This window comes from Oculina patagonica, chromosome 2, assembly GCF_052425735.1.
Source record: "Oculina patagonica isolate OP01 chromosome 2, crgOcupat, whole genome shotgun sequence".
Lineage (NCBI taxonomy): Eukaryota > Metazoa > Cnidaria > Anthozoa > Scleractinia > Oculinidae > Oculina > Oculina patagonica.
This window is the reverse complement of record NC_135759.1, coordinates 15372688-15516194: the sequence shown is the minus strand read 5'-3', so window position 1 is coordinate 15516194 and position 143507 is coordinate 15372688. Positions and strand designations below refer to the sequence as shown.

The 143507-nt window shown below is 39.0% G+C and overlaps 10 protein-coding genes across 15 annotated transcripts in view; 6 read left to right on the top strand and 4 right to left on the bottom strand.

Annotated features, from left to right (window-relative positions):
- Window positions 1–14623, bottom strand: part of LOC144643186 (BTB/POZ domain-containing protein 16-like) — a 24321-nt gene extending 9698 nt beyond the window's left edge. Inside the window, exons 1-7 of the mRNA XM_078502360.1 lie at window positions 14460–14623; window positions 14263–14329; window positions 12466–12622; window positions 7029–7218; window positions 4167–4312; window positions 946–1104; window positions 1–107 (exon numbers count right to left, since the gene is read on the bottom strand). The exon at window positions 1–107 is cut by the window's left edge and continues 61 nt beyond it. Of these exons, the coding sequence (XP_078358486.1) occupies window positions 1–107; window positions 946–1104; window positions 4167–4312; window positions 7029–7218; window positions 12466–12622; window positions 14263–14329; window positions 14460–14590 (957 nt within the window). The 5' untranslated portion in view covers window positions 14591–14623. The remainder of the gene's footprint in view (window positions 108–945; window positions 1105–4166; window positions 4313–7028; window positions 7219–12465; window positions 12623–14262; window positions 14330–14459) is intronic.
- Window positions 14624–23390: 8767 nt separating this feature from the next.
- LOC144643156 (transcription factor LBX2-like) lies at window positions 23391–25622 on the top strand. The gene is made up of 2 exons (XM_078502319.1): window positions 23391–24136; window positions 24505–25622. The coding sequence occupies exons 1-2, from the start codon at window positions 23836–23838 to the stop codon at window positions 24825–24827; spliced, it is 624 nt and encodes a 207-aa protein (XP_078358445.1). The 5' UTR covers window positions 23391–23835; the 3' UTR covers window positions 24828–25622.
- An 11559-nt stretch (window positions 25623–37181) lies between these two features.
- Window positions 37182–54950, top strand: LOC144643149 (uncharacterized). Its single transcript, XM_078502309.1, has 8 exons — window positions 37182–38365; window positions 41502–41596; window positions 41780–41936; window positions 42472–42535; window positions 43066–43343; window positions 44537–44714; window positions 45217–45518; window positions 54333–54950. The coding sequence occupies exons 1-7, from the start codon at window positions 37673–37675 to the stop codon at window positions 45285–45287; spliced, it is 1536 nt and encodes a 511-aa protein (XP_078358435.1). The 5' UTR covers window positions 37182–37672; the 3' UTR covers window positions 45288–45518; window positions 54333–54950.
- On the top strand, window positions 46807–66878 carry LOC144643151 (uncharacterized). Its single transcript, XM_078502312.1, has 8 exons — window positions 46807–47861; window positions 50301–50395; window positions 51005–51161; window positions 51872–51935; window positions 52611–52888; window positions 53399–53576; window positions 54053–54211; window positions 64326–66878. Exons 1-7 carry the CDS (start codon window positions 47181–47183, stop codon window positions 54115–54117), a joined length of 1518 nt encoding a protein of 505 aa, XP_078358438.1. The 5' UTR covers window positions 46807–47180; the 3' UTR covers window positions 54118–54211; window positions 64326–66878.
- Window positions 55325–64337, top strand: LOC144643150 (uncharacterized). Its single transcript, XM_078502311.1, has 7 exons — window positions 55325–56386; window positions 59523–59617; window positions 59803–59959; window positions 61292–61355; window positions 61875–62152; window positions 63269–63446; window positions 64198–64337. The coding sequence occupies exons 1-7, from the start codon at window positions 55697–55699 to the stop codon at window positions 64260–64262; spliced, it is 1527 nt and encodes a 508-aa protein (XP_078358437.1). The 5' UTR covers window positions 55325–55696; the 3' UTR covers window positions 64263–64337.
- A 9586-nt stretch (window positions 66879–76464) lies between the features above and the next one.
- Window positions 76465–77895, top strand: LOC144642171 (protein TabA-like). The gene has a single exon (XM_078501157.1). It carries the CDS (start codon window positions 76465–76467, stop codon window positions 77893–77895), a length of 1431 nt encoding a protein of 476 aa, XP_078357283.1.
- Window positions 77896–83951: 6056 nt separating this feature from the next.
- On the top strand, window positions 83952–113263 carry LOC144643154 (protein TabA-like). 4 transcript variants are annotated; one of them, XM_078502315.1, is made up of 5 exons: window positions 88660–88706; window positions 94131–94295; window positions 97104–97148; window positions 99692–99736; window positions 109878–113263. In XM_078502315.1, the coding sequence occupies exon 5, from the start codon at window positions 109912–109914 to the stop codon at window positions 111343–111345; it is 1434 nt and encodes a 477-aa protein (XP_078358441.1). In that variant the 5' UTR covers window positions 88660–88706; window positions 94131–94295; window positions 97104–97148; window positions 99692–99736; window positions 109878–109911; the 3' UTR covers window positions 111346–113263. The 4 variants fall into 4 exon arrangements, with proteins under 4 accessions (XP_078358444.1, XP_078358441.1, XP_078358442.1 ...); XM_078502316.1 differs by lacking the exon at window positions 88660–88706 and having other exon boundaries at window positions 94129–94175; XM_078502318.1 differs by lacking the exons at window positions 88660–88706; window positions 94131–94295; window positions 97104–97148 and adding an exon at window positions 83952–83987.
- A 1308-nt stretch (window positions 113264–114571) lies between these two features.
- LOC144643153 (uncharacterized) lies at window positions 114572–121433 on the bottom strand. The gene is made up of 6 exons (XM_078502314.1): window positions 120783–121433; window positions 119736–119830; window positions 118896–119058; window positions 118382–118445; window positions 116499–116773; window positions 114572–116134 (listed from the first exon to the last, which is right to left on the bottom strand). Exons 1-6 carry the CDS (start codon window positions 121431–121433, stop codon window positions 115907–115909), a joined length of 1476 nt encoding a protein of 491 aa, XP_078358440.1. The 3' UTR covers window positions 114572–115906.
- A 1388-nt stretch (window positions 121434–122821) lies between these two features.
- On the bottom strand, window positions 122822–135806 carry LOC144643152 (uncharacterized). Its single transcript, XM_078502313.1, has 7 exons — window positions 135087–135806; window positions 133210–133304; window positions 132151–132307; window positions 131401–131464; window positions 124567–124841; window positions 123890–124103; window positions 122822–122932 (listed from the first exon to the last, which is right to left on the bottom strand). Exons 1-7 carry the CDS (start codon window positions 135753–135755, stop codon window positions 122928–122930), a joined length of 1479 nt encoding a protein of 492 aa, XP_078358439.1. The 5' UTR covers window positions 135756–135806; the 3' UTR covers window positions 122822–122927.
- A 1120-nt stretch (window positions 135807–136926) lies between these two features.
- Window positions 136927–143292, bottom strand: LOC144641806 (uncharacterized). 3 transcript variants are annotated; one of them, XM_078500829.1, is made up of 4 exons: window positions 143193–143292; window positions 142983–143105; window positions 139500–139537; window positions 136927–137162 (listed from the first exon to the last, which is right to left on the bottom strand). In XM_078500829.1, exons 1-4 carry the CDS (start codon window positions 143208–143210, stop codon window positions 137102–137104), a joined length of 240 nt encoding a protein of 79 aa, XP_078356955.1. In that variant the 5' UTR covers window positions 143211–143292; the 3' UTR covers window positions 136927–137101. The 3 variants fall into 3 exon arrangements, 2 of the variants coding, with proteins under 2 accessions (XP_078356955.1, XP_078356953.1); XR_013568628.1 differs by lacking the exon at window positions 139500–139537 and having other exon boundaries at window positions 143018–143105; XM_078500827.1 differs by lacking the exon at window positions 139500–139537.
- Window positions 143293–143507: the final 215 nt, after the last annotated feature.

The window sequence follows — 143507 nt, the reverse complement described above, 5'->3', positions numbered from 1 at the left end:
CTCAACACTTGATCTTCTTCTGCCAACTGACATGTCAGATGTTACAGCCGAGAGATCCAGGTTTCCAGAGCTGGCTGCTGTTTTCAAGGCATCTAAATTAGATTCACCTTCAATCAGGAAAACAAAAACAAATGAAATTAAAATTAGGCCTGATTAAGTAGCATCCCAGACACAATTATTAGAATTTCTATATAGTTTGCCACTCTTACCACCAACACTGTGAACGAAAGTCGACCTTTCTCTACTAGGCTTACATAAACTACTTTCAGTTACATCCGTTAGGGACCAGAACAAGTCTAGTAAGTCTGCCTCATCTTTAATAATTATTATTTACAGTTATCATTTTGCTCTCACAGACAAAAGCAGCAGAAAAGCTGCCAAGAATTTGGAAATTTTCTATCATTTTAGCAAACAACTAGGTCCTATACAATAATCTTAAAATTGTTATTGCAACTTTATTTACTGACTGTCTTTTTCTAACTAAAGCTTGTTCAGCCAGATTGCCCTGCTCTCCTGGTGCTGATGTGTACACGTATATCAAAAAAGAATTCCGAAATCACTTTTATCAACATTTACCACATAATTTTTAGCTGTTCAAAAACATGAAATTTTAGTGACTTCTGGCTGGGTCTAAAACCACACACAGTGGAGACCTAGGGCTAGTTGAACCATGATGTCAAAACTAGAACAAGCTCAGGAATGTATTCAAGGACTTGTTGGTTCTGGTTTTGACATCATGCCTCAACTAGCCCCAGGTCCCCACTGTGCACTGATTTTGATCCAACTGGAAGTGAAATCCCACTTTTTAGGACAGCTGAAACACAGTTAAAAAAGCGATTCTGGAATTCTTTTTATAGATGTTCGCATCACCACCCCAAGTAAATTCAGTCAAATGAATAAAAAAAAAATGACCTGGATTTTTGTCATGATCTCTCCAAAATTTACCTGTTTCTCCAGGCTTGGGTACATCATCCTCCCCTTCCTCCTCTATGTTTCTCATACCCGTCATCTCTGCTCTCTTCAGCAGTGAACTCAACAAGGAGGATTTTTGAAGAAACGGCTTATGAAGTTCCCATGTTGTATCCAAAGCATGAACTATTACATCTATAAAAAGTAAAATTATTAAATGCGTGTATTACTAAATGAAATTTTTTATTATTCACAGCAGTGCAAAATAATTATTGTGTAGTTCCATATATACCTCCCCCACGGAAGGAATTTTCCGTAAGACCCCCACCCCTCTGGAAATTCCAAATAGGCTTCCTAATAATTTCTTTAAGGTTTTAGCTTTTGAGAACCCTCTTACTCCCAGACATTTCCAATCCCTTTTGTGGGAAGAGTATTGGATATTTTCTGGAAACACACATTGACATAATACGTTGAAAAGATAAAAATAAATTTAAAATGATTTTTAAACAAGGCTAAAAAACCCTAAATGTTTTCAAAGTGGTGTTATCATCAGTTTTCAGACCATGATGATGACAACAAGTCATCGAAAACGTTTTTTTTAGCCTTGCACATAAATCAAAATAATTTTTATTAATAAAAATTGTTAATTACCAACTGAAGACTTTTAGTTACTAAATAATAAAAATTATACTCCTACATGTAATATTAAGTTTAATCAATAATTATTAATACGATGTCTGCAATCATGCACAGAGACCTGTCCACTTTAAATGCAAAGAAATTGTATCAGTGGATCTTCATCCACAAGGCCGTCAAGGTAGTGTATCTGCATGCACAGAAAATACAAAACTGTACATACTCGGTATAATTGAAGGGTTCGGTGCAAAAAGGGGGGTAGCGATTTTTGGCTAAAATTCAACATCGTCAAAACAACTTCAAACTTCGCAGGTAGACTTGTTTTCATGTGTAAAACAAATGCAATGTCCTGTATTTTTTGCTGGATGTTTCTTCATTTTCGAGAATTAAGGCATTCAAAAACAGTGCTTTTTGCTGGCGGCGCCGTTTTGATGAGTAATAAACAAAAAGACAGTTTAAAACATAATTATTATGTTTTAAACTGACCGAGCAAGTGTTGATCACAAGAGCAACCAGGAGAATGGGTGCATACAAGCAAGTTCATAAGTTAATTACCAGTACAACATGTACATATTTTGATAAATTAAACATTATTTCATGAAATACTACTAAAAATAATAACTTTTGTCTGAGGACAAAAACTTGCCAATGAAATTTCCCAATTACCGCCCTAGTAAAAAAAGACCCGGAATTCCGGTGGAATCCCGCCGGAATTCCAGCCCGGACTTGCCTGGAATTCCAGGCGGAATCCGGGTGGATTCCAGGTGGAATCCAACGGAATTATTGCCGGCATTCCGCTGGTATTCCGCCGGAATTCCGGAATATTCCAGCTGGAATTCTGTGATAATTCCGGCCGGAATTCCACCGGAATTATTGCCGGCATTCCGCCGGAATTCCAGACTTTTCCAGCTGGAATTCCAGTGAAAATTCAGCCCGGTATTCCGCCGGAATTCTGTACTATAGTCCGGACGGAATTCCAGCGGAATTTTGGGTCGAAGCTTTTCCGACTGGAGTTTTGCCGGAATACCGCCGGAATTAGCTAGTAGCACTACTGATTTTCTTGTTTGAACTGGAGCAGTGAAAACATGGATTTTTTTTAATAGAAAAGCAGCCTTACAATGTTTACTCTATACTCTCAATGTACTTATAAATGCAAAGAATATTTTGCACACGGTGAAATGGATGCAACGAAAGAAAAATTTTAAATCAAAAACAAACATGCACAACATGTAACTTTCAACCTTTTTATTTACTAACAACTATTCTTATAACTCTACAGTAACATGTACATATTAAGTGAATCTAACTTGAGATAGAAAGTTGAAAGATAGATACACTTATTCTTGGTTGTGGTTAACATGCGAATTAAAAAGATCAAATAATAAAACGATGCGATATTCAATGTCTTTGATCGCATGACCAACTGCTTTCGTTCGCGATTGTAATCGCCGTGTTAATTTAATTTGTATTCATGCATGCACACAAACTGTTTAAAAGTGCTTACCTCTCAGTTGATCGATCGTAGGTTGTTTCATTTCTTGTGGTAATAAAATTATTGCTGAACATGCACAGTATAGATGCTGATGAGACCACTTCATTTCACGCATACAACAGTGTTTCAAAAATCGAAACATTTCAGCACAAAGAGACGGCGTCGCTTCGCATTCCACAAACCGATGCAAAGATCTATCGTTGCCTTGTTTCATTTCTTGAGGAAATGAAATAATTTATAGCTGAACACAATTGCTGACGAGACCACTTCATTCACGCGAACAACTGTTTCAAACATCGAAACATTTCAGGACGGACACGGCGTTGCTACGCATTCCACTCCGATGTAAAGACGGCAGGTAATTACATTGTTTACAACGCTGCAGAGAATCTTTTTTTCCGGCAGCAGAAAGGAAGGAGTTTACCTATATAAACTGCACATTACATGAAGAAACAGGAGAGACGATTCCCGCTTAAAGAAACGGTCAAGTATAAAACGTTCAGGTCTCATTACAGGCGGAAAACTTAACACGTTTTTCAAAGTTGACCAATTAGATTAAAACGTCTCATATGTCAGAGATCACGTTCAGTTTGTGTTGTCACGAAAATCCAACCGAGTGAAAGCATGCAGAATTTTCATGGCTTGTTTGGAAATATGTCTTTGAAAACAAACATTTTCTTTATATCAAGGATTTCTACTATCCAGGATTATACTGACACTAACAAACCGATTTAATTTTCGGAGCGGATTTACTAAGATCAGACTTTCAAGGAGCAAATGCAAGAAACTGCAGACAGCGGCAGACTCTGGAATTCCGGGTTCCCCTTACCCGGAATTCCACTGGACTCCGCACTCCAGACCTGGCATTCCACCGGACTCCGGAATTCCGGGCTCCACTTACCCGGAATTCCACCGGATTCCACCTGGAATCCTCCCCGGACCTGGAATTCCGCTGGAATTCCACTGGAATTCCGGGCCTATTTTTACTAGGGCGGTACCTTAAATAAAGGATCAAATAAGTACATGATTATATGTATCATTCAATGAATGGGATTGTAGTCAATTCAAATACAACTACAGGTGCAGGGATTGAGCATTTTTTACCATACAACTGACATGTTCAACATACCTGGCACTCTATAAACCCCAGCAGTTTGTGATCTGTACAAAAACAATTCCATTGGGGTCTGTGACCTCATCGCTGGTGGAATGACATTTCTTTGGTAATCAATTTGCTGAAGATGAAATGAAGACAGTCCACTGTGTCTGTTGTTTCTAACAAAATATACAAAGCATATGTTGATATCAAAAGATTGAGAATTACTTGTGATTTAAGAGGTCTTCCAAAGGGTAAAAGTGACAAGCGACATGACCCTGAATTCTGGTCACACAGAAACATTTTAGCAGCAACAAGCGACATCATTATGACACTGAAATGTGACAGCGACACAGTACGACAGCAGCTAGCACATTAGCGGGAAAAGGGACAGCGACATTTACAGATGTTGGCTAGGCGACATCAGTTCCCAGAAACAGGTGACATTGCGACACCGCTACCCCCCTTAATTTTGGAAGGCCTCATTTTAGGGCAGACTTGTCAAGAAATTAGTAACAAAAGACTAAAATAACTTAGAATGTAAGGTATTTGTTGTTAAGAAGAACTTTGAAATAAAAACCGTGCTTGCAGCGGCAGGAATTAAAAAATATAACTCCTTCATTTTTTGCTCATTAATAGCTTTTAGGTAGATAAGAAACCTGATGTATTTTGTTTCCCCCAGAAGTCTTCTAATTTCGAGAAAAAAAAAGTCAGTTTTCGTGATCAGAGCCTCAAACTGACACAATTTTCAACCCGAAATTCGCTATCGTAAACTTTCATCACGTTCACAAACAAAGCCACATTGAGAACTCTGGATGCTCTCTATTAACAGAGAAACTCTTTTTCATTTGCTAGAATATAACTTCAGGGCTTAAGCAAAACTCTTCAAACTGAAATAATTAAAGGAGTGGGGAATACTTTTCACGATACTAGAAAGTCGAATTAAACAGTAGTTTTCAACGGAATTATTTAATATGTGGTATAACTTCAAATTTTCTCAATTCTCGTTTAGACACACATGTAGATGTTTATCTAAGACATACCTGAGAATTGGCTTGGGTTGTTGAAGGCAGCCTATTTACCAATGCATCGTAGTCCCACAAAATGTTGTGATATCGATCAAAATAGCTTGTCTAAAAGCTAAACATTTCTTGGCTCCAAAATACAACAAAGCAACTGTTAAGCGCGAATCCTTTTTGCATCTTTATCCTTAGCAATTTTCCTTTATTGTGGTTCTTTTCTCTTGACAAAAGTGTGTACAAAACTCCAGAACGATCAATTTGTATCTTTAAACTGCCTTGGCGGTGTTCAAAAATAGTTTGGCGTTATTTCTGTGACTGATATCACTACTGCGCAGACTCAATTTACGTCACAATATCGTGTTTTATGTCACGTGTATTGTGTCACGTAAGTCACAAATCTAATCCTGTGGCAAAATATGGCGAAGAGTTTTCCGATTAAAATGAACCTAAATTGATCCAGGTTGGCTATTTTACCTTTTAGCTTACTCTTTCATTGAAAAGGGGATTTTTTAATGGAACATTCGGCAAGAAGAAGGAAAGACGAGCATTTGGGGTTAAAACATTCATTATCGCGGCATTTGGCAATTAGAAGTGTTTGCACAGTTTTCGGCTATGCTGTGAAAATTTGCCCAAATTTGATGCCCTCTATATAAGTGAGAATTCTTCCAATAACCCAAGCCAATTCTCAGGTATGTTTAATAAGAATATCTGTATGCATGTTTGAGCGAGAATTAAAAAAATTTAACTGTTATACCACATGCTAAATGCTGCCGTTGAAAATTACTATTTCATTCAAATTTTTGTTATCAAAAAAAGCATTCCTCGTCAGTTCATTTTTTTCAGTTGGAAAAGTTGCGCTAAAGCCCTGAAATTATATTCTAGCGAAAGAAAAAGAGTTTTTATGTTGATAGAAAGTGTCCAAATTTCTCTGCGCGGTTTTGTAAGCGAACGCGAGGAGTGTTTATAATAGCTAATTTCAGGTTTAAAAATGTAGAAAATTTGTGACTTCGACCACCGAAAACGATTTCTTTGTTCTCCTAAAATTAGAAGACCTCTAGGGGAAACAAACTACATCAGGTTTCTTATCTACTTTAAAGCTATTTTAATGAGCAGAAAACGAAGAAAATCGATCTTTTTAATTTCTGCCACGAAACCAAATTCTTGTTCGGCCGATCGTAAAAGTCACTCTTAAGTAAATTAGAGTATTTGGAGGGCTGCTAAATGGATTTTTGCTGAACAAGAAAATGATGACTAAAACAACATGGTAAATTACACATATAACATTTGATGCTTTATGGTAAATTATATTGAGGTACATGTACACTTTAAACTAGTTATTTCCATTCCAACCATACATGAAGAGATTGGAACAGTCAGATTACTTATCAGTGTCTGGACTGACTGCAGACTGCAACCTGCAGTTTGCACTGTATCCTTGGTCCATAGTCTGCAGTCCACAGTCTTCAGTCCACTGTCCAGTGTGTTAAAGATTTCAATTCAAGTAAATTCTTACTTTTTCTTTCATTTTACAACTTCAACAAGCAGGGCCATAAGCAGGGGGGATGTGATGGGTGCATCCACACCCCACGTCCCACCCCCCTATGGGCCACAGAGGTTTGCCTGAATGCAGAATGCAGGAAATGTGGACTTCAACAGCATGATTTTTCAAAATTTCCCATGGGAGAATACACCTCGACCCCCCTGGACGCTCCCACCTCTAGCTGCCCGCACCCAGCCAAGCAAAACCCTACCTATGGCCCTGATTAAGAAAACAATTAAACTGCATTTAATAATTACATGTGAACAGCTTTTAAACAAGTCTTAGCTTTGGTGTGATGGGGGATTTCTAAATAAACACACTGTTCAGACTAACCTAGCAGATGCAGAATGTGATGCTGGCTGCGACTGAATAAGACGACGGTCAAACTCCTTTCCATTGGTTGAGTGACCAAGTGCTGGCTGGGACTTCAGAAATCTGGGAGAAATCAAGGAATGCACGGGACTCTTGTAGGACCTTTCTCCACCTAAGTCTGCATGGTTGCAAGCCGTCATTGGACAATCAGCTAAAGTGGGTAAAATAATAATTATTGTTAAAAGATGTTTCCTGCAGGAGAATGAATAAGCTACTGGCAGCTGTACATGAATTGACATGGATTTTTCAGTTACACCTTACGATTGTATTGTAGCACTAAAGAGTCTCACAAGAAATTCAACGACAAGCTTTGTGATTTCACTGTGTTTTCTTGTGTCAGGAGATTTACATACATGTACGTTGTGTACACTACACTCCCAGGAGGGGGGGGGGGACTCACTTATATGGCCTATACGGGGACATGCCACTGGATAGGGTATGGTTTTTGACTCCTCCAGCCCTGAACAGGGCATATAATTTCAAGCTCCTCTGTCCTAAACAGGGCCTTAACCTGTCCTAGACAGGGTATGGCTGCAAGACTGTCATTGAGTATTAATGTTGTTTTCGCTTTCGCTTCAATGAAAAGCATATTTTTATTTGCTGGGATTGGTGTACGCATTCCAATGCGTCGAATATCACATACAGGACCCAATCACAATAAAGCGTAAATGATTGTCGATGTTGTCCTTTGTCCTAAATAGGGTCTTAAAATAGGGGGTGTTGTCCTACACAGGTTAGGTATTTTAGTGTTTATAATTTTGTCCTAAACAGGGTCAGGGTTTCAAACCCCCATTGGCACCCCTATACCTAAACATAGGTCAAGTAACCCTCCATCCCCCCCCCCCTGGGAATACACTTTTAGGACTACCTATTACAATGTCAAGTTTCTGGAACTGAGTGTTACATTTTTGACAATTCTGTAAGTGTACATGTATACAATGTATGTTACACAGGGCTCGAGACTAACGGTAGCCAACTAGCCAAAGGCTAGTAAAAATGCAGTTTTGGCTAGAAGGTTTTGGCCTTTCACTAGCCAAAATGGCTAAGTGAAAAAATCAGGCATTAGTGGCAAGTCACCGCATTTATTAAAATCGCCTCTCAGAGAATATAACTAACAAGTAAACTGTTGACATTATAGAATGTGAAGCTTTCAGCAAAATTCTTGTTGACAAAAACGCATGTACATGTACAATTTTTATAGTGAAGAAAAGAGTCCACTTTTTTAAGGAAAAAAACGTGAAGATTTAAGGAACATTTTACGGTTAAAGGTTTAAACATTATCGGACATTGTTTTCACCTCTCCCCCCCCCCCCCCTTAAAAGAAGAACTTTGCTTAAAAGTTGTGGCTAGTAGAAAATAAGTTAGCAAAAAAGTTAGTCTTGAGCCCTGTTACAGGTCAAATTTAAATTCAGGTTATTTTTTTTAACCTTGATTATTTTTTCAACCCAGGTACACTGTATAATATAGGGTTATTATTAGGAGATTAGGGTTTGAATTGAAGTCATAGATTTTTTTTAGAAAAAAATGGTTCACCAACATTTCCTGTGTGGCAAAGTGGATAAGGGGTCAAACAGCAAATTGGGAGGTTAAGAATTGAAATGCTAGAAGTGCGGGTTAGTGAAAATTAAGGTAAAAAAAGAATTAGATGACTTGAAGGGGAATAATGGTAGAGGGGGTTCAGAGACAGCAAGGGAGGGGATGCGTTTTAATTTTAATTTTCTACTTATTAACCTAGCATAAAAAAAACAAGGTTAAAAACAAATAACCTGGGTTAAAAAAAATAATAACCTTGGTTGCTGGAAAAAATGACCTCAAGCTTATTTTGGCCTGTACAGGGAACGCAGAGGGAGAGGGGCTGGTAGGGCTATAGCCCTAGCACTTTTTTGGTTGGGTTGATATTTTAGGGCTCCGGATGAAAAGGATAATGTAATATATAGATAAAGGCAAGCCTAAACAGAGAGCTCCATATTTAGCTATATATTTATAAAATGACCTAAACCTTACCCACACGGAATCTATCGAAACTGCGTTCAGAAAGTAAAAACATCATAACATTTAACTTAAAAAAAGACAAGCAAAATCGAGCAGTTGGATAATAAACCTCTCAGATCTTTTGCTGACAGTGTGGTGTCGCTGAGTAATTTTACCTGTTGTCTACATTTTGTCTTGCCCTGCTAGCTTTATTTGCTGCTTGTAATTTTTCTTTCTTTTCTTTAGCTACGGGCGGGAAACCTCCTCGTCCCTAGGCCTAATCCGTGCATACATGCGGGGCTGGCGGCGACGCAAATTTCCCTTTCGTAAACGGTCGTTGCCATTTGAAACGGTCGATGCCATTTCTCAGAACGGTCGTTGCCATTTGGTTATTTTGGTTTCGAAGTGGACGAATTCTTCAAGCTTGTGCATACTATTAAATCGCTACGTTCTCGACATTCGGCATGCGATTGTCTTGCGCCAATTCTGTGTAAATCCGTAGCCAGCAAAGGTATTTCATTAGTTCGTTCGCTAGACACACAATCGAAACCCATATATAGAAGACACAAGCCGTGAAAAGAACGTTAATTTTTGTGTTGCTAAAACAGGAAAAAAACTCCTTCTCTTGATTAGCACCTGGTTTTAGTTATTTTTGTCCGTCAGTTGATTAATCTCCCGGTTTTTTTTTACCTTGATCTCCAGATTTCCGGTTCTTTGAGGTTGAAAGGTCTGTGAATTGACCTCGACTTGTCTTGAAACGACTTGTCTCGAAACGACTTTGTCTCGAAACGACCGTAAACCCCTCAAAGCACTAGAAATCTGGAGATTGAGGTTAAAAAAATCTGGAGATTTCAGTAAAAACCGGGAGATTAATCAACTGACGGACAAAAATACCTAAAAGAGTCCTAAAACCAGGTGCTAATCAAATGACTTGTTACTCTGTCTACCGTGAGATTTCTGTTTCTCATCGTGAGATTGAAGTGAAAACCGTGAGTCTCACGACAAAATCGTGAGACTTGAGAGGTCTACGGTATGCACAAGCTCGAAGAATTCGCCCTGAATTCGTCCACTTCGTATACGTAATTGGACTACATGCTGTCCAATTTGGAAATAATTTGATGAAAAAAATTCCGAGGGCAGCCAAAATTGGACGAGGCCGTAGGCCGAGTCCAATTTGGCAGGCAGAGGAATTTTTTGAATCAAATTATTTCCAAATTGGACAAGCATGTAGTCCGGTTACATATTAATTATATAGCTTGTAGTCAGTCAATCCAGCGTAAACAATAAAATTATGTCCAGAACGGGAAAAGCATTCAACAATAGTAGGCATAACACAGCACATGCAACTCACTCAAAGCATTGTCTTCACAAATAAAACTTAAACAAAACAGTGCAATTTTATTCACCTGAGTTTGCGAAGCTTGCTACAAAGTGAGTGAAAACACTGCATTAATCGATGAAAGTCGTAAACAAAGTGTCCGAAGAGCTTTACAACTTCTTGAATCTGACATACTCCTTTCCACTATCTCGTTTGTACTTCATCGCCGTCTTTTCTTTTCGAATTTCAGCTAAAAACGACAAAGAATTGAAACTAGCTCATGGCGATGATTATATCTGACAGAATTCTTGCTTCGCTTCGCTTCGCTGCACTTACATTCACCCAAGTTTTGTACTATTGGAGGTGTTTTGCTCTTGGTTTTTGCTTCTTAGTGTAGCTAGCTCCTCTTCTGACAACGTAGAAAATTTCTCTTTGTTGTTACTATTGCTGAAAAGTTCAAAAGGAATGGAAAAACGTAGCAAACTTGCCTTATAAAATTCCGCCATTGTCGACTGACAATGCGACAAGTTTACAGGGCTGACGCTATGCTTTGTGTTAATTGGCTAATATCCGTCACATGTTGTTTTTTCTTCGATTTGATTGGCTGAGATAAAACTGTCCAATTTTTCTTAAATTGGACAGTTTGTGCATTTTACCTGAAAGTCCTAATTGAAACTATCCAAATTTAATCCCAAATTGGACAGTTCTCAGAAATTTAGGAAAAATAGCTGCGCTGACAATATAGGATTTACTGACAGCTATATAATTAGAAACCAAAATAATTTTAAGGGCCTGTTTACATGGAAGGCGGGTGCCCCGGCTAACCGCCTAACTAACTAACTAATCTTTTTATTCCCTGCACATTCCCGCACACGTTGAGGATTTTGCCTCTCGAGGCAAAAAATATCAAACACGATAGATATTTTCCTCAAGGCCTCGCGAGGCAAAATTCTCACGAAAAATGTCCGTACACGAGAGAAATCTGCTGAGCAAACGGGCACGCGAGGCTTTTAGCTCAGCTGGTTGCTCTAGTGTGCAGCAGGCTTCTCGTGTTTGATATTTTTTGCCTCGAGAGGCAAAATCCTCAACGTGTGTGGGCAACATGAGAAACTTGCTCAGCCAGATATATCAACTGACCAATAAACACACGCAGAATGCTCAGGTGATTCAACATGGCGGCTTCCGAATTAAACTTGCTAAGCACTTTTCTCACTGTCTGTGGTGAAATGTGCAGTGAATAAATGGCTGAGCAAACGGGCACGTGAGGCGAATAGCTCAGCTAGTGGTAATTGTGAAGAACAGCTCCCGTTAACCGACTGTCGGTCGACTGTCGGCCGACAGGTAACCAACAGACTACCGACAGGACACCGACAGGTTACCGACAGTTTTCCAAAACAGACATTTTACTATAAAACTGAGCAGTAAACGCAGAAGTAAACCCGACGCAGAAAGCGATTAAAACAGATTATGGATGCTCCGCTCGCGCGCTCCGAAGACACGCACGGGAGCTCCGCTATGAATTTTCACATGATAAATGGCGGAAAAGTGACCCCTAATGCTTGCTTGTCTTAGCCAGATTTTTAGCCCTACCACTTCAAAATGGTCTCCGCGGTCCTTGCTGTAACATACCCTATATATCAATTATGTACATTATTTTTGCTATTTAGGTGAGGATTTCATAACTCAATGTTCCGTGTCTCTTTTAAAACAAAACTGCAGACCTATGGTATAAAATTCTTGACTTATGCATGTACTGTTTAAGGTAAAGGCAATCGACCCAGGGGGGTATAGTAAAAAGCTGACCTCAAACCCACCACTGCATTGCCGTATACCCATTCACAGCAAAGATACAACAGCCCAGGTCTCAGACTGTGCACCTGAAACGTAAGACAGCTGACTGCACCACTCCTTGCTGGTTGAATTGCATTTAACTTCATTTCTTATCCAAGAAATGATTTGTTATCGTTCTTCTTGTAAATTAATTACAAGAATAATGAAAACAAATTAAAATATCGATACATATTGGAGCTGAAAATCAATAAAATTAATATCAAAGCAATTGCATTAATTATAAATGACAAACTTTTAATTTGTGCTAAATGTACTTACCAGTCATAACAGCCATAATTGTGTCGTTATAAGAGCTTGTCGCAGACTTAAGAGCTTGAGACGAGCCCAGCAGGTCACTGCCAAGCATGTTAGGTAGCCTCCATCGGTTGGTACATCCAACTTGAATCCTGTTTCTACTGCGTGGTAGCAAAGGTGGCTGGAATAGTATTCAGAGCAAAAATTCCAGATCACCATTAAACACTTTAAATTTTCCAGTGTCAAGATCCAAGTACCCTGAAAGCTCTATTACCACCACAAGATATTCTCCAGACACATGTAGCTAAGTGAGACACTCTGTTTCTACTTGCATTGCAATGCTTTAATATCATTTAATTTACCAGAGAAAACTCGCATCTAGTTTGAGTGTCTATATGGGTACCAGGTAAGGTAAAGTAAGGTAAAGTCTGTGTTCAAGCCAAGTGGCCCATCAGGCCATGGGTTATCCCCAGCCTTCAGGGCTTGAACCCAGACCACGGCACTAGATCTGGACCCCATAATGCCTCCCATACATGTATACATGTATGTACATGTATATGGGTACATGTATACTATGTCTATGTCAATACACTTCTACAAAATCATCAATTTTTTATACATGTGGATATGAAAGGTTTTTATTGTCAAGAGTAATTTGCATGATAGAATTTTTAAAGTTATTTGGCTTAAAAAATGTTTTCACTTATAAGAAGAAGTGACTTTTTTATGTTAACAAACTAATGACATAAAAAAGGCATTTCATTCCAATTATAATTTCAAAAAGAATTTAGTCTATATAACCCACTGATGTCAATCATTCAGATCAGTTTCAGAAACTTTTTTCCCTAGATGACAGATTATTTATTTTACCATACATATCCAGATTACTGAAAACACTCGTCAGAACTTTGTCCCAATAAAAAAAAATTGTTAAAATATGTAAACTGTTGCTTAAAATCTCCAAGATTGTCATGTTGATTGTCACGTTTTCAATTTCATCTGAAATATCCATGCAGTGCCTAAAATAAGCTGACCTTCTTAAGTTTCTACTAGCATAAACATTCCAATTGCAAACTGTAGGAAAAGAGAAGTACCAGTAACCTTCAACAACCTGAAAGATTTCTGAAAAGAACTCCAATTGAAATCTCCACATTTTTGACTATTTGCTAAGCCCCCTTGTACATACCATAATCCCTTCTAGATCATCTTCAACAAAATATTTAATGAAGTTCTTGAATTGATTGTTTGTCTCGCGTAAGCCTTGAGAATGTTTGTAAATTTATTTGAGCTGAATATGTCCTTCAATGATAATCGAATCATGCGCAAGTGAAAATCCTTGATTGATACTTGCACAATATAAGTTCATTAATTATTAAGTTCATTAATTATTATCAAGAAGAAAAATATGGGCATAAATATGCACTTTTTGGCAGCAGTTTATTTACAGCATTCTACATCAAACAGGCATTTTTATATACACATTTCCGCCATAACTTTATAAAACTAAAAATGATAAATATTTAAAATTCCCCACTGAGAGGCCGGATTTATACACAAACATTTAATATTTAGCTTGAGCATACCATACATCTAAGCCAAATTTAAAAGAGGATTATTCACTGAAGATACAGTTATTGTGGATCGATCAGTATAAGATGCTTTGCAAAACCACAAGTAAGCGCTTTTGATCAGTTTTCTGTCGGTTGAGTTGTCCAATGTTCATTGATACCGATTTTATAAAACAATTCCCATGATAGCTTATTATTCAATTAATTTCACACCCTTCTTTAAATTAATCTGTTCACGAAAGCACATTTTTACCTTCGGAGGATCTCGTGCATCTGCAACCACACCAGCCAGAGCCGAAAATGGGGCTTCGATGAGAAATCTGAGAAAATAATTTATCAAGAAGCGATCAACTGATGGAATTTGTCAACAAACGCGAATCGCGCGCGATCAAGCGCTTTACCGCCATAAAGGAATTTGCAAAAAGTGTTGCCGAAATCACGCTTTTTTACCTTGAGTAAGACGGTTTGTTGGTTTTCGCAGGTGGTAAGGACGGTAAATAAGGCCGAGGTAAAGGAGAAGGCGTTCCTGATAGGACATTATTCCGCATGTGACCATAACTTTCCACATGAACGTCCGCCATCTTCGTGGTCGAATGGGTCTCCACAGCAACGATCGTCAAATCGAGGCTAGGTGGTTCCAAATTAAGTGGGAACGAGGCTGGCGGGAACTCTTTCTGAGAGAGACCGAGAAGTTCCATTTGCTCTTGCAATCAAAGGTTCCGCAAAAAATTTAAAGCATTGCCAATGCCAAAAAAATGCTAATAACTAAATTGTCCTTTCAGCAGGAGATGCAAGTTTGAGTACGGGGAAATAAAAGCTAAAGCATTACACCAAGCCCCGGCTCTGACTACGCACGATTCTCGCGCTTCCGTTCATTTTCCCCTTCTCGTCATTTTTTCTTTCTTCCTTTTTTTTTTCAATATCTCCTGTCTGCGTTGGAATGGAGAGAGATACCGCTTCTATTATTTTTTGATTACTTGACCAAAGTAATCAGAAAGTAATCAGAAAAATATTGACAAAGATATAAAGACTCAATAGCAAAATCAACTGAACAAGTTTCATCTGTGTTCCTGCGAAGCTACATACAACGAGAACTTCACAAACAATTTAAAATTATTTTAATCTTGGTACATTTCTTTGTCCTCCGTACTCCACGAAACAACTTAAACAAATTTTGGACAACGCATGGTGAATGTTTTAGTGCAAGTCGGCTATTTGGAACTAAGCGTTGCCATTTTGTAATAAGATACAAGTTTGTCCTGGCACGATGATTAAATCGACGTAAATCATCATAAGCTGCAGGCCATCCCGATTCTTTTAAAGTTCGCTTCCACGCCGTTTTTGATCCCTCGTGGTTACTTAAAAGGACCACAGGACTGGTTTAGTTATCTGATGGATCGTATTTACTCATCTCGACATAACATTTTTTCTATACTCACAGGTGGCATGAGTTCCCGGTTAAAGAACACCAAGTGACTAGACACAATAAGAAGCTACTAGTGAAGAGTAGCCTGCGAGCAGGCTCCCAAGTGGAGCAGAACAAAAAAGTTGCGTCAAAGATAAGCAATAACAGATACAGATACTGAATGCGAACGATGAAAATCAGTTTGCAGCAAGGTAAAGGAAAGGAATGAATTTTCGTTCTCGCATATCATTTCAACTTTTACCACCACTTCTGATCACGCATTCCCCCCTTCTACCCTCTTCCCCATTATCTGCCTTTGGGTCGCCGAGTTCAAGCTGGTTTCGGAATAATCGCTTTTGAATGATCGCTTATGAAGAGTTAAAATTCGGGTCAATTATTGCAAAAAAGCAGTTATATTGCATCCAAGTTTATAGCCTAAGCTTCTTGCTTGATCAGTTTTGGTCATGGAACCGAACTGCAGGACAATTGCTCTGTCCGGGTACGCAAAACGGTTTTAACGTGGCCATGCACAATTCAGTCTGGCTCCGGCAAGTTTTACAAGTTTCCTTTATTTATTTTTCGATATTATATAATATATCAGCTACTTTTCCCTGAGGCTCAACCAACTCAGCAAATAATCCAATCAGTCAATTAATAGTGTCCATTCAATTCTCTTAGCATCGTCAAAACGATAGTACTTTTCAGTTGGCCAATTCTCGTAACCGATGCTTTTGAGTGCTTTGGCATTTTGTATTTGAAAGAAAATTAATTCCCATTCGTGGTTTCCTGAGCTAGGATCCGTTAAGATCGAGAAAATTAAGGGTGAAATATCTAGGTTATGTTGGTATTTGGAGCGGGGAATTGTTGATATGAACAGTCACAGAAGTTTAATCCGCTTTAACTCGTAAACAAACAAACTATTACCATTAAGCAGTTATAATGATGATTAATATGGTCTCTGTTTTCTAGCCAGTATCTAACATGGTATGGTCTAAAATAGTATTTTGAGGTGGACAAGTCTATTAAAGCTTAAAATCCAGGGATGCCTGTCAGAACATTTGAATTAAACCCCTAATGAGACCAATTTTGGTGTGGCTGAAACTTAAGTGACCCCAAAATATACCATTTTTCTGGTCACAAATGGCTCATGTTCTTTATGTTGTCTAACTAATTGTTTAACCCCCTAAAATGCAGACTACATGCGTTAATACTATTTGAAAAAGTAAGGTGATCGGCACACACTAGGGGACTAGTCGCAGGGACTTGCTTCCGAGACCAGTCCCCTAGTGTGCACTCGTATTTTGCATCGAAATTCTAGTCGCAGGGACCACATTTTTGGTCCCTGCGACTAGTCCCACGAATTAAGCTTGTTTGATCTCTGGGACTAGTCGCAGGGACCGAAAGTCCCACAAATCGGTCAAATCGGTCGACAGTCCCACAAATCGGTTTCCAGTACACACTAAGGGATAAGTCCCTGCGACAAGTCCTTGAGACTGGTCCCCTAGTGTGTGCTGACCTTAAAAAAGGAAGATTTGCAAAAAAAATTGCCAAGAAAACGAAGACCGTGGGTACCCTTGGCTTCCTTTCAAGATGTGTTTTATAGATAATTTTTATTTCCCTCATCTTAAAATTTATAAATTTTATGTTATTTTGTGATGTTGTGTTATGTTATGTTTGTTATGTCATGATACGGTGAACATGTATGCAAGCTAGCACTAGTATCGTGCATTGTTTGAACTTTTTACCATGTTTTGTTCTATTCAGCAGTTCTTGATGTTCACTTCTGAAATGCTAAAACAATTATTCACCTTAGGCGCAGTGAACATTTATTAACCTCTTTGTCTTAGTAAATATATATTCACTGATGTTCACTTCACCTTCGATCCGGCAAATCATTGTTAAATACAATGTGAGCCATTCCATTTCACATCCACATGCCACCCCTCACCCCCCCCCCCCCCCACCCGCTTCTTTTACACCCATGTTGAGGACATGTTCTGACACAGGGGATGGGGTGTGGACAGGAATGGCCTTGCAGTTTAAAAAGCCCTTACTTTCTACAGCTATAACTTTGCTCAAGACAAGGATTCACGATCTACAACACATAAAACAAATTTCGAATTCTTAGATTCACAAAATACTTCATACTCATATTACTAAAAGGATATTAGCTTAGACTTACCGCCAAAGTTTACATTTTAATATAAATTCCTACCCACGCCATGCAGTTGTGTTAAAGTGCCTATGAAGTAAAAAATAATTGCTGTTTATTTTAAAGGCTTTTCAAAATAAAAAAGAATGGCGTTTACCGTTTTGAAATATCTTCTTTCGTTTTGGAGATATTTACGTTTTTGTGATATGCAAATGAGGAAAGTGATGACGTCATTAATTGTTCCACAAAAAGATGAAGCATTGAATCAAGAATATCTCTTGGAATATTTGAGCTGTGTTCTTCAAACTTGGCACAATTAATGTACACCACAAAAGACACAAAATGACACTTGTCGTGCCGTTGCCATGGCAACAGTTTTGCTGCAAATACCTATATTAATTAATACTGATATCCCCAGTTTTTGCTTAATCGAGGATGATCCACTCCCAACAAGCTAATGAGGAGAGTTAGGGTAATAGGGCATTATGTGTGTTCCAAGCTGGACCCTCTGTACCACTTTAAAGGGTTGCAAATGGAGATATTTGGTTTATGACAGAAACAGCCTGGAACCAAGAGTGTTGCCATGGTTACATCAAAGTATAAACGATCTTGCACCTTTAAGGAAGGTCACTACTGATGCCAAGTTTCAGAAATCTCACCTTTATATTTTCAGAGATATCCTTGATTTTGTGATCTATCTTTTAGTGGAACAATTTATGACGTCATCACTTTCCTCATTTGCATAACACAAAAACGTAAATATCTCCAAAACGAAAGAAGATATTTCAAAACAGTAAACGCCATTCTTCTTTATTTGTCAAGGTCTTTCAAATAAGCATTAATTAATTTTTACTTCATAGGCACTTTAAATTTGCTAGTTTGCATTTCTCAGACCAAGCAAACGAGTAGTTTTTGTAATCCTGTAGCTTATGCGTTGCTCAAACTCTACAATTTGAGCCTTTCCTTAACTTGAAGCTAAATGAAGCAAGCTTAAAATAACGTCGCTTCAGGAAAGGTTTCTCACCAATCTTTCTCACGTGTCGTGACGTGTATTTTCTGCCCTTTTTTTGAATATTCATTGGGGTGAGGACCTGGGACAAATCTTCCTTCCCAATCTCCTCGCGATTGCGCTTCGCGCTCGTGAAAAGTCCAGCACGTGAGTTTCAGAACGAGAGGGGGAAAAGAATATCAAGGTGTCTCCGTGCGTAATTCTTTTTCCTGTAGTCGGTTGTACCAAAAACCCGGCTGCTTCTGTTTTTGATAGGCTTATAAACGAGCGGACTTATATCCGGGGGCTTATAAACAAAAGTAATAACAATAATAAAAACTTTTCTACGCTACAGCAGCGTTGATCGAAATACATTTTTCATTAACTGGTTTTGAATTTAGCTTTTAAAACTCATTGTTGATTAAGTTCATTTTAATATTTGAAACTATATTGGGAGAAGGGGGCTTATATCACAGGGGACCCATACAAGCGGCGTGACTGTTTGTATGTTCGAAATACGTATAAAGAAATGTATGGGGATTTTGAAAGGGTCTTATTATCTCAAACTTATTTCGAGTAATGTCTACTTTTAAGCTCGAAAACTTGCCTCAGCTGTTGTCTGTTGTCGTTTTGAGCCTCAAAATGGCGAATATGGGCGTTTTGGAGGGTTTTGCCTATAATCGGACGCATTTTTTTATTTCTTTGCCCATGGTGCTGTGTACTGTTGAAATGCTCGAAGATATTAGCTGTACAAGCTATCCTGAAATCCGAGGGTAAAAAACATGATAATGATGTCTACAGGTAGATGGGCCTATAACCAAGGGGAGGTATCTGACTTATAATTTTCCGCAACACGCCCTACACAGCTTGAGGAAAACTGGTTCCGCAATTCAGTTTAAAAGTCACTACTATAAAACACGGCGGTCCAGGAAAACATGTAGACGCGACTGGAACAGCTTCGAAGTTCTTCGAAGGAGGTAAATAAAACATCGGCTTCGATGGAGACCAATGCAGCTGTTATACATTGTGAAATCCTCATCAAGACCCACGCATCGCTGTCCACCGATCAGGTCAACACAGAACACCAGGAAGTCTGATGCGATTCAGCTCCTAGATTTCTGGAAGTCCAGGAAACGCAAATATTCGCGTGGAATAGTCGGGTATTAATGGGTCGGAATAAAGTTATATTTCTTCTATACCCTTACGATAGTCATCAACAACTTCATATTTTAAACCTTACAAAACTTTACTCTTTTCAATTGTTTTGATTTTGATTTTGGAAAAATTCGATTCTGAAATGATGTGATATTCAGCGATTCTGCAGGCACTGGAACCGCATTGGGCAACTTGTATTAGTAATCCTCGCATGTGGCCAATTTTCTTATAACTTTGTAGGGGAATTTTGCTTTGTACTTGTCGGTTTCCAGAGGAAACGGCCGAGAAGGGGGTGAGACCTGGTAATTGAAATGACATATGTGCTAATCTGGACAGCGTAAAGTACCATGCAACACAAGAAAATTACTTTTAACCACCGACCACCACCAAGGGGGATGACAGATTACAGACGCTTAACTCTCCCCAAAACTTCAAATTCAAATACTGACGATTTTACCAAACTAAAATAGCTGAGTTTTTTCTTTAGACCCTGAGGGTTTCTCGCAGATATGCGATTCTTACGAAACACGTTAAATTCAAAGAAAAAGAGAGGAAGGCGAATGGACAAATCATTAGTTACTGAAAAACCGCTTCCATTACATTCTGATTACATGACCAACGGAAGGAAAAACTAATGAAGTGTTGGACACGCCCCCCTGGTTTTTACCCCCCTCACAAGATTAAGGTATTAACACCTCCGTAAATTATCCAGGAAAAAACGCTTCTTTCTATTGATAAAAACTCTGACAAGGCTAATAAGCTAAACATGAAGGATTAAGAAAGCGCTCCTATACAGCCAGAAATAATTTATTAAGGCTGAAAACAGGTTGCAACAAAAAATAGACAGAGTCCTTTTAGTTTCGATGGTTTCGCTTTGTTTTAAATAAACTGTCAGGCATTCAATAAAGGTTGCTAAAGGCTGGTTCTCATATGACCCCGCCCCCCTCGTCGTCGGGTGATTGGGCCCTTTTTGGCGACGAGGCGGGCGGGACGACATGAGAACCGGCTTAAGGTATTGAAGGTAGCCTGATCAGTGCACAAAGAACAAATGAAAACTCGGAAAAAAAGGACACAGGGATTTGTTACCTGTTTGCGGGGTTTAGTTATAATGAGTGAATCAAACGCTTGGGTACGGAATGGACAGAAATCGGCAGTGTTCTTATCAGTAGGAGCAGTGAAGGGGCGACATTAGAGCCCTGCCGGGAAGCACAACAACAATTTGTTGAATTGTGAAACAATTTCCCGCTTCTGATTTTGTTTTTAGTCTGAGGTTTACAAGGTTTGAGATTTTTTTTCCTAAAAGCCTTTATTCATGGTCGTGGTTCTTTGGGAAAAGGCTGGAAGATTTCATTCCATTTACGGGGACATAGATCCATAGCGGACGCATGCACATTTTTTCCTAATCACTTCCGTGCCTGGCACATTTCTGTAAAGAATGAGGTATTTTCCACTTATCACGGTGGGGAATTTTCGCGTTAAAAAGGTTTTGATTGTGACGCTGGTTAACAGTGTCATTCGAAATGGCGATTAGGGGCAAACTTTGACAACAAAGCTTCCTGTTACGCGAAGGTGCGAAGGCCGGACGCGTTTATTTTTGGGACCATTCATTAGCAAGAAATTGACCACAAGACGCTATTACTTCATTTTTCATCATACAAGTGCCATTTCAGCGAAACGTCATTAGAGACAGCAGACGAAAATTGCATCTGTTGGGAAACAACTAGAACAAGGAAAAAAATAAGACAGGGAACTATGAAAACGTCTGTACTATGAAAACGTTTACACTAAAATAACACTCTTCAATGTTATATATAGCAGCTGTCTGAACCAAAAGCCGATTAGCCTGTGTATAGCCGTCCCGCTCCGCTAAAAAAATCACGTTTTGCATTGGTGAGGGGAGCGGGACCTAAAAGCCGATTAGCGTGTGAACCTAGCTAATTTCAAAATGCAACTGACTCGTCATCAAACCTTTGATGAGACATTGCTTTGGCGTTGGTAACCGTCAGAACTGTTCCGGCTTTATTTCAAGCATGCATCAGAAAATTTTTTCCTGAACAAAGTTCGATTTTATAAGTTCATTTTGATTATTCAGTTCTGCTCCGTTTTCTGGCAGAAAACTTAATAGGAACTGACCTTGACTTCTCATGATTAACAAACCTGTTCAATCGTACTGGGCCAATTGATAGATAAATGCATGTGTATATTAGACATACGAGATGTAATATCGAGTAAAGTGTTTTACACACTGGCGGCCTATGTTTAGCCTGCGTTGCAGACGAACAACCTATGTTCTACCTATGTACAGCAAGTCTCGGACACCAGGAGTGCCCGAGGGAAAACGAGCCCGCGTCCTTCCCTTTGACCGGGCATAGCCAGCGGCAGAAGTGCGAAATTCTCAGGCTCTCTGCAGGAGGAACATACAGGAAGCCTGACAAAAGAGTTATTTTTGTACCTTTGAAGATGACGCGTGTAAAAACTGAAAAAGTCAGATTGAAATTGTTGTGCACATGTTGCAGTTTTATACTGTAAATATCTTTTCACCTCCCCATCAACTGATAGTTCTTGAAGGGATTCGAACAACCGGGCAAAGCAAGTCGCCCCTCGCGGTATAAAGTAAAGAGACTTCCGGACGTTGTTTTGATCAATTCTGACCTGTCTTGTCAACTCCTTTTTAATCCGACACAGCAGCATATCCGTCCGAAGAAATACAATTCGTTTATCCTCCCTAAACTGGCCATACCACGGTACAATTCACTTATAATATTCGTCTGGGATAAAATAAAACTACGTATCTAAAGTCAGGCCAAATTTTACAAGAAATTCAGAACTTGTATCGCAAGTAATATATTTCCCCCTCCCTTCCGTCTCCAAAAGGAGTGCGTATCTCGCAAAGAAATTGAGAATCCCCGAGGTAGGATATATGCTGACTTTTAAGAAAAAGAAAAAGACTTTTGACGATAGTGGAAAAACGTCCATTAAACAAAGCTTCTGAAAAAGTACAACAGTTTTAGAAGCAATTCTTTTTTTAGATTTTTCATGTTTAAAGCCAATTTGGAAAAATAAACGAATCGGAGAAGATTAAAAGGGACATTAATCAATGTTAATGGAATTAAAAGCCGTCACCAGTCTTCGGTTTGAACAGTTGTCTAAAAACCTGCCCGCTAATTGCAGCTGATATAACGGTTCTTTTTTCAGGAAAGTCAAAAACAAAAGGAAAATAATGTTTTTAAAAGAACTGTCAAAGGCTTGTTTTGATGAATTACGCAGCAACCAATTAGCAAATGGATTTCAAGAATCGTTTTAACGCGCTGAACATGAAAGCACCGAGAGAACAAACACAGAAACAGGCAAAGCGGGAACTTAATGGCTTTTATTTTGTACCATTTTAAAGTTGTCACGAACTTTAGGGGTTTAATAGGGTCGTCGCAAACTGCCTGAGTAAAGAATGTGAGAAATGCGTGGCGCCTTAAAGTGAGATTAACCATGCTTAGGGCTGCATGTACGCGTCAATAAAGACAAAAGACGAAATTAATTAGGAGATGTTAGAGATAATTTTGCTTTGGCCGCATGATAACACTTTGGAGTAGTTTTTCCATGCGTGTAACCCAATCCGCATTTAACGCACGCATATCATTTTGCAATTTCCAAAGAAAAATAAAAGGGCCGTATGGCCTGAAAGCTGTTGACTCAAAAACTCGTGTTTTGCGAGATAATTGCTCAAACCACTTCATTTACAAATGTGATTTGGCAGCTTCTAAAATGTTTTCTTTGTCCTAACAAGGTTACTTTGATAGCGTTGACAGTTTAATTCAATTTATCTTCGGTTTCCAAATTTGACGGGCTGCCACGCTAATTGAATTACTCGATGCGCGCTCGAAAGCTGATTGGTCGCTGGGCTAGGTAAATACTTTAATTAATTAGTCATCAATTTCGCACAAGCTGTATAATTTAATTGACGCATCCACTGGCTGGGTAAAAACTCCGAGGTGGCTTGCGCGCGGTGAGTTACAAATCAAAGGCTCGCCACTCCACAGCTATTTTCAATCACTAAGCTTCGCGCAACGAGAGATTTTACTATTGCCTTGACGCGTCTTCGCTTGCGGTCCATTGGTAGAAAGTTTTCCACATGGAGAAACAAAGAAGTGGAAACAATTCGTCTTCTTCAGGCGCGGGCAACGTGAATGGGAGAAATTCAGATCGTAATGACAGAGGCGCCAGTAACAAAGTATTGCCTTTTTCTATTGAAGCAATCCTAAGCGCCCCGCATCCAAAGAAGGAAACGCCGGTTACGTCGAGAAAAAGACCGCACTGTTCTCATTCACAAGAAAGCTTTGCGGATTGGTCGTCACCTCTTTCAACTCTGGAGGACTTTACAAGTAGTAATTTGCCAGAGGACGGTTCAGCTAAGACAGAAAACGCCGAAATAGGTAAGATGAAAACTCCTGTTGTTATTCAACTCTACCAACAAAAGCCAGGAAATTCTTAGTGGGAAGTAATTCAGCATTAGCTCTTGAAAGCTTTTATTCTCTTCATGCTTGTAAACATATCTTAAAATTGTGTTCACTCGATCAAATCGGCTTCCACAGCCCAGTGTAAATATTAGTGACCTAAGAACAATCTTGAGGCAATCGAAAAGCAGTTTTAGCTTTGTTGTTTATTCACGATTTGCATAGCTCCAGCGCTAGTGCTGAGTTTCCTTTTCTCGGCTTCATGTTTTCATTTCTTTTGCGAGGTTTATTTTGAAAAAATTCAAACAAAGATGTTAACATAGCAAATATGCTCTGCTGTTTCCTAGCTTCAAGAAGTCTCCAACAGAAGCTAATGGCGTTTCAGGCAAGACTCAATGCCAGAAAACGGCGGAAAGCGAGAACATGCTTCACAAATCAACAAATATTTGAGCTTGAAAGACGGTTTGTGTACCAGAAATACCTCTCACCCTCGGACAGAGACGAAATTGCGCATTCACTGGGAATTTCTGGAGCGCAAGTGATCACATGGTTTCAAAACAGAAGGGCGAAATTTCGAAGAGATCTTGAAGAACTAAAAAGCGACGTTCAAGCTGCGAAGATTATGGACAATAAGCAAGTCAACAAATTGTGCAAGCGCTTAGAAATTTAACGAAGGCCCTTGGAGGTGGTAAAATCTTGAAGCTTTTTCCTGTTCCCGCAGTCCGCTTACGTGTATAAATTATCCAGACACTCCACATGAAAGTGTTCATGATGTTTGTTCTTGTTTTTCCTGATTTCGTTTTCTCAATCCATGGACGTTCACCCACAGACAGTTAACACGGTACAGAACCATGTTAGAAGCGCATATTTAAAGAAGGGTCAAAAACAATGGTTTTAAATATTGATACATTTACTGTTTTATAGAACTTTAACATGCTTTAGTGGGGCTTATTGTTGAGTTTGTAGTACATGTTTGCGTTTCTCTAGTTGATTTTTATAGAATCTTTTGAACAAATCTTCTTAAATAACATGATTTGTCTCAAGGTTAAATGCTCTCGTTAAACTTTACAAGCCACATTCATAAATCACTGAATATAGTGACACTACTGAAGTAAGACGCTAAATGAACCATAAATCAAACCAACTGTCTACTTAGCTGGAGTCGGCGAAATCACTGTTTTAGCCAGAAAAAGGTCATAGACAAGTTCCGGATATTGCGTTTTAAAATCTAACATGACTCTAAATTGAATTGCCTGTATTTCTTGTCTTTCTCTGCGTGTCTAAATTGATCGTTCCCCTCATTTTGCCGTTTCGAAATGCTTGATTTAAACACTCGTACTCGATGCAAGTCCGTGTCAACATACCAGTGCCAAGAAGTCCCTAATAACTGAAAAAGAAAGATTGTAAATATTACATTCAAGTTTCTCTGGGGTGTATGTGAATAAACTACGAAGAGATCAAACAGTTTGTTGTTTTCATTCCTTTTTCGTGAGTTTGTCTGTGCAGAGCAAGCGATTTTGCTTTTTTTTGCTTATTTCAAGAACCGCCATCTTAAGCAAAATTTGACAATTCTTCTCTAACAATACGTTTGATAAAATTTTGGAATTCTAGTTTTCACCAAAAAGGAATTGAAAGAACCATTAATAGAAGCATTATTTTGTGACAGAGTAAACTGACTACCTTGTTTGCCTGAATGTGAAATATGCCATCTTTAATGTGTTATCTTCTCGCGACATATTGCGGGTCGGTCAGTGAAGCTGATTTGATCCGAACAATGCCTTTCAAAAATGATTTATAAACTAAGGAAACAGAGGTGCGAAACCATTCGTTAGCGTCCAAGGGCTGAGGATTGGCAATCAAGCTTTTATCTCTTTAACCAGTGATGGATTGTTTTGCCGAGGGGACTCGTGAGAACTGGTAATCGAGTGTTTTCCTTGCGGTAGGTGGCAGTTTTGTGGCCAACTCCGCGATGAAATCGGGACGCTTCTCGACTCGCTTCTCTTGGTGCGAGGAGCACAGCATTTCTATTGAATCAGCGGCTAAATTACAGAATGTTTTCTAGCACGCAGAGCTATATATCTTAGTGTCAATTTTAATATAGATCAGTTGAAAAACGAGTGCATTGCGAGGGATTAGAAAGCTCAGTACAACAATCAAAGATGCTTCGTGACGCCATTGAAAGGTTAGTACTACCAAAACTCTCAAATATGCGCCTCATTTTACCTGCATTTGCCAATTCTAAGCCATCTCTTCTCGCCTCCTCTCAGTACCGTTACAATAAACCCATCTTCGTGTGTTTAACTACCATTAAAGCAATTTTAAACTGCCTATAGCTCAGCGAAGCTCGAAACACTAAATCAAATTTAGTCCCCAAGAACAGTCAGGAATTCCGGATTAAAAGCCAGTAATCTTTTCGGGTATAGAGCCAAGGAACACTATATGTCGTTTACGCACTTGTGTAAGACAGCTTGATTTATGGCGCTTTGAAATTTAGCGTCGACAAGATAGTCCCCCAGAAAGCTTTAAGCAGTTCTTTAGCAAAAGGTTAATGTTGAGCCGGGCATGTCGACATTTGGATGTCGGTTCTTCGCTTGCTAACAAGGATTATATTTTACAACCTCAGATGCTGGAACAAATGGAACGCGAACAAAACTGTGAGGCCGCGGAAGTTTTTAAACCTCACTTTATCACTTATCTGTCGTAAATATATATATATTACCAGGCTCTGCGTCTCTTTTCATGTTTCATCTCCAAGGTGAAAAAAAGACGCTAATTAAAAGTACAAGATAAAAGTCACGAGAAAAGGCGATACACTAGTTATTATGGGGGAATATGCATGCGCGATCCACTGAACACTGGAAAACGTGATAGTGCACTGTTTAAAGGTTTTCAGATTAGTTGTTTTATTGAATTTAACCGCAAGAAGAATTCCTACCAAATTTACTTACAAACTGTGGTTTGTGGACCGTTGTAAGAGATGATACATGACAATGTGAAACTAAAAACTCAGATACAGGGTTGGACGAAGCCGAATGAGAAGCACAGAGTCGAGAAGCTTTTTCTCACCCTTGTCCTTGTTTACGTTCCAATATTCATAAAAATAAGATGGAGTTAAGACGTGGGATGCTCTGTAAATGAACTGGATTTCAGTAGGAACAACAATAGAAAGATAGTCATTAATTATAACGGAGACAGATATAAAGGGGATTTGTGTGAACTTTAACTGTTGGAATGCTACTTTGAGCACGGACACAGTAAATAACTTCTGGTCAATCGTTTTGGCTTTAGCTATCACTGAAAATATATTTGTACTAAAAAAATAAAGGCAAAAGAGACACACTTCAATTTTCACTACATTTATTGAATCTAGCTCAGTCTTGAAGCGGTATGGATACAATTTGCGGACAATGCCGTCTTAACTCTTTAATCCGTAAAACTAATAAATGCTTCAATACAGAATGAATTCCATCGATATCACAGAATCAACGAACTCATCGACCTGGGGTGGGGTTTATTTTATCAGTTTACTCCTTCGAAATCTAGTGCTAAGCTATGCTAACGACCTAGTGAAGCATCATGACTTGATTTCTAAAAACATCCGCAAGTGCTAACTGGAGTGCTCAATACTTTTGATATCCCATCGAAAGTGTTCTTCTTCTAAGATGCTTTGCCTGCCCTTCCGATTATTCAGTATTGCATAGGAAGGAAGATAGAATAATTGGCCACGGTATTTTAGGTGTGGCAATCCATAACAAATTGTTTTTGTTACCATGGACCAATCTCGTTTTATTTCTTGTAAATCGGAATTATTTGTACAGCGAACCTCGATCTGGTAGACAAATTCCGCTTGATAGCGATGTGTTTGGTGATTTGAACAAAGCTTCTAAAAAACCTTGAAGTTCAAGTTGGCAGCGGGAAGAGCATAAAAAATCTCAAATGATGAAAATTTTATTTTTTTCTACTTTGGAACAAAAGGAAACTTGAGAAGTTCGAGGCGAAACGGTGCATCTCCTGAAACAAGATCAGAAAATTGAGTGATAAACTAAGAGAGTGTCACTAATAATGCGACGAGAGGTGAAAGCTCTGAGCGGACTACCCTGTGTAACTGAAGAAAGGAAATGGATCGGAACCTGAAAGGTTAAACACGCTATAGACAACAATATAAACGCTTTTCACAAGTTCGTCAACCGCCCTCTCTCGATTTCAAAATATCGTTACCTGAGCTTTGTGTTAAACACTAAGGGTGACCTCGTACCCAAAATAAACGCCTCTAAAAACGCCAAAATATTTAGAGTTGTCTAAACGGGGCTGACAGGAACAAAGTTATCTTTTGATCGGACACATCAATCTCTGCCGTCGGCAAAACGTCTACGTGCTCCCTTAAATATGACCTCCACAACTGAATTGAAAAGAGTGTGTAAACAGATAAAGCTGACGAGCGATATCTTGGGTGAACTGCACGCATGGGATAACAAGGGTGTTCCTGCAATATACACCTACTGCCGCAGCAAAAGGAGTTTTATACTGAATGCAGTTGTATATGAGTAGCATTTCAAAATATCATAACCTTTAAAACTTTCTAGGATCTAAGGACAACCACTCGGTATGAACTGACTTGCTTGAATATGATTGAGCTTCGTCAATAGGAGAGTCCCCCAGATGGAGTCATGATCTTAAAACATGTACTCATACAATGTCGAGAATCGGTATCAACAGTGTTAGATATATCTTCAATTGTGCTGTATTTTGACTGACTCTTAATAAATTTAACTCTTGCAAAGGAATGTGAAACTATTTGGCTCAAAGCCTGAATGCGCTTTTCACTTGATAATTCAGTCGTTTCACCTGAGCAAAGCCAAACTTTACCCTGTCAAAGTTAGGAATTGTAATTAAAGCTAGGCAATTCTTCAGTCGTAAAGTATTAACTTGAGGTTTTCCAATATATTTTCTCTTTGTGTGGGACCTTCCTCCTTAGTTGCACGAAACATACACATGAAACACTATATTGTAATTTCCCCTGCCTGCATGACAGCAATTGTTTCACAATCAATGTCTCTAAGTATAATAATTTGTCAGTCCGATCGCATGTTTAACACTTTACCAGATTCCGTGGAAACTCACAGACCGATAGTTTCTTCAGACAGAGTTTGCCTTATCTAAAAAGCAACTGGTAAAAGAAAATTAAAACTGGTAAAAATTGTATTCAATGTGCACTAAGGCGTTTATCGATCTAGCCGAAAAGTCGGGCGTCCTCCCGGTCTTTCAATTCTGACTGCTAAAATGTGCGAATGCCACTATGAATTTTCAGTTTCTTAACCATGCTACTAGACTCAAACCTTAAATTAAATTAAATGACTGTAGGTTGTTAAGATATATACAAGCTCTCTTATGTGTCGTGTTTATTTGCAATGTAAAAGCTATACAAGACGTGGTTGGTCAAGCCGCGCCCACCGGCCACAGTGGAGGACGGCAGGGACAAACGGACATTGATTTTCGTCAGCTTTACCGCTTACATTTAATTCTATTGACTTTATTACTAATTGGTCAGTAAAGCAATGGTAAATTATATTTCCCGACGGTGGTAAACACAAGATTAGCTTAAGTTCCTATCAAAACTATACTTGCGTGTTTATTCAGTACAGGCTGACATGCATAGTTTGAGCTCATCTGATACAAGGGGCATTTCGATACCACCAATGTTTAACTCAGGAAAAAGACGACTTATAGTTCAGGAATCGTGCATATTCATCAACTGTTTCCACCATGTTTCCCAACAGTCAACATTGTCTCTTTTAGCCCTGACCACAAAATACAAGTCCTCCCTACAAGACTTTCCCCATCACTACGTATACTGACAATTTAAAACTTGGAGCGAGTGAGTCAAGAATAGTTCCCCATAGATATCGATTCCTTTATTTTCATCACTTGCTACCGATATTTTGTGGCCAAATTTGATAAATACCTATATCTAGCTAGAGCAGTAAATAAAGGGAATGAATGACAACTGAATAGATGGGCCAACTAAGGACTCTCAAAGAACTCTTCCACTGAATCTGCCAGCGTTTTACCTCAATTGGGCTAAAATCACTTTTCACGAACTGAACGAAAACAGTAGCTCACAGGCTCCTTACATTTGACGAGCCGGGACAACAGTCTTTGTGGTTATCCTATCGCTAATTGTCAGTTTGTCGTAAAGGCAAAAAGTCCAAAAAAATAAGGCGAAATGAGGCCCTCTGCAGGATTAACGAACACACCTACCATTAGCGATCGCTTGTTCAGTCGCGATGCGCTTATGCCATCTTGACCGCGACCTTCCTAATCTCTTGAAATGTAACAGTTGTTGAGAAAAATAAAACGCGTTTTAGCACTCTGGTCGACACAGTTAGAGGTATGCTCACCTAATTAATTTTCTGAAGTTCTGACAGTAATTAGATAATTCTTCCGGTCGTAGACATAATCGTATTATCCAGGCATTTGATATCAGTTATCTAGCATTCCATCTGGCGCCTTTGCGGGTTTGCGGTTTGGTAAAGCAGCTCGGCTGTCATCGATATCGAGGACAAAATCAACATGAACAAGGGACAGTCTGTACGGGTTTTTATTTGCACAGACAAAGTTCAATCGTCATTAGCTCCGGTGAAATTAATAAGTGTCGTCGGCCTTTTGAGATTTTAGTGGTAATCCCGGCTGTACATAATCAACGTTCACGAACAAGAAGAATTAAATAAAACAAATAAGGTAAAATAATAACAAAAAGCTTTTGTGTGTTTTTGCGTGTGCTGAGAAAAAGAAAACAAACAAAAACGAACAAAGCAAGATTTTATATCCTTATAAAAAGCCGGCAGGGAAAGCGACAACGGGGCGGTGAAAAATGACTAAGAAATATTGCCTTTCAACACGTTTATCCCGAAAATTTGAGGAGTTACATGATTGTGACGGAGTAAATGACAAAAAAACGCAACTGAAAACTAAAAAAAAGAAAATTAAAAAGAGGACAAATAGTGGGGTAGCAGGTCACGCAGGGTCTCTTGTAAATGGTTCGCTACCCTTCGAGGAAACAATAGAAAGAGCAACAGGAACAATGCCCCTAGCTCCCAAAAACAATAGCAACTGCTACACTAGAGGTCTAGTAGTCGGGTAGCAGCTTTTGCAAGGCCTTTTATGAATGGCTTGTTACCCTTCGAGAGAACAACAGAACAAGCAACAGGAACAATGCTCCTAGCTCCCAAAAACAATAGCAAATGGTACACTGGAGGACAAACAGTCAGGTAGCTCAGCTCACGCAAGGTCTCGCATTAATTATGGCTCGTTACTCTTCGAGGGAACAATAGAACAAACAACAGGAACAATGCCCCTAATTAAAACTCCCAAAACATTTGCAACTGCTACACTGGAGGAAATACAGTCGAGTAGCAGCTCTCACAAGATCGCACACGAATGGCTTGCTACTGTTCGAGAGAACAATAAAACAAACAACAGGAACAATGCCCCTAGCTCCCAAAGCAATAGCAACTTCTTCACTAGAGGACCATGAGAAGACATGCTTCTCCACCTGGGATTTCCCACGGCCATTTTTACACTTGCACTAGCTATTTTTCGCTTCACGTACGACGGACTACGAAAATGAGGGACTGCTTGTAAGCTTGTGGACCAGTAGAATTATTAGCTCACGAGAGCTGCTTCATTTCAAAGACTACAAGCTACAAGTAAACATATCTGTTGGAATACCGTAATAAACTTTTGTAGGGCCTAGTCAGTCATTCTCTTATTTTAAGAACAAAAAACCCATTTATGGTGAAACGCTGGTCGTATTAACCGTTTCACGGTAATTCAGTAAAGTTGATTGAAAAACGGCATCAAAAAGCAAGCATTATTTCCTCGTCACGATACTGAGATCTGCGGTTTTTTGTGTGCACGTTTTGCTTACAGCTTCAATTTTCTGTTAGCGGATATATTCATTCTGGGTTTTAACAATTCAACCATTTTAATCCTTTTCCTCCTCTTTATTTCTGATATATAACTATCGGCTGGGAGAATTTCGAGATAATGAGTTTACTCGTATGCCGCGGTTCTTCATTCGTCATTTCTTGTCAATTTGAATTAGTTTTAAATTTGTAAACAGAGCCCAGTTGTTCAAAGGGTGGATAAAGCAATCCACCGGATAAATCGCTATCCAGTGGATTAATGTTAACAGCACATATCTGCTATCCGCTATATCCGCTATCCACCGTGACAGTGATTTATCCAGTGGATAGTGTTATCCATCCTTATTTTTTGAACAGAACTGGGAAAACCGAACCCATATCACAGTTCCCAGAGTAAACATTGTGGTTCTAACTTTTGAGTTAAAAGTAAAACCGCGAAAACCAGAAATGTTGAGCAGTACTTTCTCGTACTACAGCCGGTATTATGCTGTACAAGATGCTTCTTTTAAGTCAAATGCTGTTCCAGCAAATTAACCTATACTATATTGTGTGATTGACGATTCGCTGAATAAAAGCTATGATGATCCAAAAGTATATCAAGTTGGAATGTTTTTCTAAACTCTACAAGATTGTTCTAATTTTAGGTTCGGCTATATGGATAAAATCGATCTTCAAATACCGTAAATGGTATTGAGCTCTACTTCCACGCGTTACTCTGCCAAATTCCTACAATACGTCCTCGGCTTAACTTTGTTTAAATTGCTCTCTGGTAGGCTTATATTTGGGTGGGCCAATTTTCTGCGGGGCTTAAAACTATTGAAAGGCGTTTAAAAAATAGTCTGGCCTAGAGTAAAAGTTAGTAAAATACAAAACAAACTTAACAGTAGGGGGCTTTATTATCCAAAGAAGTTTTATTGTTCTCAAAGAACTAAAACTAATAGCCCATGGGCTTATATACTTATTACTTAGGAGTGCTTATTACTGGAAGGATTTTTGTGTCTAAGATTTGGAGGGCTTATTTCGGGTGGGCTTATTTTCAGGGGAGAGACTCATTGGCGTTTACTTCAAATTGCTAGCACTGGTGAAAAGTAAAGGCCCCGGCAAGACGAGTCCAGAAACACTCACAGCGCACGCCGAGATGTTTCCTCAATGTTTTCCAGTTTTGCCACACGAGAAGCATTGTTTCCAGCGTCAATTTTTGTCTCCAAGAAGCAAAATTTGTTTCTGTTACACCACAGAAACATTCCGTGTTTCTGCGCAACATATAAAAACAGAATAACTTTTTAAAGCAAAGTACTGGTAACGAGCTAAATAATAATAAAGAACAACAATAACAATCGACTGAAAGTTAATAAAGCCACAGCTTTTCACTGCCAACGTTTTCACTGATGGTGGGTTCTTACTTCAAGTCTGATCGTTCACTGGCTAAGACCTGGAAATGGTCCCATTTCAGTGTTGTGATCAGTAGAGATTGCGTGATCAGCAACGGCGGAAGAGTGTCCCTTTTGAGTAAGGGATAGACCATTATTTTCTTGGAAGGGGGGGGGGGGGGGGGGTTTAAAAAATTTTTCACTGCAAACTTTTTGTTTTAGTTTATGCACCTCTGCAAACATATTTTTCGAAATTCCACCCATGTTTTGTTATACATATCGTGTTTGTAAACAATTTATTTTTCCTTTCTTAGACTACTGGTAGTCTGTCTTTTGTCTTAGGGACCGAGGAGCGCGCGGTTATATCAGGAACGCGAGCTAACTGATTGAACTAGCGGAAGGACGAGGGACGAGAAGGGGCTTGGGGCGAGACGAGAAGATAAAATTTCGGGATTAAGATAGAACAGCTTTACCACGAAATTAATAAGAAGACCTCAAGTTGTGCGTACTTATATTGAAGGAATTCAGGCGCTCTTTGGAAAAGATTTTGTAAAACAAAAAACAATGCTGACGCAAACACGTACTCCGTTACGCCATTCGCGCGCGCAACCTAATTTTAAGAATATAATTTCTCTATAAATGGTCCTATAAATGCAGTAAAATTTTATTGTAAAACAAATAAAATAGCCTTGAATGTGAAAGTAACTCCGAAGTAAACTCTTGGACCGCAGTATATGTGAAAAGTTGCATTAAAGATACGGAACGCCGTCAGCCTATTTGTTTCGTGAAAGTGAATTTAAAGCCGCAGCCGGCAGCAATTGGAGAAGCTTTCGACTCTAGTGAATGCTGGAAGCACATGTCGAAATCTCCATCGCCCACGGAAAATCTAAAGTTTGCCTTGATCTCTTCTAAAGTCGGTAAAAAAGGTTACTCCCGCGAGAACCAAGTTGATTGACAGGAAGCCCATGTCTAATCTCGTACCCAGATCTTCTCAACCCTCGGAGAGAACATCTGGTAAAGTCGGATTTTGCTCGCGTCAAATGTGTCAGAAATGTGACACACGACGCGACTACGCATGCTCGGCAATTTAGTAGATGAAAAGCTCACTTGGCCGCTGTAAATAGCTGATGAACTTCTTTCCCATATAAGGAAAGACAAGTAACACAATCTTGAAATAGAGTTGAGGAAGAAAAAAAGGCGTCAGTCGTGTTTTTACACTCAAACCAGCCTTCAACGGTGGGGAAAAGCGCGCGCTGTGTTTGACGCGTACAAGCTAGCTGTACGCGTCAAGTACGCGTCAGATTTGCAAAGTTTTTCGCCCATCTTTTTATCCACGAATATCGTCATTTTAAAACATTTTGTTCTAACAAGCTTGAACTACAAACTGTATCTATAGATTATTCGCATTAGTAACGTCCAAAATACGACGCGTTTGTAGAAAAGCCTTTAAAACCAAATATTTTCCTACTAGCTAACGCACGGTGCGCGCGTGCGAAACAAAGTTTGCATCATCCGCGCGCAAATGCTGAACATCAACCAATCAGATTGGCGAATTGAACGCACTTGACCAGATGTGTACTACCGTGGTAAGTAGACATCTGGGTACGAGATTAGCCCATGTCCTCAAAAAGTATACAAGAGTCCGCAGTCTGTTTATCCTCGATCGCGCGATCCGATCGCGCGCGCCCTCTTGTCTCGCCCCAATCCTTCCTCGCGCGTCTTAAACCCTCGCCGAGCGTCGCACTCCCTTACTAAATTTCGAGAGAAAAACAGACTGCAAGCAGTCTATGCCTTTCTAGGCCCTGCAAACAATTTGTTTTCAATATTTTTCATGACCCCCTACAAAAAATAATGGTCTGTCCCTAAGAGCTTTAAAATGCCCGACCTTTCTGTCGTGCAGTCGTCGTTGTGTTTTACTTATGTAAAATGCATCACAGCCCCAGCGACTTTACAAAGCCATTTACCGGGAGCCCATTTAGCCTCCCACGCATACGTTCGTTTGGCTCGTCATGCTATCTTTTCTCCTCAACGAGAACGTCTGCCTAGAAGGCTAGAGACTATTAGCATGATTAAGGAACGGTTGCTATTGTTGAGATCAGTTAACCCTTAAACGTTATCCTCTGCCTGACCGGAGCGCCACTTCCTTTATCCGACACCTGTTTTCTGCTGCCTTGTCCTTGGTCGTGCACGGTTCGCTTTATAGTGTTGTGGGACTGACGTGTACGAGTCGCTTGGCGTTGTGGGCCTGATGCGGAAGGGAAAACGGCCCGCAATCTAACCATCAATCCCCGCGCTCCCTGTTTTCCCGCCTTAACCTTCCGGCCTATCGTCGCCTGGAGGCGAGTCAGTATTTTCTGCCTAACCATTCACTGAAGCGTAATTCTCTGTCTATCCTGAGCGCTTTTCTCTGTCCAACTGGAGTGTTATTTTCTCCCTGACCTGAGCGCGTTTCGATCTCTTTATGCCTGTCCCGGGCGCTTTTTTCTGCATGTTTTTGACACTAGCTATATAGGTCTACAGAAGGCATAAAGGCCTGGCCAATGCAAACGGAGACGCAAGTAGACGCAAGGTTTTACTTGCGTTCACTTGTGTCTCCGTTTGGCCAGGACTTGCGTGTACTTGCGTTCACTTGCGATGACTTGCGTTCACTTTAGTCGAGATCAAATTTGCACGCAAGTCAACGCAAGTTTTTCACCGTTTGGCCACCCACAGGAAGACAACGCAAGTCTTGCTGATTACTTTAACATTCTCGTCCTCAGAGGCCGCAATCATTCTGTTGAGCACCAGCTGACCAGAAGGTTCGCGGCCTCTGGGGACGAGAATGATTACTTCAAGTGCTGAATTGCATTGAAATGACTTTCTTTTTAACAACTTGCATACGCTTGCGAGTAAACTTGCGAGTCCGTTGGCCAGCCAACACAAGTTCTACTTGCGTTACCGTTTGGCTAGGGCTTAAAAGTTCACAGAAGTTGATTGTTGTAAATAATTTGCATAGGTCTACATTCGACGTGCCGTTTGAACTTCCTGCCTCTAAAATAGGATCTCACTCATTCCGATCCAATTGGTTTAGAAATTTTGAATTGCATATTTGCATTCAATTTTCTTTATTGTGATAAATTGTCCAAGTTTTGAAAACATGTTTTACCACCTGCAGTATTAACCATCTGTTTTCTATATTTTCAGTGTTTTTTTTTTCATATAAGCAGTTCTTCGAAAAGGTTTTTAGGATAAAAACTAACGATGAAAAACGATGTTTCGACCAATTTCTTTTTCCGGTAAAATCGAAACTGCCAACCGACACAAAAATATTCCAACAATTTTTCTTCTTATAAAAACATAAATGCTGAGTCATGGGCCATTAGTAATGAATTAAAAGCTACTAGGTAACATGATATTCGTCAAACATTAAACGTTAAACATTTAAACAAACATGCTGTTGTTAAATATGCTCGCTTAAATTTGGCAGCTTTCAGTTTTTTCCCCTTGCCTCGTATTCATTATTATAATATAAAACTAATTTAGGAAAATAAAACTCAAATTTGTCTAAAAAAATTGAAACTAAACTGGGTTCTGGTTTGGTCAAGTAAAAAAGTTATTTTAAAAATGGACGATGAATTCGAAGCCTATGTCTAGTAATCAATTTTGTTTTTAAATACGCTATTACTAAGAAATATCTTTTGTTTAACGTAGAAACATAAATCGAAACCACGCCTCGCAAGCAATTTATTTATCCATACTTAGAAAACAAATGTATATGTTAGGACTGAATAAAATAAGCTTTTGCGAATAACAAATGACCGAATAACTAATTCACTCCCAATAAGTATAATTTAAAAAGATCGACAAAAGTATATTTTGACGTTTGAATGCCAACATTTCGTGCTCATGCGCTTGACATCTCCTCGATGGCAAACTGCCAGTTGCACATTGAAAGCTTCAAGCATTTTACAGCTTCCTCGATTTGTGAGGTCACTCACAAAGCATTATTGTATGATAAACAGTGGGTTTTTTCCACCTGTTATGCAGCCGCTTTCTGTTTCAAGAGGAAAGAAAAATATTCAAATAATCTTCATCGATCGCCGACTGTGCCATTTTTTCACGGACCGTTATAAGGCAGAGCTGTGACGACAGTATCAAACGAAAGGAAAAGCATCAGTTAAAAAGAACTAAAGTGAAATTTAGATCCGAAAAAAATCTTTTAAAGTGAAAAAAGGGTGAAGATGTGGATCAAAGCAGAGTTGCTAGCTTTTGTTTTTTCTTGGGCCTTTTTCGCTTGCGTTTTCTCCTGCACGGATCCAGCATTTCTGGACGTAAATCTTCTGGAGAAAGTCAACTCCTCGGCTAGAAAACCATGTAAACCCCCGTCTGGTGTACATGAGCCGCCACCATTGCCACCATTGCCAGTTTCCATCTTTTGGCTTGATAAACCACCTTACATATATAAAGAAAAAGGTCAAAAACCTGAACAAGAGCCTGAAAAGTTATCAAGGAAAGCTCGGGAAGTTGCAAATGAAAGCGAAGATAATCAAGAAAAGGGCCGCTTAAGGAGCGAGGAAAATTTCAAGGGCTTCTTCTACGAAATTGTCAACAAAGGGCTGCAGATATGCGATGCAGTACCCCCAGAAGGAGCCAACTACACCACAAAAGCAGACGACCTGAAGCAGCTCGATCAGTCTATTGTCAAGAAGGAAGCAGACATTGCTATGCCAGTGTATGGCAGCGAAGATGGTAAATACGGCGGGTATGAGTACGTAGAGATCCTGAAATCGCCAGGTGTTGTTTTCATAGTGAACAAAGAACAAACGCGCGAACATTTACGAAATAGAGTCGTTCAAGCCATGAAGGATACATGGCCCGTTATCGTTATCACATTGCTGTTGACGGGATTCGCGGGTCTGTTTGTTTGGGGACTGGTGAGTACACGCCAAAGAATATACCGTAAAAATATTTTATTTACTTTGCTAAATGATCGGTAAATATGTTAATATATGGCGGTCAGGGAGAAAAGATCTACGCGGAACTCTTTGTCGCATGTCGCAGGCCTTTGTGTATTTTGCAATTACGGCTAGTACTTGGATGGGTTTCAAAAAGCTTTTTAAATATACAATTATACTGTATTGAATTTGCAGTTGAATAGCTTTGGCGACTCCTTGTTTTATTCGATTCTAGTTTTTTTTGTACCAAATGTACCAAAAAAAATAAACTTTCACCGCCGAAGCATTGTTCAATAATTCTAGCAAAGAAAATAAATAAATAAGAAAATAAGCCACAAATATTATCAGTATTTTTGAAATTTGTCGATCTGGTAATCCGCGAGTTTTATTAGAATAGACATGGAATTAGGTTACGTTTGCGGACTTTCTTTGTTGGGAATTAAACTTAATGCTGAATCGAGCCACAGTAAGCCCTGTGAAAGCTTTTATTTTAATTTTTACGCATTGAAATTAGAATGTAAATGTGTTCGTTAATTTGTTGCATTGCATGATTTAGATATTGACTATCCGGCTTCAATAATGGTTGCCTTAAGCAAAACAAAAACAGCATGTCCAGTTAACGTTCGGACGGAATTAAGGCATTTTGATGACTCCATAATTACAATATTTATATCACAACTTTTTTTCCGGAAAATCCCAAAATTTGGGTCAGTTGGACGACGGTTAACAGAGAAAAAAAGGGAGTGAGGGACTAACAATGTCATGTGCATGTTCAGTAAAATAGCACAGAATTTCCAAAATATTAATAAATAATCAAGAATTGTTAAAGAGCTACGTGGGAAGCGCATTAGTCGATCGAACATGAGGCAGGTGCACACGGGTTTCAGAGCGATGCAGGCTTCTCTTCGCCATCCGCGAATCTAGATTCAAACATTTAACGCAAATTGTTAAGTACTATTATAATAGTAAGAGCCAGAAAGAGCTGATGAGTTCACGGTAAAACAAGGTTTCTTTGAGCACGTACTGTGCGCGCTAGCGTTGTGGACGCTTGCTTGGCCTCCCACTCAGGGCTAGGAAAACAAGAAAAGAAAATTGTTTCCCAAACGCCTGTCACGTATTATTCGACAAATTCGAATTCGTAATAAACGTATTTTCATCGTCGAAAATGTACCTTTCGATATTAACTTTCAGAGTGGCGAAACGTTTAGTTTTACCGAGTTTTCAGAGTTTTTGGAGTGATGATAGAAACTGTCTTACGTATATGCAAAGCACTGACGTTCGTGCAGCGAAACTTAGAAACACATTTCGACTCACTGGCGTCCACCTGAAGTACACCTTTTAGCGGTGAGTTATAAGCGTTTTGTGGGCCACGCGTGCCGTAGAAAACCTGTGATCGTTTTAATCCAAGACGACATATCTTTTTCGGGAAAGCCGACTTTTCAGAGCTGTTTTACATCAGACTTCTATTAAAGGGAATCTACACTTTATTCAATCAACATCGAGGCAACACTCGACATTCGACTAGAAACTAAGGTTCAGGGACTGTCCTATTCAGATAAACATTTGAATCCGAGTAGCGCGTAGAACAGGTGTTTTTATGGGCCGGAACTACGAGTGCGAGAGAAACGCTTACCGTTCTGCCCCGCAAAACGCCTGTTTTTCAGGCTAGAATCCGAGAATCAAAGGTGCTCTAGAGAAAGCATCATTCTTGCAGCAAGTTTTGATATGATGCTGAAAATCGCTCAATTCACTCGGTCGTTAAAATTGCAGCCTGATGCCTACCACAATCTCCGATCGATTGATAAAAGAGAAAAAGGAGTAGGCAATGCAATGAATAATAGTCAATCTGGACCTCTGTGTTCGAATTTCTTAGGAATCGAGAGACCGTCAGCTTGAACATAATGTGGAGACCAGCTTTTAACAAAGGCTTTCGAAAGATTTCATTCAAATAAACCATGACGCATTTGTTTTGATGGGTGTGAGCTGCATTGATCCATCAGTCGATCCCAGCAACGTCCATCCCTTTCGGTCAATCAACCAAACGACATGAGCGCTTGGTGTCAAAAAAATGGGAAATGGGCAAACGTGAGGACAGTCGTTCAAATGCCCGAATGTACAGTAACAATATAAAAAGAGAAGGGAAATTATGTCTCCCGACTCATCTGGACTCATCCGAAAGGAAAATGAGGGTAAATCAATCCTATTTTATAGTATTCTTCTTTAGTAACTGATCTTTGTGAGGATCATTATGGCCTCCTTAGAGCGTGTTGGTTTTTGTCTTTGCTTACCAATCCCCGAAAACGAAGCCCAGGATTCAAAAACACGAGGTCGTCAAATGCCCCAGGAAAGATTGAGGCCTTAACACCGGGATAACAAATGTGAGCAAATGCCCGATTAATGCAATGAAGGCTTTGCTGTTATTGCTGTCAGATAGAGCTTGAATCTCCTGTGCTTTTTGAACCCAGCAATGACCAATGGGAGACGTAACCAGGGGGGCAACGAAAACGCCTTAAGGATAGCCTTAAACACAACTTGAAGCAGTGCAGTATCAACCCCGAGAATTAGTAGCAATTAACAAACGACAGGCCTTACTGGAGAAATGCTATCCATACTGGTGTGGCGCATGGTGAGCAACAGAGAAAGGAACACGTTGAGTGACTCCGCTTGCCAAAAAAGGAAAGACAACAAGATGCCAGCGCAGTCCAACCTCTACTGAATTCAGATGTCCAGTCTGTCTGAGAATTTGCTCTTCCCGAATCGGACTGCATAGTCCGGCACCGGCGAACTCATGTAAACTAATTTAAAATTACTGCCAAGAGAACATCTTACTCGATATCAGTACGAGGGATTGCCAACAACAACAAATGTCCGGTGGAAATGGGCGAGAGAAGGCGTTGATAGAATTGACCTTATGCATGTGAAATCATTATCATTTTGACTCGTGAAATTAAAACCATTTGTAGAAAAGTGACGGCACGATATGACAGTAAATAAATTTGAACTTTCCTGAACAGTCAAGATTACTTAAAAAAGAAAAACGTTTTACAGTATAAGACTTATTACCGGACTTGCTGGGTGCGGTCTTCACTTATACATTGTCTTCTCTTTTTCAAAGGATACCTCCAGGAATTCAGACCATTTCCCGCGATCCTTTACACGCGGTGTAATGGAAGGAATCTGGTGGTCGTTTGTGAGCATGACTACAGTAGGGTAAGAGTTTAATGGGTTTTACACTCTCTTGACTAATGCTGCAAAATTACATTGCAGTATTACATTAATGTTGTTGTTTATGTCACTAATTTACCCAAGAAAGCAATACGACGGTGGTGGACGACCCCATTTGGGTGCATGCAATAATTTCAGTTAATTTGTTTCTTTTTATATTTCACGCAGGTACGGCGACAGGGTTCCCAAGTCCTTGTTGGCACGGTTGTTTGGCGTCCTGTGGATTCTAACTGGCATTGTCCTCTGTTCCTTCTTCACGGCCACTTTCACAAGCGCCTTGACATCCTCGTCCATCAAACAACAAGAATCCTTGCTTGGAGTAACGGTTGGCATCAAGAACCTTAACATTTTAGTCTTAAGCACGAAATATGAATTTTCTTCACTTATTACGACGTAATTATTTCTATGTCAGTTCCGAGAATTTTTGGTACATCAAAACAATATCCCGGCCTAGTATCTGGAATTATGACTAGTAGTAGGGGGAAGGAATTTGCCTGCTCATGATCATGAATTTCGCGCGTTGGCTCTCACATCCCCCTCCAAGCTTACCGCGTGGTCGTATATGTCGAGTGCAAATCAAAACTCAAAAATGTAACTCTATCCTGCCAATTGTCCAAAAAGAATGAACCGAACAAAACAAGATGAAATAGAAAATGAAGAACTTTTCTAAACTCAACCATGTGGGAAAATTAAAAAATTCTTTATTCCGATGTGCGCTAAATAATAACTATATTAATTATCTGAATATATTTATAAGTGGTCTATTTTTATTATTTTTGTATGCGTTTAAAATATGGATGGCATATCTATCAGTAGAGAAATGCTCCTTCGTTTTCCTAAAATAAAACCTTTGCATGTAGGTTGCAGTGATGGGAGATAGCCATGCCTACGACGAGGCCTTGAGACATGCTGCAAATGTGAAAGGCAAGTCTAAATCCAGGAAAAAATAATTTGTTTTAGATCAGATGAATCTGGCATTTTGGGGCTAAAAACAATAAAATGTGAGTTACCATCACATTTAGGAAAGATACGTTTTAGATGACCGTCCCAAACTTATCCTTTTCCAGTTTCCTTAAATGAAAGACTGACGACGCTTTGGAGTCGTCATAATAAATAAGAATAATTAATTAAGCGACCTTTTCGAAAAATTTAATTTGTTATAAGACTGGTTCGGAAATAATTCTGGTTCTATGCCATTGATGATTTTATCATATTCCTTTCACATGTTTGCTTCACAATGAATTGATATTGTAAAGCCAAATGTGGAAAAAACTCTCGGCGATTATAGGAAATCAAACAACTCAATGAGCCTATCAGAATTAGTGAAATAAAATAATGCAACCCGTTCCAAGCATAAGAAAACATACAAGTCTTAGTTTTGGTTTAGTTCCTAACTTGGCAACGGTAAAACCAGTCAATTGAAAATCGCCCGTTTTATTGTTTCTGTAACTCAGATTTTCCTGACTTCTACGCAATGTACGATGCATTGGTGGAGACTGAAGAAGTAGAAGGGATTTTGGCGGACATTTACACGGCATCCTACTACATGGAAAAAATCAGCGACCCCCGGCTTGTTGTCTCCATGTTCTTCAGCAGTCAGCGCTCCATTGGTTTTGTAACTGGACGTAAAAATGATCATCTCAAATGGAAGGTGGAATGTTTAAGAAATCTTTTCAAGTACAGACAGCGCGATATAAAAAAGATCATCCTTCGACACACCCAAGCATTTCATGTGAGTTGACAAATCTACATATATATTTCTTTCAGACGCGGCAGCTAGCTAATAAAATAATAAAACTCTTTTAACTCCTGGTGGACGACTTAAAGCCAGAGCCATGAAATGTCGAAACAAAATCTTGTGTCGGTGGAACGGAATTATGTGATAAAAAATCCCCCCCCCCTCCGTCTTCTAGGGTTAATAGGGACTTTAAGATACCTGGACGGCTGACCTAGAGGACGGTAGAATTTCGCGAGGAGGACTGGGCCGATGTCGACGTTCTTGGCAGGAACTTCCAACGTTAAGAGCCGGCGTGTGTGAACGTAGGACGACTTCGTTAGTGGATCAATAATTCCTTAGCCCAAAACATGCAAAGAAAAACATTTGGCGCTTCTAGCCCAAAGTCTGGGACCAGAAAACACTATTTTCATTCACAGGGTACAAATTCCAAGTGAAATTTTTGTAGAAACACATGCAAGAAAGTTCATAATTTCACGCACGTGGCTTCGCCATCAGCGTTGATGCCAAGCACAACAAATATATTATTCGTAACCGCAAATAAAACTTGACTTCTTAGCTTTTTATCAGTACCAAACCAAGAATACCATAAAGGACCACCCAACAAAGTAACATAATTAAAACATTAATGAGATTTTTAAACGAAATCATACAAAAAGCACTCCCGTTCACTGGTGGACGGCAAAACTCTACTTCTCACGTCCTCGACAACAGCTGGACGGAGCTGGACGGCAATGTGCGTGGAGCGGGCATGTGCAACATAGGCTACACGCGAAAAATTATTTCCGGTCAGCCGTCCTCGAGGTCAGCCGTCCAGGTATCTTAAAGTCCCTAATATAACGAAATTGGCCTATTGTGTTCGTATTTATGAATAAATTGAAATATATAACTAGAAGCAATAGCATGGCAAGCAAAACATTTTATAGAATTTTATAGAATTTCCTAGTGGCCATCTTTTATATGTATATTAAAATGGTGAGTAATTGACTGACTAGAAAAAAACGTCGTGTTCAATTTCCAACGGAAGTCGAGAGAAAAGGAAGCAAACAGTTTTAATTTCTTGAAGCACGATTTAAGTGTTCAGACATAAAGTCCATTACTAATCAAGCAATCCGCATGCATTGCGTGCCTATATTGCTAGATTATGGTGACACTGAAGCCATTCATGTGATGTGTTTACTGCTTTGTAGACTCAAACCCAGAACTGGTTAAGAAATGGCAACGAGGACGACGTACTGACATTGCTGGATGGCGACTCATCCTGGTTTAAGAGCACGTTCCACGCTCTTCTCATCACGTTTCTCTTGATATTGACGATGGGATTTGCGTACGAGTCGTGCATAGGAAAGTTAAGGACCACACCAACAAGTGAGTCAGTTATTTAATACTTTGCCTTGTTGCGTTATTACTTTTTTAAGAAATAGACAGTTGCCCTTTGTAATACATATATATTTTTAAAAGTAGCCCTCCCCTAAAGGCTGCAGTATATCCTGGTTGTGGTGAGGGATAAGTTAGGTAAGGTAGGTATGTAAAGTCTGCGTTCGAGCCTAGTGGGCCATCAGGCCGGAACCTATCCCTGTTTCACTAGCGACTAGGAGTATTTCTACTGCCCCATTGATGGGGTGCAAGTCCATCGCAGGGTTACCCCCGCAGTAAATTCGCCCATATACTCATTTATACACCTGGGTGGAGAAAGGCACTGTGATCATAAGAGTTAAGATATGTAAGCACGGAAATTAGATTTATCAGATCTTAGCATAGATAATAAAGGAGTTACAAAGAATGCGACTCTAATGTATGCTGAGTAGCTATCTGAATATATATATATATATATCTGTATCTAGATAACCTGGTTTTGCTTCTTTTGCAGCACCTGGAAGTTCCGACGTTAATTCGATCAACTTGGCAACGGAATTACCAACATGCAAGCCAAATCGCTGAATAAGATGCTCATCCTCGGTGTAAGAGCCTGTAAAATTCATCAGTGACGTAAAACAAAGATAGAATGGCCAAGACAGTAAAGAACCTCAAAACAATATAGAGTACGAAAACAATAGCTTCAAAGCAAAAAAATTCACAGCTTTTTCACACCGAGGTAAACCTGAAACAGTTTACTTAAATGGTAGCTTTGTATATTTGCAGACTAATTAGTTCATAACCTAAAAGTTGAAGGTATTCACTTCGTTGGCTATCTATGACGATAATTTAAAGGGACAGTGTCACGAGAAGTCTTCTAAGTTTTTTTATACCATGCCATAGAAAATACAGCCAATCAGAATACAGGAAAGCCGTTGTATATTCGACGGTATTCAACCCAACCTTCCCATTATGCGCTGCGACTGTATTCTCGACGAAATTTAGTAAGCGTATTTTCTATGGCATGGTATAAAATAGTTACACAACACTTTCTCGTGGTATACTATGGAATATCCCACTTGTCACTTGTATTTTCTTAGCATACACACTCGCCTAAAGGCTCGTGTGTATACCGAGAAAATACAAGTGACTCGTGGGATATTCCATAGTATACCACTCGAAAGCGTTGCATAACTAGTATGTATACAACTATGCTAGAGTTATGAGGGTGCACTCACTGATCAACAAAGAAAAACTTTGAACAACAAAATAAAAGCAGACATTCATTCTCCAAGATGAGAATAAACCGCGATGGATAGTATTTTTTAAAAAGAGAAATTTTCTTCCAAGTAAAACTCTCAAAATTGAAAACGTCGGCCCGACGTTTTCAAATTTTAGGCCACTTCTTTCCTACCAGTCCGTAGCTATATCACTTTCTAACAATGTTTCAACAAGTACAGTACATTTTAGCAAGGCCAGGCTACTTTAGTGGATTTTCAATTAATACCAACACCTTAACTGGATTTTCAAGGAGCACTTAATGTTGGTGACACTGCCACTTTAAACAATATAAAGGGAAAAATTGTAAAATTTCTACATGTAATCTCATTTGTTACGCAAATTCTTATGATACCAGGAAATCATCATCAAATTAATAAGTGGAAAAAGGATGTTAGTAATAATAAATGTGTTGTTAAAATCAATTATTATTTGTGGACTAGTTTCCTAAACATGGCGGCTTTGCAAGATAAAATTTTCTTGCATTCGAAAGATATCACTCCACGTCCAGGGTATTCAAAACATTGGGAAGTTTGAAAATTGACTTACAAGGGTTTTAATTTGGACCAAAAGTATTTTCGAGAAATAAAAACTACATGTACCTTTATTAAAAATAGTTGCAAATGAGAACACATTGAAAACATGAAGAATGCTGGATGGCTCTTGGCTTCGAAGAGCTCATCCGCCCTTTGTCAGGTCTTGTTTTTAGTCCTGCAGGGTGTCTCAGCCACCCTCCTCATTAAGCTTTTGCGAATAACAAATGACCGAATAACTAATTCATTCCCAAAAAGTATAATTTAAAAAGATCGACAAAAGTATATTTTGACGTTTGAATGCCAAAATTGCGCGCGCATGCGCTTGACATCTCCTCGTTGGCAAACTGCCAATTGCACATTGAAAGCTTCAAGAATTTTACGGCTTTCTCGATTTGTGAGGTCACTCACAAAGCATTATTGTATGATAAACAGTGGGTTTTTCCTTTTTCCACCTGTTATGCGTGATAATAGCCGCTTCCTGTTTCAAAAGGAAAGAAAATATTCAAATTATCTTTATCGATCGCTGACTGTTCCATTTTTTCACGGACCGTTATTAGGCAGAGACGTGACGACAGCATCAAACGAAAGGAAGAGAATCAGTTAAAAAGAACTAAAGTGAAATTTAGATCCGAAAAAAATCCTTAAAAGTGAAAAGAGGGTGAAGATGTGGATCAAAGCAGAGTTGCTAGCTTTTGTTTTTTCTTGGGCCTTTTTCGCTTGCGTTTTCTCCTGCATGGATCCAGCATTTCTGGGCGTAAATCTTCTGGAGAAAAACAACACCTCGACTAGAAAACCATGTCAACCCCGTGGTCGAGGTGAGCCGCCACCATTGCCAGTTTCCATCGCCTGGCAGGATAAACCACCTTACATATATGAAGAAAGAGGTCCAAAACCTGAACAAGAACCTGAAATGTTATCAAGGAAAGCTCGGGAAGTAGCAAATGAAAGCGAAGATAATCAAGAAAAGGGCCGGCTAAGGAGCGAGGAAAATTTCAAGGGCATCTTCTACGAAATTGTTAACAAAGGGCTGCAGATATGCGATGCAGTACCCCCAGAAGGAGCCAACTTCACTACAAAAGCAGACGACCTAAAGCAGCTCGATCAGTCCATCGTCAAGAAGGAAGCAGACATTGCGATGCCAGTATATGGCAGCGAAGATGGTAAATATGGCGGCTACGAATACGTGGAGATTCTGAAATCGCCAGGTGTTGTTTTCATAGTGAACAAAGAACAAACGCGCGAACATTTACGAAATAGAGTCGTTCAAGCCATGAAGGATACTTGGCCCGTTATCGTTATCACATTGCTGTTGACGGGATTCGCGGGTCTGTTTGTTTGGGGACTGGTGAGTACACGCTGAAAAAATATGCCGTCAAAACTATTTTATTTACTTTGCTAAATGATCGGTAAATATGTTAATATATGGCGTTCAGGGAGAAAAGAGCTACGCGGAACTCTCTGTTGCATGTCGTAGGCCTTTGTGTATTTTGCAATTACGGCTAGTACTTGGATGGGTTTCAAAAAGCTTTTTAAATATACAATTATACTGTCTTGAATTTGCAGTTGAATAGCTTTGGCTACTCCTTGTTTTATTCGATTCTAATTTTTTTACGAAAAAAAAAAAATAAGTTTTCACCGCCGGAGCATTGTTAAATAATTCTAGTAAAAAAAATAAGCCAAAAATATTATCAGTATTTTTAATAAATAATCCTCGAGTTTTATTAGAATAGACATGGAATTAGGTTACAGTCGAATTAGGTTGTTGGATTTTTACGCATTTAAATTAGAATCTAAATGTGTTCGTTAATTTGTTGCATTGCAAAATTTAGATATTGACTATACTGCTTCAATAAAGGCTGCCTTAAGCAAAACAAAAACAGCATGTCCTTGTTAACGTTTGGACGGAATTAGGGCATTTTGATGACTCCATAATTACAATATTTATATCACACCGTTTTTTCCCGCAAAACCCCAAAATTTGGGTCAGTTGGACGACGGTTAACGGAGAAAAAAAGGACTAACAGTATCATGTGCATGTTCAGGAAAATAACACAGAATTTCCAAAATATAAATAAATAATCAAGAATTGTTAATGAGCTACGTAGGAAGCGCATTAGTCGATCGTACATGAAGCAGGTGCACACAGGTTTCAGAGCGATGCAAGCTTCTCTTCGCCATCCGCGAATCTAGAGTCAAACATTTTTAGCATTTGACGCAAATTGTTAAGTACTATTATATATAGTAAGAGCCCGAAAGAGCTGATGAGTTCACGGTAAAAACAAGGACACGGTGTGTGCTGCCACGGTGCGTGCTAGCACGCTGTGAACGCTTGCGTTGCCTCCCACTCAAAATACGAAAATTGTTTCCCAACGCCTGTCACGTATTCGTCGACAAATTCGAATTCGTAACTTCCTTTTTGTACGTTTTGTCCTACTTCAACTTGTAAATGTATTTTCATTGCCGAAAATGTATCTTTCCCATATTAACTTTCTGAGTGGCGGTTTTTCGAAACGTTTAGTTTTACTGAGTTTTCAGAGTTTTTGGAGTGATGCCAGAAACTGTCCTACGTATATACAAAGTACTGACGTTCGTGCAGCGAATCTTAGAAACTCATTTCGACCACTGGCGACCAAATGAAATACGCATTTTAACTAAATTAAACTTTTCGCCATACGCGTTTTGTGGGCCTCGCGTGTCGTCAAAAAGCTGTGATCGTTTTAACCCAAGACGACATATCTTTTTCGGGAAAGCCGACTTTTCAGAGCTGTTTTACATCAGACTTCTATTAAAGGGAATCTACACTTTATTCAATCAACATCGAGGCAACACTCTCCATTCTGCTAAAAACTAAGGTTGAGGGACTGTCCTATTCAGATAAACATTTGAATCCGAGTAGCGCGTATAGCAGGTGTTTTTACTAGCCGGAGCTACGAGTGCGAGAGAAAAGCAACGAAATAGAAATTTTCTTTCCCCCTCTCTGGGGCTTTTTGCTCGTGAGCGCTTACCGTTTTGCCCCGCCAAACGCCTGTTTTTTAGGCTAGAATCCGAGAATCAAAGGTGCTCTAGAGAAAGCATCATTCTTGCAGCAAGTTTTGATATGATGCTGAAAATCGCTGAATTCACTCGGTCGTTACAATTGCAGCCTGATGCCTACCACAATCTTTGTCACAACCGTACCATACATCCCTCCCGTCGATTGATAAAAGAGAAATAGGAATAGGCAATGTAATGAATAATATTCAATCTGGACCTCTGTGTTCGAATTTCTTAGGAATCGAGAGACCGTCAGCTTGAACATGATGTGGAGACCAGCTTTTAACAAAGGCTCTCGAAAGATTTCCTTAAAATAAACCATGACACATTTGTTTTGATGGGTGTGGGCTGCATTGATACTGTATTGATCGATCAGTCGATCCCAGAGCTTGTTGGCTTTTGTCTTTGTTTACCAATCCCCGGAAACGAACTCCAGGATTCAAAAAACCGTCACGAGGTCGTGAGATGCCCCAGGATTACAAACGTAAGCAATTGCCTTCAAGGCCGGTGAGAATGGGCGAGAATAGGCGTTGCTAGAATTGACTGATGCATGTGAAATCATTATCATTTTGACTCGTGAAAATAAAACCATTTGTTGAAAAGTGATGGCACGATATGACAGCGAATAACTTGGAACTTTCCTGAATAGTCAAGATTACTTCAAAAAAGACAAACGTTTTACAGTAAAGGACTTATTGCCGGGCTTGTTGGGTGCGGTCTTCACTTTTACATCGTCTTCTCTTTTTCACAGGATACCTCCAGGAATTCAGACCATTTCCCGCGATCCTTCACCCGCGGTGTAATGGAAGGAATTTGGTGGTCGTTTGTGAGCATGACTACAGTAGGGTAAGAGTTTAATGGCTTTTACACTCTTGACTAATGATGTGTTCGTTTGCTGCAAACTTACATTCAGGTTTTCGCTCATTCCAATATATGTATCAGTTATTGTTATTGTTGCACAGGGGGCCCTCACATCAGATGAGATGACAAGAAAAGATAAAATTTGCAGAGCGCGGGAAAACGTGCGTGAGCAAGTCACAATTGGTTTTGGTTTCACTACTGATTGGTTAAGAAAGTGGCAGCAGATTGCCGGGACAGACTTATTTCTTACTTTTTGTGTTGCCTGACGAACACAAAACCATGTCAGGCTAGGAGATGGAGAAATGAAGGAAGGATTGGAAAACCACGACGAAAAGACGTCAAATTTTTATCAATGTTTCATCCCGTGGTAACGGCAAGGATCGTTTGACACTGAAGGCACTGTCCCTCTGGAACCTCTATTTTCACTTGCCAGTTATAAACACCACCTCTTATTTTAGGATTAGGGGCATTTTGACTTGTTATTTATTATATTCAGAGTCAATGGCGTGCCTCGTTGACTGCAAGTGGTGGACGACTCCATTTGAGTGCATGCAATAATTTCAGTTAATTTGTTTCTTTTAATATTTTACGCAGGTACGGCGACAGGGTTCCTAAGTCCTTGTTGGCACGTTTGTTTGGCGTCCTGTGGATTCTAACTGGCATTGTCCTCTGTTCCTTCTTCACGGCCACTTTCACAAGCGCCTTGACATCTTCGTCCATCAAACAACGAGAATCTTTGCTTGGAGTAAAGGTTGGCATCAATAACCTTAACTTTTAAGTCTTAAGCACGAAATATGAATTCTCACTTATTACGACGTAATTCTTTAAATGTTAGTTCCGAGAAATTTTGGTACTCAAAACAATATCCCGGCCTAGTATTGATCTGGAATTCGAACAGCGAAATTATGACTAGTAGTAGGGGAAGGAATTTGCTTGCTCGTGATCATGAATTTCGCGCGTTGACTCTCACATCCCCCTCCAAGCTTACCGCGTGGTCGTATATCTTCTCAATATCTTCTCAATATTAGGATGTCTTTTTATATGTCTTTTTAAATTTTTAATTTGTACACGGCCCCACAAGCTTTTAGCTTTAAACTTTTTTACCGTGTTTAAATAAAGTTGTTGTATTGTATTGTATTGTATTGTATTGTATTGTATTGTATTGCATTGTGCGAATCAAAACTTTAAAAAACTCACTTGATCCTGCCAATTGTCCTTTAAGAATGATCCGAACGAAACAAGACGAAATAGAAAATGAAGAACTTTCCCAAACTCAGCCATGCGGGAAAATTAAAAAGTTCTTTATTCCGATGTGCGCCAAATAATAACTATATTAATTATCTGAATATATTTATAAGTGGTCTATTTTTATTATTTTTGTATGCGCTCAAAATATGGATGACATATCTATCAGTAGAGAAATGCTCCTTCGTTTTCCTAGAATAAACCCTTTGCATGTAGGTTGCAGTGATGGCAGATAGCTATGCTTACGACGAGGCCTTGAAACATGCTGCAAATGTGAAAGGTAAGTCCAAATCCAGAAAAAAAACTCATTTTAGATAAGAAGAATTGGGCATTTTGGGGCTAATAACAATATTCTATGAGTTACCATCACATTTAGAAAAGATACGCATTAGAAGATCATCCCAAACTTATCCTCTTTCCAGTTTTCATAAATGAAAGATTATCAATCGACCATTATAAGCAACGGTTTGGTTAAACATAAGAATGCAAAACTCAACAATAAAATCAAAGGACGTTTCGGAGTCGTCACGACGACATTTTTAAGTTCAAAATGATAAGAACAAACTGTTAGAAATAGCTCCCTGAAGATTTAAATGATAAACAACTAACAATAATAACAAATAAGAATAATTAATTAAGCGATCTTTTAGAAAATGTTTTTTTTTATATAGGACTGGTTCGGAAACAATTCTGGTTCTTTACCATTGACGATTTTTCATATTCCTTGATATTGTAAAGATGTGGAAATCGAAGGATTCAAAGTCACTAGATACACCTAATTATTACTACTAAAAATGCTGCATATATATTCAAAGGATTTCTTTTGCGACTGTCGTAAAGTTTAACCTAGAAAGTATAACTCTGGGCAATTATAAGAAAGCAAACAACGAAATGAGCCTATCAGAATTTGACCAATCAATTGAAAATCGCTCGAATTATTGTTTCTGTAACTCAGATTTTCCTGACTTCTACGAAATGTACGATGCATTGGTGCACACTGGAGAAGTAGAAGGGATTTTGGCGGACATTTACACGGCATCCTACTACATGGAAAAAATCAGCGACTCGCGGCTTGTTGTCTCCATGTTCTTCAGCAGTCAGCGCTCCATTGGCTTTGTAACTGGACGTGAAAATAAACATCTCAAAGGGAAGGTGGAATGCTTAAGAAATCTTTTCAAGTACAGACAGCGCGATATAAAAAAGATCATCCTTCGACACACCCAAACATTCCATGTGAGTATACTAACCTACATATACATTTCTCTCAGATGCAGTAGCTAGCTAGATGTGTCTAATTCGTATTGAAACAAATGTAAAACTCTTTTAACTTCTGGGGGACAACTAAAAGCCAGAGCCAAAGAATGTCAAAACATAGTCTTGTTCGGTGGAACAGAATTATGTGATAACCCCCCCCCCCCGTCTTCTTTAATATAACGAAATTGGCCTATTGTGTCCGTATTTTTGAATAAATTGAAATAAATAACTAGAAGCAATAGCATGTCAAGCAAAACATTTTATAAAGTTTTATAGAATTTCCCAGTGGTATATTAAAATGGTGAGTACTTGACTGACTAGAAAAAAACGTCGTGTTCAAGCAAACAGTTTTTAGTTCTTGGAGCACGATTTAAGTGTTCAGACATAAAGTCCATAACTAATCTAGCACTCCGCGTGCATTGCTGGCCTATATTGCTAGATTGTGGTGACACTGAAGCCATTCAAGTATATGTGTTTACTGCTTTGCAGACTCAAACCCAAAACTGGTTAACAAATGGAAACGCGGACGACATACTGACATTGCTGGATGGCGAGTCATCCTGGTTTAAGAGCACGTTCCACGCTCTTCTCGTCACGTTTCTCTTGATATTGACAATGGGATTTGCATACGAGTCGTGCATAGCAAAGTTAAGGACCACACCAACAAGTGAGTCAGTTCTTTAAGACTTTGCCTTGTTGCTGTATTACTTTTTTGCGAAATAGACAGTTGTCGCTACTAAAACCGGGATAAGCTCCGGCATGATGGGCCACTAGACGCGAACGCAGACTTTACCTACCTACCCCACCTAACTTATCTCTCACCACTCCCACCATGAAGGGAGGGATAAGTTAGAGTACCATAATATTCCAAAGTAAGCCCTGGGTATGTGTCCAAAATGATTTTTTGGTAGGATTTTTTTCGGGGTAGGGGGAGCCCTGCCTTATTATTGGAAATAATTTTGTACATATAGTGCTTTGTAGGTTAGGATAGACTAGGGAGAAGCCATGAAGGACAGTGTATGGGAGTCTGATTGACAGTACTGTAAAAAGGTTATATTAAAGGGGTTACAAAGAAAATCTGATGTACGTTGATTAACTATCTGAATATCTCTATCTAGATAACCTTCTCTTGCTTCTTTGCAGCACCTGACAGTTGCAACTCGATCAACTTGGCAACAGAATCACCAACTTGCAAGCCCAATCGCTGAAAAAGATGCTCATCCTTGGTGTAAGAACCTGTGAAATTCAGCAGTGACGTAAAACAAAGATAGAATGAATAAGACAACAAAGAACCTCAAAACAGTATTTAGGATGAAAACAATAGCTCCAAAACTGAAAAAAAAAAAACATTCACAGGTTTTTTTTTTTTACATCCGAGGTAAACCTGAAACAGTTTACTTAATGGTAGCTTTGTAAGTTGAAGGCATTTACTTGTTTCGCTATCTATGACGATAAGTTAAACAGTAAAAAAGAAGAAAACTGTGAAAATCTGTACATGTAATCTAATTTGATATGCAAATTCTTATGATACCAGGCAATCATCGTCAAGTTAGTAAGTGTAGGAAATCGTAGGTGACCAGGAAAATCAACGCGACGAGAGTCATCTGACAATTTTGAAAACAAAAATAATATTATTCCTCAATCTTACTAACTTTAAAATAAGGGCAAAACTGGTATAGTCAAGATATCGGATCTTCTCTAGGCAGTCTTCAGGAGTTTATCAGAAGTATGTTTACTGATCTTGCGATATCGTTTAAACGTCTTCCCTGGGAAATTAAAGACGTTTTAACCCAGCCGACTAAAATGGACAAAAAAATGCCTTCTTTCAGAATTCAGTAATTTTGCCCTCTATGTTACAAAGATAATAAACCTGGTATGTGTTATCCCTATGCAAAGTTTGTGATTTCTTGTAAAATGTAATCTCCATCGTAGGAAATGCTTTTGAGAATGTATGTAGTCGGTGCATGCAAGTGAAGAGATGAGAAATCAACAGTGTAAGGAAAAAGAATATTAATAATAAGTAATTTGTTGTTAAAATCAATTATTATTTGTGGACTAGTTTTCTAAATATGGCGGCTTTGCAAGATAAAAGATATCACTCCAAGTCCAGGGTATTCAAAACATTGGGAAGTTTAAAAAAATTAAATTTGGACCTAAAGCATTTTCGAGAAATAAAAACTACATGTACCTTTATTAAAAATAGTTGCAAATGAGGAACTGAAAATACATTGAAAACATGAAGGATGCTGGATGGCCGTTGGCTTCGAAGAGCTCATCCGCCCTTTGTCAGGTCTTGTTTTTAGTCCTGCAGAGTGTCTCAGCCACCCTCCTCAATAAGCTTTTGCGAATAACAAATGACCGAATAACTAATTCACTCCCAAAAAGTATAATTTAAAAAGATCGACAAAAGTAAATTTTGACGTTTGAATGCCAACATTGCGGTGCGCATGTGCTTGACATCTCCTCGTTGGCAAACTGCCAGTTGCACATTGAAAGCTTCAAGCATTTTACAGCTTTCTCGATTTGTGAGGTCACTCACAAAGCATTATTGTATGATAAACAGTGGGTTTTCCTTTTTTCCACCTGTTATGCAGCCGCTTCCTGTTTCAAGAGGAAAAAAATATTCAAATTATCTTCACCGATCGCCGAGCGTTCCATTTTTTCACGGACCGTTATTAGGCAGAGCTGTGACGACACCATCCAAAGAGAGGAAAAGCATCAGTTAAAAAGAACCAAAGTGAAAATTAAATCCGAAAAAAAATCTTTAAAAGAGAAAAGAGGGTGAAGATGTTGATCAAAGCAGAGTTGCTAGCTTTTGTTTTTTCTTGGGCCTTTTGTGCTTGCGTTTTCTCCTGCACGGATCCAGCATTTCTGGGCGTAAATCTTCTGGAGAAAGTCAACACCTCGACTAGAAAACCATGTAAACCCCCTTTTAGTCGACTTGCACCGCCACCATTGCCAGTTTCCATCTCCTGGCTGGATAAACCACCTTACATATATGAAGAAAAAGGCCAAAAACCTGAACAAGAACCTGAAATGTTATCAAGGAAAGCTCGGGAAGTAGCAAATGAAAGCAAAGATAATCAAGAAAAGGGCCGGCTAAGAAGCGAGGAAAATATCAAGGACTTCTTCTATGAAATTGTCAACAAGGGGCTGCAGATATGTGACGCAGTACCCTCAGAAGGAGCCAACTACACCTACACCACAAAAGCAGACGATCTACAGCAGCTCGATCAGTCCATCGTCGAGAAAAAAGCAGACATTGCTATGCCAGTGTATGGCAGCGAAGATGGTAAATACGGCGGCTATGAGTACGTAGAGATCCTGAAATCGCCAGGTGTTGTTTTCATAGTGAACAAAGAACAAACGCGCGAACATTTACGAAATAGAGTCGTTCAAGCCATGAAGGATACATGGCCCGTTACCGTTATCACATTGCTGTTGACGGGCTTCGCGGGTCTGTTTGTTTGGGGACTGGTGAGTACACGCTAAAAAATATGCCGTAAAAATATATTATTTACTTTGCTAAATGATCGGTAAATATGTTAATACATGGCGGTCAGGGAGAAAAGAGCTACGCGGAACTCTCTGTCGCATGTCGCAGGCCTTTGTGTATTTGGCAATTACGGCTAGTACTTGGATGGGTTTCAAAAAGCTTTTTAAATATATACAATTAAACTGTATTGAATTTGCAGTTGAATAGCTTTGGCGACTCCTTGTTTTATTCGATGCTAATTTTTTTTGTACGAAAAAAATTAGTTTTCACTGCGTGAGCATTGTTAAATAATTTTAGCAAATAAAATAAGCCACAAATATTATCAGTATTTTTGAAATTTGTCGATCTGGTAATTCGCGAGTTTTATTAGAATAGACATGGAATTAGGTTAACGTTTGCGGACTTTCGATTCTTTGTTGGGAATTAAACTTAATGCTGAATCGAGCCTCAGTAAACCCTGTGAAAGCTTTTATTTTAATTTTTACGCATTAAAATTAGAATGTAAATGTGTTCGTTAATTTGTTGCATTGCATGATTTAGATATTGACTATACGGCTTCAATAAAGGTTGCCTTAAGCAAAACAAAAACAGCATATCCTGTTAACGTTCGGACGGAATTAGGGCATTTGGATGACTCCATAATTACAATATTTATATCACAACTTTTTTTCTGGAAAATCCCAAAATTTGGGTCAGTTGGACGACGGTTAACGGAGAAAAAAGGGACTAACAATATCATGTGTATGTTCAGTAAAATAGCACAGAATTTCCAAAATATAAATATATAATCAAGAATTGTTAAAGAGCTACGTGGGAAGCGCATTAGTCGATCCGTACATGAGGCAGGTGCACACAGGTTTCAGAGCGATGCAGGCTTCTCTTCGCCATCCGCGAATCTAGAGTCAAACATTTCTAGCATTTGACGCAAATTGTTAATACTATTATATATAGTGAGCCCGAAAGAGCTCATGAGTTCACGGTAAAAACAAGGTTTATTTGAGCACGACCGTGCGTGCTAGCGTTGTGGACGCTTGCTTGGCCTCCCACTCAAAATACGTTAAGTTTACGTTAATTCGGGCTAGGAAAACAAGAAAAGAAAATTGTTTCCCAAACGCCTGTCACGTATTCTTCGACAAATTCGAATTCGTAACCGCACTTTCCACTTTCTTGTTGTGAGTTTTGTCCCACTTCAACTTGTAAACGTATTTTCATCGTCGAAAATGTACCTTTCGATATTAACTTTCAGAGTGGCGAAACGTTTAGTTTTACCGAGTTTTCAGAGTTTTTGGAGTGATGCCAGAAACTGTCTTACGTATATGCAAAGCACTGACGTTCGTGCAGCGAAACTTAGAAACACATTTCGACTCACTGGCGTCCACCTGCAGTACACCTTCTAGCGGCGAGTTATAAGCGTTTTGTGGGCCACGCGTGCCGTCGAAAACCTGTGATCGTTTTAATCCAAGACGACATATCTTATTCGGGAAAGCCGACTTTTCAGAGCTGTTTTACATCAGACTTTTACTAAAGGGAATCTACACTTTATTTAATCAACATCGAGGCAACACTCGACATTCGACTAGAAACTAAGGTTTAGGGACTGTCCTATTCAGATAAACATTTGAATCCGATTAGCGCGTAGAACAGGTGTTTAATTTTTACGGGCCGGAGCTACGAGTGCGAGAGAAAAGCAACGAAATAGAAATTTTCTTTCCCCCTCTCTGGGGCTTTGTGCTCGTGCGCGCTTACCGTTCTGCCCTGCCAAACGCCTGTTTTTCAGGCTAGAATCCGAGAATCAAAGGTGCTCTAGAGAAAGCATCATTTTTGCAGCAAGTTTTGATATGATGCTGAAAATCGCTGAATTCACTCGGTCGTTAAAATTGCAGCCTGATGCCTACCACAATCTTTGTCACAACCATACATCTCTTATTCTCCGGTCGATTGATAAAAGAGAAATAGGAGTGGGCAATGCAATGAATAATATTCAATCTGGACCTCTGTGTTCGAATTTCTTAGAAATCGAGAGACCGTCAGCTTGAACATGATGTGGAGACCAGCTTTTAACAAAGGCTTTCGAAAGATTTCCTTAAAATAAACCATGACGCATTTGTTTTGATTGGTGTGGACTGCATTGATCCATCAGTCGATCCCAGCAATGTCCATCCCTTTCGATCAGTCAACCGAAGGACACAAACGTTTGGTGTCAAAAAAATGGGAAATGGGCAAACGTGAGGACTGTCGTCCTGTTCAAATGCCCGAATGTACGGTAACAATATAAAAAAAGAAAGGAAAATTTTGTCTTTTGACTCATCTGGACTCATCCAAAGAACAATGAGGGCAAATCAATCCCATTTCTTAGTATTCTTCTAGTAACCATGGTAACTGATATTCAGTGCGAGGATCATTATGGCCTCCTTAGCTTGTTGGGTTTTGTCTTTTTTCTTACCAATCCCCCGAAACGGAACCCAGGATTCAAAGACACGAGGGCGTCAAATGTCTCAGGATAGACTAAAGCCTCAACACCGGGACTATAAATGTTAGCAACTGCTCGATTTATGCCTGGTGGAAATGGGCAAGAATAGGCGTTGATAGAATTGACCGAATGTGTGTGAAATCATTATCATTTTGACTCTTGAAAATAAAACCATTTGTTGAAAAGTGACGGCACGATATGACAGTGAATAAATTTGAACTTTCCTGAACAGTCAAGATTACTTAAAAAAGAAAAACGATTTACAGTATAAGACTTATTACCGGACTTGCTGGATGCGGTCTTAACTTTTATACCATGCCATAGAAAATACAGCCAATCAGAATACAGGAAAGCCGTTGTATATTCGACGGTATTCAACCCAACCTTCCCATCATGCGCCGCGATTGTATTGTCGACGAAATTTAGTGAGCGTATTTTCTATGGCATGGTATAAAATAGTTACACAACACTTTCTCGTGGTATACTATGGGATATCCCACTTGTCACTTGTATTTTCTTGGCATACACACTCGCCTAAAGGCTCGTGTGTATACCGAGAAAATACAAGTGACTCGTGGGATATTCCGTAGTATACCACTCGAAAGCGTTGCATAACTAGTATATACATTGTCTTCTCTTTTTCAAAGGATACCTCCAGGAATTCAGACCATTTCCCGAGATCCTTTACACGCGGTGTAATGGAAGGAATCTGGTGGTCATTTGTGAGCATGACTACTGTAGGGTAAGAGTTTAATGGGTTTTACACTCTCTTGACTAATGCTGCAAAATTACATTGCAGTATTACATTAATGTTGTTTTTTATGTCACTAATTTACCCCAAAAAAAGCAATACGACGGTGGTGGACGACCCCATTTGGGTGCATGCAATAATTTCAGTTAATTTGTTTCTTTTAATATTTCACGCAGGTACGGCGACAGGGTTCCCAAGTCCTTGTTGGCACGGTTGTTTGGCGTCCTGTGGATTCTAACTGGCATTGTCCTCTGTTCCTTCTTCACGGCCACTTTCACAAGCGCCTTGACATCCTCGTCCATCAAACAACAAGAATCCTTGCTTGGAGTAAAGGTTGGCATCAAGAACCTTAACATTTTAGTCTTTAGCACGAAATATGAATTCTCTTCACTTATTACGACGTAATTATTGCTGCGAAGCCTTAGCGTAGCAGCAGAACTATTTTTGACTGTCCGCGCGGGGCCTGGGCGCTTTATATACGCGACACACTCGATTTGACTTTTTCACTGGCGATGATTTTAAGTACATGCAGTACGTATGATCAGCGGCATGTAAAATGTGGAAGCTGCGTTTGTCGTTTGCGATGTCCTTTTCGCTAAAGAGCAAGAGGTTAAACTTTAAAGCGCTGCCGTTTGCGCTTCTGTTCAGAACTTTGTAAATGCTTCCCAAGAAACCTCTCTTGAGCAAGATGATCAAGTAAAGTGCCGGGGAAACGGTCTTTTCATCCCTTATGCGCCAGCTCTGATGAATAACGAATTTACGATGCCTTCTTATAATTCGCGTTCATAATTATCCATTACTAAGTTAATTTAAGGGAAAAAATTACTTTCTGTGCTTTGAGCGCGAAATATGTACAGCAAAAACTACGAAAATTATTTGCGAAGGCTCCATATAAACGTTTTCATAATGACCGCACGCTAGAATGGAACGAGCTTTGAGCTTTTTGACGTCATAAATTGGTGTTTCTGATGGCTTTGCGATCGAATTGCACGTGCTTTGTTATGTTACATTGCTTCCTTTTCTCAATGTCACTAGCATTTCACACGCTAAGAAATTAAAGATTATATCTTTCACATCTGAAAATGTGAAAATCCGAAACATTCCTATGACCTTCCGCTCCGCTCCTACTATTATAATTAATATTCTTATAACTCACTTCGCAGCACTTAACTTGCTATCAGCAACTCCTAGTTTCTATGTCAGTTCCGAGAATGTTTGGTACATCAAAACAATATCCCGGCCTAGTATCTGGAATTCGAACAGCAGAATTATGACGTAGTAGGGGGAAGGAATTTGCCTGCTCATGATCATGAATTTCGCGCGTTGGCTCTCACATCCCCCTCCAAGCTTACCGCGTGGTCGTATATATCTTGAGTGCAAATCAAAACTCAAAAATGTAACTCTATCCTGCCAATTGTCCAAAAAGAATGAACCGAACAAAACAAGACGAAATAGAAAATGAAGAACTTTTCTAAACTCAGCCATGTGGGAAAATAAAAGAATTCTTTATTCCGATGTGCGCTAAATAATAATTATATTAATTATCTGAATATGTTTATAAGTGGTCTATTTTTATTATTTTTGTATGCGTTTAAAATATGGATGGCATATTTATCAGTAGAGAAATGCTTCTTCGTTTTTCTAAAATAGAACCTTTGCATGTAGGTTGCAGTGATGGGAGATAGCCATGCCTACGACGAGGCCTTGAAACATGCTGCAAATGTGAAAGGTAAGTCCAAATCCAGGAAAAAATAATTTGTTTTAGATCAGATGAATCGGGCATTTTGGGGCTAAAAACAATAAAATGTGAGTTACCATCACATTTAGGAAAGATACGTTTTAGATGACCGTCCCAAACTTATCCTTTTCCAGTTTCCTTAAATGAAAGACTGACGACGCTTTGGATCGTCATAATAAATAAGAATAATTAATTAAGCGATCTTTTCGAAAAATTTAATTTGTTATAAGACTGGTTCGGAAACAATTCTGGTTCTATGCCATTGATGATTTTATCATATTCCTTTCACATGTTTGCTTCACAATGAATTGATATTGTAAAGCTGAATGTGGAAAAAACTCTAGGAAATCAAACAACTCAATGAGCCTATCAGAATTAGTGAAATAAAATAATGCAACCCGTTCCAAGCATAAGGAAACATACAAGTCTTAGTTTTGGTTAAGTTCCTAACTTGGCAACGGTAAAACCAGTCAATTGAAAATCGCCCGTTTTATTGTTTCTGTAACTCAGATTTTCCTGACTTCTACGAAATGTACGATGCAATGGTGGGGACTGGAGAAGTAGAAGGGATTTTGGCGGACATTTACACGGCATCCTACTACATGGAAAAAATCAGCGACTCCCGGTTTGTCGTTTCCATGTTCTTCAGCAGTCAGCGCTCCATTGGTTTTGTAACTGGACGTAAAAATGATCATCTCAAATGGAAGGTGGAGTGCTTAAGAAATCTTTTCAAGTACAGACAGCGCGATATAAAAAAGATCATCCTTCGACACACCCAAGCATTCCATGTGAGTTGGCTTAACTATGTATACATTTCTTTTAGACGCAGTAGCTAGCTAGATGTGTCTAATTCGTATTGAAACAAATGTAAAACTCGTTTAACTTCTGGGGGACAACTAAAAGCCAGAGCCAAATGAAGGTCGAAACATAGTCTTGTTCGGTGGAAAAGAGTTATATGGCCTAAATTGGCCTATTGTGTCCGTATTTATAAATAAATTCAAGTAAATAACTAGAAGCAATAGCATGTCAAGCAAAACATTTTATAGAGTTTTATAGAATTTCCCAGTGGTATATTAAAATGGTGAGTACTTGACTGACTAGAAAAAACGTCGTGTTCAAGTTTCCAACGGAAGTCGAGAGAAAAGGAAGCAAACAGTTTTTAGTTCTTGGAGCACGATTTAACCCTTAATATGCTGAAATTACTCCAAAAACCACTTTTTTTAACCGTTAATCGATTTTCCTAGCTCTACGGTCCTAAATTTCTCGAAACTTTGCTACAAATACACTTTCCGACACTGCAGTAGGTTTTTGATGAAATTTCCATGTAAAAATGTACAATATTTTACTTTGGCGCATGCGCATAAGCCAAAAGTTGTTTTTTCTTTTGCTGAACCGTTCCGATTTTTTTCCTTGCTCCTTTCCTTTTCGTTTTTCTCTGCTTTTTTATTTTCTCTATCTTTTACTCTGTGCACCCTTTCTACTGGCCTGAAAAGTTTTGATCTTAGTCAAAGGAAAACCCTGGAAAGGAGACCATGATCAAGTACGGGCAGGTATATTGGCCTGTTTTAGCACCAATTTTACACCCAAAAACTGATCACGTTTTTCTCGATTAGCTCTGTCGGAATGCAGTCAATATTCAAGACGGACAGTCCTGTGGAAAGATCTATCCAAACTCTATATGTTGCACACCACAAAAAACTACTGACGTGTAAATTGGTGACGTCATACGTGGTTGAATGGCCATTCCTCCAAATCCCGGAATAATCCGGACTTAGCATGTTAAGGGTTAAGTGTTCAGACATAAGTCCATAACTAATCAAGCACTCCGCATGCATTGCTTGCCTATATTGCTAGATTGTGGTGACACTGAAGCCATTCAAGTATATGTGTTTACTGCTTTGTAGACTCAAACCCAAAACTGGTTAACAAATGGCAACGAGGACGACATACTGACATTGCTGGATGGCGAGTCATCCTGGTTTAAGAGCACGTTTCATGCTCTTCTCGTCACGTTTCTCTTGATATTGACAATGGGATTTGCATACGAGTCGTGCATAGCAAAGTTAAGGACCGCACCAACAAGTAAGTCAGTTTTCTAAGACTTTGCCTTGTTGCGTTATTACTTTTTTGAGAAATAGACAGTTGCCGTTTGTAATACATATCTATTTTTAAGAGCGGCCTTCCCTTATAAGGCAGTATATTCTGGGAGTGGTGAGGGATAAGTTAGGTAGGGTAGGTAGGTAAAGTCTGCGTTCGCGTCTAGTGGCCAATCAGGATGAAGCTTATCCCGGTTTCATTAGCGACTAGGAGTATCTCTACTGCCCTATGGATGGGTTGCTAGTTCTTTGTAGGGTTACCCCGCAGTAAATTCTCCCGTACCCATTTATACCCCTGGGTGGAGAGAGGCATTGTGAGAGTAAAATGTCTTTTCCAAGAACACAACACCATGAAACCGGCCAGGGCTCGAGGCCGGATCGCTCGATCCGGCATCACAGCGCGCTAACCATTAGGCCACCACGCCCACCATGAAGGGAGGGATAAGTCAGAGTACCATAAAATTCCAACAGTAAGCCCTGGGTATGTGTCCAAAATGATTTTTTGGTAGGATTTTTTTTCGAGGGTAGGGGGAGCCCTGCCTTATTATTGGAAATATTTTTGTAGTGCTTTGTAGGTTAGGATAGACTAGAGAGAAGCCATGAAGGACAGTGTATGGAAGTCTGATTGACAGTACTGTAAAAATTAATATTGAAGGGTTTCAATGAATGAATCTAATGTATGCTGAGTACCTATCTGAATATCTGTATCTAGATAACCTTCTCTTGTTTCTTTGCAGCACCTGACAGTTGCAACTCGATCAACTTGGCAACGAGATTACCAACTTGCAAGCCCAATCGCTGAATAAGATGCTCATCCTCGGTGTAAGAATCTGTGAAATTCACCAGTGACGTAACACAAAGATAGAATGAATAAGACAACAAAGAACCCCAAAACTATATTTAGCATAAAACAATAGCTCCAAAACTAAAAAAAAGAAACATTCACAGGTTTTTTTAACACCCCGAGGTAAACCTGGAACAGTTTACTTAAATGGTAGCTATGTATATTTGCAGACTAATTAGTTCATAGCCTAAAAGTTTTAAAAGGTATTCACTCCGTTGGCTATCTATGACGATAACTTAAACAATGAAAAAGAAGTAAGTTTTGGAAATATGTACATGTTATCCGATTTGTACCGCAAATTCTTATGATACCAGGCAATCATCGTCAAATTAGTAGGTGTAGGAAAATCGCAGGTGACCAGGAAAATCAACGCGACGAGAATCATTTGAAAATTGAAAACTTTAACATAAGGGCAAATTACTTTGGTATAGTCAAGATATCGGAAGTATATTTGCTGATCTTGCAATAACGTTTAGAAGTTGGCGGAAGTCCCACGGTCGTTTTCGACAATCGTTGAAAGTATTCGGCGAACGTCAAAAATTATTCTTGTCGACCTTTGAATCTTGCGTAGATCCATGAGCAATTGCTGGGAACCTTTAAGAACGTTTTCCCTCGCTGAAGAAAATGGACAAAAAAATGCCTTCTTTCAGTATTCAGTAATTTTGCCCTCTATGTCTACAAAGATAATAAACCTGGTATGTGTCATCCCTATGCGAAGTTTTTTATTTCTTGTAAAATGTAATCTCAATAATCGTAGAAAATGCTTTTGAGAATGTGTGTAGCAACAGCTGAAGGAAAATTGATGTTAGTAATAATAAATGTGTTGTTAAAATCAATTATTCTGTGGACTGGTTTTCTAAAAAATGGGGGCATTTGCCGGATAAAATTTTCGTTCATTAATCGGGCGTGGCCGATTTATAGTTTACCCTTTGGTCGTCCTAGAGCGTAGTCTCCTGGCGCGGCCAAAAAGACGGGGATAGCTTGGGGTTGCTACAAAACCGCTACGGGTGACGCATACCGCAATGGTTTTCATTTTAGTTTTGACAGGAAATCGTTGCAGGCACACTTGGTCGACTTTTGGGTTAATGTGTAATCAGGTTGTGTTTTTTTGCTTCCGCGGAAGGACAGAGAAAAAAGCTTACGGGGCAAAGTACAGTATGGGGCCCAGTTCTCGGCCACTTTTGACGTAAACTTGTATTTCTTACCTCAGAAGAACCGCAGGAACTTGAAATTTCTCCCAGAGCAAGCTACATTATTCAGCTTTTTGGTGTAAGGCTATCGACCGGTCAAAAATTAATTTGCCCGAGCAATAATAAAAATAAAAGCTCCATTTGTGGGCCCAGTTCTAGGCCACCTTGGCCCAGTTCTCGGCCACTAAAAAGCTTGTGCGTAATTATCTGTAAAAAAAATGCTCAATTAATTTTCACAGTCATAAAATCACTCTGTAAACCTATTTATGTTATATCGATCCCAAATTATTTTTATGAGGCTTTGTTTTACTTTAGAAAAGAAGGATTTTAACGCGCCTAGTTGCCTATGTGCAGGTTCTAGCAACGCATTGTGTGACCCGTGCATTTAGATGGTTTATTTTGCAGTGACTGAAAGGTCTTGAAAGATTTAGGTGTTGTAGAAATAATAGACAAGACAAGAGTCAGCTCAAAACTTAGAGATAAGATTGAACTTTATTTTTAAAACATTCATTTCTTTCATTCTGGCAGCAGCAGATGAAATTATATTAAAAACCAAGCGCTAAGCTGTGATAGCGAGCAGGGTGGCCGAGAACTGGCAAATACGCAAACGTCGCAAGAAAAACTTTCGAAGTAAATTAAGACCAAAAAATACAACGGTTCAACGAAAAGTTAACTAAAGCAGAAAGCTGAATTATTCTACGTTTCACATGCCAAAAATTAGCTCGTATGGTGGGGGCTTTTGGATAAAATACGAATTTAACTACATCCATGAATTTTAAGGAGCCGTAAACAAACAAATTTTTCGGGAATGCAAATTCACCTACCTCCGCGTAAACTCGACGTGTGAGCTTTCTATATCGAATTGAACGATCAAACTCAAGATACTTAAAGCACATGAATCAGTCTATCGTTTGAAGGAAATACCTTTTTCTTTTAATTCAACTGGAGTGTGAAAAAACGCGTTAAACACAAAGTGGCCGAGAACTGGACCCGGCCGAGAACTGGGCCCCATACTGTACTGATATTCACCATTGTGAAATTGCACTTACTTTGACAAGTTAAAGTTATTTTTGTAAATGAAAAAGGTAACGTCATTGATGTCACGCAGTGTTTTTTTTAGCAAACTAGATGGTTTGCTGGTTTCTGATTATGAATGGGGGTGTGATCTTGCGGTATATTTTTTGAGCCTGACTCCGCCGTAAAACTTTTTTTTTATTTAGCAAGAACTGTGTCGATTTTCATTTCTGAACAATTGGTCGTCAAGTCGTTTGTCACAAAGAGTAGAATGTTTGTACAGCATGTTTTGGAATTATTTTAGATTTGGTTAGTAAGACGCTTCTGAAGACCTGAGCAAAACATTGGGAATGTACAGTATTAATAGGAACTTGAATGGAATTTTTCACAAGTTGGATAAAGGTATCAACTGAAAAAAATGGACTTCAAAATGAGAACTTGGATTTTGTTGTGGATTGGATGCATAATATCACGGCTTTGAAAGTCTTCAAATAATTAGAAAGGTTCCTTTCTTCCTTTTGATCTTATTGTTATTTTCATGTATTGATTATTCGAAAGTGGTTTTCGTTGATACGAAAAAAAAAACGGGTTTTCACTGAATTGCTTGAAGTATTTTTAGACGTGATAATATTGGCTTAATCAAATTACATTGTGCACGAAATATTTGTTATTCTTTTGTCTTGAAACTTTGAGGAAATTGAAATTTTTGTTTGACAGTAGTGTATGAAAGGCATTTTATAGAACTGAATGAAAAATAAGAAACATTGATAAAGGTTATTTCAAAGATTTATTTTGCCTGATTTTGAAGGGTTTCAGGAGTTTTAAAGAGTGCTGGTAAACGGCTGTATGTTGTTTGTGATTACGGATCTTATTTAGTTTCGAACGCTCTAATTTTTGAAAGGTTAAAACAGGTTAAAACCGGGCGGTTTCATGAGTTTTTTGGGTAGAAAGGTACGGTGGTGGTCAAAAAAAAAATGTTTAGAAAGGAATGACTGTAGTAGCACGTAAGTCGGAGGTTTGCGTGAGTCACGGGGTATAGTATGCGTGAGCTGGATTTCCGGCGTCATAACGGCATGTTTTGTTAATCGGGCGTGGCCGATTTATAGTTTACCCTTTGGTCGTCCTAGACGATAGTCTCCTGTCGGCTAAAAATTACGGGGATAGCCTGGACCAATCGGTTTCATTCCAGTTTTGACAGTAAATCGTTGTAGGAATACTGGGTCGACTTTTGGGCTAATCTGCAATCTGGTTCTCTTCTTTGCTTCGGCGGGAGGACAGAGGAAAAAACTTAAGGGGTAAAGTACTAATAATCACCATTGTGAAACTGTAGTTGCTTTGACAAGTTGAAGCTATTTTTGTAAATAAAAGGGGTAACGTCATTGATGTCACGCAATGTTTTTGTGGGAAACTTTTGAAACTAGACGCTTTGCAGGTTTCTACAAATAGCAGTGTGATCTGGCGGTACATTTTTTTGAGGCGGACTCCACTTTAAAACTATTTTTCATATATTTAGCAAGAAGTATGTCGATTTTCATTTCCGCACAGTTGGGCGTCAAAGTCGCCTGTCACAAAGATTAGAATGTTTGCACAACTTGGTTTGGATATATTTTAGATTTGACTAGTGACGTTAGTAAGACACTTCTCAAGACATCAGCAAAACATTGGCAGTGTACAGTATTGGTGTGAACTTGAATGAATTTTTTACGAGATCAGTAAAGCTATCGAATAAAAAGATGACTTGAAAATGAAAACTTCGAATAATTATAATTAAATACCAATTGAATTTTAGATGAGAAATTCCGGAAGTGACATCTGTGTTTAAAATAGGAATTTTTGTACAACTTAAAGTTCCGAAAAAAAGACCACATGTTTGGTAAAAATCACAGACAAACATGATCAGGAAAACAAAACAGGCCAATTGGTTTTATTCACGAAAATACAACTTTCTTGAGAATGAGTTTGTAAACAAGACAATGAAATCGAATTACATTTCACACGAAATTTGCATACATTTGAACTTGCAAAAAAGAAGTATCTCTGCCGAGACATAATAGCGTCAGACCTTACATTAATAATTATAATAATTATTGTATTCTGATCTGATTGTTATTTTTTATGCATAACTATTTGAAAGTGGTTCTCATCGATGAAAACAAAACGGTTTTTCATTCACTGCTTGAAGTATTTATAGACGTGAAAACATTCGCTTAATCAAATTACATTCTGCACGAAATATTTTGTATCCATTTGTCCCGAAACTTTGAGGAAATTGAAATTTTTGTGGACAGTACTGCATAAAAGCAGTTTATAGAATTGAATAAAAAGATAAGAACCATATTGATAAAGGAAATTTTAAAACTTTATTTTGGTTCATTTTGACGAAATTCAGGATTTTCAAAGACTGCCAGTAAACGGCTGTATGGTAGCGGGCAGAAGTCGGTTCGTTCTGAATTTTTCAATACGGTATACAAGTTACAGGTCAATAAACAGACCCTCTGTACAGTAAAAAACGTTTTGGGAACAAACCATTGTGAACTCATTTTCTATGTTGATCAGTAAAAATCCTTAGTACGACATGGGGCTTGTTATCAAGTTTGTTAGTACGTTAATACTGCAAGGTGTATAACCTCAGAGAATTATTATCAGTGTGTTTTGTTTTATTAGCGGTTTATACTCCAAGGTCTTGGAATGGGAGATCAAAATTAAGGCAAATTTCTGATATTATCTGATTGCTTGGCACAGATTAGTACGATACTTAATTGGTTAGGAAATTTAAACAAACATTAAATTGAATGAGAGTAGAAAGGGAGGGACAGGTGGGGGTGAAAGGCTAAGGAGATGGAAAGGGAGGGAGAATTAAAATCCATGCTTGGTTATATCACGCAACCTTTGACTTCTGTTGTTTTCTCACAAGAACAAAAATTAAGATGGGGTTCTACCTGAATTTGAATGGAACTTTAAGAGATTTAAAGAAGGGATTGAATAAAAAGAATGGAAACACCTTCAAACAGTTGACCCCCTCGCAAGAGCACTCCGGGTTGTCAGGAGACTGTTTGGTGTCCGTCCACCAATTTTTAACTTCAAATTCAAATTTTAAAATCACATTAAATCTTCAATATTTCTTATTTGTCTACATTTTACTAATCCTTTGAGAAAAACTATCGCCTCCCAGACATCCCCCAAAATCGTTCAAAAATTAACAAAATACTGCAAAACATATATATATATATATATATATGGGATAAGTAAAGCTTTTTTGGATTCCTTGAAACGCGGCTGAAATGGTTTTCAGTGTTTTCCAGCCCTTATACTTTGGGTCAGTACTACTATTCTTCACCAGTTTCTATTACAGTAATGGTATGAAACAAATACCTAATCATTGGTCAATAAGTTGTGATCATTTTCTTGACAATAGTACCTGATTAGGAGTTGTATACTGTTCCATTAAAGTGTAAGGACTGGAAAATACTGAAATGCGTCAGCCACCTAAAGCGTTGGAAAACTTGGTCTTCAAGTAAAACCCCGCCTTTATTAAAAGGCTGTCAAAATGACGTTGCCATGGTGATTTCAAGTTACTGGCACAATAACTAATCCTACCAAATTATTGCGAGATTAATTTTCGATAAACGCGCAAAGTTTGGCAGCGTTTGGTTGAATCTTGAAAAAGTTATAAGCGTCAAAAGTCAGCGAGGGCCTCAAAAGCCCCCCCCCCCCCCGGCCTGAATAGGTTTAAGTGACTGTTTTTGCAGTGATTTTTACTGTACTGTACCCTGCCTTTCAAGTCAAAACAGATAGCTAATTATTAAGCGCCCGATTTTAAGCTTCTCAAGCTTCTCAAGCTTCTTGTTCGAAAGAAATCACTCTAAGTCCGGGGTATTCAAAACATTGGGGAGTTTGAAAAATAACTACTAAGGCTTTTAATCTGGACCAAAAATATAACGGAGAAATGAAATGGCGTGCTTTTGATAAGTATTTATGGTTTTTCTAAATCGCTGGATGCGACACCTTTCAGTAAAGGAGAATAAAAAATTATAGGGTAATACAGAGTAATATCGCTGGGTTATTCCATACACCTGAAAGCGCCACCTTACAGTACGGACGACTAAAAATAAATTACATGAAATGATCCAAAGCAGACTTAGCTGATTAATTTCAAAGTGATACTTCCGGAAAATAATCGCTGTAACCGTTAGTATGTGGGTTCAGGGTGGGTTATGCTGTACGATATAGCACAAGAATAAAACCTGAATGTAGCGAAAAGTTGTGTTTAAGATTTTAAGCTCTAATTTCTAGCATAATCACTGACGTTCAAACCGTGGAAATATAAAGTTTTTTCAATGTCAATGTCGTTTTGGTAATGTGGTAATTATAAGCCCCACGGATATAACCCCTCCTATGTTGGATGGCAGTACTGAACAGGGCTAAATGTTGCTTTATTATGACTTTTTAACTTGAAAACATATTTCGATCACTCCCCAAACACTGCTGTAGTTCATTTTGAAATGTTTTATTTCGCTTATGAGCCCCTCCGGATAAAAGCCCCTCCGTTTATAAGCCCACCACAAACCCCTTACGAAGTTGTATAAGCCCAGGGCTTATAACCGGAATTCTACGGTATGTGAAAACGGAATAGCTTTGTAATATTTACGTTTAGATTTTATCGATTTAATTTTTAGATGAAATCAATTAACTGAGCTGCAAACTTTGTCACACGCGCGAGAGGCGAGGCCATTTAGCCGCACTTGCTTCCACTTGTTTGTTTCTTTTTGCATAACTTTGTATGTTTATTCACATGCCTTCTAGATCTATTCTTGTTTCCTTTATGTAGCTAAAGGTTTCTTTTTACATCAAGCTTTTGTTGAATCATTTTAGCAAAAGATGAATATATTAGTGAAACATTAAATGTCATTTATATTAGTGCTTTTTATTACCGAAAAGTTGTTGACGCCATGGTGTCATAATGGCATCCGTTTCAAGTAAAATGTAACAAGTTGCTCGGCTAAGCAAAGGAATCAAAGGAACTTTGAAAGCGCAATCAGGCCCATAAGTGCTAATTTATTTACATAACACTAAAATCTCAATATATATATATATATTTGCAAAAACCAATTTAAAAGTACAATTCACTCGCTTTTCAGTGAGTGCAGTGGCTTGTGATATCTGGTCATTTCCCAGCATCGTATGATCGTGATTGAATTGAAAATGGAAACGGAATAATAAATGATTCGTTTATTATTATTATTATTATTATTATTATTATTATTATTATTATTATTATTATTATTATTATCCACAGCTACCTAGGCTCGAAACCAGCCGCTGTACAGGAAATGAGCCCGCACTCCTTCCCGAAGAGAGCGAAGGAACAAACACCGGACTCCAGAGAGTGGTGGAAATCGATTCTTGTTTTGACGGTGTCAATGCAATGGGCCTTTTTGTTTATAACAAACGATCACACGGCACAAAATCCTCCTTGCTTGATGGCCAGCTACACACTGGAACATCATCCAAAACAAAGAAAAGTCAGGTTTGACTGGTTTAAGTCCCTTTTTTGGAGGGAGTCGCTTTCTTTGAAGATAAAGATGCGAAAAACGATTACAAAGGAGCATAAAGTCCTTTAAATAAAGCACGACTTACAAAAATTTCAAACTTAACCCAAGCTTATTGTTAACTTCTCAAAGTGTTAGCGGTTTATGCCACTAGATCGCACCCGCAAAATATTAACTAACTGAACGCTCATTGCTAAATTTAAATGTTCCATTCATTAAGTGTACTCATACTTTAACACGATGAGTCAGCAACTAATCGTTAATTTATTGAAAGGAAACTGCGCCGGATCGGCACAAGACTAATCACGAAAAGTCATTTAGGAAATAAATAATCTTTTTCGAAAAGTAACACTTTTTAGAAATGCAACAATCGCAGACTGAGATCTCCTGAAATTTAAAGTCCATAAATTAACTAAAACAAGAATTTATTTATGCAACTTTAATACAACAACAAAAGTTTCGGACCTTAGAAGTACTTAAATTCAACCGGTTGATTTGTTTCAGGGAAATCACAGTATTTAGTTTGCAGCCGGCATATTGGTGTCTTTCTTTGGAGCACCATCATGGCCGCCATAAAATTGAACACGAAACAAAGTAAATTCTACCATCAATGTTGTTCGCTTTCACTTTATAGCTCCTAAACTATCACTTTAAAATTATTATCAGGTTTAAAAATTAAAGGGAAAAATAATAAAAAATATCTGTTTTTGTGACAAAATTTGGAAACACGCTCATCTAGAAAATCATTAATTTAAAAATGCGTTATTTCCGAAACGAGGGACCGAATCAATACCCAAATTTGCATAGTGTTAATGTTTTTTATGTCTAGAATTTGTGAAAAGAACAGATTTGTAATATTAACGTTTAGATTTTATCGATTTGATTTTTAGATGAAATCAATTAAGCTGCAAACTTAGTCACACGCGCGAGAGGCGAGGCCATTATTTTAGCCGCACTTGCTTCCACGTGAAGTCAGAATATGTTTGTTTCTTTTTGCATAACTTTATATGTTTATTTACATGCCTTCTATACTTGTTTAGAAATGTTAAATACTTCCTTCCTGTAGCGAAAGGTTTCTTTTTTCGTCAAGCAGTTTTGTTGTATCATTTTAGCAAAAGATGAATATATTTGTGAAAAAATATTTGACATTTTAGTGCTTTTTATTACCGAAAAGTTGTTGACGCTTCGGTGTCATAATGACACCCTTTTCAAGTAAAATGTAACAAGATGCTACTAATCAAAGGAATTAAAGGAACTTTGAAAGTGCAATTAGTCCCATAAGCGCTAATTTATTTACATAACACTAAAATTTCAATTATTTTGCAAAAGCCAATTTAAAAATACAATTTTGTTCGGCTGCTTTGTTATTTAAAATAAAAAGCTTGGAACACTACAATAGAATGCTCTATTGCAGCCATCTTGGTCACTTTTTACTTGGGTTTACTTCGATTGAAGCTGCAAAGGTAAGAATTTCCTCATTTTTACATGTAGAAACTAAAAAATATGGCTAGTGCACAAATCTTTTTGTGCACAATTATTTCAGAATTCGAATTTGAATTCTAACTTAGATGTAGTAATAATACTAAAACACCTACTTATGTAGGTCATTTGTATAAAGTGAACACAAATACAACTGATTCTGCTGAGCGTATTAAATTATTTCAAGAGATTTTAAAAAAACATTTGAAATGTTAGACGTATGTTTAGAAATAATCAGTAACTTTCAGTGACTCACGAAAATTTAACATCGGAATAAACATGCATGCAATACCATTTCAGTCTTCCCTCGTTAAGTGTTCAACCAACTCCATGCTTCCTTCTCTATTAAGCCAGGACACGCGATCAAGGTAACAAACGCAGTTCATTGCAAGCAAATACTAAAAAAATAGGCAAAATTAAATCAAGATCATTGCGCCGGAAAACAATTTTTCAGTTTGTATGCAAATTGTCCATTTCAGATCGTGCGATGTTCTCTAGAGAGTTTTTCCCTTTTCTATCAGAAAATTATTAATGCATTTTCACCCGATTGATTTTTTTTAATTTGAAAAAAAAAAAACGCAAATGGCCTGAAATGGGACAGTACACAAACAAAGCTAAAAAAACTCACTTAGGTCTATTCATCTATCAAATTTCCCGTAAAACCAACAGGCAGGATATGATTTTCAAGATGGTCACGACTTTTTTAATGTAAACAAGTCTCGGATGAAACTTCAAGATCCATCTTCAGTATAAGTAACAGAACCCGCTAGTGGATGTGATATAAATACAAGAAGGACACAATATTCTGACGATGTGGTCACTTGTGATATGAATCGCGACGTTTCGACTGCATACTGCTAGTGTTCATCAGGCGATAAGGTCGACTGGTTACGAGTAACCAAGATGCTCCGCTGTGATTGGTTGGTTTTCAACAGCTGTGATTATATTGTTGCATTTTGATCCTGGCTCTTACGGTAGGTTGTTTCCTTGGCGGTTAGCTGTCGTACAGTTCTCCTGTTGTGGTGTTTCTTGATCAGAGGCATTCATGCTTGTAGAATTTCAATTCCACTGTCGCTGTTGATGTTGTTAGGGTGAAGTCTTCTGTAACTTGCCTCTTTGATCCTGCGTGTGTACCAGTGAGGAAAACGATCAATAAACTTTACTTTATTCGAAAGCGGGTGGTGTCCGGTGTTGTGGGCATGCTCTGAAGCGGCGGAGGTTTTTTATACGGGTGAGTCGGATGTCTCGGTCGTGCTCCTATATTCTGTCTTGTTTAGGTCTTCCAGTCTCTGCGATGCAGCATTCACAGGGAATCCTGTAAACCACGCCGTCTTGCTTAGCCAGGTTGGACAGCGTTTTTTGGACCGTACTAAGTGTGATGATTAGTGAAGTCTCCGACTTGAAAACAGCGCGTACGCATTGTTGTTGTATGCAGCGACGAAGTTGTTCGGATAGACCATGACGACTGATGAAGACTACCAGTGCGCAGTCGAAACGTCGCGATTCACATCACAAGTGACTACATCGTAAGGCAAACGATAATACTTTATTATTATTGTGCTTTACCACGATGAACAACAACAATCTGTTTTACGATATAAGTAATCTACTGGAGCCTCGAACATCGAAGGCATTGCGGGAAGTAATTAGACTAGAGTCTTTTGAATTGTTTTTATGTTAGAAGCATAGCTTAATCACTACAGCAAGGAAATACTCTAATCCGTATTTCTGGCAGTGGTTTGTTGCGGCTCGCGGTGGCTGGCGATCTACGAACCCACTGTGTTTACGATTCCTAGATTTCTTGAAAACATTTTCTGTTCAAAGGCGTTTGGTAATCATTTTTAAAAATTCTCAATGCTTTAAAAATCCCGGAGTTGAAATGGTCTTTCAGATAAACGAATTTTCATTCAGCAGTTTTCCTCCATATTTACTTGCCTGGATGAAAAAGGAATAACCAACAAAATGATAACCAAGCCTTAAAATGCTACATTCACCGTAGCGGTGAATACAGCGTCATAAGCCGAGCTTCTCTACCAAACAGAATGAACGATTCTAATGTTTCCCTCTGTAAATTATACTAATTATGAATAACAAAAGGCGCTGTTATTATTCAGTTAGGCGCATTCCATACGTGCTATAGCTATGCTGTCATTTTTTATATATATATTTTCGGTTGCATGGCGTATACGGACCACATTTTTGCTGATCATCAATCCATTTTGCCTCTTGCCATAGAAAGGATCACTGTATAACTATGGAGAGCGCAAAACGTTCTTCCAAAGACCAGAAGCTTGGCGAAAATTAAAAAGCACAACTAGAGTAGTTTAAGGTGGCCCGAACTTCTTGTTGCGCTGTCTATATTTGCTGTTGGTTCCTGATTACTCACTTTCTTTTTGATAAGGTTTTAGGGATCATTACCCTTGCAGATGACCGATAGCTTGGCTTCACTGTTCCGCTATTTGTGCGTCAATTGACATGGATGCATTAGCGTAGCATTTTTAGATACAATTTTACCAGTATTTTGTGCAGCAAATTGCATGGTCAGGATTGTCATGAAACTTTCTGATACAAAACGTGAGAGCTCTGAGGCTTATTTGCTAAAGTTTAGAAGAAATCTGTCTTTAGGTTTTAAATTAATGGACATTTTTGGTAAAAACTAGATTTTGAAAATATGTTCAAATCTCAAAAGATTTTATTCCGACTGAAAATCGAATGCCATTTTCCGTAAATTCGAACATTTTTCATTCAGGACGCAAAAATTCTAAGAAATCGGTGAAATCGTACCTACCAAAAAGCGTGATTCAAAAATGCAACTATCACGTAAATTAATAGGTTTGGGCCCCCTTAAATCCAAATAGTTTGCCGGCACTTTATCTGACGACGTGGCTTTATGTTTACAGTTCAGGATCCACACAGATTGAAGCCTAGATGGAAGACCACAGAGATGACGACGCAGTTTTAAGTAACAAAATGTTACCATGCAGCGAAGTAGAACTTAGAGGTTTGGCCTCCCAGTACCCAACTCCATTTTATCTCTACGACAAAGTCGGACTAGAGAACAGGGCCAAGTATCTCAATGCTAGCTTTGCTTGGACGAGATCATTAACCGGATCGACTTTCAAAAACCACTTCGCAGTCAAGGCAACACCTACTGCAATTATTTTGAAGATGCTACACGAGGAGTGTGACATGGGAATGGATTGCAGTTCACTTGAAGAGCTCATTCTCTGTGAAAGGCTGGGAATCAAAGGCGAAGATATCATGTTTACTTCAAACAACACCCCTTTTGAGGCTTACCGAAAGGCATTTGACATGGGTGCCATTATTAATTTGGACGATTATTCCCAAATTGATAACCTGAAAAAGGCGTTAGGAGGTGTCATGCCCGAGGTGATTGCATTTCGCTTCAATCCAGGTCCGGGTCACAACATTACATACAACGAGTACATTGGCAACCCTGCTGAATCGAAGTTTGGCATGACAAAATCCCAGCTGTTTTCCGCCTACAAGAAGAGCAAGGAATTTGGTGTTAAACGTTTTGGAGTGCACACGATGCTAGTGTCCAATTCCCTGGATATCGCGGATCTTGCCGAGACTGCTCGGATGATGTTCACATTGGCTGTGGAAATTAAGACCGAGACAGGAATCCGTGTTGAATTCGTTAACATGGGAGGTGGCATCGGCGTGCCTTACCATCCTGAAGATACGCCTGTTGACTTAGAAGATTTAGGCTTCCGAGTGAAATGTTTGTATGAAGAAATCGTTTTGCCACATCGAGATCTTCATCCCCTGCAGATCAAGTATGAATGCGGAGCAGCGATGACCGGTGATTTTGGCTGGCTGGTTTCACGTGTTATAAACATGAAAGACACATACAAACGTTTCCTCGGCGTCGATGCTGTGATGGTCGACCTCCTTCTTCCAGGCGTATTTGGCCAGTACCACGAGATTACCATCGTCAAAGATCAGTCTCCTCCGAACCACGTGCAAATGAATCTTCCTGATCACAAGTCTGTAGTCAGCGACCCTACCTATGACAGTCCGGATCACGAGAAAGACAAGGGGATGAGAATGTTCGACGTCGTTGGTTCCCTTTGTACGAATTTTGATAAGTTTGCTTCCGATCGGGTGCTGAATGTAATTCCAGGAATTGGTGATTTGTGCATCTTTCACAACGCAGGAGCGTATGGCCGCTGTCAGGATTTCAACTTTAACGCGTCTTTGCGACACGCAGAAATTTTGCGTGTTGCCTACAGTCAGTTTGAGGTGATCCGTCGAGCCGAAACTTGCGACGATTACTTCGCGACGATGAAATTTCCTCAGTCAGAACTGTGCAATGGTTGCATGGATGGAATGTAATAAAGCTTATTTTAAATCACAACTATCTATGTAATAACAATAATTTCTCATTAAGTGATATTATGTCCATCATGGCATGGATAGTTATGCTTGTTATTTGTGCTGGACATTTCCTATAAGAGTCAGATTTGAAATACTTCATGTATGGCAGGAAGTTTAATTGGGATAAAATTTACAATAAGACAAATCCCTTTATTTATCTTATCATTTACGTCAGGTTAGCCTTTGGCTGTTACTGGCACAGCGTTTTCTGTTATTTTTTGCTGGGCATTTCCTGTAAGGATCAGATTTGAAAAACTGCATTTAAGACTGGCAGGAAGTTAAATCGGTCTAAACCCTACAATAAAACAAATACCTTTATCTGTCTTATTACGTCAGGTCAGCTTATGGCTGCTACTGGTACTATGTAACCCAGTACTACCTGCCGCATGGTCGAGTGGTCGGCGATTAACCGGCTCCCCCACTAGCCATGCTAGTGAGGAGGGTGGCTGAGACACCCTGAAGGACTAAAATCAAGACCAGACAAAGGGCGGATGAGGTCTTTGGAGCCAATGGCCATCTAGCATCCTTGTTGTTTCCAATATATTTTTTTCCTCATTTGTAATTGTTTTTAGAAATGGTAGTTTATTAAGGTAGTTAAAAATGCTTGGTTATCTTCCTGAAGTTGAACTCGTGAAACACACATTTTGTTCACAAGACATGGATTCCATTTTCTTAGAAACCGTTCATATGGACGGTAGTTGCTATAGCAAGTTGGCAACTAAAAGCAGTTCATTCTTGTTAATGATTATGTAGCCATTTCGGTGCATCACTGAATGGAAGATTCAAGTTAACCAGTTCAAGTTCGAAACATCAGCTGCCGGATTACGACCACACCAATGAAACAACCAAGTAAAAGTGTCCGTGAAGTATTTACTGGGACTATCCTGAAAAACGTTCACCCCATAACAGTAGCTAACAGTCACTGAGAGATTCTGCTTGAACCTTGTGGAGTATACATACATACATACATAGACTTTATTTTCACTCGAATTTTAGAGTAGCTTTAAATATAATATTTATATTGTAGCTAATATAAACTAGTATAAACTCTACGGAATCAGTTAACTACCCTAAAATTATGTTCTATAAGTATTAGATATATGTTAATATCTAATAGTTATTGATGAAAAAGGAAACCTTGAAATAATTGCTTTTTTCTTTTCATTTATTGTTTAATTATTTTGGCATTAGGCTTTAGAGGGGTTTTGTAATTTAGTTTTCTGTATTGCTATTTGAATTTAGATCCCATAAAACCAATCGTAATCGAATATTATCGATTACTTTAATCGCCTGAAGGCGACTTAATTAAAAGGGCGAATAATATGAAAAAATCAAACTTTGGGATTATGTCACGGATTTTACCAGATTTTTGAACAGCCAAAATGTATATTTCTATCAAGGAAACCTAAAAATAATAGTCTAATTTCATTAAAAATTGCTATAATAGAGCACTGAAACTGTTAAACGAGCATCTTTGGGTGCGGATGGAAACAGATTGCAACTTGAAAAAGTAAGGCTTACTTTTTTATCTTGTTTCGGCACGTCTTCAAAAAATCGATATTTATAGCTGTAGCATGATTCCTATCCGCAAATTAAGGTTATATCTTCCTTAAGATATTCAAAGCTAGTGTTTTTATGGGTTAAGTTACCAACCACTCAATTTAAAACAGTTTAGACCAAAAATCTTTGAAATCCCCGTGACATAGCTCCTTTAACAATATTTATCAATTTATTTACTTAACAATATTTATCAATTTATTTACTCATCTTAATACTGAATATGAAGAAACATGCTTTGGGAATATTTTAACAATATTTATCAATTTATTTACTCATCTTAATACTGAATATGAAAAAACATACTTTGGGATTATTTTAACAATATTTATCAATTTATTTACTCGTCATTGTTTGGGTATAGATCTTAAATCTTGAATTCTCGGAAAAGTGTGTTCAGTCTTCAAGCGCACTAAATAGGCAAAATGTTAGATAAATTCAGTGTCAGTTTGTACTCGCACTTATACACTGGACAAATAGCTGGCTCTATTCTCAGATTAGTCAAACAGATGATTTCAGCTGTTCAGTCCTTTAACGAGGTGATTTTCTCCAAGCGAGCAGTACAAGTACATTAAGCGCGGCCAACTCTTACTTTTCCAAAAAAATGACGCATAAATACCTTTAAAAATCTCATTGTAAACTAGTTTCTTTCATTAACCTGACCTGTTTTCCTAAGTATATATACAAATTTAACTGATCTCAAATCAAAGTGCGCTTAATGTACTTGAAGACGCTTTTTATGTCACATTTCATTCGATTCAAACTTAGAATATCATACAGAAGCGCCGTTAATTGTCACCTATCTGAATTTAACATTGTAGATATATTGCAGAATACAATTTTCGTTCAAGCCAACCAACTAGTCGTCATTTTATATTAAACACATCGTTTAAAAACTCTCAAAAACTGAGTAGTAGCCTTCGAGCAGGCTCTCTATTGGGGAGTAACGTAAATCTCTTTCTTCGAGAGCGAAGGCGCGAGTTTTCGGCCAGCGAAGTGACCCGCGACGTTGCTCGCGGGCTCGCTTCACTCGCCCAGCGGCTCGCATCGCTCGCCGAAATCGGCATCGCGCCTTCGGCGCTCTCGAAGAATGAGATTTAACTGAGCAGCTGATGTCATTTTAACTATACCTAACAGTGTTACAGTGGAATCCCGATAACTCAGACCAAAAGTATTGTAAAAGTCGTTTCCCTCTCTTAGTCCAACACTGCAATTTTACCTCCGATGTCTCGAATTCCTCAGACTGTTCACAGTCCCCTATTTTCCTTGAAGTCGTAGAGCTCAATCGTTGCATTCGACGGGTCGCCCTCTTGGTTCCTGAACGCGAGCGAAAACTGGGGCAGGGACACGGGCTTTTTGTACTCTTCCCAGTTTTCGCTCGCGTTCAGGAACCAAGATGGCGGCCCGTCGAATGCAAAGATCGAGCCCTACGACTTCAAGGAAAAATAGAGGACTGTGAACAGTCTACGGACTCCTCGATTTTCGAACAAATTTTCGTTTCCCTTGGAGGTTCGAGAAATCGAGAATCCACTGCATGCAAAGTACGAGTTGTAAAATTCAGAAATATGAGATAAGTACAGGTCAGAAGTCAGTATACTTCACTTGTAACCAGCCTTAGAACTGAAAGATTAAAGCTACATCTGATCAACGCCAAATGCTGCAGAGTTGGTCCTGTACTTAAATCTGCCATGTAAGGTCATGTACCAATTGTCATAGAACTCCAATTCACTCACTCTTCAGTGAGTGCTGTGGTTTGTGATATCTGGTCATTTCCCAACATCATATGATCGTGAGTGAGTTGAAAATGGAAACGGAATGGCAAATAATCCACAGTTACCCAGGCTCGATTAGCAGCCGCTGTTTGGAAAATGAGCCCGCACTCCTCCCCGAAGAGAGGGAAGGAACAAACACCCGACTGGAAAGAGTGGTGGAAATCGAGTCTAAATTTGACAGTGTAAATGCAACAGGCCTTTTAATTTATAACAAACGGTCACACGGTGCAAAATCCTCCTTGCTTGATGGCAAGCTAGGCACTGGGACATCATCCAAAACAAAGAAAATTCAGGTTTGACTGGTTTAAGTGCCTTTGTTTTGGAGGTTGTCGCTTTCTTTGAAGATAAACATGCGAAAAACGATTACAAAGGAGCATAAAGTCCTTTAAAGAAGGCACGACTTACAAAAATATCAAACTTAACTCAAGCTGATTGTTAACTTCTCAAAGTGTTAGCGGTTTATGGCGCTAGATCGCACCTGCAACATGTAACTGAACGTTCATTGCTAAATTTAAATGTACCATGCATTAATGATAAGTGTACTCATACTTTAAAGGTCTCCGCACACGTGGGGTCAAGACGCAGGGACATGTCGCAGCGACATGAAGCAGCGACAAAATTATGTGTTGTTCACACTGAGAGGACGTGTAACAGGGACGTGAAGCAGGGGCATGTAGCAGCGACAAAAATAACAATGTGTACACACGCAAGAAAATATAGCGAGGACATGTCGCAGGGACATGTCCCCTCGTGTGTGCTGATAATTTTTGGCGCGTGCAACACGAATTCTTGCCAAGCGGCCCACACTGTCGGAGCTTATCCCGGTTTCCGTAGCATTAAGCGGCTAGGAATATTTCTACTCCCCCCTGAATGGGATGCTAGTCCATTGCAGGGTTCCCCCCCAGCATTATGTCGCCGGTACCCATTTATACACCTGGGTGGAGAGAGGCACTATGAGAGTAAAGTGTCTTGCCCAAGAACACAACACAAGTGACCCCGGCCGGGGCTCGAACTCGGACCGCTCGATCCGGAGTACGGCGCACTAACCATTAGGCCACCGCGCCTCCCATCAGTCAGCAACTAATTGTTAATTTATTGAAAGGAAACCGCCCCGGATCGGCACAAGACTAATTACGAAGAGTCATTTAGGAAATAAATAATCTTTTTCGAAAAGTAACACTTTTTAGAAATGCAACAATCGCAGAGATCTCCTGTAATTTAAACGCCATTAATTAACTAAAACAAGAATTTATTTATGCAACTTTAATACAACAACAAAAGTTTCGGACCTTAAAAGTACTTAAATTCAACCGGTTGGTTTGTTTCAGGGAAATTACAGTACTTAGTATTCAGCCGGCATATTGGTGTCTTTCTTTGGAACACCAATATCATATGCCCGCCATAAAATTGAACACGAAACAAAGTAAATTCTAGCATCAATGTTGTTCGCTATCACTTCATAGCTCCTAAACTATCGCTTTGATATTATTATCAGTATTATCAGGTTTAAAACTTAAGGAAAAAACGACATTAAATTTCTGTATTTGTGGACAATTTAGAAATTCGCTCATCTGGAAAATCGTTAATTTAAAAATGCTTTATTTCCGAAACGAGGGGCCAAATCAATACCCAAATTTGCATAGTGTTAATGTTTTTTATTTATGTCTAGAATATGTGAAAAGAACAGATTTGTAATATTAACCTTAAGATTTTATCGATTTGATTTTTAGATGAAATCAATTAAGCTGCAAACTTAGTCACACGCGCGAGAGGCGAGGCCATTACTTGGCTTCACACTAGAAGCAAAGTTAGTTTCAAGTAAACACTTGACTCAGGTGCACTTGAAAATCTCAAATCGCACTTAACAAACTTGGCTTCACACTTGATTACAAAGTATATTACTTGAGGTACAACGGCTGTCAACAGAAGTACATAATAATTATGTGCTTCTGCTGTCAATCATCTTCAGAATCGTGACAATGCTGCACGCCGCTTTCATTTGGCTTCATTTCCTATTGGTCAAGTGCGTTCTCAAGTGTGGTGTAGACCATACTTGGCGGCGTACTTCGGCTTCTTTGAACTACGAAAGTTTCTATGGTCACCAAGAAAAGTTCAAGTAAGTACGTTTTACCCCTTCACACTCAAGTAGGTTCCAAGTGCACTTAGACTATACTTACGAGCTCTAGTGTGAAGCCAAGTATTATTTTAGCCGCACTTGCTTCCACGTGAAGTCAGAATATGTTTGTTTCTTTTTGTATAACATTGTATGTTTATTTACATGCCTTCTATGCTTGTTTAGAAATGTTAAATAGTTCCTTCATGTAGCGAAAGGTTTCTCTTTTCATCAAGCTTTTGTTGTATCATTTTAGCAAAAGATGAATTTATTTATGAAATAATATTTGACATTCTAGTGCTTTTTATTACCGAAAAGTTGTTGACGCTTTGGTGTCATAATGACACCCTTTTCAAGTAAAATGTAACAAGATGCTACTAATCAAAGGAATCAAAGGAACTATGAAAGCGCAATCAGTCCCATAAGCGCTAATTTATTTATATAACACTAAAATCTCAATTGTTTTTGCAAAAGCCAATTTAAAAATACAATTTTGGTCGGCTGCTTTGTTATTTAAAATAAAAAGCTTGGAACTCTACAATCGAATGCTCTATTGCAGCCATCTTGGTCACTTTTTATTTGGGTTTACTTCGATTGAAGCCGCAAAGGTAAGAATTTCCTCATTTTTACATGTAGAAACTAAAAAATATGGCTAGTGCACAAATCTTTTTTGTGCACTAAAATTGTTTCAGAATTCGAATTTGAATTCTAACTTAGATGTGTAGTAATAATACTAAAACACCTACTTATGTAGGTCATTTGTTTACAGCGAACACCAATACAATTCAGCTGAGCGTAATTATTCTAAGAGATTTTAAAAAACCATTTGCAATGTTAGACTTATGTTTAGAAATAATCTGTAACTTTCAGTGCTTCACGAAAATTTAACATCAGAATAAACATGCATGCAAAGCCATTTCAGTTTTCTTTCGTTAAGTGTTGAACCAACTCCATGCTCCCTTCTCTATGAAGCCAGGACACGCGTATCAAAGGTAGCAAACGGAGTTCATAGGAAACAAAAAATAAAAAAATAGGCAAAATTATATCGAGATCATTGTGCCGGAATACAATTTTCCAGTTTGTATGCAAATTGCCCATTTCAGATCTAGTGATGTTCTCTAGAGAGTTTTCCCTTTATCTATCAAAGAATTATTTATTCATTTTCACGTGATTGATCATGATTTTTTTAATTTGAAAAAAATCGCAAATAGTCTGAAATGGGACAGAAAACAAGTAAAGCTAAAAAAGGTCTATTCATTTATCAAATTTCCGTAAAAACAACAGGCAGAATATGATTTTCAAGATGGTCACGACTTTTTTAATGTTAACAAGTCTCGGATAAAACTTCAAGATCCATCTTCAGTACAAGTAACAGAACCCGCTAGTGGATGTGATATAAATACAAGAAGGACACAATATTCTGACGATGTGGTCACTTGGGATATGAATCGCGACGTTTCGACTGCAAACTGCTAGTGTTCATCAGGCGATAAGGTCGACTGTTACGAGTAACCAAGATGCTACGCTGTGATTGTTGCATTTTGATCCTGGCTCTTACGGTAGGTTGTTTCCTTGGCGGTTAGCTGTCGTACAGTTCTCCTGTTGTGGTGTTTCTTGATCAGCGGCATTCATGCTTGTAGAATTTCAATTCCACTGTCGCTGTTGATGTTGTTAGGGTGAAGTCTTCTGTAAATTGCCTCTTTGATCCTGCGTGTGTACTAGTGAGGAAAACGATCAATAAACTTTACTTCATTCCAAAGCGGGTGGTGTCCGGTGTTGTGGGCATGCTCTGAAGCGGCGGAGGTTCATGTTTTATACGGGTGAGTCGGATGTCTCGGTCGTGCTCCTTGATTCTGTCTTGTTTAGGTCTTCCAGTCTCGGCGACGGCATTCACAGGGAATCCTGTAAACCACGCCGTCTTGCTTAGCCAGGTTGGACAGCGTTTTTTGGACCGTACTAAGTGTGATGATTAGTGAAGTCTCCGACTTGAAAACAGCGCGTACGCATTGTTGTTGTATGCAGCGACGAAGTTGTTCGGATAGACCATGACGACTGATGAAGACTACCAGTGCGCAGTCGAAACGTCGCGATTCACATCACAAGTGACTACATCGTAAGGCAAACGATAATACTTTATTATTATTGTGCTTTGCCACGATGAGCAACAACAACCTGTTTTACGATATAAGTAATCTACTGGAGCCTCGAACATCGAACACATTACGGAGAGTAATTAGACTAGAGTCTTTTGAATTGTTTTTATGTTAGAAGCATAGCTTAATCACTACAGCAAGGAAATACTCTATTAAACTCGTATTTCTGGCAGTGGTTTGTTGCGGCTCGCGGTGGCAGGCGATCTACGAACCCACTGTGTTTACGATTCCTAGATTTCTTGAAAACATTTTCTGTTCAAAGGCGTTTGGTAATCATTTTTAAAAATTCTCAATGCTTTAAAAATCCCGGAGTTGAAATGGTCTTTCAGATAAACGAATTTTCATTCAGCAGTTGTTCTCCATGTTTACTTGCCTGGATGAAAAAGGTGGCGTGGCTTTGTAACCAAGCCTTAAAATGTTACATTCACTGTAGCGGTGAATACAGCGTCATAAGCCGAGCTTCTCTACCAAACAAAATGAACGATTCTTATGTTCCCCTCTGTAAATTATACTAATTATGAATAACAACGGGCACTGTTATTATCCAGTTAGCCGCACTTCATACGTGCTATAGCTATGCTGTCATTTTATATATATATATATTTTTTTCGGTTGCATGGCTATACGGACCACATTTTTGCTAATCATCAATCCATTTTGACTCTTGCCATAGAAAGGATCACTGTATAACTATGGAGAGCGCAAAACGTTCTTCCACAGACCAGAAGCTTGGCGAAAATTAAAAAGCATAGCTATTTCATTTATGTCCCCGTGTTTGGTATTAATAATGGTAATAGGACTGAGTGGAGTACAATTCGGTCTGTAATCATACGAGTGATAAACAAAATCGGACGACCGCGAAGCGGGAGTCCGATTTGTTTAATCACGAGTATGATTACAGACAGAATTGGACGACACGAAGTCCTGTTACCAATTAATCAAAACTATGACAAAATTTGAGAAACAAACTAACCTTTAGTCAAATGGTTTAACGTTTTTATAAAAACTGAAAAACATAACAGTTTACTCAACAAAATGCACAACAACAGCGCGCGCAAAATGACGCGTACTGTCCAATTACACAGGCATGACGCGTAAACTGTCCTATTACACTGTCCTATTACAAGCATGACGCGTACACTGTCCTATTAGTGCTCAAATCGGGCTGCTGATAACCAATCACCGATCGAGAATTTTGTTATAGTTTTGATTAAAGCCAAAACACGTCTATTGCATCCTTGCATATTAAAACAAGGGTTCAAAGCCTCCATTGAGTCCAAGTTTTAATACTTTTATTATTGTTGCTGTAAATAATAACAGCCTATAAAAAGTACAGCTGATTGTGATAATAGCTTAGTGAGCTCACCAAGAGAATAGTTATCAGCATAGATTGATAAAGAAAAAGACACGCAAGTCTGCACTCAGGAAGCCTGTTATTCTCGTCAGGGGCACAGTGACAGACCAGTTAGAGAGTTCATGTATAATTTTGACGACAAACGTAGGGTGTAAGCGCGCGCGCGGGGAGACGTTACATTAATCTTTGTATCCGTTGTGTGACGAACTGTTCAACGAAAAAACCAACCCAGGGTGAATCTCTCTAACCACGTTTCAAACTCAAATAAATTCAAATTTGCGCACTTAAACCGCCATAACTTGCTGGAAAACTTAAAATTAAAAAATCCGCTTCTGTTATGACACTCTAGAGGTATTGACTGATTAGTTTTTGACAAGATCACAGTGTGCTGTCTCCTACTCGTTCCGCAAACTCTGCCACAAAATCATGTTTTTCCCAATTTGGCACTAACGAGGCTTTAACATTGCCGTTAAATGCAATCTACCAAATAAAAGATGCATTCACAATCTTTCATCATTTTTATGTCTCTGTAAAATTTGAGCTTAATCGCACCCATAACAGCCGAGAAATAAGTGTTTTAAAAGATGCAGGTCAAGCAAAATTTTCCCTTTATGAATTTATTCATGCTGTTGGTATCCCCCCGACCTTAAGTGTACTCATACTTTAACACGATGAGTCAGCAACTAATTGTTAATTTATTGAAAGGAAACCGCGCCGGATCGCCACAAAACTAATTACGAAAAGTCATTTAGGAAATAAATCATCTTTTGCGAAATGTAACACTTTTTAGAAATGCAACAATCGCAGAGATGTCCTGTAATTTAAACTCCATTAATTATATTTATGCAACTTTAATACAACAACAAAATTTTCGGACCTTAAAAGTACTTAAGAGGCTGTCTTTCTGAAAAAACACCCACTCAAATTCGTTGTTCGTTGCCAATCAGTGGTGTTTATTATATCCTTGATTTCGCATTTCCAGGTAAATTGAGGGAGAACTTGCTACTTTCTTAGAAAACTACAAATGTTTATGAACAAATTGATACAGAAAATGTCGGTGTTCGATGCGAATGAAATATTTGACAGCGGCTCGAAAAATGACTATTTTTCTATTTTTCCAGACGTTGCGGCAGGCCCGAAGGGGCAAAATATTAAATGGCTCCTAACACTGCCAGAAAATCATTTTGAATCAAACCCAATCTGTTTTAGTCTTCTAGTTGCCAGAGTTTCAGGCAAAATTATTTTTTGACGCGAATTTGAGTGGGTGTTTTTCAGAAAGACGGCCTCTTAAATTCAACCGGTTGGTTTGTTTCAGGGAAATTTAATACAGTATTTAGTATGCAGCCGGCATATGTCTTTATTTGGAGCACCATCATGACCGCCATAAAATTGAAGACGAAACAAAGTAGATTCTAGCATCAATGTTGTTCGCTTTTACTTCATAGCTCCCAAACTATCACTTTTAAATTATTATTAGGTTTGAAAATTAAAGAAAAAAAAGACATTATAATATCTTTTTTTGTGACAATTTAGAAATACGCTCATCGTTAAATAAAAATGTTTCATTTCCAAAACGAGGGACCGAAACAATATCCAAATTTGCTTTTTAAGTCTAGAATATGCGAAAAGAATAGAATGCTATTACGACCAACTTTGGTCACTTTGGTATTTGTGCTAGACGAGGTGAGTGAACAAGACACGTAAAGACATTGTCTTTCGCACTATTCTGTCATTTACCTCATAATTTATATTTATTTTCCCGTATTGTTTTGCAGGATTACGATTTGTTGTTTGCGTTTATTTGGATTGAAGCCGCAAAGGTACGAATTTTTTCTTCTTCACATCTACGACATCTTATTAGTTTAATGCAAACGCGGTCTGAAACGCCGCAATGTTACAACATTTGAGCGAATCTTAGCATCTTAATGTTAGTATTTTAGGTGGGTTTAAATTACTTTTTTATTTTAATTGTTAGTGCCCCAATTCAGGGGTTCTTTTACTGCTGCTTTAGCTTGACACTTATTAAATTAAGGTTTTATTATTACTTCGATTATATATTACTCCCAACATAACGTTGGTAGCCTCTATTGCGGGAGATTTTGAAAGCACTGCAGGGGCGTAGCCAGCTTTTTGAAGAGTTGTAGGCCTGTTAAAGGGCCGCTTTTTTTGTGGAGAAGGAAGTTTATTTTTGGATCAAGACTCTCCAAAAACGGGGGGTGGGCGGTGTATAATATTTTTCATATGAAGGCCTCCAATGATGATATAGGCGACCGTAACCTCAAAATGAGCCCGGGGGGGGGGGGGGAGGGTCCGGGGAGGCGGGGAGGCGGGGACATGCTCCCAGAAAAAAATTTGAAATGCAGTTGCTCGAAAATGCAATTTCCAGCAAAAAAAGTGCGGTTCATGACTATTTTTATCGACCGGCGCAAAACAGTAGTTTTGCACAAACATTTTTTCAGATACAAATGCTATAAAGGAAATCTCAACAGACGTCAGTAAAAGACCCTATAGGCATCAGTAGACTGCCGGTGACCTGCTTTTATTGAAATCCCTGCTGAAAAAAGCTTTCTCCTTCGCTTTCTGCTGATGTTATGTGTATTTCACAGCACCTAAGTTGGAACATTTCATAGGAGGGAATAGCGCCAGTTTTCACTCCTTCCAAAATAAAACACTTATGTCGTTTACGGCGCATGCCATTGTGCGGTTGTCTGTCATCTTGCCAGTCTAAAGGGCTCCAAAGTTTGCACTTGCTACTGAAATGAGCCTTGATCTCATCGCGAGTGGGTAGTTGTGAAATATATAATGAGCCTCTCTATGAGTACCCACGGTCTTTGTTTTCTTCGCAATTTTTTTTGCAAATCTTCGTTTTTTTTCAAAGCAGATCTTCGGTTTACGGATTGAAAAGGTTTGAACGTTTACTCAGTGTAATTAGGGCCTGTTTACATGATTCCGGAATGACTTTCATTCCGGAACGAGTTTCGTTCCGGAATGAAGTTCGTTCTGTAATTACATGACAGAGTCGACCGGTTCAACCAAAGGCATTTTCACGTGCGCGGTTTTCGTGCGAGATCAAAACAAGGTGGCGCATGTTTCGCGCGAAATCAAAACAGGATGGCGCATGCTTCGCGCAAACATGTTTTTGTGCCCATTAATGGTCGTATCTGCAATTTTAACATGGACGGCGGAGCATTTTTTCAACTAGGGGGGCTGATTAGTGACTTGAAGTGGGGGGGGGGAGCTTAAGAGACTCTTCTCTTATTAATTCTTTATTTTTTCTGTAAAAGTGGGGGGGCTAAAGCCCCCCCAGACCCCCCGGCTCCGCCGTCCCTGTTTAACGAGTAATTTGACCATAGAGCTGCTTCAGTTTGGGCTAAATAGTAAATGCTATTACGTTTTTTCGCTCTGAATTCAAACTGTGGAGTCCGTATGCGGTTTCACGAGTTGTGGTTTCATCTCGGAACGAAATTCGTTCCGTGTTTATATGATACCAGAACGAAATGTCATTCCAGAACGAAACTTTCATTCCGGAATGAAAACCGGAATGAACTCATTCCAGAATGACTTGACTTTCGTCTCGGTATCATGTAAACAGATACAGAGAAATGTATGGGGATGGAATGAACTCGTTCCGGAATGAAAGTCATTCCGGAATCATGTAAACAGGCCCTAATCCGAGTTTCGACACTTTTGTATCTGAGTGTTCAATTTGATCACGTGAATTTTGGTCAATTTCAGATCCTTAAATCTTGAGATCTTCGTTTTTTCTGCTGTAATCTTCGCGTCTTCGATTTCTTAGGAAATACCCATAGAGAGGCTTTATAATGCTATGGTACCTTATGAATTGTTTTCAATTTATCTTGAAAGAGTTCATGAGAGTTTCAGTATGAATTTTTCGTCATCAACACATTTTGAAAATACGGGTTGGTTGAAAAATTTGTAGGCCCGGGCCTACGGGCCTATAGGCTGGCTACGCCCCTGCACTGTTCGCAGACATCAGTCCGTTTCTTGAAGACCATCGCGAGTCATTTTAACAGGAAGTTACATAACGTTTCAATGACTCTATATCATCATTTTTAAATTAAAATGTACAGGATTAAACGTTTTATATAAGCAGCAATCTTATGGCCAGTGCACAACTTCCCAAATTATTTCAGAATTCGAACTTTCCAACGTTGAATTCTAAGTTAGATTTGAAGTAATACGATTGAATCCCATACAACTTATGTAGGTTATTTGTTTACAGCGAACACAAATATGATTCAACTGAAAAAAAAAATACTGAGTGCACGTTTTTAAAAATCATTCGCAATGTTAGACGTATCTTCAGAAATAATCGTTTACTTTTGGAAATTTAAACTAGGAATAAACACGCAATATTCTTTTCTTTCCTAAAGTGTTTTATCAACTCTCCCCCTTCTGACTCGTGATACAGGACTCGTGATAACTGTAAACGTACGTCACAGAAGGAGGTATAACATAACAAGCGGCGTTTATATAGTAAGCAAAAAAGAAGTCACTTCTGAAAACTTATACAATCAAATTCACTGCAATGTATTTATAGACCAAAATGGTACATTTATTCCAAGATATCTTACGAGAAATAATGCCAGTATTCATTTACAAATAGTGAGCATGGATACATATAGCCTGATGTCGCCGTTTTAAGGGTTTAACGAGCTTGTGAATATTTAAAGCGCCAGGTCATGGATGCGAAATTGATACACCGTTTTGCACGCAGACCTCCTCTCTTATCTGCGGAATAATTAGCCATGAAATTGTGTTTACAGTCTAGCGTTCATATCCCACCAGTGCCATCGGCTGCTTAGTAACACTCGCTCGACGGAACTTTCAATAGAATAGGAAGCTGTATCAGTTTGTAGACCGTTCAAATTGATCCTCGATTCTGCGGACCAACGTCAAGCAAGTGGATTACCGAACAGAATGGCAAGTCCCTCTCCAAAATACGCCTCCTTTTTTTAATTTCGCAAAAAACAAAACAAAAAAAAAACAATTAAACTCCATAACATATCTCCCACAAAGATAGCCCAGACCCCCAAAAGTTGTCCGGCTGGCAAGCAAATATCTATAAACAAAGGAAAGGCGTTATGTTAGCTTTATATTTTGGATTCTGTTAGTAAGAAATTAATTTAATTCACAAGTGACTACCGTATTTACTCGAATAAGCGCCGCCCCCGAATAAGCGCCGCCTCGAATAAGCGCCGCATTCGGGACAAAAATGTTAATAAGCGCCGCCCCCGAATAAGCGCCGCAGTCCCGATGGGGCGCTTACTCGAGGAATTCCGTATAAACAAAAATAGCACTACAAAGAAGCTCTGAAACAGCCTTGGAAATTCCTTTTCATCATAAGCGATGTTTCGCAGTTCAAAGTTATGTTTTACCGCTTGTCTATCAAAAATTCTAACAATACGTAGTTCTGTTAACATTGTGAAGGCCGTGAGCTTTTTCGGGACAGCAAGCGCAACTACTCTCTTCCGTAAAGTACGAATCCTGACAATCAAAAGATTCTTCTTTTATCTAATATAGAAGTTTCGTTTAGATTCGATTCTTTGCGGCGTCCAAATTTTAAATTAGCGTTGCCCTCAATAAAGCGCCGCCCTCGAATAAGCGCCGCACTTGTGGCGCGAAAAATTAAATAAGCGCGGCGGCGCTTATTCGATTAAATATGGTAGCCTAGAAAATAATGCGTTTTCCGTGCCAGCTCACCAATACTTGACTGTGGTGGAGCATTTCAAAGCGGTATCTTTCTCCTCTCTCGGAATACTTCATCTTACGAATGCGTTTAAGAAATAAAATCTAATCGTACCGATGCCACTTACGTATAAATAACCGCTCGCTGGTTTCGACAGAAAAAAAGTTTCTATATGGCAGTTGCTGAATGCTAAAAGAAATAACTGTATTGACAATAATTTGGAGCAATGTCGTTTGAAATACTTCTACCGAAGGCGCCCTTAAACAATTATCTCCAAACTATGTATCAACAAAATAAGAAGGACGGTTACATAAATGAAGGCGCATGCTTAAAGGGCGGTAGATTTTACTGAAAGCGCTAGCGCGCTTGAAGTAACCGTTGGGGATAACAATGGCGCGCTTATTACTTACTGAATCCGCTTACGAGCACTTCTTGCATTGCGCGTAATGTTTTCTTGTTATCATTTTCGATTGGAATACTTTATATTACGAACGCTACTTTTGCTGGCCATTAACCTCATTTTGATTTCAGCTGTACAATTTTCGCTAGTATAGAGTGAATTGTCACAAAAAGAAAAGGCTGGAAAATGCTTTTCACAGGCAAGAAGTTTTGCTTTTTCACGCATAATAAATGAATTCAATTCTGTTCTGTTCAATAAGTGAAGAAACTTTTAAAAAAATATCTTGCCGAGACGTGACCACAAATAGAGGTTGTGAGCTTGTGGGTTAACATAATAACTGAATCAGTCATTTACAAAAATATTACTAATAGCCTGCGAACAGGGTAGGGCTTGGATCACACGCGCGAGCGGCGAAGCCATTCAGGCCATTTAGCTACACTTGCTCCCACGTAAAGTCAGAATATGTCTGTTTCTTTTTGCATTAATTTGTATAATAACATACTATTTATTTCCATACCTTACTTGTTTAATAATGGGAACGCCACTCTTATAGCAAAACGTTTCTTTTATCGACAAACTTTTGCAATATCATTTTAGCAAAAGCCAATAGCAACTGTAAAATGGCTGAAATCAAATTCACTCAAGTTATTTCTAGAAAGAAGAAGACAACCAAAAAAATTGTACATTCGCTAAAATTTTCTTCCCATTTTGCCCTCTTGTACCAGACGTAATTATTCAGCAGACGGTAATTTGGTGGAGAGATACTTTTTCTATTTTGTGACATATCCGTTATTCTGCTGCCAAAAGCGGAGCACTATACCTTAAAAGCTCAGGAGACTTCATTGATTTAACAGAAATAACAAAATCTCGCTGTGATACTCATGCGGGAAGTTCAGAAAGGGGAGAAAACATTACGCCCTTACTTGATAATTGAATTTTAATAAAATTTAGAATTGAACAATATTCAAATTGCCACACGTAGCACTTCAATAGAATGCTATTACGACCAACTTTGGTCACTTTGGTATTTGTGCTAGACGAGGTGAGTAAACAAGACACGTAAAGACATTGTCTTTCGCACCGTTCTGTGATTTACCTCATGATTTGTATTTATTTTTCCGTATTGTTTTGCAGGATTACGATTTCTTGTTTGCGTTTATTTGGATTGAAGCCGCAAAGGTACGAATTTCTTCATCTTCACATCTACGACATCTTATTAGTTTAATGCAAACTCGGTCTGAAACGCCGCAATGTTACAACATTTGAGCGAATCTTAGCATCTTAATGTTAGTATTTTAGGTGGGTTTAAATTACTTTTTTATTTTAATTGTTAGTGCCCCAATTCAGGGGTTCTTTTACTGCTGCTCCTCCCCTCTTATCTGCGGAATAATTCGCCATAAAATTGCGTTAACGGTTTAGCGTTCATATCCCACCAATGCCATCGGCTGCTTAGTAACACTCAGTCGTCGGAACTTTCAAAAGAATAAGAAACTGTATCAATTTGTAGACCGTTCAAATTGATCCTTTAAACAATCATGACTGTGGGATTTTTCCCCTATTTTTATAAGGTAGAAATTTTAGAATTCGGTCAAAATGTATCAAAACGAAAGGCAAGTTCGCGTTTGCCGTTTGTCGTATAATGTCATGCTTAATCTCTCTAATGTTATTATACATTGACAAATAGTGAGCATGGATACATATAGACTGATGTCGCCGTTTTAAGGGTTTAACGAGCTTGTGAATATTTAAAGCGCCAGGTCATGGATGCGAAATTGATACACCGTTTTGCACGCAGACCTCCTATCTTATCTGCGGAATAATTAGCCATGAAATTGTGTTTACAGTCTAGCGTTCATATCCCACCAGTGCCATCGGCTGCTTAGTAACACTCGCTCGACGGAACTTTCAATAGAATAGGAAGCTGTATCAGTTTGTAGACCGTTCAAATTAATCCTCGATTCTGCGGACCAACGTCAAGCAAGTGGATTACCGAACAGAATGGCAAGTCCCTCTCCAAAATACGCCTCCTTTTTTTATTTCGTAAAAAAAAAAAACAAAAAAACAAAACAAAAACCAATTAAACTCCATAACATATCTCCCACAAAGATAGCCCAGACCCCCAATAGTTGTCCGGCTGGCAAGCAAATATCTATAAACAAAGGAAAGGCGTTATGTTAGCTTTATATTTTGGATTCTGTTAGTAAGAAATTAATTTAATTCACAAGTGACTAGCCTAGAAAATAATGCGTTTTCTGTGCCACCACTTGACTGTGGTGGAGCATTTCAAAGCGGTATCTTTCTCCTCTCTCGGAATACTTCATCTTACGAATGCGTTTAAGAAATAAAATCTAATTATACCGATGCCACTTACGTATAAATAACCGCTCGCTGGTTTCGACAGAAAAAAAGTTTCTCTATGGCAGTTGCTGAATGCTAAAAGAAATAACAGGCCTACTCTGGGACCCAAAATCGCCCAAAGTCGCCCAAAATCGCTCAAAATCGCCTAAAGTCGCCCAAAGTCGCCTAAAGTCGCCCAAAGTTGCTCAAAGTCGCTTTAAATAGTATAGATATTTTCTGTAACAATGCTTTATGGTGTACCATGATGATTCCATGTACATGTATACCACAACTGTACTTAGGTCGGTCACCTAAAATTGCCTAAAAGGTCACCTAAAATTGCCTAAAGTCGCTCAAAATCGCCCAAAGTCGCCTAAAGTCGCCCAAAATTGCCCAAAATCGCTCGTAATTTTGGACAAAATAAGCTAAAATCGCCTAAAGTCGCCTTAAGTCGCCCAAAGTTACGGCGACTTTGGGTCCCAGAGTAGGCCTAATAACTGTATTGACAATAATTTGGAGCAATGTCGTTTGAAATACTTCTACCGAAGGCGCCCTTAAACAATTATCGCCAAAGTATGTATCAACAAAATAAAAAGGACGGTAACATTGATGAAGGCGAATGCTTAAAGGGCGGTAGGGATAACAATGACGCGCTTATTACTTACTGAATCCGCTTACGAGCACTTCTTGCATTGCGCGTAATGTTTTCTTGTTATCATTTTCGGTTGGAATACTTTACGAACGCTACTTTTGCTGGCCATTAACCTCATTTTGATTTCAGCCGCACAACTTTCGCTAGTATAGAGTGAATTGCCACAAAAGGAAAAGGCTGGAAAATGCTTTTTACGGGCAAGAAGCTTGGCTTTTTCACGCATAATAAATGAATTCAATTCTGTTCTGTTCAATAAGTGAAGAAACTTTTAAAAAAATATCTTGGCGAGACGTGACCACAAACAGAGGTTGTGAGCTTGTGGGTTAACATAGTAACTGAACCAGTCATTTACAAAAATATTACTAATAGCCTGCGAACAGGGTAGGGCTTGGATCACACGCGCGAGCGGCGAAGCCATTCAGGCCATTTAGCTACGCTTGCTGCCACGTAAAGTCAGATTATGTCTGTTTCTTTTTGCATTTATTTGTATACATATTAATGTCCATATACTTCTTTAAAAATGGGAACGTCATTCTTATGGGAAAAAAGTTTCTTTTATCGACAAACTTTGGTATATCATTTTAGCAAAATCCAATTGCAACTGTAAAATGGCTGGAATCAAATTCACTCAAGTTATTTGTCGAAAAAAGCAGACAATTAATTATATTCATTTTGGACAATTTTCTTCCCATTTTGCCCTCTTGTACCAGACGTAATTATTCAGCAGACGGTAATTTGGTGGAGAGATACTTTTTCTATTTTGTGACATATCCGTTATTCTGCTGCCAAAAGCGGAGCACTATACCTTAAAAGCTCAGGAGACTTCATTGATTTAACAGAAATAACAAAATCTCGCTGTGATACTCATGCGGGAAGTTCAGAAAGGGGAGAAAACATTACGCCCTTACTTATAATTGAATTTTAATAAAATTTAGAATTGAACAATATTCAAATAGCCACGCGGAGCAATTCAATAGAATGCAATTACGACCAACTTTGGTCACTTTGGTATTTGTGCTAGACGAGGCGAGTAAACAAGACACGTAAAGACATTGTCTTTCGCACTGTTCTGTGATTTACCTCATGATTTATATTTATTTTTCCGTATTGTTTTGCAGGATTACGATTTCTTGTTTGCGTTTATTTGGATTGAAGCCGCAAAGGTACGAATTTCTTCATCTTCACATCTACGACATCTTATTAGTTTAATGCAAACTCGGTCTGAAACGCCGCAATGTTACAACATTTGAGCGAATCTTAGCATCTTAATGTTAGTATTTTAGGTGGGTTTAAATTACTTTTTTATTTTAATTGTTAGTGCCCCAATTCAGGGGTTCTTTTACTGCTGCTCCTCCCCTCTTATCTGCGGAATAATTCGCCATAAAATTGCGTTAACGGTTTAGCGTTCATATCCCACCAATGCCATCGGCTGCTTAGTAACACTCAGTCGTCGGAACTTTCAAAAGAATAAGAAACTGTATCAATTTGTAGACCGTTCAAATTGATCCTTTAAACAATCATGACTGTGGGATTTTTCCCCTATTTTTATAAGGTAGAAATTTTAGAATTCGGTCAAAATGTATCAAAACGAAAGGCAAGTTCGCGTTTGCCGTTTGTCGTATAATGTCATGCTTAATCTCTCTAATGTTATTATACATTGACAAATAGTGAGCATGGATACATATAGACTGATGTCGCCGTTTTAAGGGTTTAACGAGCTTGTGAATATTTAAAGCGCCAGGTCATGGATGCGAAATTGATACACCGTTTTGCACACAGACCTTCTCTCTTATCTGCGGAATAATTAGCCATGAAATTGTGTTTACAGTCTAGCGTTCATATCCCACCAGTGCCATCGGCTGCTTAGTAACACTCGCTCGACGGAACTTTCAATAGAATAGGAAGCTGTATCAGTTTGTAGACCGTTCAAATTAATCCTCGATTCTGCGGACCAACGTCAAGCAAGTGGATTACCGAACAGAATGGCAAGTCCCTCTCCAAAATACGCCTCCTTTTTTTATTTCGTAAAAAAAAAAAAAAAAAAAAAAAAAAAACAAAAACCAATTAAACTCCATAACATATCTCCCACAAAGATAGCCCAGACCCCAAAAAGTTGTCCGGCTGGCAAGCAAATATCTATAAACAAAGGAAAGGCGTTATGTTAGCTTTATATTTTGGATTCTGTTAGTAAGAAATTAATTTAATTCACAAGTGACTAGCCTAGAAAATAATGCGTTTTCTGTGCCACCACTTGACTGTGGTGGAGCATTTCAAAGCGGTATCTTTCTCCTCTCTCGGAATACTTCATCTTACGAATGCGTTTAAGAAATAAAATCTAATTATACCGATGCCACTTACGTATAAATAACCGCTCGCTGGTTTCGACAGAAAAAAAGTTTCTCTATGGAAGTTGCTGAATGCTAAAAGAAATAACTGTATTGACAATAATTTGGAGCAATGTCGTTTGAAATACTTCTACCGAAGGCGCCCTTAAACAATTATCGCCAAAGTATGTATCAACAAAATAAAAAGGACGGTAACATTGATGAAGGCGAATGCTTAAAGGGCGGTAGGGATAACAATGACGCTCTTATTACTTACTGAATCCGCTTACGAGCACTTCTTGCATTGCGCGCAATGTTTTCTTGTTATCATTTTCGGTTGGAATACTTTACGAACGCTACTTTTGCTGGCCATTAACCTCATTTTGATTTCAGCCGCACAACTTTCGCTAGTATAGAGTGAATTGCCACAAAAGGAAAAGGCTGGAAAATGCTTTTTACGGGCAAGAAGCTTGGCTTTTTCACGCATAATAAATGAATTCAATTCTGTTCTGTTCAATAAGTGAAGAAACTTTTAAAAAAATATCTTGGCGAGCCATGACCACAAACAGAGGTTGTGAGCTTGTGGGTTAACATAGTAACTGAACCAGTCATTTACAAAAATATTACTAATAGCCTGCGAACAGGGTAGGGCTTGGATCACACGCGCGAGCGGCGAAGCCATTCAGGCCATTTAGCTACGCTTGCTGCCACATAAAGTCAGATTATGTCTGTTTCTTTTTGCATTTATTTGTATACATATTAATGTCCATATACTTGTTTAAAAATGGGAACGTCATTCTTATGGGAAAAAAGTTTCTTTTATCGACAAACTTTGGTATATCATTTTAGCAAAATCCAATTGCAACTGTAAAATGGCTGGAATCAAATTCACTCAAGTTATTTGTCGAAAAAAGCAGAAAATTAATTATATTCATTTTGGACAATTTTCTTCCCATTTTGCCCTCTTGTACCAGACGTAATTATTCAGCAGACGGTAATTTGGTGGAGAGATACTTTTTCTATTTTGTGACATATCCGTTATTCTGCTGCCAAAAGCGGAGCACTATACCTTAAAAGCTCAGGAAACTTCATTGATTTAACAGAAATGACACAATCTTGCTGTGATACTCATGCGGGAAGTTTAGAAAGGGGAGAAAACAATACGCCCTTACTTATAATTGAATTTTAATAAAATTTAGAATTGAACAATATTCAAATTGCCACACGTAGCACTTCAATAGAATGCTATTACGACCAACTTTGGTCACTTTGGTATTTGTGCTAGACGAGGTGAGTAAACAAGACACGTAAAGACATTGTCTTTCGCACTATTCTGTCATTTACCTCATAATTTATATTTATTTTCCCGTATTGTTTTGCAGGATTACGATTTGTTGTTTGCGTTTATTTGGATTGAAGCCGCAAAGGTACGAATTTTTTCTTCTTCACATCTACGACATCTTATTAGTTTAATGCAAACGCGGTCTGAAACGCCGCAATGTTACAACATTTGAGCGAATCTTAGCATCTTAATGTTAGTATTTTAGGTGGGTTTAAATTACTTTTTTATTTTAATTGTTAGTGCCCCAATTCAGGGGTTCTTTTACTGCTGCTTTAGCTTGACACTTAAATTAAGGTTTTATTATTACTTCGATTATATATTACTCCCAACATAACGTTGGTAGCCTCTATTGCGGGAGATTTTGAAAGCACTGTTCGCAGACATCAGACCGTTTCTTGAAGACCATCGCGAGTCATTTTAACAGGAAGTTACATAACGTTTCGATGACTCTATATCATCATTTTTAAATGTAAATGTACAGGATTAAACGTTTTGTATAAGCAGCAATCTTATGGCCAGTGCACAACTTCTCAAAATATTTCAGAATTCGAACTTTCCAACGTTGAATTCTAAGTTAGATTTGAAGTAATACGATTGAATCCCATACAACTTATGTAGGTTATTTGTTTACAGCGAACACAAATATGATTCAACTGAAAAAAAAAAGTACTGAGTGCACGTTTTTAAAAATCATTCGTAATGTTTATAGACGTATCTTCAGAAATAATTGTTTACTTTTGGAAATTTAAACTAGGAATAAACACGCAATATTCTTTTCTTTCCTAAAGTCAGGTTTTATCAACTCTCTCCCTTCTGAATCGTGATACAGGACTCGTGTATAACTGTAAACGTACGTCACAGAAGGAGGTATAACATAACAAGCGGCGTTTATATAGTAAGCAAAAAAGAAGTCACTTCTTAAAACTTATACAATCAAATTCACTGCAATGTATTTATAGACCAAAATGGTACATTTATTCCAAGATATCTTACGAGAAATAATGCCAGTATTCATTTACAAATAGTGAGCATGGATACATATAGACTGATGTCGCCGTTTTAAGGGTTTAACGAGCTTGTGAATATTTAAAGCGCCAGGTCATGGATGCGAAATTGATACACCGTTTTGCACGCAGACCTCCTATCTTATCTGCGGAATAATTAGCCATGAAATTGTGTTTACAGTCTAGCGTTCATATCCCACCAGTGCCATCGGCTGCTTAGTAACACTCGTTCGACGGAACTTTCAATAGAATAGGAAGCTGTATCAGTTTGTAGACCGTTCAAATTGATCCTCGATTCTGCGGACCAACGTCAAGCAAGTGGATTACCGAACAGAATGGCAAGTACCTCTCCAAAATACGCCTCCTCTTTTTATTTCGCAAAAAAAAAAAACAAACAAAAAACAATTAAACTCCATAACATATCTCCCACAAAGATAGCCCAGACCCCCAAAAGTTGTCCGGCTGGCAAGCAAATATCTATAAACAAAGGAAAGGCGTTATGTTAGCTTTATATTTTGGATTCTGTTAGTAAGAAATTAATTTAATTCACAAGTGACTTCCGTATTTACTCGAATAATCGCCGCCCCCGAATAAGCGCCGCATTCGGGACAAAAAAGTTAATAAGCGCCGCAGTCCCGATGCGGCGCTTACTTGAGGAATTCCGTATAAACAAAAATAGCACTACAAAGAAGCTCTGAAACAGCCTTGGAAATTCCTTTTCATCATAAGCGATGTTTCGCAGTTCAAAGTTATGTTGTACCGCTTGCCTATCAAAAATTCTAACAATACGAAGTTCGGTTAACATTGTGAAGGCCGTGAGCTTTTTCGGGACAGCAAGCGCAACTACTCTCTTCCGTAAAGCACGAATCCTGACAATCAAAAGATTCTTCTTTTATCTACTATAGAAGTTTCGTTTTTTATTTTATTTTATTTTTATTCATTCTTTGCGGCGTCTAAATTTTAAATTAGCGTTGCCCTCAATTAAGCGACGCCCTCGATAAAAGGGCCGCACTTGTGGCGCAAAAAATTAAATAAGCGCCGCGGTGCTTATTCGAGTAAATATGGTAGCCTAGAAAATAATGCGTTTTCTGTGCCAGCTCACCAATACTTGACTGTGGTGGAGCATTTCAAAGCGGTATCTTTCTCCTCTCTCGGAATACTTCATCTTACGAATGCGTTTAAGAAATAAAATCTAATCGTACCGATGCCACTTACGTATAAATAGCCGCTCGCTGGTTTCGACAGAAAAAAAGGTTCTATATGGCAGTTGCTGAATGCTAAAAGAAATAACTGTATTGACAATAATTTGGAGCAATGTCGTTTGAAATACATCTACCGAAGGCGCCCTTAAACAATTATCTCCAAAGTATATATGTATCAACAAAATAAGAAGGACGGTTACATTGATGAAGGCGCATGCTTAAAGGGCGGTAGATTTTACTTGAAGTAACCGTTGGGGATAACAATGGCGCGCTTATTACTTACTGAATCCGCTTACGAGCACTTCTTGCATTGCGCGCAATGTTTTCTTGTTATCATTTTCGGTTGGAATACTTTACGAACGCTACTTTTGCTGGCCATTAACCTCATTTTGATTTCAGCCGTACATTTTTCGCTAGTATAGAGTAAATTGCCACAAAAGGAAAAGGCTGGAAAATGCTTTTCACAGGCAAGAAGTTTTGCTTTTTCACGCATAATAAATGAATTCAATTCTGTTCTGTTCAATAAGTGAAGAAACTTTTAAAAAAATATCTTGGCGAGACGTGACCACAAACAGAGGTTGTGAGCTTGTGGGTTAACATAGTAACTGAACCAGTCATTTACAAAAATATTACTAATAGCCTGCGAACAGGGTAGGGCTTGGGTCACACGCGCGAGCGGCGAAGCCATTCAGGGCATTTAGCTAAACTAGCTGCCACGTAAAGTCAGAATATGTCTGTTTCTTTTTGCATTAATTTGTATACATATTAATGTCCATATACTTGTTTAAAAATGGGAACGTCACTCTTATGGAAAAAAAGTTTCTTTTATCGACAAACTTTGGTATATCATTTTAGTAAAATCCAATTGCAACTGTAAAATGGCTGGAATCAAATTCACTCAAGTTATTTGTAGAAAAAATCAGACAATTAACTATATTCATTTTGGACAATTTTCTTCCCATTTTGCCCTCTGGTACCAGACGTAATTATTCAGCAGACGGTAATTTGGTGGAGAGATACTTTTTCTATTTTGTGACATATCCGTTATTCTGCTGCCAAAAAAAAATCACTTTATTTAAGTGTCAATGTATTTAGCACTACTGTGCTAATTGTGGATACTGTAAATAGATAAACAAATATTGAAAATCGAACATAAACTTGTTAAAACCCCAACTGGCAGGAGGCTGACCAGTTGGCTATTTACAAAAGCGTGGAGGAGTTGAATTTGGGACAACCGAAGAAAAAAGCGAAGCACTATACCTTAAAAGCTCAGGGAACTTCATTGATTTAACAGAAAAAACACAATCTTGCTGTGATACTTATGCGGAAAGTTCAGAAAGGGGAGAAAACATTACGCCCTTACTTATAATTGAATTTTAATATAATTTAGAATTGAACAATATTCAAATTGCCACACGGAGCACATTTTCACGTGGATTGTTTTTTTTTTTAATTTAAAAAAAAAATATAACATCGGAATAAACATGAAATACCATTTTCTCCCCTTAAGTGTTCAACCAACTCCATGCTTCCTTCTCTATTAAGCCAGGACACAGGGTTTCAAACGCAGTTCATTGCAAGCAAATACTAAAAAATAGGCAAAATTAAATCAAGATCATTGCGCCGGAAAACAATTTTTCAGTTTGTATGCAAATTGTCCATTTCAGATCGTGCGATGTTCTCTAGAGAGTTTTTTCCTTATCTATCAAAGAATTATTTATGCATTTTCACCCGATTGATTTTTTTAATTTGAAAAAAAAAATCTCAAATGGCCTGAAATGGGACAGCAAACGAACAAAGCTAAAAAAGGTCTATTAATTTATCAAATTTCCTTAAAACCAACAGAAAGGAGATGATTTTCAAGATGGTCACGACTTTTTTAGTGTTAACAAGTCTCGGATGAAACTTTAAGATCCATCTTCAGTACAAGTAACAGAACCCGCTAGTGGATGTGATATAAATACAAGAAGAATAAATTATTCTTTAAACTGAAAGGGATTTTTTCTTTTCAATTTTCCACACTAATGCGTTTTCGCCTACCGTCCACACTTCAATGATCGAAAACGTTCATCGTTTTCATCAAAAACGCATACTTTTGAAAATTCTGTTCAAAGTGGAAACATTTGAAAACGGAGTGTTATCACATAAGTGAGGACGGCGAAAACGGAGGCTTTCGAAAATGCTGACATCATTCTCATGACGTAACTCTGAAGAGAAAGAAGAGAAAGAAAATATGGCAGACAATACCGTTGCTTTCTTTGTTTTCGAGCTCAATCGCTCTTCTAGAACTTAACATCGTTCCATTCAATGCTTTCAAGTGTAAAATATTGCCAGCACGGCTCTGTTATACCTTATCAAACAAATCGTGGGCGCGTCTGTTTGTCGCATGTGCACATAACGCTTGTTGTCCTTTTCATGACCCGCCTACTTACCTAACATATCTCAAACAGACCTCAAATGAACTATATCCTCTGCAACTTTTGCTAAAAAAAGAATTTTTGAAAAGCCCTTCAAAACAAATCTTTCTGAGGCAAAAGACTACTAGGGACGGACCATTATTTTTTTTTGGGGGGGGGGGGGAGGGGGGCTGAAAAATATTGAAAAAAATTGTTTGCAGGGCCTGGAAAGACAAAATAAATTGTTTGCAAACACGATATGTATAACAAAAAATAGTAAGAATTTCGAAAACAAATGTTTGCAGAGGTGCATAAACTAAAAAAAAAAGTTTGCAGAGGAAAATTTTTCATCCCCCCCCCCTCCAAGAAAAATAATGGTCCGTCCCTTATCACACCTCAAAAATTTAACTTACGGATTCGCAATTTTACTAATATATACAGTAAAAACCCGCGAGTAAGAACCTAAGTTTTAAGAACCTGTTAGGCTAAAATTTGCAAATTAGACCCATTTTTATAATAACCTATTAAGCCTAAAAATTGAAAACAGGTTCTTATTTTCTAAAATTGATTACAAATGTTAACTTTGGGAAAAAAAGTTTGGACAAGGCTTTACTGTAGCGCTTCATTTTTACATAAACACTTGTGTGGTATGCAAATTTTATACAAATAAAAGGCTGAATATCACTAAAAGCTCTATTTGCAACAATATAAATTTTTCCTTAGAAAAATAAGAACCCATTAAGAACCTAAATAGCCTAAATTTGTGTTAACTTCCATTTATGTAAGAACCTGTTTAGGCTCACCGAAAAAACTAGATTCTTACTCGCGGGTTTTTTCTGTACTGTATACTAGAAGTTTTCAGTTAGAAGTAAAATGCTGCCGTTAACACTTCAAGAAAACATGAATGTGCAGTGATATAACTTCTTTTTTTAAATACCAATATTTTCCCTTGTAAAAGAATCTTCCTCAAGTTAGGCCTAGCTCAGACGTCGTGCTTCTGCCGTGCCAAACTAAATTTAGGAATTAAGACAAAAGCACGGCAGAAGCACGACGTCTGAATCAAACTTTTGAATTGAGTTCAGCAAAGCAATTTAGTTCGACACGCCATGCTCTGCTACACGACTCTGGCACGGCAGCGGTTCAAACGTCGTGCTTTTGCCGAACCAAACCAAATTCATAAATTATATTAATGCATTTTGGCGGGATTACGTTCCCGCGAGGAGTTACGAGGAGACCCGAGAATAATTCTCCTTTACGGAGTGTGCGCACAATCTCGTCCTCAGGGTCTTCTCCGTTTTCGGCCGCCATTTTGAAAAAAGAGAAGACCCTGGGGACGAGGCTGGCTCTTTACATAGGATAAACGGTAGTCCAGTTCCGTAACTCTCTTTTACGCGCGCCCTTTATAGGGGTTGAACCCAGGCGCGCGAGAAAGAGAGTCCAGTATAACTTGCATGCGCATGCTCAGAACGAACCAATCAGAAGCGAGGAGTGTGGCGTCACTTGCTTGGGACGCGCGCGCTAGGTTAAAACTGCTCGATCAAATGACGAATTGAACTACGCGACCAAGCGCGCGAATAAATGCAAGAAAAAAACTGTACTAAATTGCATCCAAAACCAATTCATAAACAGCTACAAAATGGAAGGAATAGTTGACAGATAGCGATTTGTGTTTTGGCCGTTAGCTTTTATAGACACTGACTGGAAAGCTAGGCTTTTTTAAAGTTTTTCCGGTGATCCTGCTTTAGAACATGGTAGCAGGAGGGCATTTTGCGGGCGCATGCGTGCAACCGCTGTACAAAGACCGCGTGATCTTGGGAATAAAAATGGCGCGGAAGATTCAAACTTTGTTTTTTAAACTGTTTATCGTCACATAATTTAATATAGACGTAAATTTCGCTAAGAAAAAGTGTTTTGTGTGTGGCAAGGCTCTTATAAATCAGATTTTCCTGCCTGCTTCGGGATCGTTGTTGCAAATAATGGGAAAATATGTGGGACAGGTAGGAAAGCCTTCACCGACAAAAATCAAACAGACCGTAAAAGGGGAAAACATTTATTCGTGTGCTGGAGTGTGATATATTAGGATCAAAACTTCACATCAAATCAATTGCTGTCATACAGGCAGAGTGCGAGCAATATTATAGCTTGTCGGGAGATTTTTTGCCTAAAGGGACGGCCACCAAGGAAAGGGTTTTCCCTGAGGGGAATGACATGTTTGGGTGTTCTGCACATAATAATGCAGCTCACTGATGACTCTAAAGCAAAGCCAACTTGCCCTCGACTGGCAAACAGGGTTTCCTGGAACAAAAACTGCAGTTCTTTAAATCACATTTAGGCGACACAGAAGTAAAACAGTCGATATAACAGAACGAACATCAATCTTAAAGAAATAAACGTTGAATGAAAAATTGAAAATAACATTGTTTATGGTTAAAAATTATTTCTTAAGACATTTTATGCAGCAGTTATTAGAACGTTTCTGAAAAATATATATATCGCTTGTTCGTTCCATGCTATTTTTTGACTGGTGATCAAGGCTAGATTTTGATAAAGGAGCCAAAAATGTACTAATTAACATAGTAAAATGTAAACAAATAGTCCACCAGCAAAGAATTACCATTACACTTTAAAATTAAGACCGATCTCAGAAATTCTTTTCTTGTTCAACGGAATAATTGTGGTACATCGAAATGTGAAGTTATTTTGACCAATGCTTAAGTTTAAGGAAATAATCACAAACGATAGTTTCTCTGTTAGAATAAACCAGCGAGAACGTACGTTAAAGAAAGCTAAAAATTACCACAATAGACCATTTTTTAACGCTACCTTCGCAGCATTAGACGATAGTTCAAGTACTTCAGGCTCCATATATCATCGCTAGACGCTGGAGATCAAGGTTAGATTTTGAGATTTTCGCATCGTGAGAACGATGAAATTGCAGTTTTATGAAAAATCTGAACAAAATCATGATCATTTGCTCAAACCCGGGATACTTGATTATAACATCGTATAGTTAAAACTGCTGTTTTATATTTTAGTACTAAGTAGTCGTAGCGCTTTGTCCGTTTAGATCTCCCGGCTATTAAAAACATGGGCAAGGTATTTAGGTTCTCGACATTCGGTCGCCATTTTGTCCACGCGCAATGTTTAATACACATAGCCAAAGTCGATCAGATAAACGGCACGCCGACACCAAAGTATGCTTGTTGTTGTCAGAAGATAAAGCAAGGACTCTTAGTATCGTATACAGCAAATAAAACTTGAAATACCTTTTATTTTGAGCTAAAAATTAGGCCATAAATTGTGAAAAATATGTAAACAATCGATAGCAGAACTTCTCTGTCGTGCGCACTAGCCCATATCGACGCATGCGCACGCAAAATGCCCTCCTGCTTAGAACATGGTTGCGTAGTTGAACTCGTCATCTGTGCGCGCGCCTTTTCAACCGTGCTGCCAAATATGGTTTTTCCCCCGATTTCGGGGGGGAAAACTGGCGCATGCGCATGCAGGTTATCCTGGACTCTCTCTTCGCGCGCCTGGGTTCAACCCTTATAAAGGGCGCGTGGAAGAAGGAGTTTAGGGACTGGGATAGACAAACGGGAAACATCTTTAGTCCCCAGCAAATCTGCTGCGAAACGTTGTTATCTATTCTACCGTCAGAAATGGACTGAAATTAGTGCGCGTGTAAACATTAATGATGAAAACAAAACTTGGAATATAGACATTTATAATTAAGTTTTCATATAACGCGCGCTCTGATTGGCTGAAACAGTGTACTTTATCAGAGTCCAGATGTACGGAGGAAATGTCACGCCATCGACCCAATATGGCCGACCACTATTCCCGAACGTCTTTCTCGGGTTTTGTCTTGACCCTGACATCTTCTTTGACCTGAAAAACGAGAATGAAAACGAGCTTTTAACGTCCGTTAATTTAAAACGTCCTGTTCCTAACAGCACAAATTGCACGGCGATAGGAAATGAAATTTCGGTACAAGTTACGGGGGGAAAAAAAACACCGAGCCGGAAAGTAAGCTTAACAACAAAACATCCAACCAAAGATTTGTAAACAACTCAAGGCCGAAATTGAAGACATTATAACGAAAGCACAAACGGAAAACACGAAAGATAGTACAAAATGGGCCATCTGAGTTTTTGAATATGAGTTTCACATTATTTAAGTACGGAATTTTAGATAAAACACGCACAGCTACATTTTCGTGTAAAAAAACAAAACAAACAAACAGCAATTCAAAAAACAGAAAACTAAATTAGCTAGCGAATACACACACACAACTCAGACTTATCACATACTGAATAATTTTTTTCTGGCGTTTTCAAAACAGCTTGGTGCCGTGAAAGAAAAATTGCCAAAAGCCTTGACAAAATGACCAACAAAGAAGCTAGACAACAACTTGGGTAAATTCTACGCCGAAGCTCGAACAAAAGACGGTGAACTTTACTCGAGGTCATCGCTTCTTGGATTTCGCAACGCTATCAGAGACACCTAAACCTAGGAATTTTTATTGCAAAAAGGGTTGAATTTCAAGCTTCAAACAAGCTGCTGCAAAGTTAGAAAAAATTGAACAAGCGCGAAAACAAAGAAAACATCGAACACAAGTTTACCTTCATGTCATTCCAGAAGCAGACTAAAAACCTCCAATGCAATTCAGGAAGACAATCCTGGACTATATCCTTAACAGTGCGATGAATGGAAGGCCACAGCAACCACAGCAAAACTTTAATTTTTCCCTTGAATCCGATGGTTGTAAATGATTCGCGAAACACGCCGCACGGCCGCATTTTGTGAAGTACCAGCCACAAGCTTTGAGCAGTTTGTTTTCTAGTTGTCAAGTTAACAACGTGCAAGTTTTCATGGGTCAGAATTCAGCCGGTTTTCACTAAACAGTCTACTTTTCTATCCTGTCTTGTACTAAAAGTCCTAAGAACTTCAAGGACTCGTGTTAAAATTCGGATTCCACTTGACGTTTTCAGCTTGTGGATTTCTGAACTTTGATGGTTTCAAACTTGATGGTTTGACAGCTGTTGACAGCTGATGTCTTATTCAACCAATCACATTCTTTTAACCATTCTAACAAGTCTTGTGATTGGCTAATTGTTGCGTACTTTATCAGAGTACAGATGTACGCTGACGCCACTGCTATTCGTTTGAAAAAAGTTTGTTTTGAAAATAATTGCGCGAATTCGTGGGGAAATTAATGAATTTCTTAATTATAAAACAAATAAAGAAGCCTCGACTGTGCTCTGTTCTGTTGTAAAGCACTTAGGAAGCGACTAGAGCACTCAAGAAGTAGGGAGAAACACTCGCCTACGGCTCGCATTTCACCCTACACTTCTTTCGTGCTCTAGCCGCTTCCTGCGTGCTTTACAACAAAACAGAGCACAGTCGAGGCTTCTTTATTTGTTAAATAAAAGCACTTTAAATAAGCGCATTTTTTCCATTATGAAACCAGGAACTTACAGTAAAAGCACTGTAAGACCCCTTATATCGTTCTGTGATTGGCACTAGCCTGTTTTACAGAATTCCCGACACCCCGCTATAGCTATACCAATCGCGTTTCTTAGTTAGTTGGCGACACTATACCTGACACGGTTTTATGTCCACAGTTTTTAATCCGCACAGATTGAAGCCTAGATCGTGATGGAAGACTACAGAGATGACCATGAAGTTAGAAGTAACAAAATGTTACCATGCAGCGAAGTAGAACTTAGAGAAGTGGCCTCCCAGTACCCAACCCCATTTTATCTCTACGACAAAGTGAACATTGTGAATAGGGCCAAGTACTTTAATACTGGCTTCGCCTGGACGAGATCATTAACCGGATCGACATTCAAGAACCACTTCGCAGTCAAAGCAACACCTACTCCGGTTATTTTGAAGATGCTACACGAAGAGTGTGACATGGGAATGGATTGCAGTTCACTTGAAGAGCTCATCCTATGTGAAAGGCTGGGAATTAAAGGCGAAGATATCATGTTTACTTCAAACAACACCCCTTTTGAGGCTTACCGAAAGGCATTTGACATGGGTGCCATTATTAATTTGGACGACTATTCCCAAATTGACAACCTGAAGAAGGCATTGGGAGGTGTCTTGCCTGAAGTGATTGCATTTCGTTTCAATCCTGGTCCACATACAAACGTCAAATACAACAGGCTTGTTGGTAACCCGGCTAAAGCAAAATTTGGCCTGACAAAGGCCCAGCTGTTTTCTGCCTACAAGAAGTGCAAGGAGTATGGCGTAAAGCGTTTCGGAGCACACACGATGCTAGTGTCCAATTCCCTGGATATCGCTGATCTTGCCGAGACTGCTCGGATGATGTTCGCATTGGCAGTGGAAGTTAAGATCGAGACAGGAATATGTCTTGAATTCGTCAACATGGGAGGTGGCATCGGCGTGACCCACCATCCTGAGGATGTGCCTGTCGATTTGGAAGATCTCGGCTTCCAAGTAAAATGTTTGTATGAAGAAATTGTTTTGCCACATCGAGACCTTCATCCGCTACAGATCAAGTACGAGTGCGGAGGAGCAGTGACCGGTGACTTTGGTTGGCTGGTTTCACGTGTTATAAACATGAAAGACACGTACAAACGTTTCCTCGGCGTTGATGCTTCAATGGCTGACCTCATGCTTCCAGGCATGTTTGGCATGTACTACGAGATAACCATCGTCAAAGATCAGTCTCCCCCTAAAGATGTCCGAAAGAACCTTCCCGATTACAAGTCTGTAGTCAGCGACCCTTCCTATGCTTGTCCTAACCACAAAGGTGATAAGAGAGATCGAATGTTCGACGTCGTCGGCTCCCTTTGTGCCAACTACGATAAACTTGCTGTCGACCGCACTCTAAACGTGAATCCAGAAATTGGTGATCTGTGTATCTTTCACAGCGCAGGAGCGTACGGCCGAGCGATGGGGTTCAACTTCAATGCCAAATTGCGACACGCAGAAATTTTGCGCGTTGCCTGCAATCGTTATGAGATGATTCGACGAGCCGAAACTTGCGAGGACTACTTCGCCACGATGAAATTTCCTCTGTCAGAGCTGGACAATGGTTACAAGCATGAAATGCAATAGAGCTTATTTTGAAGTATAGGGCATTTTTTATAAGGGAATTGAAGGCGAGGGTTTTAAATACATCTTGTAAGACTGAAGAAAAATTAACAACAAGGCAAATCCCTTAATTTGCCTTATTATGTTAGGTCAGCCTGTGGCTGTTACTGGTAGTATACTTTGTTTGCGTTTTGGGGTGGCTGGTCATTTCCTATAGGGATCAGATTTGAAATACAATAAAAACCCCAGTTAGCCTAAACACGTTCTTGCGTAAATGGTAATCAGCAAAAAATTAGGCCATATAGGTTCTTAATAGTTTTCCGAAGAAATATTTTACATTATTGCTAGTAGAATTTTTAGTGGTATTCAGCCTTCTCATCACATGGAATTTGCATACCATTTTATTTATATTTAGCATGCGATTGTATCAATAATAATATTCTATGATTTTTAACATTGGAATATACATTGCAAGTGGAGGGATAAGTGTCCTACAATCTTTGACAAAAGTAGTTGACACATTGACTTGGCTCGGTTTTTTTATGACAAATTTACAACTATAGTTTTTAAATTTCATGTCTGTCTGCTAAAATACCCCCTCCCCCTATCCAATGTTGTAAAGTTGTAGCAAAGGGCTCCTAGAGAAACTACAACATTGATAGGGGGCATGGGAGTTGGAAAAGTGGGGCAAAAGGATGAAATTAGTCCAAATAATAATAAAATAGGGCCTAAACTGATAGTGTGTCAAACTTTAGTCAATGATTGTAGGTGTCTTTCAAACAGGATCCAGCAAATTATGTCGACTTATCTTATTTCCCTTAAAGTTAACATTTCTAGTGGACTTTAGAAAATAAGAACCTGTTTCCAATTTTTAGGCTTAAGAGGCTCTTATATAGAGGGTGTCTAGCTAACAAATTTTAGCCTAACAGGTTCTTAAAAATTAGGTTCTTACTCGCGGGTTTTTAATGTACTGCATATATGGCAGGACGTAAGACGGACGGAAAAATTACAATACACAATGGCACCCCTATTTGCCCTATCATTAACGCTAGGTCAATCTTTGATTGTTTTTGGTACAACGTTATTTGCAATTTTTTGCTGGCTGTATCTCATTAGGATCAGATTTAAAATACTACCTATACGACAGGAAAAATTTACAACAAGACAAATTCCTCTATTTGTCTTATTACGACATGTCAGCCTATGGTTGCTACTGGTAGCATGTAACCCAGTACTACCTGTCGCATGGTCGAGTCGGCGACTAAACCGGCTTCCCCACTAGCTATGCTAGTGAGGAGGGTGACTGAGACACCCTGCAGGACTGAAAACAAGACCGACAAAGGCCGGATGAGCTCTTCTGAGCCAACGGCCATCCAGCACTCTGAAATTCCAAAGATCTCTGTTGTTTGTGGTATTTTTTTTCCTTATTTGTAATTTTTTTCAGAAAAGGTCATAGGACTAGTTTAGCAGAACTTTAAAAACCTCTCATTTTCATCGCAATCATTTTTTACGTTAACTATTCCAACAACTTTTAGGAAAGGTAAAACTTGGTATAGTGAATCATGAAATGACACGCTCTCTGAAAGTGATGATTGTAGTCAGCTGGGGCCGTAACCAGACCTCTGCCAAAGACGAGGCAAGAGGATTCCGGGGAAATGCTCTCCAGAAAAGTCTAAAATCTAGAAGCTCTGAAGCTCCGAAGCTCTTTCTTCGACATTTTTCATAAAGTATTTCTTGAGAGAAATCGGTTTTGTTCAATTTGGGATTATTTTCCCAACAAACCATTTTTTGTTTTTAATTTTAGGTTAAAATCTAGACGAGGCAAATGCCTCGTCTTGCCTCTTGCTAGTTACGGCCCGGTTGTAGTGCTGCAACCGTCTTGCGACCTGCAACTGTTAAGTGATGTTTCGTAATAGCAAATTTATTACATTTATGGTTAAATTTATTACATTTATGGTTGGCCATCCATGCAGTTGATTATATTTACGGTTTAGCCTTATTACATTTATGGTTGTAATTACATTTTGTGTTTATTGTTTATAATATCAATGGTTGGTATTACATTCACGATTGTTATAACATTTATGGGTATACTTTACAAAGTTTCCATGCACCGATTAAGAAAGCCTACTTCATGCACAGTGTATCAATAAAATCTACTTCCTGGCGCGTTATTGATGGACAGTAGCTATAGTTGTTATTCAAGTTGGAAAATTTGAAGGCAACTATGATAGCACAGTAGTAATTTCTAGCTGATATGAGAAGCAATTTTTTTCTGGCTTATACGATTTATATCCGTTTCACGGAGATGCAGTATTTAGCAACGAAATATTCAAGTTGAATGACCAGTTCAAGTTCGGAAGATTAATTAATTACCACCAAACCAATGAAACAATCAAGGTAGAGCGGTTTTATTTCAATTGAGTGTCGTTAAACCAAAACCAAAGTGATCACTCTGGCCAATCACAAAGCACACAGGGCAAACCAGCGAACCAATGAAAACTCGAAGCAAATACACGTAGCCTGGGAAAAAGTGCGTTCGTAAGTCGCGATTGGTTTTGGTTCTACTTCTAATTGGTTGAGAAAGTGGTGCGATTTTTTTTAAACCAACCACTAAGCGTAGTAATGCAGAACTAAAGCAAATGCGAATTACTTTCGACACTCATGTGAAAGCCGCTCTAATGTGTGCGAATTATTTACTGGGACTATCCTGAAGAATTTTTACAGTGACAAGATCCAGTTTCAGTAAACTTTGTGGAATATGAACTTAACGGAGTTAAAATAGTAACTATCTTAAAAAATGTTATTTCCTTGTCGTTCATTATTTAATTATTTCTGCATTACTATTTAGGTTTTATTTTACGTATTTATGGTGTATCTTCGGTTACATGTACATATACGTATTACTTATTGTTCGGTTTGTTCGAAAGCCCATTAACACTAATCCAGAATTAAAATGTGCTCGTGGTTGTAATTTCTCTTGTATACAATTGTTTTTCAATTTTTATTGCGGAGTTTGGAATTAGTCGATATCAAAACTGGAGGCCCAAAATGTAAACAAAAAACTTGACTGAAAAGTTATAAAATGAAATTTGCAATAATTCTGGATTAGCTTTAACGTGCTCAGTTGAACATTTGGGAACAGGAAGGGAATTTGAATGCTAATCTAGAAGCGTATTTTGAGATTATTTTAACGATACTGATTTATCTATTCATTTACTCACCATAGTTTTAAAGTATGACCTTAAATCTTGGGATCTCCAATGGGGGGTGGGGGTGGGAGTGGGGAGGGCGGCGCGGGAATCGCTATCACTGAATATGCAATATGTCAGTTCAGTTTGTTCACACTGACTGCTGGTACAAATAGCTTCAAGAAGACAAAAAGATGATTTCAACTGTTCAGTCTTTCATGCAAGTGATTTCCTTCGACGAGAAGTTCACATCAAGCCGCGCCAAACCCGTACATTTCCGAAAACTTCGCGCATAATAATGCGCTTTACAAACCTTGATTAAATATTAAAAACTAGTTTACTTCGTTCCGCTGATTTCTTTTCCTAGGTAGACAATTTCAAGCTTAATTCCAAATGCTAGCTCCTCTACTTTAAACTTGAATTTTATTCGATACAAACTTTGAATAGCATAACATTATTAAGACGAGCCGTTGATTTGTTTTCGATCATCGGAATCCAACAATGTACATAATTTGAAGAATACAAATTCTTGCTCAGTGCAAAGTAGACTTTATTTTAGATTCTTTTTATCGTTAAACACTGACTGAGCAGCTGAAGTCATCTTTTAAGATTGTTACGCATAATTAAAATAACACGTAACAATACGCATAATTAAAACTATACGTAACAGTGTTGTGTATTTTGAAGTAAGACTGGTGCAATTTGCAAATATCACATGAATACATGTTAGAAGTTAGTGTACTTCACTTGTAACCAGCTGTTGAACGGAAAGATTAAAGATACAACTGACTGACGCCAAATGCTGTAGAGTTGGTCTTGTACTTTAATTCTGCCACGTAACAATTTCCGTAAAACTCAAACTCTGAGCCACTTTACAGTGAGTAAAGTGTTGTTATCCGTAGTCATTTTTCAGCATTTTACGGGTGAGTTGGATGTGGAAAAGAAATTGCAAATGATCCAAAGCTATGTCTCAGTGGATTTGCAACAAACGGTTGCATGGTACAAAATTCCGGCACTATGCTGGATGGCATGCTACGCACTGGCACATCTAACAACAAAGAAAAGCCAAGCTTGGCTGGTTGAAGCTGATTTGTTTTGGAGATGGTCGCATTCTTTTGCCATCCAGCAAGGCGAATTTTTACCATGTGACCGTTTGTTGCAAAAGGCGCATTTGATATCAGAGAGGACAGACACATAGTATGTTCTTGTACCCCAATTGTCTATTACTGCAAATATGAGTCATTTCAATTGCAATTCTGTCTTTTGCCAGAATTGGTGTCTAATATCGATTAAAATAAACCTGACTTCCTCATTAAAGATCGCACCATTCAATTAAAAACATAACATAACCATGACAACAAGTAGCCGTCTAGAAACACTTCTTTACCTAGGCCTCAGTTTTCGCCTGCTTCTACGTCAATCTTTTTTAGTCGCTTTTCTCGCAGACAACGGTACGCTGCAACGCCAGCGGAGCAGGTTATGAAAACGAGCAGAGCAACAGAAATTCCAAGAACCGTTGCCTTAAATGAATGTGAATCTTGATCAAATATGTTAAAGTCATTCTTAGAGGCACGTTCATTGTTGTGTTCCAAGTTGTTCGTAGATGGTGTCTCGTCTACATTCTAAAAAGCAAAAATAAAACGATCAGAAGGTGTCGAATACTGCGAATTTAAAAGTAAAACCCTCTCGTCGGGAATTCTCCCAAAAGGAGGAAGGTATCCTTGGCATTGGTGAACCTCTTTACCAACACTGTAGAGCGCTCCAGGACACACCTATTATCGATGTACGGGCAGGAACGTAGCTATCAACGAATAATCAGTTTTAAAGGCGCAAAGGAGGAGAGCGGAGATACATGCCGCAGAAACAGAAAAAAAACTGTCTGAAATCAGTCAGAGTGAACATACCGTGGTTCGAGAAGTGTAACGAATATGCATTGATTCAATTTATGATAATAAAAACTTAGTAAACTTAAGAATAGGTACTTGCCTTGACAGATTTGAGATGTGCGCTGGTATTGGAATAAATCTCATCGGAGACAAACTCCGCCACCTTTGACAGGCAGTCCAACACATTACCACTGAAACCATCCTCCTTTATCGCGGCACCATACCCGTGTTTGTCGTCGAAGACCTGAGTGATCGAAAGATCCGAATCACTTTTCCGGCTCTTAATGAACTCAATCCCTGCAAACATCTCTTCCATAATTCCTTGCACCTTTCCATTTTCCAATAAATTGTACGCTTCATGCAGGTTTTGAAAATCTAATGAATGCGCAATAAGACAGAAGCAAGAGATGATTAATAACAGATAACTTACCAGGCGAAGAGTCAACTGATATCTGATAAGCAAATGTAGAAAACCGATAAGAAGGTGTCATCGTGAAAATGGTAATATTTACTAATCTGTCATCCGAACTACTAAAACTATTACTACAAACAAAGGATTTTATGTTCGTGTAATAAGAGCAGCATCTCATAGGTGAAGCTTTTTGGCCGTTTCGAATTTTCCCAGACTCGCACAAAATATAAAGAGAGTGTCTATTTATAGATACGATTTACATGAGCTCAGAGGTGTGCAATACTTATTATAATTTAGATGGATTTAGTAAGAGAACGGGAACGTCAGTTGACGACGGCGCGCGCATTAAAAATGCCCATGCATGGGTGTTTTTATGCGCGCGCAACCCATATAATTATGGGAAGTTTTATATGCGCGCATCGTCGTCAACTGACGTTCCCGTTCTCTTGCTAAATCTGATTCACAATCAACAGCACGGCAGTGTGCGTGTTGTATTCCTTTGAGTACCGAAACTGGAAACCTAACTGTACATAAGTTTCATCATCATAATCATCATCATCATCATCATAATCATCATCATCATCATCATCATCATCATTATCATCATCATCATACCATATTTATTTATTAGCCTCTTAACCAATGCAATCTAAAACATTTTATCGATGGGCAAGCGCGTTGTGGTTAAATTTTCGAAACCCGTCCTCGCCAGTTTTGGCGTTTCTTATTTCTCTCGCATCGGCTTTAAGCCAAACACAGCTCTAGTTTTTTCGGACTGTTTTCTAAACACAATTTAACAAATCGACCACATTTTTCCGTAAGTCTACACTCTTATAGACCATAGAAGTGACGTCAGAAAATGTTCAAAACTCAAGTGGAACCACGAGCCGTCAGGCGAGTGGTTTCACTGCAAAGTTTTGGATATTTTATGGCGTCATTTCTATGGTCTATAAGAGTGTAGACCATGGAATAATGTGGTCGATTTGTTTTATACCATAACAAACTCGAACAAGTATTTATCAAAGTGAAGAAACTTTGCCAGGTGGGACTTAAAGATTACGATCCCACACGTAAAAACAACAATGATACAAAAGAAGATGAACAAGAATTCAAAGAATATCAATTTTAATTACCTTGTCCTCTCTCATTGAGTGTGTGGCTATGGCTTGAAGCGAGCAAGATTATTTTTCTTTCAGAAAGATCTTGTTAGCGCTCGTTCACTGAACGTCGACAGTCCGCTGCCGGTTCGCTAGCACCGTTCTTCTCAGTTAAACCAAAAATTTAAAAGCCTGGTAAATTTTCTTTCGACAAATCACCTAAGTATAAGTCCAATCCTGAATTCCGAAAATAAATGCGTACTTGATTCAAACAAAACACGATGAAATTTGCTTTCATTCATGGAGACCAAGCTTACACATCTTTTAGCCCGCGCGTGTGCGTGGCGTGATCTGACGTCACTTTCATGGTCTATACTCTCATCCACCATAACTTTGGACCAATCAGCGCGCGAGAATTCTCTCGGTTATGGTATAATCTCCAATCGAAACGAATGTAACGTACATATTACTCACCAGTAATGTTTATTCCAAGATTTACAGCTCGTTTAAAAGCAAAACTCTCCCTCTGCACACCAATCTGCAAAAATATTTTTGCAAACACAATACAACTTGCCAATTTAATCTTGCCAGTGACCGCTTCGAAAAATCAAAATAGAATACAGTCCAACCTTTGTTTACGGACACCTCCCTATTACGAACATTTGACTTGGTCCGAAAACGACAAAAATTCATAAAAACTCTGCCTCTGTAACACGGATATCTCCATAACTCCATAGTTCTTTTTCCCGATGCAGAAAATGATGTGCTCCCCAACTAACCCTAACGCCTGGAGGTTACATTGCTTGAATAATAAAAAACCTCATTTACCAAACATGGTTTTATTTCAAATGTAGAGTTGTTGATCGACTATTATTGGCTAACAAACAAAGGTAAAAACATATTAGTCAGTGACAACAAGATGCGACGAGAATATCAGATCTACATGAGCTATTTCACCACTGAAAGTTATTTTAAGGTTGCTCCTCACCGTTTTTCTAGTGGTCACGTCATATCTCTCTACCGACACCGTCACATTCATCAAAGCACTGGAAAGTTTGGCCGTCAATATTGAACAAACAGTGACACCAGTCATTATCCATACCACAGAAAATAGTCTGCCTCTTATTGACTTTGGAGTCTTGTCGCCATATCTGGATTTTAATAAAAACAGTTAAGTTAAGGCACACTTTGACTGAACAAATCCAAGAGTTATTGAAAAAGGAAATCTCTTCTGGATAATTTGATTTTTTTTTTCCTGCAAAGTATTGGTATCATTTAAAATCAGCATTGAAGAATATGAGACACTGAAATTGTAAAATCAATGAATGCAATATGATATGATTCTTAAACCACTTTCTCATGCAAAGGAGATCGGTTTACACTACTCTTTACCGGTATATTTTAACTTAACGACTGTTATGGGCTGACATTGGACATAATAAATTATTCTCGGTAATGTTCTTTTTCACCAACTTTTTTAAACAAGGTGGTAGATATTGCAAAAAAAAAAAAATCCGTAACAGATTCTATTCGAGTATGTCACTGTTCTGTCCACAAACCAAAAATGCAGTTTACGTGAACATTTGTTACCGGTATCTCGAAGCTGCTCCGTAAGTGAAGAAAACAAACGTTGAATCACTGTCAGTAAAAAGGTCACTTTCTTTGTAAATTTTCAGCTTTGGATACGTTCTTTATAGCATTTTCTTAAATTTTGGTCTCTCTCAACCTTCATCAACGAAAGGATCTCAATAAAACAACAGGTGTTATATATTTACGCCTCCTCATTTTAAGATTTTCTTTATCGTGAAACTTAAGTATGAACACTTGCCCGACTGTTGTCATGGTGACAAAGGCCCACCAGAAACCATCAAAAGCTCCACGGTAGAACGGACGACCAAACTCCTCTTCATTTTTACTGGTGTCCTTAAACAAAAAAAATGAAACAAAAAAGCATTAAAGCTTGCTATCTTCTTTTGTTTGTTCAAAGGCCTTTAGTTTCAATTAATTAGTCACTCGCAATACTTAACGCAAAATTTGTGTTTCATATAGGCCTCTTGTGGACTTATAAATGACTTTCAACAGGAGGCAAATGGAAAGCAGAATTGCTGAATAATTACTCTAGCTTCGAGTTGGTTTTAACCTACTCGAAGAAATGAAAATGAAATGTTATAAAATTTCATAAAATTTTTGCACGGCATTTGAGATATCAGAGCACTCTAAAGAAAGACGGGCTCTTTCTGATTAAAAGACCTAGATCGGTTTATAACACCGGCGCATCGATATCTTTTAGTGACCTGAATTTTTTAAAATAAGTCTCGGATGAAAACTGTCAGAACATAAAGCTGTAGTCACCTGTTCATTGTTAACTGTCAAAAACAACATGAGCACTTCAAATTCCAACTAGTATCTTTTCAAAACTTTTTTAATTAAAAACTAAAACTTGTTTATCTAAGAACGTTGAAATTTCTAATGTCCGTCAAAAAAACTGACATAAACAGACACATCTTCTCCAAGTGAGTAACTAAGTAGCCACCTATTTAGTCAAGTAAGTGGTTTAATGTTTTTTCGACCCAGTAGAAATTTTTGCTTCTTGACGAAGAGCTGTCAGTACCAGAAAGACCTTGGGAGATCGTTGACTAATTTTTGACTTAAAGAACCATCGCACTTCTAATTAGCCCATTTTAAATACAACTGAGAGAGAACTTGGGAAATCCATGACTAATCTTGTGACTAAAAATAAATCATCCCACTTCTAATCATCCCATTTTAAATACAACTGAGAGAGAACTTGGGAAATCCATGACTAATCTTGTGACTAAAAAGAATCATCCCACTTCTAATCAGCCCATTTTAAATACAACTGAGGGAAACCTACCAACAACCAAATGCAGATTCCAGCCAAATAGGACATCAAAAGGCTCAAAACCACGACAGGCCAAGTTTCTAAAATAGCTTCAAACAATTGATAACGTTTTTCCGCCGTCGAATACGAAGGGCCTTTTCGAATTATCACAACTCCAGGAGAATCTAATATGTTAATGTAGTGTCTCCCTCTACCTATATACCAGTCGCGTTGAATAGGAAAAGCTAGGCTTGCGTCTTCTGTAAAAGTAGTGTGTTGCAGAGCGGACGCGTTATCAGACATGGTTAGGTATCGCAGTATGGGTTTGTTTCCCCCGTAGAACAGGCAGCACTTTTCCAAAGCAAAATCTAGGGCACGATGGAAGATCCCGTAAGCTGTAGGCTGATCTTGTTTGGAATTATTTTCCACGGTGTAAGGCGGTCGAAGCTGCCAAGAGACTTTTATTTCTGTAGGACATATTGAACTGGTAGGTCTGGAAGGCCTAGTATTTGCCGGAGAAGCTGCACCTTGGACTTGTGGCGAAGACTGGCTGGAAGACTGGACGGGTTGCGAAGAAAAGAGCTCATTCTCCATAAATGTTTTCAGTAAAGTCATATCGGTAGCCCCAAAAATCTCAAAACAAGCAACAATAAAAAGAACCACAAGCATCAACTTTAACTTCATCCTGTTTTGATAAACGGCGATCGCTATTTTACATCGAACAGCCAATGCTTGTTTGAAAGCGATCGAGGTATCATGTGCTATACATAGAAATGATCTGTCAGTCAAACAGCTTGACAGTTCCTTAATATTGTCCACCGTTGTTACTGGTTTTGACTGAAGGGAGGGCTATCTTCGTACTGGCTCATTTTCTCCACAGCGTGCTAAAATGGTTTAATTATACGATGCATGTTGAAAGTTGTATTATATATTAAAAAGAAAACCTGACTATGAAGAACAAGAAAGAGCACCACAAATACGCAGGCTGTGCTCAAAATTAAGCTTCCATACTTATTGGAATCAGCAAAATAACCTGACTGAAATAACCTGCTCTCGCATGGCGCCAATTTTGATGTTCAACTATAATGGATGATTCGAGACAATAAGTGCTCCCTAAATTGCCATTCTATAACTGACTTGTAAACACAAACGTTAGTTTTTCGGCGTCCAATAAGTAACTGGTTGGGACATTAGACAGCTGCTTAATAATACAAAGAGTAAAAATTCTGCATAAAGTCTGATTGGTTTAGAAAAAACAAGCATTTATTTTTAATTTTTGTTAGTGGAGGGCAAAATGACACCGAAGATTGCCCAGGACTTTCACACTAGTGTTACAACAAATAGCTGACAATAGCTTGACGTACTCTTATAGAGTACATAGCCGACCTTAGAACTGAGCAATGGGGCTCCAGGCACCCTCGAAATCCTGGGCAATATTTAGACGTTATTAACAAGTTTGAGGTCCGTGTTCGTGGGAAATCGGTGGAGATTCTTCAATACCGACTTTCTACTTGTAAAAAAGCGAGAACAGCATTTCTCTAACAATACAAACTATTCCAATACATTTTGATAATATTTGGCTCTTTTCCACGACTGTGTTAAGCACGTTATGCATTTTTAAGCTACATTCATAGAAGTTAAGCCAACAGCTTTGGCCATACAACATTTTTAAGCAACTCTTTTACTTTACAAGACGCCAGTTTTACTATAATATTTAGTATATTTGTTTTATGAAGGTGTCACTTGTTCGCGTGAGCGGTCCATCATAAAGCGGTCCCTGTACATTGAAAAACTCTGGCCGCTCAGTCTATCAGTTGATTTGTGGATCAGTTTGCTAATAAATCAATACCAATAAAGAACTTTGGACTACAGTTAATGTATTAACTGTATTAACTAAGTTTTAAACCTACAAATTGTTGCGGTACCTAGTTTACATCATGTACAGCTCACAAGAAAGATGACATTAAACTAAATCAAACACCCTGTTCTTCTAAGAAGTGGATTTGGGGCCCACAGCTACCGTGGCAAATGTGTCATTTTAAATAAGTTAAGAGAACTAAAGCATAAAATATATTGACGTCAGTTTGCATTAATATCTATAACTATGTAGCCCTCCCTCATATGGTCAGGGCTTCGGACCATTCGTGACGTAGAAGTGATCGGTCCATTGAAATTGGTTCAACCTAAAGAAGAGATGGTAAATCAGTAATAATAAGCCATTGTTTTAATTAAGTGTGCAGAATTTTGCATTTGGTACGTTTTAATTGCTTGTTACGCCTACCATTATATGTCCACGATAGAGAAGACTTGCCTGTCTGATTTTGATAAAAACATCGAAAGAATTACAGAACGTTTGAATTTTCTCAACATAAAATGTGCAATTACACAGAAACAAATTAGAAGTACACAGGGTGTTAGAGATGTATGTAACGCAACAATTTCAGTGCATTGCTACGGAGAATTTCAAGGAATTTTCTAGTATGTAGCCGCTGAGTCATGTACCCCTTTCCTCCCAACTCCTCGTCCTCACCCACCTCTACCACCTAAAAATGGTACTTCGAATAAATAATGTAACAACTCAAAATACATCATTCATTGATTTCGTGCTGATACATGCGGAAACGATTCAGTAACAATCGTTTTTAGTATATACCAAACCAGTCAATAGTGCTTTTCGCGCGTTTGGCTACTCAAACTCCGGATATCCTTTGTCTGTATATACTGAAACCGGTAGATAGCGTTTTTGGCGCGCGCTGACTGGCTACTCAAACTCCGAATATCCTTTGCTATTCACCTCAGTGTCGGTGGCTAGTACTTTACTTAGCCGCGAAGCGAAGCGGCGAGTTAAATATCTACCACTAGCCACCGCCACTTTGGTGAGCAAACCAAAAATGGCTGCGCTTCACAATAATAGCACTTGTTTATCGCTTCAGTGCACTTTCATGGTGATTTTTAACAAAATTGAACCACTATTCGTAGTTTCCATGTCTTAGGCTCTTTAGTTTTTGAAGTGAAACTGGTGACAGTGTCCCTTTAAGGAGTCTCTTTTGTTCTTAATACAGAATATCTGACTTCGAATTCTCCATAGAGGTCGTACCTCTGCAAACAAAAAACCACAGATTTCTAGAAAAATTTCCTACCTTCAACGTCAGCTGTTTTCTTTATTGGTCGCTTTCGTCGCAGATGCCTGACTCCGGCAATGACGACAGAACAAGTTATGAAAACCAGGAGAACAACACAAATTCCGACAACCGTTGCTTTAAATGCATATGAATCTGGGTTAAACATGTTGCGATCTTCTTCATTTGCTTCAGTATCAGCCACGTTCTTCATAGATGGTGTCTTGTATGAATTCTAGAAAACAAAACAATAACAAAACTGTTCAAGTCTGGGAAAGATCAGTGATAAACTGCATTGCTTTTCAAAACTTCACGAATGAAGATCTTTGCTCGAGTTCTTACGTATACAGGGGCGGATCTAGGGGTAGGGTGCAAAAAAATCTATGTGGTTTATTAGTGCACCCCCTCCTTAGAAAAATCCTGGAGCTTTATAAGCTCATGCAAGCTTTTGTACGGAAACACCTTCAAGAGAATGGATGGACAGTGATTACTTTATCGTCTCTGGATATATGTAGTGGTAGTAGCAGTAGTAGTGGCAATACTAGTAGCGGTGGCAGTGGAATAATAAGACTACTTCTTCTAGCTCCGTTTCTAATGACGTTGATAGCTGATTTAGGACTTCGATTTTTGCTACTGAATTATCAGCTAATGGAAACCTCGAGCTCGCAGTCCAGCTATTATTTACACATTAACCTTACCTGGTCAAATTGAAGAAGTCTGCTTGTATTGGAATAAATCTCGTCAGAGAGAAACTCGATCAATTTTGGCAGGCAGTCCAACACATCACGACTGAAGCCATCCCCTTTTATTGCAGCGCCATATCCGTGTTTTTCCTCAAATACTTTAGCAATTGATAGCTTAGCTGAGTCGTTATTTCTCTTAATAAACGCAATCCCTGTAAACATCTCCTCCAGAATGCCTTCCACCTTTCCACTTTCCATCGAATAGTATGCTTCCTGCAGGTTTTCAAAATCTGGTGGATGTGCATCAAAGATAATTAGAATTTGTTTCCTTAATATTAATTGACAGGCAACTTAAAGTGAAAACTAAGCTTAACTAAAAACCCAACATCAACTTGAATTTGGAAGCTTGTAAAACCACAAAACGCTCTTGTTTTCTCGTATACAACAAACTCTGATAGTCATTAATTCAATTACAAAGACAAACGCAAATAGAAACAAGAAGTGTGAAGAAGCGTAAAACCGTGCGCTTACAGTTTTACCAGGTTTTACTGCTTCTTGGCCCTAAAGACACGGCCATTAGCCGCATTTGGCAAGCGGCAGTCACAAGAATAACACAAACGCCTTTTTTTTGTGTTACGTAGCCAGCAGTAAGCGTCATGTCATAGGGATTTCGCTCTATATGTATTCTGTGCAGGTTTCGACACGTTCCTGTTGGCTTTGTAAATATTTCATTTCCTTTCTGATCAAGCGCATACAATGCAAATGGCATAAAAAAGAAATTGATTTTGTAGTGTTGTGACATCTGTCAATCATACGAGCACGCGGTCGAAAGGAACTCCCGCTTCCCTTGTAGTCGTCGCGAGCATGGAGTCAATAAATCAGACTTGTGTTTAACTTGCGGTGGTTTTATTTAAACGGTACAACACCACACCTGGCGACGAGGATCCACGGAGCGTATCCAGTGAGAGAATTCAAGTCCCGAAGCGCGGGCAAAGCAATTCAAGTCCCGAAGCGCGGACAACACAACTCAAATCCCAGACGTGCCCAACGAAACCGCTCCACAAAATCCGCTCTGCGTAACTTGAGCTGGCTGGCTTTACCTCTGGGACGGTCCTTTAATCGATGTCCTACTCCAAACCGCAAACAACTATCTTCGTCACTCAACCCCACAATCACCTCCCGCTATCACCATTAACTTACCTCTTGTGAATCTGGTCCTTTCTTACGCTCCTTCCCCCGCCGCCCACCCGCCCTAGGCCTCCTTCCTATCAAATAAATCCTCTCCCACAATACAAAACCCCTCGCGCACACCCCGCCGCGCTGTTCCACACACGTCGACCACTCTCATCACCTCCTTATCTCAAGGCGTAATCCGCATACCCTCCCCACTCCCCTCCCCCCCCCTCTCCCCCCTCTCCTACCACCTTACCTCTAAACCTCGCCCACACACTGATGCTCAGACTCTCCGTAGAAACAAATCCGATCCTCTAAAAACTCCTCGTCGCGCCCCCCCTCAGAGCTGCTTACTCATACTCCGATGAAAAAAAAAATGGCCGATCATCCAAGAACTCTCCCTCCCCTCTATCCTAGATTTCACTCAACAGATAACTCCTCTCGCGCGCCCTCGCCCCCCTCGCGCTTTCGCCCGCCGCCGCGCGCTTCCCTCCGCTCCCGTTCTCCTCTCTCCCTTCTCGGTCGTTGGCCTTTCTTCGTGCTTTTCTTCTTTTTTCTTTTTTTTCTTCATTTTTCTGGCCGCTCGCTCCCTTTCTTTTGTGTGTTCTGTGGGGTGGGCAGCCTCTCTCCGGGGGTCCCTTCCGCCAGCCGTCGCCGGGACGCAACTTTTTTGAGATCTTCCCTTTCTTTGGGTGGTCCATGGTTTTCCTTGTTTTCTTCCTGTTTGATGGGTCAATGCTCGTAGTCGCAGATGCTTTGGTCCTTTTCTTCTTTTTCCCCGTCCCGGGCTTCCTTGCAGTCCCGTCCTGGTCTGGCAGCCGTACCGGGCTCATGTGGGGCCCTTAGTAGTGATTCTACCTGCTTAGCGGACATTTTTTCTTCGGCGGCTGTGGTTCAGCTTTTCACTGTTCTGGGTTATCCGGGTGTGATAGTCCATTTTAGTAGTCTCTGGAACATTTTTTTCGGCGTAACTCTTGCTGGAAGGGAGAAAATCAAATACCTTGCAGAAAAGGTGAATACGTTCCGCTGGGAACCAGGACAAAAAATGACAAAATTGCTGGAAGGGTCAACAAATGTTCCTGCTGGGAAAAAGTCAGAACTTGGTGCTGGCTGGCGAAAACGGCTATTAAAATAATTGCTAGCTGGCTCTGAGAGCGGATATTTTTTCCCCGGTAGTTAAAAATTAACTGGAAATGCCTTTGCGCATGCCCATTTATAATCTAGGCCACTAATGAATGGATTTTGATAAAACCTTCGTTGGGTACTTCTGAAATCCCAAAGCGCGGACAAGATAATCCTGACAAGATTTGACAAAATGGCAGTTTCGCTTCCGACTTTCCCGGCTTTCCAAGTACACCTAGACGGCAATGTGGGTCCAAGGTGGAAGAAATGGCTAGCCAGATTCGAGAATCTAATTGTAGGAATGGGTATCGAAGAGGCAAAACAAAAACGTGCTCTTCTGCTACATTACAGCGGTCCCGAAGTCGACGAGATCTTCGACACGCTTGAAGGCACCGGCGAAGACAAAGATTACAAAACGGCCGTCGAAAAACTTACCGCTCACTTCAATCCCCAAGTCAACACGACTTACGAGGTCTACAATTTCAGGAAAGCTCAGCAAAACGAAGGCGAGATCTAGAGTTTGGACAGTTTCCATACAAGACTTCGAACTCTTGCGAAGACCTGCGAATTTGCAAATGCCGATAAAGAAATCAAGGAGCAAATTATTTTAAGCTGCAAGTCAAACGCACTGAGGCGGAAAGCACTACGTGAAGACCTTGATTTAACTGCACTTTTAAAAGCTGGCAGAACCCTGGAGCTCAGTGATATGCAAGCTAAAGAAGTGGAGAGTGACAAAACGACGGTTAACACTGTAAATCACAAAAAGAAGAGCGACAGGCGTCCAAAGAAAGGCGAAGGTCGCCGACGAGAGGAACACAGCGAATCACGCAGCGAGTCACGCAAGGAGTCACGCAAGACTGAAGAGTCATCAAAATGCAGAAATTGTGGTGGCGCTTACCCCCACAAACACTCCTGCCCTGCTAAAAACAAGAAGTGCACCTCCTGTGGCAAGTTCAATCATTTTGCTAAAGTTTGTAGAACAGTTCCACCCGGTTCGGTGAAACACGTGACGGAAGAAGAAGACACAGATGAGGAAGACTACGTATACGCAGTAGGAGAGAAGAAACAACCCATGTGCAGATTGGATATCGACGGAGAATACGTAGAACTGATGCTGGATTCCGGAGCTTCAGTTAATCTCATCGACGCAGTCACCTACCAAAGAATCTACAAAGGCAAAGTAAAACCTCTAGAACAATCCAAACGGCGAATTTTCTCTTATGGATCACCCACACCCCTACCCCTGCTAGGAACCATTCACGCCAAGATAACTGCAAAATCCAACAGCACATCAGCAACTCTGCACGTTGTTAAAGGCAGTTCAGGAAATCTCCTAGGATATGACACCGCGCAAAGGCTAGAACTTTTAAAGATTGTCAACCAAGTCGGAGAAGACAAAACTAGTCCCCAGTACCTGGCGAGCGGCGAATTTGAAAATCTGTTTGGCGGCATCGGCAAAGTGAAAGGAAAGGTAGTCAAGCTTCACATAGACCCGGATGTGCAGCCCAAACAACAACCACACCGCCGAATCCCCTTTCATGTACGGCAAGACGTGGAAAAGGAGCTGGAGAGACTAGAGAGCTTAGACATCATCGAAAAGATGACAGGCCCAACCCCATGGGTAAGCCCCATCGTAGTGGTCCCAAAGAGCTCTGGAGAAGTCAGATTATGCGTAGACATGCGAGAAGCTAGCAAGGCGGTAAAGCGTGAGAAGCACCTGATGCCGACCATAGATGACCTAGTCGCCGATCTAAACGGTGCGACCGTCTTCAGCAAGCTAGACCTCTCCTCCGGATACCATCAACTTGAGCTAGAACCAGAGAGTCGCCACATCACGACATTTAGCACTCATGTGTTTGTACCTCTGAGGAGGTACAAACGTCTGATGTTCGGAATAAACGCTGCATCAGAGATCTTCCAGAATGCAATCGAGGAAATACTTACAGGCCTACCGGGATGCAAAAATATCTCTGACGACATCATCGTGTTCGGAGCAACCACGGCAGAGCATGACCAGAATCTCTATGGTGTCCTGACCAGACTCCAACAACATGATGTACGCCTGAACAAGGAGAAATGCAGTTTCTCGAAGAGCGAGATCTCATTTTACGGCCACTTCTTCAGCAGAGAGGGAATAAGAGCAGATCCTAAGAAGATAGAGGCCATCACGAACATGACCGAGCCAGAGAGTGTTACCGAAGTCAAGTCTCTACTAGGATTGGCCCAGTACGTATCGCGCTACATCCCAGAGTATGCTACAATCACGGCACCGTTACGGGCTCTCGCCAAGAAGGAGACACCTTGGCAGTGTTCCGACGAACAGCAACATGCGTTTGACAAACTCAAGGACAGTCTGACTAAGAACCATTTCATGTCATACTTCAATCCTGCTCAAGAGACCGAAGTGATTGTCGACGCAAGCCCTGCCGGTCTTGGAGGAATACTAGCGCAGGACGCCAAGGTTATCAGCTACGCGAGTCGAGCACTCAGTGACGTGAAAACCAGATACTCACAAACAGAGAGGGAAATGCTAGCGATCGTGTGGGCTCTGGAACATTTTCATCTTTACCTTTACGGATCTGAGTTTACAATCGTGACGGATCACAAGCCTCTCCTAGGCATCTTTAAGAGTCACAAGCCCACTTCAGCTCGCATGGACCGATGGAAGCTACGGCTGATGCCGTACAACTGTCATCTTGTGTATCGACCCGGAAAGGATGCTGAGAACCCCGCTGACTTCATGAGCAGACACCCAAACCTCCAAGCAACCGCAGAGAAAAACGTTGCCGATGAGTATGTGAACTATGTTTGCACCAATGCCGTACCAAAGGCTATGACACTTCAAGAGATTCAAGCTGAAACAGAGAAAGATTCCACACTCCAGTCACTGATCAAGGCGATCGAGACAGACCGCTGGACTGATCCTGAGATACTGGACTACAAAAGACTCAAGGACGAGCTACTGGTCTACAGTGGAGTGATACGGAGAGGTAACAGAATCGTTGTCCCAAGCAAGCTGAGAGAAAGAGCCGTAGAACTGGCGCATGTGGGACATCAAGGCATCGTAAAGACGAAGCGCTTAATTCGTGAGAAAGTTTGATTCCCTGGGATAGACAAGATGGTCAAGCAGTAACTCCAAGCAAGTCATCGCGAATCGAACCTCTGCAGATGACGCCGCTACCTAGTGGGCCATGGAAAATGCTGGCAATGGATTTCCTTGGACCATTCCCTTCGGGTGACTATCTCCTAGTTGTCATTGACGAATACAGCCGCTTCCCGGAAGTTGAGATCGTCAAGTCCACATCAGCCAAATCTGTCATTCCGAGGCTCGACGCCATATTTGCAAGGCAGGGAATCCCTGACGAACTGAAGACAGACAATGGCCCCCCTTTTAACAGAGTTGAGTTCAGCAACTTTGCGAAGCATTTAGGATTCCATCACAGGAAAGTTCAACCTCTTTGGCCGAGAGCCAATGGCGAGGCAGAGCGTTTTATGCCAAACCTTGAGAAGTGTGTGCGAACTGCTGTCGTTGAAGGAAAAAAATGGAAAAAGGAACTGTACAAATTTCTCAGACAGTATCGTGCAAAACCGCACACGACCACGAATGTATCCCCAAGCGAAGCACTGAATGGAAGGAAACTCAAGATCACCCTGCCAGAAGTATCACCAACACCAGCTAGACGGCACACCCTGCAGGAAACTCAGAAGACTATGGCAGAGAGAGATACAGAACAGAAGTCAAAGATCAAGGCGTATGCAGACTCGAAACTGGGCACGAAACCAAGCAATATCAAACCAGGAGATACAGTGCTTGTGAGACAACCAAAGAAAAACAAACTAAGCACTCCTTTTAACCCGGAACCCCTTGTTGTTGAGGAAAAGAAAGGATCTATGGTTACAGCTAGCGACGGTTTCAAGTCCATAACGCGAAACTCATCCATGTTTAAAATCATCCCTAAAGAACTGAGAGCTGAAGGAGATCGCAGAGAACAGGAAGAACCAGAGGACTTACCTGCTGAACAAACCGAAGTTTCGACACAAGATGAAGATCCAAACCCCCCAAGCGCAAATGACGGAGGCCTGCGGAGGTCACAGAGACAAAGGAGACCCCCTGCGAGTCTCGCAGATTACGTTCAAATAATCTACTAGCATAAACACTGAACACTTTAAAAGACTCGTTACTAGAAGGCATGCTTATCATTTGTTGATGTTATTGTAAAGTTATTTGATCTTGTTAGCCGACATATATGATTGTAAGTTTATTATCAAGAAGGGGAGAGATGTAGTGTTGTGACATCTGTCAATCATACGAGCACGCGGTCGAAAGGAACTCCCGCTTCCCTTGTAGTCGTCGCGAGCATGGAGTCAATAAATCAGACTTGTGTTTAACTTGCGGTGGTTTTCTTTAAACAGTACAACACCACAGATTCCAAACAAGAAAGAGTCACGGAATAAAATAAATCAGACAGAAAACCTCGAGCGAATTCTGAACCGGGCTTTACCCCGGGCGATGCCAGCATGCTCAATTAGTTTTGTCCGTAAATATTTGCTTACCGGTAACGTTAATTCCAAGATTTACAGCCCGTTTGAAGGCAAAACTCTTCTTCTGTGCACCAATCTGCAAAATTATTTGGCAAAGACACCATTACACATGGTTGTATGTTATCAATTTCCTCAACTAACTGGGCTTAAATATTTTTCTTGAATATTTTTTTCCTCGTATATATCAACTCATCGACCTTGCTACTTTATGTTTTCTTTTTACAACTTTGACCCCTGCTTCCCAGTGGAGCGCAGCGGTTATTCCGGGAGCGGGTTATCGGCCCACCACCCAGCCCTTAACCTGGAGGACCAGGGGCTGTTCTTCGTCTGGCCTCTAACCTTCGACCAATCCGGCATGGTTCGACCTGTCGGGGACCAAAGTCCTCGCTGGCACAGCTCTCTGGGTCATTGAGATTAAAGCATTCTTATTGATCCACTTTCTCGGGATATTCCATTACACTATCCATCTAGACTGTTCGGCAGTAAGTCGAGTAAATAAAAAAGAAATAAACAAACAAACGATAAGACAAAGTAAAATTGGTTGGCTTTGGGGGACCCACTTGCGTTTCATAATTAGAAAACTTTGCTAATTAATGACAATGCTACATCGAAAAATCTCTGAAGACTACAAAGTTTGTTGAAAAAAACTTATAAGTTAAACAAGCTATAAACATCTGTAAAAGCCAAACCAATAGTTATAATAAATGTATTTGTAACTGTGCTGTTTAGGGAACTCCCCCCTCCCCCGGATTTGCTACTCACCGTTTTTCCCGTGATTACGTCATATCTCTCTACAGTGACGTTCATCAAAGCACTGGAAAGTGTGGCGGTTAATATTGAGCAAACAGTGATACCGGTCATTATCCATACCACAGAAAATAGTCTGCCACTTATAGACTTTGGAGTCTTGTCACCATATCTAATTTTTCAAAATAACAAATGTAAATTCAAACTTATTCTAATTCTAATCTCTGTGATTAGATGAAGCTGGATAAATATTAAACAAAATAAATAAATAAATAGTTCAGCTTGGCTATGGGCAAATCATATGTGAACTTATACCATAGCTTAATCCGACTCCCCTTGTATAATAAAATGGCTCAGATTGTAATGCGGCCAGTTTAATTTTTTCATAGGAGGGCAAAACGTTTAAACTATGAATAATTAAGATATTTATTTCCAAAATTAAATGAAATTCTGCTGCTTGATTCGTATTAAAATCCCCGTTCCTGAAGTAGAAAATCCGGTTATCCGGGAGGTTAAATTAAACCGCGGTGCAATATGCCAAGCGCTGTCAAAGCCCTCTTTTCCTTTAAACGCACAGCGAGAAAACAAGCTAGTTTCTTCGATTCGCGTGATTTGACACTGCTTCTTTCCCGTTCAATAAGGCATCATACCGGTCGTGACACGCCAGTGCCCCACTGATAAGCAAAAAGATCTCATAGGCGTTTATTTTAAAGAAAGTGCGTCAAACTAAACATAATTTTAACTCTTAGAACCAAGAATGACAAAAATGAAACTAAAATGAGCTACATTCAGTGGAATGTAAATGAAATGACGCTTATGTTATGCAGCAGCTGTTAGCTGGCGGGATTCTCGACCGAGTGCGAGTGCTTTGTTAACGGCGAACGGCAGACCCGACCTAATCCCACCAGCTACGCAGGCTAGCTGATGTTGGCCTTGAAAAGCGTATCAGGAAGTGTTTCGAGTCATCGAGCAGCAGTGGCCGCTGCTACGTTCTTTTAAGAAATTTTAAAACTTTTTTTAAAGGAAAATATGTTGTTTAAGTTTGTCCTTCATCAGCAATGTATCAATACTTACCCAACTGTAGACATGGTGACAAAGGCCCACCAGAAACCATCAAAAGCTCCACGGTAGAAGGGACGACCAAACTCCTCTTCATTTTTACTGGTGTCCTTTAACAAAAGTTAACACAAAATTAATAAACAAGTACCCATAATAGCCCGCCAGTACAACACTCACGAGGTCCTGCTCTGAGTTGGTTGTTTAAAGCTATCCGCCGGATAAATCACTTTCCAGTGGCACGAGTCCACTGGAGAGTGATTTATCCAATGTGCAATGGGATGGGATTGATTGTAGAAATTTTGAAATGAACACCTAAACATACCAGACAATTGTTTCTGGGCAAACTTGTACCCATACAAGACACATTGATCGTTGTACCTGTCACTCCTCCCACTTCTTCTTTCTTGGGGGAAAAGGGGGGGGGGGAGGGGGGCGGGGTGTCGGAGAGCGTTTACCACTCTTTGAACAACCGAGTCCTAGGTCCTTGGGTGACATAGGCAATTTATATAGGCAATGTGTTTTTATGTCACGTCGTCGGCAATTGCCCACTTTCTTTTGTTTATCAATGTCATAAAAAGCCTCTAGTTTAGTTCAGGACATGCCAGTTTGAATACTTAACATAAAACTTTAAATGAAAATTCTCAGTAGGGGATTCGCAATTAATGGACTTAGAAAATACATTCCGCAGGCGGGGACTTTGAAACCATGCCAGGTGGCTGTTTCTTCAAAAAAGCTGTTTTCAATTTCTTGAAGTGCAAAGCAAATAACATTCACAATTGGTTCCAAAACAACAAAACATGACTAGACAGGCGACTGTTACTAAAGTCGGCGAATAAAATCTAGCATATACAGCGTATTTTGATGTTTTCACGGGCCGGGTATACGTGATTCAGAATTTTCGAGGAATTGAAATTTATCCGAAATTTACCAACTAAAGCAAAGTCTTGTAGCGACTGAGTATAGCGATCTTTCGCTGTTCCCTAAAGTTTCTAATACTTGTAGGGTAAAAAAGATGTGTGCATGTGTTCATTACTTATGCCTTTTTATATAGTCATCAAGATGACTCTTAAAGATCCTTATCAAAAATAAAACACAAAGCCAATCTAAGCAAACGCCACATTTCTATTTTATAGAAATAGCCATAATGGAAATCCTATAGCTAGTCAGAAGCAATACTTCGAGGAGGGTCTGAATGGGGGTACCTCGATAACACTAAACGCTTAATTTTTTGCCTCTGTAACATTAAACAGTTGAATTTTAGGCATTTTAACACTAACAGTAAAAGATTCACTGTAACAGTAAAATTATCCAGAAAGAAACAAAAACGGCTTCAAAATGGCCAATATTACTTTGTTTAGTATATTAAGAAGTTTTCGGCCATTTTCCGACGATTTCCGATCATTTCGGAAGATTTTCGATGACTACCGAATATGTCCGAAGACTACCGAAGATGCCCGGAGACAACCGAAGATTTCCGGGGAGAAATCCGAAAATTTTCACTAAGTTCATGAGTACGAGTGACTTTATTACCGATTTTCGAAGAGTAGATAAGAATTTACAAAGCTAAAAGACTATGGAGTTTTCACGAAAAACCTTCCAAACACTTAACAGTATTTTCTCCGGAAACAGTAAAATTGGCCAATGTAACAGCAAACACTAAAACCTATGGGCAAATAACACTAAACACTAAACCCCATTCAGACCCTCTTCGAGCACTCGAACTTCTTTCAATACTTAAGTAAAGGGAAATTTATCTTTGTTAATTTATCTTAGTCTATGTTAATTTTTTTAACTTTTTAAGCATTTTTTCTATGTTAGAAGACAGGTAATCGCCAGTTCATATCGAATTCCTCGCATTACGTAATAATTTGGACTTGGAAATTAAAACCTACCAACATCCAAATGCAGATTCCAGCCAAGGAGGACATCAAAAGACTCAAAACCACGATAGGCCAAGTTTCTAAAATAGCTTTAAACAATTGACCACCTTTGTCTGTCGAGTGGGATGTTTCTCTTCGTATCAAGACAACTCCAGGAGAATCTAATATGTTGATGTAGCGCCGCCTATTGCCTATGTACAGATTATCCTGTATAGGAAAAACTAGGCTCGATTCGTCTGAGAAAATATCGCGATGAAGGGCGGACGAGTTGTTACACATGGCTTTGTAACGCATTATTGGTTTATTTCCTCCGTAGAACTCGCAGCATTTGCCCAAAGCGAAATCTAAGGCTTGATGGAAAATCCCGTCCATCGGTTGTTCTTCACTTTCATTCTTTTCCAACGTAAATGGCGGTCGTAGCTGCCAAGATATTTTAACTTCTGTTGGACATACTTTTCTCGAAAGAGGGGCAGGAGAAGCAGAAGGACCTGAGCCGGTAGCTTGCGGATGTATCGTTGAACCTAGTTGCGGCGGTGATGGGGTTGTTGTCGGTGTTGTCTGTGGTCGCGGACTCGAGAGAAATGTATGCATGTAGTGTGGCACAAAAATATAGTCAGAAGCATCGCAGATTTTAGAAACGAAGACGACAGAAGCAACTTTAAAAAATGCCATAAACTTCATCTTGTGACAGAGTTTATGTCGGCACAGCGCTAGCGGTGTAACAGTCAAGGAGTAAATACCACTATGAAAGCGATCGTTAACAAAAACATTTAGCCCTTGAATTATTACCTGCCAATCAAACAAAGTGACAGCTATCACTTAAAAGGCTTTGTGGTATCCCGTTAATCAAACGTTTTTGCCTAGAGGCAACTTAAATGGCCTGCTTTTACAAGGCAATCACAAGGGTCATAAGCATTTAACGGAGTCGTTAAATTAAAATATAATTGTTACAGCATTAACATTTAAAACTTATATTTAATGGTCAAACTTAGACAAATAGACGCCACAAGTTTTCGTCTTCAAGCTGGAAGACTGAGCGGGGCATCAGAAAAAGATTCTCATTGGAGTTGAACAATTAGAAAACCTGCTGTCGCGAGTGTACGTGCATGACATACAGAATCCAGCCTCGTTAATACTATGCTAATATCATATGCTGGACAGCACGACGGCGGCGATTTTTTCACAAGTTATCCGTATAATTTTATAGCAAGTTTGTTTTGATGATAAATGAGTATAATTTTGTCTCTGAGTGACTTGGACCCAGTAGTCCTTGCTCCTACTTGTTTTTTTAATGTTTTGTTTTTTAAATAGCTCTAGCTTGGCGCCGATTTTACTCGTTTTGATCATGTTAGGAAGCAGGTGTTTTAAGTTACAAAATGGCTTTTTCACAGTTTGCATGCAAGATGACATCTGAAAGTTATCTCCTTCATTAATAAGCCGCAAAAATATTGATTATTTGAATATTAATTGCACTCATTGAAATAATGAGGCAAGATCACGAAAGAAATTGCTCTAGTTTCGCTAAATCGGAAATTCAAAATAGAAATATTCTCACTTGGTGTTAAGGTGAAATTTCCAAAACCGCGTCAATTTGCGGAAAAATATAGACAAATGTATGGGAAATTAAAAACGTAACTGAACGCTTTCTAGCCCAGCTACATCCTTCAAACTCGGCGAATAAAAATTTTTGCCTAGTATTTTAACTTTACAATTCATAAATTGTCCAGAATTCAATTTTTGTAAAAGATATTTGCCGTCGAATTCCCATACAAACACTGTAATTTCTAACCGCGTTGCCTACCCGTCAAGATGGCGTCGAAAACCGTGATAAGATCTATTATAAGAAACTATATAACCGTTATCAATCTCATTTATTATTTATTGTTTTTACCATTTCTTACAGCATCACGTATGCATTCCTGTTAAACTTGATTTTTGCCAAATGACCTCGAAAGCTACAAATCTCGAATTCCAATCACAGATAAAAACACTGCGCACACATGCCATCAACAGCTCGTTATGTGCAATCATCGTGAACCAGTCCCGTGTTTGTTGGCGAAATTGTATCCTTTGTCCTTCTTGATCATTCTAATGAAAGAAAATCAGAAAATAAGTCAGTTAACTAAACACAAGTGAAGTTCTTACAAAGCTAACAAAAAGTGATCAAATGCTCGAATCTGCAGACGCCACAGATATGGTCAGATATATGACAACCCATTCAAGCAGTTTAACTTTTTGTCCCTTTTTAACCTGAAATGGCCAGTGGAGGATCTAGGAGAGGGGCCCGGAGGCCTTGAGCCTAGGGCTTTCCACAAGTTGCTCGAGATTTCTCAAATAGTTGCTCTAAATTTCCCAAAAAGTTGCTCCAAAAGTCCAAAAAAGTTGCTTCTGATTAATAAAAGTTGCTCGAAAGTTGCCCGAAAAAATCTAAATCGCTGCTTCTAATCAAAAAAACTTCTCTAAATATATGCTAATTTTCCTTTGAGGGTAACATTGCCAAGCAGTTTTATGCAATTTTACAACAAAAGAAGTATCTATATAACATATTAAGGGGAAAATGTGTTAAGGTGGCTAGTAATAGTTTAGATATTCCCTATTTTCGGTTTCACCTTTATTGTTGAAGTTTAACTTTCAGAACATCCTTGTAAAGGTTTTACTAATTAACAAATTGGAGTTACTGCGACGTCAAAATTCCTTGCCATGGCAACTACAAAAGTGGTCATAGATACCTTATTTTTGACCGTTTAAGGCTAATTACTCTAAAACTAGACGGTAAAAGATTTTGTTTTTCAAATATTTTTGTCTAAAGGACAAAAGAAACGATCTGACAATTTTTTGAAAAGTTCTGTCAGAAATTTTCAGAGCCACCTTAAATTTATGCAAAAATAATTTGGCTCCGAATCCTTTTGACAGATTTCTTTAAAACTTTGCAAAAATATTGATTTTATCAGTTGGATAAAACTATGTGAAAACGAAAAACTTTAACCGAATAGTTTTTGAGTTATTAGCCTCAAAAGGTCCAAAATAATGTATCTTTAACCACATATGACGGAACAGATATTGACGTCACCATGACCTCAAATTGTTTATTGGTAAATAGTGTTTACGTTTGTGCTAAAAGATTTTCCTTAAGGTGGCCTAATACAGTTTTGAGAGGGAAAATCAGTCCAACTTTTAACTCTCTTGTAGAATCTCCAGAAAAGTTTCATTTTTCTCTTTTTACTATTTGTTACATCCTAAAACCATCATATGCGACTTTTGGAAAATAAAAATGCTAATAAACAGCTAAAATGAACGGCCGAGTGCTTAAGAGGGGACTGGCACTAGTAGCTTAAACGGCGTTTTTCTCAAAATCTACCCGTATGACCCTACCTCAAAATTTCACAAATTAGACATTGGCTCTGATTAAACCTTCATGCAAAAAAATAGAAAAATCTGTAAGACAGATTTTTCGCAAAAAATAAATATGTGATATTTTGCCGATTTTAAAAATAACTCAAAATCTGTCTTACACATTTTTTAAAAATTTTGGCTGTGGGCGTGGTTCACCCATTAAAATTGATTGTGAAAGTTTCATAATAGGTTGTACGGTAGGTTTTCTAGAAAATCTGGATCAAAAACTGGCTTTTACGACCTCCGAAGATAATCGAGTTGCGCGTGCGAGCGCACGCTAATATGACGCCATGTGTCGCGAGCGATTAAGGAAGACAGAATTAGAACTTCTCTGTCGGTTATTTATCTACCTTTTTTGTCGTATTGTTTCCCCTCCCAGGTTTAAAGACCTATCTGAAAGTATTTTGAAGTTTTCTCTTGTATACAAATTTGGACAAGCGCGGTAAAAGAGCTGGAACTCTTTTTTGTTTTGTTTAGAGTTGCTAGCGCAATTTTAGCGCGCGCGAGCAATATTGACGTCAGGAAGAAAATCGTAGCGCGCGCTTTTGAGCCAAGTAAACACTGTATTCGGCCACCTTAACTTAATTGGTATAGCTGTGATAAAGACATTCTGACTAAACAATTAAGAGCCACCTTAAATAACAAGGATTTCTTTAATTGAGAAAAATCGTAAAGATATGGATGGCGTAATGTTTGCTGACGAGTTTTGATACAGAATGAGCCGAAAGTTGAAACGTCTTCAGATGTTCTTCGAAAATCTTTGGGAACGTTCGTATAGTCTTTGAACGACACTCGGATAGTCTTCGGGGATCTTCGGTCTCGAAATTGCTCAAACTGCAACAAGTTGCTCGAGAAGAAAAAAGTTGCCCGAAGGGGAAAAAGTTGCTCGAAATATGAAAAGTTGCCAAAAAGTTACCCGAGCCCCCACCTTATTTTTAGACCTAACTGAGGCCCAATGGGCCGAGAAAAATTATTTTTGTGAGCGGGCCCTCCACTTATTCCAGGGTCTGGATGATCGGGCCCCCCACTTACCTAAAGGTGTGGATCTGCCACTGATGACGGACAAGTAACTTAAAAAAATGCAACCAAAAAGTGTAAGAAAGTTTTAATTGAGAATTAATAGTGGACCATTGCTTGTGAACTGACCAAACGTGATAAACTGACTAGTTTTGCTTTCGCAACTTAAACTGACACTGATTCAGCTTTCTCTCAAGAATCGTTGAGCACGTGAGCGACGAAGGATTTTTTACCACATGCAAGCACTACCTATTGGAATCTTTAGTTCATTTCTAAAGTGCAACCATTCGTACATATTCCTTTTGAAAATTGAATGAAGAATACTAAGTTTGAAAAAATCCTGTCAAACATAATATTCTTCTGGCAAAATGCAAAAGGGCATTGCATCAACTGGACACGTGATCAAATATCTCGATCGATATCTCAAAACTATCAAGTTGAGTTTACTGACTACCGGTTTTAGCGAGAGATTATGTATCGATATTTAATTTGCATATTTGCAATAATCTGAGAGCAAGGCTTGCCTACTTTATGAAAATTCTTTTTATATTTTTTGCCTATTTAAAGTATGGACACAAAATCTCACTGTTACATTAAGTCCATCTGAAATCTAAAAATTTGATTTCAGTTATTTGTGACGCGGAGTTTGTTTTCTGCCTGTCTTATTTCTTCAACATGTGCATAGCCTGCAAATCAGGCGTATTTAGCGAACGTATTCGAACACATTTTGATCGGGCGCCATCTTGGATTCTCACTTTGGAGAGGACTGGGGATAGGAGAAACGTGTCCTAGGAGAGTAAGAGTGAGGCTGAAAAGACACGATCGCGAACTAGTACTACGCGCGCCCACGGAAAACGCCTGCACTCCAGGCTTACATGTGCATGCAGCTTCTTGTTTTTAAGATGAGCAGGTCATTTCATACATTGATATAAAATTGATATAATTCCTCAAGTTAAAACAAAGGAAATCAGAACTGTGACGGTGGTTTAGATATATGTTTTCGGAACCAGCTGGATTTTTTAATTTCTCCGTTTCTTCGTAGGTTTAGTTTCGATTGAGAAGATATATCAAACACTCGAGAAAGTGTTTTATTATCATTTCCAAACTCGAAGTCAAAAATACTCAGCTGCTCTTCTCGATTAAGAAATGTGATAATTAAGGTCGCGCAGGACCCTTGCTCATTAATAAATTCATTAGCCAAATTTCTTGACGGGAAGCTTTCTTGTAAAGCTTTGATTCGCTACGTTTTAAACATCGATTCCTCTTAAATTTAACAAGGGTATTAGGGGATGATGGAATTACATCATGATTGTCCTTTTACTGAGAAATGACCGTTTACTGTAATGTTACAAACTCTTAAAAGTTTAACTGCAGATAATGCAATTTTGTGTCCAAGTTTTCAGCTAAAACAACGCATCGAATTAAATGATTTTATAACCTAGTGATAAATCATAACCTCTTTTGTGTTTTTACAAGAAGGAAATTTTCGAATTCAAAAGCTGCTTGAAGTTAATGGCTACTAAAAGAGTAAACATGTGATATCTAAACTTTTGAGAAGGACGATTCAAAATTAATTCTTGTCAGAACACAATAGATTACACCAAATCTTGAAATTCTATATCGGCGGAGAAAACTTGGACACAAAATTACAGGTTTTGAGGCATCCGAACACCTTCCGAGTCAATGTTCACAGCAACGTGTGCTATATTCAAAGCTGTGAATTTAATTATGATAATTGACTATGTTCCAGCGCATGGGACACAAAGCTGAGAACAGTAGCGCGTAATTACTTGTACAAAGAACGTTAAAGTGTATATGACATGAAAAATATTTTCTGCTTATTTGAAAGGCCTTTCGAAATACAGAAGAATGGCGTTTTTCTTTTCGAAATATCTTTTTTCGTTTCAGAGATATTGACGTTTTTGTATTATGCAAATTAGATCAGTGATGACGTCAATACAAGATTTGACTCTAAAAATGGTAAAATACTGAATAAACAATATCTCTAAAACTATTGAAGCAGTGTTCTTGAAACTTGGCACCACAAATGTGCATTACAAAAGGAACAAAATGACACCCTTAGTATTGTTGCCATAGTAACTCTTTCAGCTCCAGTCTCTCTCTGTCAAAAAGACAAATATCCCCATATCTGACCTCTAAAGTGAGACAAAGGGTCCTGCTTAGAACAGACATAGTTCCCATATTGCCTTAATTCCCACCATTGGTTTGGCTGCGCTAGATGGTTCTTAGTTTAAGACAAAAACTGGGAATTTCAGTTTTTATTGAGACAGCGCCAGCGGCAAAACTGTTGTCATGGCAACAGCCCTAAGAGTAACATTTTGTTTCTTTTGTGATGCATATTTGTGGTGCCAAGTTCCAAGAACACTGCTTTAATAGTTTTAGAGATATTGTTTATTCAGTATTTTACCATTTTTAGAGTCAAATCTTGTGACGTCATCACTGATCTAATTTGCATAATACAAAAACGTCAATATCTCTGGAACGAAAAAAGATATTTCGAAAAGAAAAACGCCATTCTTCTGTATTTCGAAAGGCCTCTCAAATTAGCAGAAAATATTTTTCATGTCATATACACTTTAAGAAAAATATTCTCATGAATATTTCGTTTGCTGTCGGCTTCAGTCGTCGCAGTTCGTACTCTTTAAATAAATACATACATAATGATTGCAAGAGTCCTGCGCAACCTAAAGACACACTCTCTCATGTTTGGATATGTTTACGTTAATGTTCTTGTCCCAAGAACATTATGGACATGATGGAAAACAAATTCGGAAAACAAAACTATCAAACAAATAACTATTTACCGAGTTGGTACTGCCCCTCATAATTTTACCAACCTTAAATCATTCCACGCAAACGTAACAGTCACATTTAGACAGATCCTCAATCGAACAAGAGCATCCTCCCCCCCCCCCCCCCCCCCCGCCAAACCAGCATTTCAGGTTGGATGCATCTCGTTCAGTTTTTACCCAATGAATGGTGCCTGGTCACTAACATTTATCGATTACTGTTGTTAAGATTTAGTTCTCTGTTTTTGTAGAAGCATAAGCGTTTTAAGAACCTCGAAGGTAATGGCAACCTGATCTCGAGATGAATAATTATCAGTGCCAGCACGCACGTGCACTCTTGAAATGATTTGCAATGTTAATTTATACTAAATTTATTACAAGAGATCAGTTTCGCGCGAGTTGGAACTTTTTCTGGAACTAACATTATACATTATCATCACCAGAAAGAGAAGTGAAACATCGATTATTGTACTGCGTTAATAAGCATTCACCTATAGTTATCTCACTTTTCGAGTTAATAGAAGAAGTTCACAGCTCACGAAATACTATTTACCAGCTAAGCTTTAAAGTATAATTCATGCAAGCACATACTCCCAGACTTTTTGAAAAGCACTGTCCCCATATTGGCGGGGAATCAAAAGATTCTTGTCTCTACAAACGTCTTCATCCTTATCCGCTAAAGATTTACCTTTATGTTAGCTAGTGATACGATAAAAGCCGTACTTGTGTTCGAGGCAAACGTGAACGTCTTCATGAGTCTGACGGGTTTTCCGGCGGTGAATTCCTGCCTGGTGGGTTTTTTCTTTTGAATCTATCAGAGCCAGAGAGAGCAAAAATGTCCGAATTGAGGTTTTCTACATGGAATGTAATAACTCGACATTAAGGGGCAAATTCATACCAAAACTAGTTTTGCCATTGCAAACAAAACACCATTCTGTTTACTTTAAACCTCATGCGTTGAACAAAAGGACCGTGAGGGCTCTCGAGTTACCAGTTCTTTAAAAACGATTTACCTGAAACGGCACCTGTTCCTCTGAATGTTCACAGAGATGGTGGCTTTTTCTTTGCAGCAAACTCGCCATGACCACAGCCGGATGAACACATATAGCGACCTTTACCCGTTTTCACGTGCAACCATTTTCAGAAGAAGGGAATCAAAAGATTCCCAGGCATCTGTAAAAGTCATCCGCAAACCTTGGTTGGGTAAAAACCT

Coding starts and splice junctions, on each gene's coding strand:
- LOC144643153 (XM_078502314.1), bottom strand. CDS start 121,433: ATGAAGTTAAAGTTGATGCTTGTGGTTCTTTTTATTGTTGCTTGTTTT. Junction 119,059..119,735: donor GTCACCATGACAACAGTCGG/GCAAGTGTTCAT, acceptor ATTAAAATCCAG/ATATGGCGACAAGACTCCAA. Junction 118,446..118,895: donor ACGTGACCACTAGAAAAACG/GTGAGGAGCAAC, acceptor ATATTTTTGCAG/ATTGGTGTGCAGAGGGAGAG.
- LOC144643156 (XM_078502319.1), top strand. CDS start 23,836: ATGGAGAAACAAAGAAGTGGAAACAATTCGTCTTCTTCAGGCGCGGGC. Junction 24,137..24,504: donor GACAGAAAACGCCGAAATAG/GTAAGATGAAAA, acceptor GCTGTTTCCTAG/CTTCAAGAAGTCTCCAACAG.
- LOC144643150 (XM_078502311.1), top strand. CDS start 55,697: ATGTTGATCAAAGCAGAGTTGCTAGCTTTTGTTTTTTCTTGGGCCTTT. Junction 59,618..59,802: donor GTGAGCATGACTACTGTAGG/GTAAGAGTTTAA, acceptor TATTTCACGCAG/GTACGGCGACAGGGTTCCCA. Junction 63,447..64,197: donor GTTAAGGACCGCACCAACAA/GTAAGTCAGTTT, acceptor GTTTCTTTGCAG/CACCTGACAGTTGCAACTCG.
- LOC144642171 (XM_078501157.1), top strand. CDS start 76,465: ATGGAAGACCACAGAGATGACGACGCAGTTTTAAGTAACAAAATGTTA.
- LOC144643151 (XM_078502312.1), top strand. CDS start 47,181: ATGTGGATCAAAGCAGAGTTGCTAGCTTTTGTTTTTTCTTGGGCCTTT. Junction 50,396..51,004: donor GTGAGCATGACTACAGTAGG/GTAAGAGTTTAA, acceptor TATTTTACGCAG/GTACGGCGACAGGGTTCCTA. Junction 52,889..53,398: donor GACACACCCAAACATTCCAT/GTGAGTATACTA, acceptor ACTGCTTTGCAG/ACTCAAACCCAAAACTGGTT.
- LOC144643154 (XM_078502318.1), top strand. CDS start 109,912: ATGGAAGACTACAGAGATGACCATGAAGTTAGAAGTAACAAAATGTTA.
- LOC144643152 (XM_078502313.1), bottom strand. CDS start 135,755: ATGAAGTTTATGGCATTTTTTAAAGTTGCTTCTGTCGTCTTCGTTTCT. Junction 133,305..135,086: donor GAATCTGCATTTGGATGTTG/GTAGGTTTTAAT, acceptor CTTTTGTTAAAG/GACACCAGTAAAAATGAAGA. Junction 131,465..132,150: donor ACGTAATCACGGGAAAAACG/GTGAGTAGCAAA, acceptor ATAATTTTGCAG/ATTGGTGCACAGAAGAAGAG.
- LOC144643149 (XM_078502309.1), top strand. CDS start 37,673: ATGTGGATCAAAGCAGAGTTGCTAGCTTTTGTTTTTTCTTGGGCCTTT. Junction 41,937..42,471: donor AATCCTTGCTTGGAGTAACG/GTTGGCATCAAG, acceptor CTTTGCATGTAG/GTTGCAGTGATGGGAGATAG. Junction 43,344..44,536: donor GACACACCCAAGCATTTCAT/GTGAGTTGACAA, acceptor ACTGCTTTGTAG/ACTCAAACCCAGAACTGGTT.
- LOC144641806 (XM_078500827.1), bottom strand. Junction 137,163..142,982: donor TATCACTAGCTAACATAAAG/GTAAATCTTTAG, acceptor TTCTTTCATTAG/AATGATCAAGAAGGACAAAG.